The sequence below is a fragment of the Neurospora hispaniola genome, assembly GCF_033458365.1.
Source record: "Neurospora hispaniola strain FGSC 10403 chromosome Unknown B0T23scaffold_2, whole genome shotgun sequence".
NCBI lineage: Eukaryota > Fungi > Ascomycota > Sordariomycetes > Sordariales > Sordariaceae > Neurospora > Neurospora hispaniola.
The window spans coordinates 4,082,921-4,186,852 of record NW_026944407.1 but is presented as its reverse complement, the minus strand read 5'-3'; the positions used below and the strand labels follow the sequence as shown (position 1 = coordinate 4,186,852).

The window sequence follows — 103,932 nt, the reverse complement described above, 5'->3', positions numbered from 1 at the left end:
GTCTAGCCGTTTCGAATACCTAAAATCCGTAATCCTAACCGAACTATTAATAAGGAAATATATATATTAAAATATTATTCTAAACTTTTTTTTACTTTCCCTTTTTATTTTAATATATATAATTCTCTTTATATAAAACCCTAAATACAATTTTAATTTATTCTACCCTCTCTATAGTAAAATCCGAATTATATAAATACTATATACTATCTATTTAATCGATAATTACTAGTAAAAAGTAATTTCCTATCTAAATTAATAAATACTACTATCGTATCTTTACTAAGAATTCTTTAAGGTTCTCCCCTATTACCTTAAAATACGGATTTACAATATTTAATAATAATATTATTAATAGAATATAAATTTAATTACCAAAATTCTTCAATATTTATATTAAAGCTACGCACACTTTAATACTATCTAACTATTACTTTTAATTAATATAATACTATAAATTTACTATCCCTAAAACGTACAAATATTATAAAATTCTACTAGGCTGGATAAATTCTAGCCAATCTTCTAAGGGGAGGAGATCTATTCCTATAACTTTTTTATAAATATTTTTATCTATATTACTAAATATAAAAATAAATAATAATTCTACTATACTACCCTAATTCTCTTTCTCTTTATACTTAGGAAAATACTAATCTAAATTTAATAATAATTTCCTAAACAGTTCTAATTGTAGAAGGTAGACCTCTCCCGGCTATATATCAATTTCTCTCCAATTCCTAATATCCTCCATCTATACCTATCTTATATTCTTCGTATATTCGCTTATCCACAAATTACAGCCTTAAAGTATAAGGGTAGGGGGAATTTTTAATTATAGTTTAAATCTAAAGTCCTTTAAAAGGATAGTCGGGTCTTTAAAATTACTTTTTTAAAATATAAATTTATCCTTATAAAAGGGAATCTCTTTTAATATTTACTCTTCCTATTCTATACTTACAATTTCAATAGGTAAGCTATTAAGAACTTCTTTCTTAATAAATTCTCCTTTTTCTTTCTATAATTTAAAAGGAGGTTTATTAGAAGAAGGGATCTCTTATACTAATTCCTATATAGGGCTTAACCCGGCGATATTCGAGGGTGAATTTATAAATAGAATAGATTTTTTAATAGTAATAAGTAATAATATAACGAATTAAATCTCTTTAGTAGGTAATTCTAATAATTAGCGAATTTTTACTCTTTATTAATATATAAATTCTTTTTTACCCTCCTTTTCCTAAAAGGCGGAGATTTCTTTATTATTACTATTATTATTTTTAAATTTCTAATAACGAATATAAATAATCTATTTTAACTTTATATTACTAGGCGGATTTTCTTCCATCGCGAATTAAGTAATATTAATCTTATAATATCCTAAGGGGCTAATTATATCCTTTTTTAGTAATATTCTAAACTACCGTAGTTATTTATATTTAAATATAAATTTAAAGACTATAGATTATATAATTAGGTTATATAAGTATAATATTTTTATAAATTCCTTATTAAAGGGTCTCTCGAATTGTAATTCCTCGGGCTAAATTTATAATACTTCTATTTCTCGTATTTATATAAATTATTAAATAATAATTTATAATATCTTAGGTTAGGTCTATAGTTCCTTTATTTTATATATTTATATAGGATGTTAAGTAATAATTAGTATAGATCTATTCTTAATAATATAGTAAGGTAATAATAATTGCTAATATATACTTTTATTAAAGATTTTTCATTTTTAATATAATTAATAATTTAATTATATTGCGAGGATTAAAAAGATTACCTAAATATTATTTTATAATCGTAATCGGAACCTCAAATACTTCTCGGGCACAAATCCGCCGGGAAGGTACTTAATATTCTATTTATTTACCTCTTAACAATACTTTTATATTTCCTATCCCTATTTAAAACCTTCCTACCTTTATTACTTAAATAATATATATTTAATTAAATATATTTCATTTACTTTTTTCTACTTCCATTAACAAACACCCAATTTCTTTTTATTTCTCCTTATTTATATCTCTACTAACTTTTCTTTAATAATTAATTATAAGATATCCTCCGACTCTTTCTCTTTAATAATACAAATCTATACTATATTTAAAAATTCTCTTCCTAATATTTCTAACCCTCTTTAAGCAACAATCTAAATAGGGGAAATTCCTTCTAAACTCTAAAATAAAAATCTTTAACCGAATACTAATATTCTAGAATTTATTTTTATTACTAAAAAAAGACTATCGGTTCCTCTTTTAATTAACCCTATCCCTACCTTCCCTTTAAAAACTAAAAATAACCCAAAATATTTTAATAAATACCCTAATAATAAATACTAACTTTTATTAAAAGTTTTTATTAACCTATCTCCGGGTCCGCTCCCCAAGAATAACCTTTAAAAAATAATATATAATCTTTACTATAAAATTTTTACTAAGGAGGTAAAGGTCTTCTCCTTAAAACATCCTATTACAACTAATTTAATATATCTTAAATAGAAACTCCCAAAGGATATTAATAATTTCTACTATTTTATATTAACTTTTAAAATAATTAATAAGTACTACGAAGTAATCCTCTCCTATATTTAAAATTCTAAAATTAAGAAGTATCCTCCCTAAAGAATTTTTATTAAAAAGAAAGGTAATTAACCCTAAGGGTATTATATTAATTCCCTCCGTATTAAAAAGGAACGTATTTTAATTCTATTTATCTAAAAATTTAATATCCTATATAAATCTACTCCTCCCTAATTAATATCTTCTCTTATACTAATTATTATCCTTTCCCTAAAAACTAATACACTTACTCCTATTATTTTAAATAATTCTAAAAAATATTTATTTCCATCTTCACCTCCGCTAATAAATAGGAAATTCCCAATATTTAATCGCCCTTTCTTAATTATATCTCTATATTAATAAATATTAAAGGAAGGATTTATAGTAATTATATATAATTCAATAAATCTACTACCTAATATATATCTTCCACAATTAATTTAAGATACTTAAAACTCCTCGCCCAACGCCAATTACAATACGCCGGTCTTTATTGGATATTATTAAATAACTAAGGTTAAAATAGGGATTTCTTATTTATTAATAATATTAATTAATTAGATTAAATATCCTTTAAAGATCGGATTCCCTTTAATAGGAAAATATAGTCCGAATATATTACTTATAAATATAAATAATTAAATTTAAAGAGAAAAGGGGCTATCGTATACGGTAATTATAAAATATTGAAATTATTTATTTAAAATAATTCTTTATTTTAGCAAAGTTTTAATAATAAATTTAATAATAATTAAAATTTAAATAATAATTCCTTAGTTACTAAAAATTCGTCCTCTAATAATATAAAGAATAATATTAGAAATAAAAGTATAAATTCGTATAAAATTAGTATACCCATAATTGAAAATAACGTTACTCCTTCTTTAATAGCCCTAAAAAAGCATAAATTAAACTATTATAATTAAAAATAAAGCGAGAAGGGTAGTAAGGGGATAGAAGTTAATATTGTAAATAAGGGTAATAGTATAAATTCCTATAACGTAAACGAACTTATAATTAGAGTTTAGGTGGATCTCCTTTTATTAATTTTTAAAGATATTAAATTAAATTATTATAATAATAAATAAAATATAGAAGGCGGTAATGAGATAGAGGTTAATAATACCGATTTAAATAGTAGTATAGATTTATATAGTACCGATATATCTCTAATCGAAGTAAAAATAGTTCTAATTTCTAAGAAACTTAAGGTAATTAAATACAAAAGGGTTTAAAGTAAAGGGGGTACTTTAAATAATTGTACAAATCTTAAAGTTCTATTTCCTAAAATTCTATTTCCTAAATTTATAGAGTTCCTTTTTAAAGATTGGGTTTTAGGTCCGTACGACTTCTTAAATATAAACGATAACGCTTATTTTCCTAAGGATTTTAATAAATTCTTTCTATTTAATAATAGAAAATATAATAAGGATAATAATAAGAAATATAGTACTAATTCGCAGCCTATTATTATTTATAATATATTTAAAATTCTTTTATTTAATTATATTTCTCCTATTTATACGTATAGTTCTAGGGGTAAAGGGGACCCTATAATTATTTCTTTATCCGAGGATAGTAATTTGTAAAATAGGGAGAAGGGGTGGAGGGGTAGATTTTTTATTATTTTTTAGGTCGAGATCTTCCCTTATTCTTTCGGTATAATTGTAGTATCTAATCTTCCCTTTAAAAATAATAAAAATCTAATTTACTATTTTTACTAAAAAATTAAATAGAATAATAATAAAATATAATAATTATATATCTTCTAAACTACCAATCCCTTAATTATATAGTATAGATCCGCTGTACCCGTTTCTATAATATTATTACGTAGTACTATTATATTAAGGCCGGCTTAATCCAACTCCCTTTATATTATAAAAATTAGTAGGGATTTCCCTTCGTTAGAAAATAGAAAAGTAAAAATATTAAAGTATTCTAAAAGTAGAAATATAATTACAAATATATAAATTATAGATTTATAAAGAAAAATAAATACTAAAGGAAATATTATAAAGAAAAAGGTCGAGAAAGGGGGCTATATTATTATTTCAATTTCCTTATTATACGTTAATTATTAAATATAAATTTGCTTATCCCTAAGTACGTAAATAGGGCGTCGGGTTAATCCTTAGGATTTATTTATATTTTTAAGGGTTTCCCCTTAGGAATTATAACTTTAATCCTAATCCGAGCTAGATCTTTCCGTATTCTATCCTTAAAAGTATTTTACTTTGTTTTCCTTTTCTCTATAATTATATTTTTTCTAAGTTTGTATTGTAGTATCCGTCCTAGAATTTCCTCTACGAATAATTTGTTATTAACCGGTTTAGGGTCTTCTTAATTTCTTCCGTCTTTAAGTAAAATTTATTCCTTATTAAATATTATATTCGGATTTTTAATATTTAATATTACTCTATTCCTAATTATAAATTTCTTAATCCTTCTAATACTTATAGACTTATTGAATTATATCCTATTTAAAGTGTTAATATAGTATATACTCCTTAAATTAGAAATCCGGTATATTCTATAGGGGCTTTACTATTAGTACGAAAATTTCTTTATTAAATTTATATTAATCCTTCTAATACTATTATACTTTAAAATTAAATTGCCGACTTTAATTTAAGCGTTTTTAAATTGTATTTTCCGCTAATCTTGTCTATTACGGTAATTAACTGCTATTTCCCTTATTATTACAATTTTTTTTACGGCCTATATAAATTTATATTTAAAATCCTTATATATTTAAGTAATTATATTAATTAATTCCTCCCTAATTATTACCCTATTATTATTCTTCTAATTAGTAATTTACTAAGAAGGTAGGTTAAATTTAATTAGTAATACCGGATTATAACTGTATATTAATTAGAAGGGAATATACTTATAATTTCCTCTAATAGTAGTTTGGTCTATAAAGAGGATGTAAAATAAATATTTTTTTTAATTAGCACTACTCCCTCCAATTATCTTTATAAATAAAGAAGTAATTATAATATATCCTTATTTATTTATACTATTAACTCGCGAGTTATAAAGTATAATAGATTCCTTAAAGATCTTTAATTAAAATAAGTATTTAATAATAGTTTTTTAGAATTCCGTACTACTATTAACTAGAATTATTAGAGGGTATCCCTACCTTAGGAATAGGAATTTAAAAAAGTCCTTTACTTTATTTAATAAAATTATAAGGAATAGGGTAACTTTTATATAATTTATTAAATTATCCCTAGTTTCTAATAAAAGGACTTTCTTACTATTCGTATTTAGGAGGTACTAAATATTTAATATTTATTTTCTAAAGGGGTAAAAGTTCGGGTAAATCTATTAATAATTATCTTTAAATTATTTAGGGTTAAATATTTAGTAATTAGGGTATAAGTAGATTAATTCCTCTACTTAAATATATATTCCTTTCTAATAATAGTATTTTATAATATAGTAATATATCCCTTCTTAGCCTTTATATTCTATTTCGTTATAGTAACGGGATATAATCTATTAGTATTCTTTTAGACTATTAATTAATTGTTTTAGGTTCTAAGTCGAGGTTGTAGGGTATAATTAAAGAATTTTATTGTATATTATAAATTTAATAATATTAGTCTGGAATTAACGTTTTATAATAATTCCTTTTAATTTCGAAGGGACTTCGTAGGTTAATAGGTACTTAGCAATCTCTTCTAATTTCTTAGACCATTCCCCTTAAAATATTAGCTAAGGGTTATCTATATGTGTGATAAAGATAGAGTAGATTTGTACGTTTATAAAATTGTTAATATCCTCCTTATATATTTATTTGTAGAAGTTAAAAGGTTTAGGGGGTTTATAAAATAAATTATTAACTATTATATTTTTATTCCCTAGAATATATTTAACGTTAAAGTTAAAGATTTTTATTTAAGTAATCTACTATATTAATAATACGCCGGGTATATCGTTTATAATTCTATTTAATTAGTAGATTAGGATTATTATATTGGTTTTAATTATAAAATAAATACCGAATAAATACTTTTTTAAATGCTTTAAGGTATAAAGGAGGCCCCGAAGTTCCCTCTTTATAGTATTATACTTCTTTTTAATACCGGACTAAATCCTACTTTCGAATCGGTATAGGTGTCGTTTTCCGTCTGGGCCGATCTATTCTAGAATAATTCCTTAACCTTCTAGTAATATATTAACTATAAGGAAAATTGTCCTATAACGGTCGTTATTATATACTAGGGTAGCGAGGATTAATATAGTAGTAATTATATATTATAAGTATTCTATTGCGAATTATTTGTTCTTTATCTATTAGAATTTAACGTCCTTCTTTATTAGGTTATAAAAGAGGATTATAATAATACCGAATCCTTTAATTTAAATTCTATAGTACTTTATAATATTTAAGAAAGTACGGATTTATTTTAGCTCCTTTCCTTTTTTATTAATTTAATATTCGTAGTAAATTTATTTATTAATTTTTATAATTTTATTTATAGTTAGTACTTTTCTATCTAATATATATAAGTACCTTACTAATACTATTTCCCTTTAGTACTATTAGGATTTTACGGCCGTGATTATCCCTCCTACTAGCTCTATATTAATAAATACCTTATTAATATTTATAAGGTATTCTAATACGTATCTCCTAATTCCTTTAGTACTAATCTATTCCTCGCTATAATCGCTTCGGAATCCTTTAATATAGATATTATTAAAATAAGGTTAATAAATATTAGGAATTAAATTATATAGTATTCTTATTATTACCCTTATAAATTGTATAATAGAATTTATATTTCTTTATAGTAGAATAATTATCCGGAAGTAACCGATAGGGGTCGAGAAAGTAATAAAGTTACGATTTACTTTATTAAAGGGAATCTAATTATATTCTAAGAAGAGGTCTAATAAGAATATTATTTTACAATCTCTAAATACTTTACTAAATTCTTCGTAGCCTAGGGGTAGGTTAGTATTTCGGAGAATTACCTTATTAATCCGCTAAACGTTATTAATAAGATACAAACTACTATCCTTCTTTATAATTAGGAATTAATTATTCCTATATATTGTATAATTTTCTTCTAAAATCCCCTTTTTAATTCGATTTTTTAATAGGTCGTATACTTTATTATAAAGGGCTTTCAGGATTGGAATAACTTTTATCTACTAGGTAGAGTAAGGGATAGTACGGATTTCCTAAGGTAGAATAATATTAGGATTTAACTTTCTATATTTAATAAAATCCTAAATTAGAATTTACTCTCTATTAAAGAGGATATAGGTAAATAATTCAATTTCTCTTTCGTTTAGGGTATTTTAGATTGTTTTTAATAAAATTTAGAATTATTCTTCTATTAAGCGTAACCTTCAAATTAGTTCTATAAACCTTAGTACTATATAGTAGTCCTATTCCGAACTGTAATTTTTGAACGTAGAAGCAATCCGCTCTTTTACTACTACCAACTTCTTTTCTTTTTAATTAGAGTCTCCTCCAAGTTTTAACCTATTTAATATAATATTATTAATTGGGTTTACTTTCTATACCGCTCGTTTATATATTATATTAATCTATATAATTATATATTCTAGTCTTCCTTTAATACCCTCCAATTCCTCCTTTTTCTCCCTATGGTCGTCCGGTAATAATAAATACCCTACCTACGGGTCCTTCGGGTCTATATTCTTTAATAGCTTTAAAAAGAGTTTCTTCTAATAGTAATAAATTTATTGAAAAATATTCGGATTTTGCGGGCTAATTAGGAAACCTTGTTCTTTCTCTAGGAAGATTATTAAATCTTCTATTATTTTATTATTAAAAGGGGTAATTTACTTATTATCTTTTTTTAGGATATTTTTTAATAATTATCTTTAATTTATTAATAAAGTAGTCTCCTTTATATAACCCTCGTTAGGCTTACCTCCTCGCCCTTTAGTATACGAAGCTATTATAATAATAGGGGAATTAAACCTTCTACCTATCGCTTTACCTCCCCTCAAGAATTTTTAAATTAGTAACCAAAGCGGTACGGATTATTACCCTATCGAACGTTATAATTGCGTAGTTCCTTCCTCCTTCTTTATACTTTATATAGACTTTAGCGTTTTAAAAGAATAGTAACTCTAAAATAATATTATAGTTTAGTAGGGCTTGCTCTATAATAAAGAAATAAATTTTTTATCCTTTATTAAATAACTAAACTTTTTCGTAGGTTTTATTAAGAAATCCCTTCTTTCCTCTATTACTATTAATATTAGAAATTTCTATAGTAATATTCTAGAGTTCTAATAAATCCGCTAGTACCTTATAAATAATATTATATTCGGTATCCGTATTTAGTAAGGTAGCGATTTTCTTTCCTCTTTAAAATTTAATTAATACGTAAAATATAAGTAAAGGGGTAAGGTGCGTAGTATCTCCTTTTATAAAGGGCAATTTATTAATAAATTTTATTTAATTTATAGTAAGAGTTAGTGTATTCCGAGGGGAAACAATACGTACTAGTACAAATCTATTCTTTCTCTAATTTCTAATATTATACTATTTAAATAAAAAAAAAATATTATTTTCTAAGGACGGCCGGGTAAATATAGGGCTATTATTCTTCGAGGCGACTTTAATTAAATTTACGGATATATCCGTCCTAGGTTCCTATTTTTCTATAGATACGAAGTGAATTTATACTTTATTAGGTTTAATAGGAATAAATTTATTAGCTTCCAAATTATTATTAAGAGTTATACTATTATAGTATTTAAATTACGCGGTAGGGATCCTATCCTTATTATAAGGAACCCCGGAGAGTTATTTAACCTAATTATAAATAGTTAGAATATTAATAAAGTTATTTTAGATAATATCTTTAATAGTAATAGTAATTTTAACATTTATAAATTTAGCAGCTATAGGGTATATTTCCTTTATATCTAAAATATTATTTCGAATCCGAATATCCTTTATATACGTTTAATCTAATTTTTCCTCTTTTTATACGAATAAGACTTTTTTAAATTGTAATTCTAATGCTTTATTAGTAGGGGTAGATAAGTGCGTTTGAATTTCGTTATTTAAAGTAGTCCTAAGTTATTTAGGGGCTAATTTAAGTATTTCTATAATAAATGGACAAGGGATTAAAGTAAAAGGAAGGGTAATTATAGAATTTAGTATCGTATTATTAATCCTAGGCCTCTTTAATTCGCCGGCTACTATTATAATATTCTAGGAAGTAGTATAGATTTTTTCTTAATCTATATTTATTTCGGAGAGCCTTCTTAATTTAATAGCTTTATTAGGATTAGCAATAATTATATAAATTTAGGTTACCTATTCCCGGGTAAGAGAGGATATTTTATATAGTTCTTTAAATACTTCTATTAAAATATAATTAATAGTAATAACGGGGGAATTATTTTTAATTTAAATTTAATTCTAATATTATTTAACCTATTTAAAATCCTAAAGTAAATTAAAAATTAGAATAAATAGTACGTTCTATAGGTTATACTATTACTAAACTTTAAATTCCTACTTCTTAAATTTCTAGTAATTAGGGTAATTAATAGCTAAAGCTATAAGGGAGCGGATTATATCCCCCAATCGGCCTAAATTAGATATTCGAAAATATATATCCCTAGGGACCTTATTATTATAATCTATCCTAGAATTTATAAATACTATAATATTCGTATTTCTTTCTTAATTAATAAATTTCTAATTAGTAATACTATAATTATAATCGACTTCCTTTTATTTATACTCCTAAATATAGTAACCGAATGAATTATATTAATAGTACTATTATTAATACCCTCCTCTATCGTCTCTCTTTATATTCCATCTATTTTTAACTTTTTTATATAAAGTATTAATTTAAATAGCGTTAATTTAGGAATTTGTAAATTAAATAAATTAATAAAGGACGGGCTACTAAAGGAGAGAGGTTTATTATTAGATTTAGGGGGTAAAGGCAGCGCTTCGGACAATTATTAATTACTCTATACAATTAATTAGATTATCTATAGTTTTTTTATTAAGAACTAGGGTAGCCTTAATAAGGATTTACACTTTTATAGTAATCTTCTTAATAGGGACCTTAGAACTAATATCTTCCTTAAAGGATTTAAAAGAATTATCTAGACTAACTATATATTTAATTTTATACTTATACTTCTTAATAAACATCTCCTCCTTACTACTATTATTAATATCTAACGAAATACTAGAATCAATATTATCGAACTATTCTATTACGAATTTATTCAGGGATTAAAAAAATTCAATCTACTCTATAGTATAGAATTCCTCCTTCAACTTCTATAAAAAAGTAGTAATTATATACCTTATATCAATATACAACTTCCTATAAAAATTCTTAATAATATTATAATTAATACTATACTAATCCTACGCCTTTTAATAAATAAATAGTACTAAATAAATAAGAACAATATCAATAATTTTATTTATTTAATAAGGGACGTACTTAGTATAAAACTTCTTTAAGGTAGTAAATACGTTATTTATTTATTCGGGATCCTTTATTCTATAAATAGCTTTAAATCTTTTAGTAAATTCCTCCTAAATAGTAGTATCCTTAGTTTTAAAGTTACAAAGGAGATCCTTACCAATATCCCTAAATTCCTTCTTATACTACTAAAGCTAAATACTAATTTTAAATTTATTATTTCTAAAATTATAAATACTAATTTCTTCCTCAAATAATTCAATGTACTTAGAGACTCTTTTTCTATTGAACTTTTTCTTTAGGAGAATTTCTCGAATAGAAATAGCGTTATTTACAAGGAAAGTAATAATAATATTAAAAGATACTTTACCCAGACGAATAGGAATATCGGTCGAAGGAGTCTTATTAGTAGGGGCGCTACTAATATTAAATATAATAGTTAATTTAAATTTGTAGGGATTTTAGTAAGGAATTTATAATTTATAATATTAATATTAAAAAATAATGTTTTTTTTTTCTTCTTTAATAAGGAATTAATCTAATATTCTTTTTTAATTCTTTCTTCTTTGTACAAGTATTTTAATAATTAAAATAATTGATTTTCGGGGTCTTATATAGGTATTAATATTTAGGAATTAAATAAATAATATAACTAGCGAGTTAAAATCGCTAATATTATTTCTTTACTTACTTTATTAATTTTATAAAATATTATTTATATTATTCTAAAAATACTAAATAAGGAACGGAATAATATAACTATTAATCCTATAATAATTTTAGTAATTTAAAGCGCTAATTCTATATATAGTATATAAATATTTAAATACCGAATATTATTTAGTAAAGGGTAAATTTGTACCGACCCTCTTTTCGATTATCATTCTTTACCTAATCTTTCTTCCTAAATACTATTTAAAGTTTTTCTAATCTAATCTTATCTTCTTTCTTTATTATAATCAATCCTAAAATTATAAAGTGAAGGGTTTCTATCCTAATTTTATAAATATAGCAATTCAAAGTATTTATAGTCTATTATTAATAAATTATAAATTAATTAATAAAGCGGAGATTTAAATATATCCGGAATTAAAATTTCCGTTAAATTGAGTAAGAGGTTCCTCTATTAAAAGAATTAACTAACTCTTTACTATTCAATTTCTAACATTCGAATTAGTATTCTAAAGTTCTCGAAATCAATCTTTACATCTTTAAAAATCCTTCTTTAGGAGCTTCTTAAATTCGTATTAACTAATTTAATTAGGAATTTAAAATTCAATCTTATCCTTATCACTATTTAAAATAGAACAAAAACTATACTAATACAAAAAGTACTTTACTATACCTAAATATAATAAAGAATAAATTTAGAGTTAAATATAACTTTTATCCTTAGGAATTGAAATAGAATAGTAAAATTATAATTTATTAATTACTATTAAAAATTAATAAGAAGGATAAGATTCTCCTTATTAGTTTTAAATTAGTTAGATAGGTTTAGGAGTTAATTCTTTTATAAAAGGGTTATTGAATTTATTATTATAAGGGCGTTCGACGGTAATTCTATAGTATAGGAGCGGGATTCTTTAGTCTATTATCGAGGATAAATATTATTTAATCTAATCTAAAATCCCTCCTTCCTTTCTCTTCTCGGTCGGGATTTCCTCCTTATATCCCCTTTCTACTTATTACATTCCTAGGGTCCCGTCCGACCAGTACAACAGATCTGCTCCTCAATAAGTAATAAGCTAAGGCCCAGATACCTCTACTTATTATTTAAAAACAAGAGCCCACAGTAAGGAAAAGAAGAACACACAAGGAAAACGAAAAAAGAACAAACGAACCACCCCACATCACTATTAAAATTACTATAACCGTTAGAAAAAAAAGAAATAAAAAATTCCTATTACTTTAAACCTTTATAATTTACCGCCTTTACCGCCTAAATACTCGCTTTAAAAGAAAGAATAAATTAATTATATTAAAGGTAAATACTACAAAGTTAAATATTATATTATTAATTAAACGAGTAGTAACCTCGAAAAAATACTTCTAATATTTAAATTTAATAATCGGATAATTTACAAATTATCTATATAATACCTTCTTCCCCTAACCTTTTCCCTACCTTCCTTTTCTTCTCCCTACAATAACAATATTAAAAAGCCCAAAAACTTCCAAAACTTTTTCTTCTCTATTAAAGTAACCCTAATCTAATACAATCTATATTATTAATTCTTTTACTATATATAATTCAATACATTTTAAAATATTAAATATTAACCTCAACTTTTTCTTTCTCTAACGCCTATAAATTAATTACTTACAGTATTACCTTATTAATATATCTTCCAACAACCATACTTCTTTCCACAATAAGGTTTAAACTACCTTAAACAATAATAATATAGGTAAATCCAATAAAACTAAAGGTAAAAAGCCTTAGACCATTTTAAACCTAATTAAGGTAATAAAATTTAGTAATACTAATAATAAATAACCCTAACAACCTACTCCTACTCGTAGCCTTCAACTTTTATAAAAGTATAGTAGAATACTAATTCTTAATTAATTTAATAAATAGGTAATTGTACTATTATTAAATTTCCGATTTAAATAGACTTAGGAAGCTTTTAAAATAATATTTAATTAGAATATTATTAATCGAATACTTCAATTAAATACTAATACTACGCTCGAATTACTAAAAACCATATTCCAAAACTTTACTAATCAGTACGTTCAAAACTATTAGGGATTCTTCCCTAACTTATTAAAAATAATCAACGGATAATTGAATATTATAAGAATAAACTAATTATACAATTGAATACTAAAGTATAATAATAAGCGCAAAGTTTATAAAATATATCTTAGCCCCCTTCGAAATCTAAAATTAAAAAATAAATATATACTTTTTAATTATCCCTAACTAAATAATATTTAATTAAATTAACACTTTAATTTTAACTTACCTTATAATAAATTAAATACTAATAAACTATTTAGTAAATTCTTCCACTTTAAATTACAACCTAATTAAATAAACGCCTTCCTACTAAATAAAAATAGTTTTTATAATTAAAAGCGACTTATAGTACGCCTAACCAACCTTTAACACAATATTAATAAATATACCTTCACCTATACTAATAATTTAATTGCCCTACTTCTATAGGTAATTAGAAAGGGGTCTAGAATAATCTTCGTATTAAATAAATATATTTAATTAAATAACGCTAATAAAATTCTAAAATATACAATTAATTTAAACGATATTAAATTACCTATAAGGGAAAAAAAGTTTTAAATAATCCCTATTTACCTATAAAATATATATTTCTCAATAACTATCTTTAATTAATTAGCAAACTAATAGAATTACTATAATTCTAATCTACATAATTCTATACTAAAGAATATAGAATTAGCTTTAATTTTATTATTTTAAAGATTTAGCGTTTAAAGGGTAATAAAGTCTAATCTAAGCCTTCTTATTTATTAAATCGATTTTATTACCTAAAAATCTAATTAAATTTGTAAATTAATAGTAGTAAAAACTATACGAATAAAATTAGTAGAATATAATCTAAATTTTTAAATATTTATACCCAAAACTTAGAAGTAAAGCACAATATTAAAGGAATATATAGTATTTAAATAAGAATAGAGAGAAAACGTTATAGTATAATAGTATTAAAGAATAATCTATAATACTTTACAAATAAAGTAATAGCAATTTAAAGGCCTACCTAAGAATCCTTTAAGGAAAAAATTATTATTTATAATCAATAATAAATCTAATAATATCCTCTCCTAATAAAATAAACATATATATAGTACTAGAGAAAAGCCCTAGCATTTTATATAGCCCAAATATTATATTACCTAAACTAAAAAAAACCAATTATAAAAGCTCGGAAACACAAAAATCTTTCCTCGCTACCAACTATATAATAACCCTAATACTATAATTAACCTTCCTCTATTCTAATATATATTAATTAAACCTATTAAAGAAAATAATAGCGAAAATTCTTCGTTATTTACCTTTTTATTATCCAACTCTTCCTCTCCTACTTTTATAATATAATAAAAAAAGGTTAAAAAATCAACCTCTTCCTCAAATAATATTTATTTACCCCTAAATTCTTCTTAAAATTCAATTCCAACCCTAATTCCACTTTAATAAATTATAATTCATTCTTAAAACTTAAGAATAATAAATTACCTATCCTTTATTCTAATTTCGTTTTATTTAATAATATTATTACCTCTCAATCCTTATTTAATTAGGAAACGAAATACTTCTATTTAATTAATTATTAATAATAAAATATACTATAACTTTATACTAACTATATCTAACCCTCTTAGGGGAATTAAAACTCTTTCTCTCAATACTCTAATAAATTATATATAACTACAAATTCCTCTTCCGCCCAAAAATATAAGAATTCTTAAACCATTATTAAAAAATAAAACTCTATCGGTTCTAAAAAATATTAATTTACTAAATACCTTAGAATCACCTATAAATTTAATATAAATACTTACTTAAACAAGGAGGATTAATCAATTACTAATTCCTTTAAATTTTAAAAGGCCTTCGAACCCGTTTACCCCCTTTAATTCCTCTCAATACAAATATATATTATTAAACCCCATACCTATATTATAATAAAAATCATCCCTAACATCCGGATCTAAAAATTTTCACTCAACTAAAAAAACTCCTATTACTAACTAAAACCTAATAACTAATCAGCTACAAATAGCAATACTATTTAATTTTAATTCTTATAAATTTATAATAAACTCTTTAATCTACCCTATTCGCTATATAGAACGCAACTTAAATAACCTTCCTAAATACAATCCTAATAACCTTTTCTAAATTACAATAGAATTTAAAAAAAAATTTAATCTAAATATTCATTTAAAACTATAAAGACCTTTAGAGGGATAGCTCAATTAGGAAGATCTGAGCTTAGCCCCCTTTCGGTTTCATCCGAAAGGTCGTGGGTTCGAATCCCGCTCCCCCCCCCCTCTTTCATTCGGTTTTTCGGCCGGATCGGATAAAAGATCTTCCCCGCTATCGCTCTACTAAGCGCTCTTAAAAGAAGAAGAGCATTTATAACGAAATTAAATATAGGGGCCTACCCTAGTCCAAAACCCTAAGTATACGTAACTAGGCACGTGTTAAAAATCTTATTCTACTCGAAGAAGCACCGGCCGCCTCCGCCCCGCTCTACCAATAGGGTTTAAAAATTAGAACCCTACTTCTAAAATCTATTTTAAAGCTATAGTTCCGTTCGGATAGAACCCGTCCGGTCCTACGACATTAAACTAATTAACGTCATCTCACCAAAATCCCGGCCAATAAAACAAAAAGATTCTAATTAAAAAAATAAAACTCTACTTCCCTACCCCTACCCTAAAGATAGGATAAAAAAAGAATACCCGCTTCCAGAATAAAGAAAAATACTACCGAAGTATTAAGTAGAGAAGTAGGGCTTTAAGGAACCGACTAATTAGAAGCCGCGAAGTCTACTGGGATTAAGAGATAATGTACTGAGAGAAGATAAAATAAGAAGCAACTACGGCTCCCCGGGCCCCCTACGGTAAAGTAGGACGAAAGGTTCGGGTTAGAGTTAGGATTGGATATAGAAAAACTAAGGGTTTTCATTCGGATTTCAATAATACGGTTTTTCCCTTAGACTACGAACGAAGTAGTACCGCATACCCATTGGGTAGACTAGTATAACTAGTTAGCGTGATAAGACAATATATATATATAAAGACCTTTATAATTTATTAGAACAATTTAGAACGATATTATTCGGAGAATAAATAACTATCTCCTTACTAAAAACGCTAAAAAAAAATATTTAATTATAAAAAGTAAAAAAGGATATAAGGGCAATAGAAATAATAGAGGAAAATACTAATTATATATATATATATATATAAAAGTAAATCTACTTAGGGGATTTATTGCAAACTTAAAGGGAAGATTTGATTTAGGGTAGTACATGGGAACATATATATTAATTTTCAACAGTGATTTTTTTCAAAAATTTTTAAAGTATATAGGATTAGGGAAGTACTTTCTAAATTGAGCAAACCTAGATAATTAATATAGAAAAAGAATAGAAAAAGAAGGAAATCGAATATAAGGAAATAGAATAGAAGATTAATAGAATATTAACCTTTTATTAAATTAAATAACTAATTTCTATCTCTTTAGTAATTCTTAATTATATAAAATTAATTTTTAATAATTACTAATCATTTATTTTTATTTATTTAATATATTAAATAATCCTTTATCCTTCTTAGGAAAATATTTATTTATATCCCCATTTATATCCAAAAGAAAGATATAGAAAGATCCGATAATTACCCTCGTTTTCTAGCGAAAACTGAATATTAAATTATTTAATAAATATATAACTCCAATAAGTCGTATCTAGCTTAATACCTCCCATCTCGACCATTCGAAAAGACTTAAAAATCATCTACCACTCTACCTAATTAGACAACTAAGAACTACAATCCTTATACATTGTACTAGTCGTAGTAGTATTGGTATTATTATTATAGTTTTCTCGCCATTTCAATAATTATTAAATTCAAGAAGCTTCTTTATTAGTACTATCCTTACAACGAACGATTAATAAAGAAGCGGGGAGAAAGTAATAGCTATCCTTCGACGAAACGATTGCGGGTTACCCTTTGTATTGAAGATTAAAAAAGAAGTTCGGATCGAGGTAGTACGGGGATTCCAATACACTTATTCGATACAAACCAATTCGAATATAATATTATAATATAAAAGCGCGCAATACTATCTTTATAACGAACAATCGTATACTTAAAGGAAGTTTCGATACTATTTTAATGACGAACGATTGAAAGTTTAAAGGTTTATAATCGCGGGGTCGGCGTTTTACAATAATCGATCTTGCAATTAAATTAGTAAGTTCGTAATAACGAAGTTAACGAACTTACTAAAAGATAGAAGCGAGGAATATACTATTCGTAATAGGTTACTATAATTGTTTAATTGCAGCTACTACTTAATAAAGTAATATGGGTATTTTTAAATATCATAATGCTAGTATATACTATAATATTAAAGAAGAAGATAATAGAGGAAGAAAGGCGTGGCCGAAGGCCGCCCCGCACGGGAATCCCTTTATAGAAATTCCCTTATCTTATCGCTAGTCTATAGCTAACCTATAGGTCTAGCGACCGGGCGAGTAAGGTACGTGCCAAGGCACGTGCCTGGGTACGCCAGTGCCTCCATCGGGTGGGTATAACTGTAAGCCATACCCCGTCTACTCTAATCAATTAATCTAATCATACATATAATACATAGGATATAGTAGTCCCGCATCAGTTTAGTAGCTATTGCAATATAGTAATTAAGTAGTATATTGAGGTATTTAATATTTAAATCCTTATTTTACTATTATACTCTATTTATATTATATAGCTATTTAATATAGGAGTCTTCTCCTTATTTAAATCCTATTACTAGAAAGTTCTTCATAAATTTATATAGCAAGGAGAGTATAATTTTAATTATATAACGTTCGTTAGAGAGTTTAATAAGATTGTTATTAATAATTTTATAATTTATAATATTATAAATAGATTTAAGGATATTAGTCTTTAGCTAATTAATAAATAAAGGGTATTATTATAAATTAAAATTAAGTAGTACTCTTTTAAATTTAACCCTACTTATCCATTTATAATACCGTATAAGGACTACTTTAAGAAGGCTATTAAGGTTATTAATTATATTATTAACCGTTATTCTTATACGTTTAATTCCCTAATACAAATTAATTACCTTTATATATTCTAAATTATTCGAAAGGCGATTTTCAATTATAATAAAATTTAAGAACATTACCGGTATAACTACGAGAGAGAAGCCAACTTCGACCGTCGAATAAGGAGGAGAGTATATAAAATTCTTAATAGTAGTTTATCTCTATTATTTTTAAAAGACGAGTTTAATACTAAAGTAATAGAGAGAATTCAACGAAAAATATAAAATAAAATAAAATGTTAAGAGTGAGTTATAAAGAGGATTAATAGCATTATATAAAAATAGTTTAAAGATTAATAGAAGAAGGATATAGAGGGTAGTAAATTAAAGAAGGTTATATAGATTGTATGGTTTAAGAAATATAAGAAGGATAATTAATAGGAGTATATTCCCGTTCATAATAACGATATATTTAATATAGAAGAGAGTCTCCCTTATTAAATCGATAAAGAGGGTAAACCGCTAGTATACTAATAAGTCTAATATTATATAGAATATTCTCTATTAATTATTTTTAATAATAAGGATATTAAAATTATTATTAGCCGTTAGCTAACCGCCTAATTAGTAATACAACCCGCCGCTTAACTAGAAATTTTCTCTTAAATCGTTAGAGATTTATATGTATAAGTATAATTCGAGGAGGAGATAAATAAGATTTTCATTAAAGATTTTTATAAGGATAATATTACTATAATAATAGGAAAGAAAATTAATAATAAAAAGGAGGAGGATAATAACGATAGGGATAAGGAGGATAGGGAATTTCTACTTAGTAAGAGGAGGGGTAAATTAATTAATTAATTAATTAATTAATTAATTAATTAAACCCTTAATTATATTAGTTTTTAAAAAGAAGTTTGAATAGTGTATGCCCCCTACTATTAATATAATTTTATTGTTTAGATTTGGTCCCTCTTTAGTAGTTACTCTTATAATTCCCTTCCTTTTATAAGAATATAGATTTGAGGATATTATATAGGGAAGTATAATAAAATTATTAATCGAAGGTATAGTCCGACTTAAAATGAGGTATTTAAGCGGGTAATAGCCGGGGTAAACTTTATTAAGGTAGGAGGAGGAAGTTTGAAGTATATATAAGTAAGGAGGGAGTTCAATTAGCTATATATATAATACTATAACGTACTTAAATAAATTAAATAAATTATTAGATTTCTTATTATATATATACTCTTCCTATTTGGGTAGTTTATTGGGCTTCCTAACGACGTTGTATTAATAAATTTTAATATATAATATGGGTGTTGAGTATGTAGATGGGTTACTTTGCTAGTAAATTTCTATGTGGAGTGTCCCATATTTAATTGCTGTCCCAAATTTTCCGCGCCCCCTCTTTAGAGGGTAAAAAGAGGGGGGAAAGGAAGCCTTGGCGCCCAGAACCCCCCAAGTATCTTATCGCTTGGCATCCATTCTTTCAGTCCGTTCCGTTCGAATTCAATGGCGGGGGTGGGGTCCACATCAGCTTACCCCATGGTCATTTTAACCACCAACACAACATCAGATAAGTATCTCTCTTGCTAACAGCAATTGGCGTCGATCCACCACGGATCAGTCAGTCATCACGGCGGTTTCAATACATTTACACGTCAGGTTCTTCTGATCTTGCAACTTTTGACTCCGTCACCCGAGGATCTTCCGTTATTATTGTTTTTGCATCTTGAATACTCACTGCCGGTGATCATCAACTTGCGGTTAGGCCTGGAAGAGCTCAAAAGACTTTAACCAACAACTAGATACCTGGAGCAGCCGACAGGAGGAAACCAAGGCGTTTTACAGATCCTCACTCTCAATCCTTTCTGGCGCCTCAAGTGACCGGTCATCAATATGACAGCTCGGCAACACCTCCTCAGCCGGGCCCACCATGTCAGCTCAGCCCTACTGGGCTCGCGACTCAAGTGTGCCCGTCAACCCTGTTTCAACACCGTCCAACGACGCCTCAAAAGCACAGACTCTCAACTCGCCAGTCTCCTCAAAATCTCCCCTGAAGTTGCCGACGCCCTGGCCACCAACAAGCCCGTCGTTGCTCTTGAGTCCACCATCTACACCCATGGCGCCCTCGGAGACGATCTGTACCTCGAGGACATTGTCCGCAAAAATGGAGCTGTCCCTGCTGTTTGCGGTATCCTTGCCGGTGTGCCTACAGTTGGTCTAAGCACTGAGGAGGTGGCGAGAATGGTTCACGAGGGTGCAAAGAAGGCTTCTAGACGCGATCTTGCATATCTGGTGGGAAAGGTAATTCGGTTACCATGAGGTCCAGTGACTAATTTGGATATCAACTTTAGGGAGGCCATAGCTTGCTAACCATTGGTGTTCCTATAGGGCCTTACGGGAACCAAGATTCATGGTGGTACTACCATTTCTGGAACTATGGTGCTCTCTAGACTTGCCGGAATCCGCGTATTTGGTACCGGCGGACTTGGTGGTGTTCATAAGGGCGGCGAGAACTCCATGGATATCTCGGCCGACTTGACCGAACTGGGAAGAACTCGTGTCGCCGTGGTGAGCAGTGGCTGCAAGGGCTTTCTCGATATTCCCAGGACACTCGAGTTCCTCGAGACCCAAGGGGTTCTGGTGTCCACGTTCGCAGACGGGCAACAAGGAAACATTGACTTCCCTGCCTTCTGGGCCCGTGAAAGCGGCATCAAGAGCCCTTCAGTGATCCAAAACGAGGCCGAAGCCGCGGCCATGATCTATGCCCAGGAGCAGCTCAACATTGAGACAGGTCTTCTCTTGGCCAACCCCATTCCGGAGGAGCACGCCATCTCTAGGCAGGACATGGAGCACGCCATCAGCGTTGCCGTAGGCGAGGCGGACGAGAAGGGTTTCAGCGGCGCAGAGAACACGCCGTATATCCTCAGGAGAATCAGGGAGCTGACCGAGGGCCGCAGTGTGCCTGCCAACAAGTACCTGGTTCAGGCGAACGTTGCGCGGGCTGCTAAGGTAGCAGTGGAGCTCAGTAAGCTTATGGACGGCGGCTCCCGCTCTTCCCAGGCTGCTGCGTAAGCACTTTATTACAACCTCCATAAGCCAGCTAAACCACACCTTATTAACGTAGAGTTGATCAGGTTCACAGTTCAGTCTCCTGGAATTCGCAAAGTGAAAGTAGAGAACAAGCCTGAGCCTTCCAAAGTCACACAGCAGCAACAGGTAAGATCTAGCCTTGGTTTCAGTAATTCAAACCCTTCCAGTAACTCCCGTGTTACTGACTGGATGATGAACCTACCATATATAGTCTAGCACGGCTGACATCCTAGTCGCTGGCTCGGTCGCCCTCGATTTGAGCTGTGACTATGCCGGTGGGGTTGATGCCCAGGGCAACAAGGCAGTGTTGCCTTTGGCTCACGTCTCTAATCCCTCCCACATCACCCAATCCGTCGGAGGTGTAGGCCACAATGTAGCCCTTGCCGCTCACAAAGTCAGCGAGGATGGCAAAGTGAGGCTCTGCAGCATGGTTGGTGACGACATGTAAGTCGTTTTCCCCCCCTCCCTATCCCGCTCGCAGTAAAGACTCACCCTCCCCCCAACCCAGCGCGGGCGCCACCATCCTTGCCAACCTCGAATCCTCCGGTCTTGACACCACCTGCATCCGCAAGCTGGGTCGCGAATACCCTTCCACCCGCACAGCCCAATACGTTGCCGTCAATGACGCCGATAAGAACCTCGTCATGGCCATGGCCGACATGGCTATCTTCTCCAACCACTCATTCCCAACGTACTGGAACTCCGCCGTAGCCGCCACCAAGCCTAAATGGCTCGTCGTCGACGGTAACTGGGCCGAAGCGGACATCCAAACTTGGATCGAAGCTGGACGCAAGCACGGTGCCCGCGTCGCCTTCGAGCCCGTCTCGGCTGCCAAATCCGAGCGCCTCTTTGCCGCTCCGAAGCAGGGCGGCCAGCTACCTTTGCGTCTGTTCCCTAACGCCAGCGTTGATCTCGCGTCGCCAAACCAGTACGAGCTTTCAGCCATGCATGGCGCCGCGACGAGGAACGAGTACTTTACGCACAGCTGGTTCGAAGTCATCGACACGTTTGGCATGCACGGTTCAAGGGACAAGTTTGTACGACTGACGAGCGCGGAGATCACTGATATGGGCCTGCCCCAGCAGAATATCCAGCTGTTGCCATATATCCCGACGATTATCACGAAGCTGGGAGCGAAGGGCGCGTTGGTTACTATGCTGCTGAAGCCGGGGGATCCGTTGCTGAAGGACAGCCATCATGCGCCGTATATTCTGGCGAGGAATTATAATGATCATCCGCATGTGGGTGGTGTCTATATGCGGCTGTTTCCGCCAGTGGAGACGGTCAAGGATGTGGTTAGTGTCAACGGTGTTGGAGATACGTTCTTGGGCGTATTGGTGGCGGGGTTGGCGATGGGTGGACGGGTTGAGAATCTGGTGGATGTGGCCCAAAGGGCGGCGTGTTTGTCATTGAGGAGTCATGAGAGTGTTAGTATGGAATTGGCTGGGTTAAAGGGTGATTTGAGGTTGGCAGTGGAGAAGGAGTGAGGAATGGTTTTCCGGCCACATGATGGAAGAGGCATAAGCGATATACAACGGGACTGGAGGGCCACATGGAGGGTATAATTGCCATGCGGTTATGAAAACAAATAAGAAATCGGGTTCTGTTTGATTCGGAGGCGACTTGGCGTTCGAACGTGACGAGCTAAACGTCAAGTCAAAGGCTTCTTTTACCTCTTGACATCATGAAGAGACAATGAGCACATGACTTTTGGCTTGTGATCACACTTGTAGCCTACCTACAAGTGCCCAAATGCATTTACCGTGATGAGAATGAACAGGGTTTGGAGGATGCAGTGTCAAGTTTGTTGTATGCTCGCCCTTTGGTTATGGCGCAACCAATGGGGCTTATAGTACTCGGTATAATAACTTGGTTTGTGTTTCTCTAGAGAACTTGATAAAACTTGTGGGTAGGAACCTCTATGATTGTCAACTCAAAAGTGTGGCACATAATGATGGATCGAGTCGCCTTTTATCGACTTACGAAGTCAACAAACAATTTCTTTAGGGTCAAACAACGCTACTTGCAGTTCTTCGGTGTTTAGTCTCAGCCCAAGACCGTCAAGCCTTACCATTCTAAAGAATTCACGAAAATCCTTTATTGTACACAGCTTACCAATATACGAATACTACCTACTAAATAGGTACTCACTCTTCTACCCTAACCCTGACTTGGACGGCGGGTGACGAAAGAAAGAACGCGGAGAGGACACTCATCCTTCCCTTAAACAGAATATCCTAGAAAGACCGGATGATTTCTGCAATGGAACGACGTTCGAATTTTTCCAAAATCCAGCCGTCACGTTATTACTTCCTGTTTCATGTGTGGTGATATTGCGGAGTGTCCAACCACTACACAGTACGCCCAGCATTCGAACTTTTCACTACTACCACTATCCATCTTTATCTTTTCGACTTCATGCACTCCATTAAAAGATGCTTCTGCCTCCAGAGCGAGTCTTGTTACGACTCCAACTACTACTACTACAAGGCCGACAGCTCGCCGCTTCTGACCAAGTGGTATCGAAGCATACCTAGTAAACTGACGCCGCCTGAGAGATTCCTATAGCTATTGCCACACTTATGCAGAGCCCCTGTTCGTTAGGTCGCCAACTTTCCACCTACAGTAGCAGGTGCCCGCCGGTAGCCGGCGACGGTACCTATAACCGTGTCTTCCCTCGCCTTCTTCTCAACCACTTTTCACCCGCTATTGAACGTCTATGCAAACTCTACACATACAAATACACTTCCCAGTCTGGCATTCACATACTGTCACACACAACGGTATGCAAAATTTCATCCTTGGAAGCTTACAAAAACACGGACAAGCTGGTAATTTAAAGGGTTGAAACTGTGAATAGACAGACACTACTGCAATCTCAGCCTCTTCTCGCGTACACGACGCTGTTATCCTCTTTATATATATATATAGAAACATGTGTGTGTATATGTGTGTGTATTATACTCCTAGTGTTCTTTCTATATTATATGGAGTTCTCTTACATTCGTCCATGACTCCTCGGCCAAGACATAGATGTCGAAGAAGGTATACAAGGTATATATATCAGAAGCCAAAAAAACGCCTATAACCCGTGCTTCAACCAACCATCGTTCCAAGCAACAAAACATCATACCCAAAATCTCTACCGCTCGAGACCGCCACCCACCAATGACCAATTATCGATTATCGCTCGTACCGCGGCAGATACTCAATAGGAGGCGGGCTAGAAGAATCCGACCTTGCTTGCTGTTCCTGTTCCCGTAGCGAATCGTGCGCATTTCCCGAGCCCGAGGCCGGGAAAAATGCCGATGCAGGTGCTAGTACTGGTGACGACGGACTACCAACAACCGTTAATGTACCTACGGACCCAGGGCGATGATTATTGTAGGTATACTCTGGCACAGTTTCTTCTTCGTGACCGCCGCTGCCGCTAGCGGCGCTAGGAAAGCGGGGGCCACCGGCGGTATATCCACCACCGTGATAATCTTCATCGTTCTCGAAAAGCACGGGAGCTGAGGGTTCAAAGGCTACGGGTGGAGCTGAGGGTGGCGCGGAAGGTCCTGCTCCTGAGCCAGAGGGTCCCGCTGGGGTTACAGGTCCTCCGCCTTCGTCGGGAATATAGTCCTCTGGGAACTCGGGCGGTGCGCTGGCCTCGGCTAACAGCCTTCTCCGTTCGAGCTCCTGTTTATCTTCAGTGGCGCTTAAAGGGTGGTGCGAGGGTCCTCTGGATATTGGTGGTGGTCGGTCGAGCTCTTCAAGGGTTGGCGCGGATGGCAGGTCTTCTGCTGGTGTGGGTGTGTATACCGGAGCGAGAGCGTGGTCGAATGGTGATGCGGTTGCGGGTGTGGCGGCTGGGGTTGGTACGTCGTCTTCTGCATCGTAGATGTTGTCCCCGTTTAGTAGTAAGGACAAGTCCAGGGCGTGGTTGGACGCGGATGGTGAGGGCACGGCGGCAGAGAACGATGATGATGATGCTGCCGTTATTGGTGGTTGACTGGGTAGCAAGCGTTGTTCGGCACGTCTGATGCGCTCCTTTTCCGTAAGACTATTCTCATCAGGTAAGTCGGGCGGTGGTATATAGTGAGGTGCGGGTATCGCTTGCTCATGCTGTGATGAGTCTGGAACGTAATTCCAGTAAGGTGGTTGATGGACATCGCCGTGTGGGTAAGTCGTTTGTGGAGGGTACGACGCATAGTCATCATGGGGGTTTGCAGACTCGGGACCGTATCCATCATCGTCGTGCATGCTGTTCGGCCAGCCTCCCTTTTCATTGTACTCATTCTCCACGTAGTTGGAGCCGCCTGTTACAGATGGTGTATGCGTAAGGCTGGGCCTCTGGGGACCCTTTCCTCGTGACCTATTGCTGTCGGTCGTACCGACAATGACCTCGTAGTAGCCTGGAATGACTCCTTGTATCCTTTTAAGGCGATCTGTGTCCAGGATACTTGTGCTCCCTGCCGCCCCCCACGATGGCAATGTGCCAACATTTTCAAAAGGATTCCCTACCACACCAGTGGCCCCCACTCGTGAGCCGGAAGACGCACCACCTTGTAGATGGTTGGCGAGTTTGCCGCCCAGGTCCACGATGACTTCGACGAAGTACCTGAAACTGATCATCTCCCCGGGTACACCCTTGATAGTGGGGAAAGAGTCCTCTGGTACTCGGACTGATGTCGTCAAGGTAGCAGAAAAGTTCACCGGATCTGTAATGAGAGGCGCAAATGCTTGTGATAGATCCTTTCGAAACATGCTGCAGGAACCCGCAGACGACAGGGAAAGGCCGCTGAGACCGGTCCTGGATTTGGGGTAATAATAGTCGTCTGATTCCGACTTTTTCCAATCCTCTTTGGAGAGCTGAAGCGGGGACGAGTCGATGCGCCCTTGTCTGAACAGAGTAACAATGACACCATGCATGCTTTTGATCATCTTGATGTGATTAACCGACACCTTGACGGGTATCACGTCGCCGGGTAAGCATCCACCTTTAAGCACTTCAACTCTCAACTTGATGGTCCGTTCGTCGGCAAATGATATCCGTTTCCCTGTCATTGCGGACCCAACAATGGCTAGCTGGTTGGTCTCGCTATATGCTCTGCTCGGGTGCGTGCTGAGACTCGCGGCGCTATCGCCACTGAGACTTCGCGCCTCACTGTGTGAGACACTCCGTGGAGCCTGGCTAGAGCCCTCTTGACCAACGTCATCACCGACTATCGAAAGAGATCCTTCCGTCGATGTGTCGTTTATCCTTGCTGAATCTCCATCGGACAATGGTTCGGCTGGTACTTCAGCAGACAAGCGTTCTGACGATAGCACAGAGCGCCTATCTCCACCGGCTGGTCGTTTCTTCTTGGCTCGTTTCGAAATGGGTCGGAGGTCCACAGTCTGGGCCTTGGGAGGAGCAAGCGGTCCAACGTCCAGCTGTTCCATCAAGTAGATTTTGCGTTCACAGCTGGTCGTTGGGGCTACCGAAGTCGGGCGCGTTAGCGTTGCTGTAATCATGTAAGATATCGTGCCACGTTCAAACTGGATAATAATTAGCGACAACCATGGTGTCTAGTTCGGAGCTGATAGTACGCACATCAATGCTGCTGGGGAGACCATTTTGTGGAAAGAGTAGATCGAAATTAAACTCGTATCTTCCGGGCTCCAGCCGGCCATCGGAGCTGAGAACCTGCTCATCCTGAAAGAGCGACGCATAGCCGTTATAGTACTTCTTGCGCTCCCCTCGGCTGCTAATGTTCTTGATCTCGGCCGGGCTCCGAACGGGCTCGTTGTTTTGGGCGCCAGGTCCCTTGTAGACACGTACGTAGCCGTGCAGCAAGACGGTCAGGTGCGTGATGCGGACGGGCTTGACGACGGTCAGGATTACGGCGCCCTGCACATGGTCGCCGGCACTGTATTTGCGGTGGGGATCGTCAGGTCGGATGTGGAAGTCGGCGATATTGCGAGTGCGTGACCGGAGAGGGAGGATGTTAAGGCGCTTCAGCAACTTTTTGCTGGTCGAGGAATCGTCGGACGTGGCGGCAGATGGTGTTTTGGAGAGGGGAGATGGCGTCGCAGTTGCAGGAGCGGCGGTGGCGGCGGCGGCACTGTTGCGGTCGGAAGCGCTCGAGAAGGGGCCCATCTATGCGTGTAGGGTTGAGGACGGGATACGGGTTGTTGTCGTGGATAGTAGTATGGAGAGGAGCGGGAAGTAGGAGTTCCTTCAAGGCCGTCGCATTCGGGAATCAGCGCAGGGCTCGAACCCGCATGCGCGACGGGGCACAAGTCGACAAGATGTGGGCGGGCACCCGGTTCGAATGTAGGAATATGCGCGCGAGGGTTGGTTGAGTGCTGCTGGTCGATGGTGATGGTGGTGATGGTAATGGTGGTGGTGGTGGGTAGTGCCTTTGGTGTTGGCAGCCCTCGGGGCGTCCGGGTTGGTTGTCGCTACACCTCCACTGTCCAAACTCTTAGCGGCGCGCAACCACAGTCGACGGCAACCTTCAGTGTCGGGCAATCGGACTCGGATTCGTCGGAGTGGAATTGGCCGTGATGCTGGTGATGCCCCTGACGCGAGGACAGACGGTTATCGATCGTAAAGCCAAGAGATCTTTGAGTGACGGAGAAGGCTTAATTGCGTTCTGGGGGTTGCATATGCCAAGGCTGGACACTTTGGCGGACAGTGGACAGCAACAGTGACAGCGACGGGCTGGACAAGGCCTGGAAGTAAGTTGCCGCTGGGACTGGGAGTTGATGGGTCGGGCGTGCTTGGCTTGCCAAGAAATGTCAACGCAGGGTGGACGACGGTGGTGGAGGAGAGGAGGAAGGGTCGGCCCCCAGCCCCAGGAGTGGAGAGTGCAGAAAAGCTTAACTGCATCCAGTGGAGGCACGTGCGTGTTCCGAAGTCTGTTTCGAATCGATATCAGAAGAACAACAACACCAAATACAAGGCAGCCCATTGAGGATTCAAAGAGTTCTTCTGGCTTGAAAGTACATGGAGCCGAACTCCAGAATGTTCCTCACGATGTGCCAGACGACCGTCTGGACACTAACGAGACCCTCGCTCTCCTCCACAATCTCAAACTTGGAGACACCGATGTTGGCTACCTAGGCCAGCCCATACACACTCGAAGACCAGGCAATACGATTGTACTGGGCAATCAAGCGTCCATTCTGTCACTCCCCAGGGGCACGTCTGCCACGAACCCATCTGATTTTCCCTTGGATAGAACATACCGGGCATCCTGGTTGCTCTTCTGGTCTCCCCGTCAATTCGGCGGTGAAATAGCCCTCACATCGATAGGACCCATTTTTCCCGCCCTAACAAAACAAATCCCTGCCCTACAGACCCAATTCCAATGCACTCTCATGCACGTAGGGACTTGGAGCTTGTCGTGCCTGAAAAAAAGCAGAACGGATGACCATATCGAATCCAAAACGATAACTCTGCCGATCTTGTTGGGATCTCGTAGGGCTATACGCCACGGTCTTGGCTCCTTGGCGATCTCTACACTATTCGGTCCAAGCTCGATAAAAGTTTTGAGGCTTGAGAAGTTAGTTGATGGAGTCAAGAACCACCTCGCGCTCTCTCCACCCGGCGAGACCCGCGAAAATAACAAACTTCAGCTCACATGATGGGATCAAATCAGCACACCAAACTCGAAGAATGAGGGACACTCCAAAACACCCGACTGTGAGTCTTTACTTGTTTCCAAATGATATGGCACTTGTACGTAGGTCACTGCCTGCCAGATTACCATTTCGTTTGTTCCATACTAGGTAGCTCGGGTAGGTAGACAACAGTAACATAAACACAGAATCAGACAGTCGGATGCTCAAAAAGCCGAACCTGAATGCCAAGAATGGCTTGCATTGCCGTGACATGCAAAAACATCCTCCTCGAGTCCTCTGTGGTTTCCCCCCAGCGCTTCGCTCATGTTCGCCGTTCATGTCCCTGTTCGTCCGTTGGTGGTCTAGGCAGCCCCCAGCAACCCCTCTCTTAATGATACGCTAATCTCATGATAGGATGCCATCACAAACTTTCCATTGTCAATCACATCACAACAATTTTGTCAGAATCAATAGAAGCCGTAGTCTTAAACCTCCTCCCAGCCATCCACTTGACCACTTCATCTTCCCAGAATCCTCAGTCCTCTGAATATGAGAATCATCCTTCATGATGAGAGACATCGTTGACCTACCACACGATCTCTTCCTCCTCGTCATCTCTTACCTCTCTCCCAGAACATGCGTCCTCTCTCGCTCTGTCTCTCGAAGATGGCACGCCGCCTTCACCGACGAACACATTTCGTATCTCTTGATGCGATGGAACTTTCCACAATGTCGTGAGATGCGTCTGGCCTCAACCACTGCCTTACTACCATTAGCATCAACTTCAGACTTTGAGAACATCAACAGCAATCTCGCCGTTGAGATATCATGTACTTCTCGTAACCTCCCACCATGGCCCGAAAGTTTTGCTCTCGTGGCCAGACGCTATCACCATCTCCGTCAAGGCTCGGCCCGAGTTGTTGAGAAGCTTCAGATGGCTCGGCCAAGCCGTGAAAATACCGGACCCTCCCCATTCTCTTTCAAGGGAGTCGCTCCTTGGAACCGTTTCCTGCGTCTGGAGGAAAAGACGGCCGAGTTTCATTACCCCGATCCCGCGTGGTGGTACAGTCAAGAAGACGGAGTGCTGGTCTACCCAGCAGAAGTCCGTGACAGGCCCAATACTCCATCATCAGATCCAGCCCATGGATATGTTTATCAAATCTTCGACCCAGCGACTGGAACCCAAATCCCCGTTCCGTTCGATGTACGCCGAAAACATATCCGTCGAGTCCGTCTCGCCCAGGGGGTTCTGATATTCGAATGGGCTGAAGAGCATCCATACCACCAGCTCAACGACAGAGAGGTGGTCCATCGGCATTTTGTAACTACTTTCGACGTCGTCCGAACACCATCCCCATCTGCCTGGACGTGGACCATCCAATTCCGATCAGAATGGAAGCTACATTTCCTTGGTCTTCCCATAAACCGATCCGACCGCTTCTTCTCCGCCCACACAGCCACACACTACGCCGTTTACTTCTGGCAACCCAACCGCTCGTTGTACCAGGATGATCCCATCGAACAGCTCGCTGTCTGGGACATTTCCTCGCCAAGTCCATACCGTCCATCCGAGGATCCTACAGGACACAACCGGCCACCAGCCGGTAATCGGACGACTTCCATGTCTGCCGGCTTGTGGAACGGAGGAGAAACCCACACGACGACCACAACAACAACAACAACAACAACAACAACAACAACAGCGGCCGAAGAAGCAAGAAAAGGCGCCAGCCCCGAACCAGACCGCATTCCAGCAACCACCGGTCCCCAAGTAATCCGCCGCATGGCCTGGCGTGAACTCGACTTCTACGGCGTACGGCAGCGCGCCAACCCACAGCTGCGTAATCTCTCGCTCGACGATCGGAACCTCTATTTCATCGAGGAAGAACACCGCTGGGCCGAGGGCCAACATTCCTCTCTTAGTCCGCCTCGCGTTCATCATGTCAAGTGCACGGGTATTCCTATCATGCCTTGCACGCCGGCTGTATCTATCCCTTTGTCGTCATCCGTCAAGGAGGGTGCGGAGCGAGGGGCTAAGCCGTCTCATGCGCATTACTACCAGGCTCTTTTCACTTCAACAATCAATGACGCTGTGTATGGGCCAGTATGGGTGGACCAGTGTGGTGCAGATGGGGATGTGAATATGTCCTTCTGTCAACGGGCACATCATTCTACTTCCATCTCTCCACTCACCTCCTCAGCCTCCCCGTCATCCTCCTTCTTTTCCACGACACCTCAGGCCCAAGATCGGCAGCAACTTCCCCCCTCCCCACCCCTCTCCCCCCCCTCCTCCTCCTCATCCCGCTCCTTCCACACCATCCTCTCCAACCAACAAGCCCTCCTGCATCACCTTCGCTCCCGTCCCCCTTCTCCCTCTTCCCAATCCTTCAACTTCTCCATATCCCCCCTTCACTCTCCTCCACTCACCACATCCCCCAACTCCCGCCGCCGCACATACCAGCAATCCTTGGAGGATCTCTTAAAAGCAAGTAACCAGCAACGTTTCCCCGGCCTCGCCCCCTGCTGGCGCCACGAAGATTTCCCCTACCTGACCGTCGCAGAAATGGTCGATTTCGCTGCGGGGGTGAGGATCACGGCCAGGCATTGTTTCATGTTGGAGACTGTTAGTGTTTGTGTGAGGAATGCTTGTATTTCTGTGAAGCCTGGTTTGCCTTTGCACATGGAGGTTGGGGAGAAGGACGGGGAGGAGGATGATAACAATAATGATAATAGGAGAAGTGAGAGAAAGAAGGGAAATAGGAATAAGGGGCATAAGAGAGGGGAGGGATCAGAGAGAGGGAGAGGTGAGGAAGTGCAGTTTGCGGATGAGATGTGGAGCCAGTTGGTGGGTAGGAGGGGATATTTGGCGGGTGATGAGAGGTGGGTACTGGGAGAGGATGAGGAGGGAAGGATTACTGTTGTCAGGTTTTAGTAGTTTTTTCCGCTTTGGGCTGTCGTGGTTATGACGCTTGGTTTGTCGTCCTCTTTTTTTCACTTCTTTTCTTTCGCTTTGGGCATCGATTGATACACTAAAAGTGACGGTGTTATGGGTGGAATACACGAACAAAACCATCAGTAAGACAGGACCAGACAGGATATACAACAAGGATTTCGGTAGGATACGGTAATTTTTAACCATCGGTTGAGGTAGGTTTGGGTAGCTTGCTCTTCTGTAACGTCTTCCACTACAACACTTACGCCTCTACTGTTTCTCAGAAAGACACACACAATGACTGGCCAAGCATATCATACAAAATAGTTTTCAGACACCGATGCGATGCTGGATCCCTAGTTCAAGCAACGCCCGCTGTATTCGTTGAAGCGTGGGCATCTCCATCTCTTGTACCGTTCCTTGTTCGGACGGCTATAGCCGCCCTCACCCAATTGCTTTACGTCACTTCATTGCTTCATTGGAATTGCTTTATTGGCGTTGCTCGATGGCAGAGGACGACGATAACCTTATCGATAGGCGATATCGAGAGAGTGACTGGAAGCCGGGAATTCAGAAATGGAAGGACCCGCCCAATGCATTCTAGCGCGGACTGTCGTTGATACTGCAGTGTCTGCGAAGTTAGTAGCTAATTAAAGCATGGCTTGGCAAGACGCCCTGACTAAGTGTAGGGCCGTGCCACGCAATTGACCAATGAGAGGCCAAGAAACTTCAATAAAGAAACCTGGCTGTAGACGAACCGTCCTTCAACAGGCCGCTCCGGTGGATGTGGGTTCAGGAACCCCCAGACTGTGAAAGTCATCCACCTCCTCTGCATAGTTGAAGCACGCTTCAATCAGTCACTCTCCAAATTCCTTTCATGTTCATTTCCGGGTTTCCATGTCGAAGACGAGAGCTCTATTCCAGTCCTCAAATTCTTTTTTAGTTCGTCAACCCGTTACATACATACAGGAAGCAGGTTACGTGACAGGACTAAGTCTAACTCCTCTACGCCAAACCAAACACCGCCAACACAGGGATCCGAAATAACACTCAACCCAAACCAAGACGAAAAGAAGGATATTTCCCTCACTCGACACCCCCACACCAAAATGCTCCCTCCAGTGCTCTGTCCCCCCATCTTCCTTCCCGATTGTCCTTCCAGCATGAGTAGAAAAGTAAACAAACCTGCCTCCCAGCCCTCAATGGTTCTTCCTATACCATCTATACACCAAACAATTTCCCGCCTAGACCTAGTCTCACGAGTCCGCCTTTACTCCGCGAGGTCCTTTGATAGGTGTCCTTTCTGCGTCTTGGTCATTCCCGTTAGTCTGCTCATTTCCGTGTTTCTCTCTTTTTCTTTTCTCTCGTTTTCCTGAGCAACAGCAACCCTGTCGCCGCTTCAATTCCCAACACTCTCCTCCAACCAGTTCTCGTTATCCTCAGCCATGTTGCTTTCATTTTCCAACCTTAATTTTTCCCTCTTGATATAATCCACCCTTTCCAGCCATCTCTCTCTCTCTCTCTGGGGCCAATTCTCAAAGTCCGCCGCCAGCTTCTCCACTATCTCCTTCAAAGACTCCATATTTCTCTTCTCAATCTCCTTGTCAATCGTGACCACCTCCTGTACCTCTTTGACTGTTATTCCTTTGCCACACACAATCATTCTTCGGATCCAAACCTCTTCCTCCTCATCCTCGTCCCCTGCCACGCCCTTTTCTTCCGCATCAACCTCCTAATCCATCGCAGGAGAAGGAGGCACCTGCAAAAACCGATCATAGTAAGTGTCAAGCCACTTGGCCGCCTCCTCACCGGCATCATCCACGCTCGAGTCCCACCTGCCGATAGAGCCAACATACCCATCGGGACGGACGTTGACGATGGCCACCTCTCCCGGGCCGAGACTGCCAAGCCACTTGTTGGTGCACAGCTGGCCGCGGGTGTCGAGCTCGGGAATGTCGTCAAGGTAGAAGGTCCAGCGGCTGTCTTGGAAGAGAGCGGGGAGGTCGGTTATTTCGATTTCAGACTTGGGCATGGTGGCTGAAAGACCGTTAGCTAAGTGGGTTGACGTATGAGGGGCGATGTGTGCAGCTTACTGATCAAACCAAAAGTAAACAAATGGCTAACGGCCGTATACCGCTCCGGACGGAGATAGATATCCTCAGGAGCTGGCAGACGGGGCTGCTTGGCGTACGAAATGTTCGCGGCGGCCGAGAGCTGGTTCATCAAAGAATCAGGCGAGTTCAAAGCCGCGCAGAAACCATCCAAAAAGATGCGCGACTGATGGACATCCCACATCAACAGGTAAATCCGGAACTGGCCCAGCATGGGAATATCGAGCTGGACATCGACCGGATTCGAGTCCAAGTAGCGAGTAACCTTTGCGGGCGGGAGCAAGCAGCCGGGCTTGGCGTCACCCATAACCCACGACTGCGGCTCAACCATGTTAATAGCATTCTCACCATATTCCGCACCAATGCCGGAGATGAAGCGAACGTTCGTCTTGAAGTTTTCAGCCAGAGCGACAGCGTCACCTCCGGCAATCTGGTTAGCGTGCTCATAGTCAAAGTTGACCAAGTCCAGCGCAATCTTCCTCCGCTCCTGTTCGTAGCTCTCTAGTAACGCGGGCTTCGCAAGGCCACGGGCGGCAAAATTCAGCTTCCAGCCAATATTCCAGGCATCGTGCATCGACGTGTTCATACCCTGCGCAGCCTTGGGCGAGTGAGTGTGGCTAGCGTCACCAGCCAAGAAGGCCCGGGTATGAGGGTCCTGGAAGCGGTTTGCAACTCTCTGGCCAATCTGGTACCTACCAAACCATTCAATGTACTTCCACTTGACACTAAAGGGCGCCATGATTTCCCTGGCGCGCTGCATCACAAACTCCTGCCCCAGCAAGTTTCTGTCGCCCTTTGTGCTGCTCTTCAGCTCAATGTAAAATCTGGTCATGTTCCGCTCTCGAGGAATGATCAAGATAGAGCCATGCTCTTGCGAATAGACCAACGTCTTTGACCAAATGTCTGGGAAGTCGGTATCGAGCTCGCCGTCAAGGACGCCCCACAGCGAGGGCTGCGATAGGCCAATGGGCTTGGCATCAGGGATGCTTTTCCTGACCTTGGAGTGCGCGCCGTCACCTAGGCAACGGAATCAATGTTAGCATTAAGCGAAGACCTTTTCAGGGGCAGCGCCGCCGCCAGCAGCGGCCAGCGGCAGAACGGCAGCGGAGATTCAGGGGTAAGACCCACATCCAACCAAATATTGCGTCAATATGGTCTTGCGATCCTGGGTGACATTTGCTAGGCAGTTCACCTGGAGCGGCCCATTGTTCCCGTCACACACGCTATACGAGTCGAAAGCGGTATTTCTCCGCACTTCAACACCTCGCTTCTTCAAGTCCTCGATGAACAGACTTTCCACCATGCCCTGGTGAACCAACAAAATGTACGGGTCCAGCACATCGATTATAGGGGGATAGTGAATTTCTCGGCCAAGGCGGTGGAGCGGTTCGTCCGTTGTACTCCTCCAGAAAGCAATGTCGTACACTCGAACGCCGCGTTGTAGTAGAGGATCTGCCAGGCGCATCTGGCGGAAAGTCTCGATCGTCTTGGGTTGCAGACCGTCGGCTCTGTTGTATTTTGCACAAAGTTAGACAACCACTTTCTTGTTCCTCGCCCGGTGATCATGACGGCGCGGTGTGAACTTACCTCCCCACTGGGGTCTGGTCTGCCCTGTCATCCACCACTTCCACCTTGACACCGAAACGGCCAAGGTTGCAAGCCAGCATCAGGCCGGCCGGGCCGGCGCCGACCACGCACACTTGACATTCTACCGGCGGTTCCGGCATACTCCTCAACAAGGTGAGACGGTCGACACAGCTGTCGTCAGCAGCGTTGGTCATGTGCAAGTCGCCTCCTTGTTGCTCCTCGGCGGGCTTCTCGAGGACACCGGGGGCCATTGTTGTATTAATTGGGGGACGCAAAGGTCCCAAGGGTGATGTTGGATAAGCTTTGACTTGTTGGAAGGAATGGGCGCAACAATACTGCTGAGCCTCGCTCACGCATTCGGATCGAGATGGAATAAGGCTGTCACCAAGCGCCAGTGACAAGGGGGGCGCCGTGTGATTCGCCAAAGGGGGGCCCTCGTCTAGAATTCTCGAACGATACGGGATGAATTTGGTTCGACTCCTGGACGATATCGAGCCGCGATACCGGGGCTCCAATGATAGTTGGATGCTGGCGCAAAGCCTAGTAATAGGGCGGGGTCGTGGTGCGGCGCTGCAGTAGGTGAACAGCCAACTCTGTCGGTACTGGTGACGGGGGGGGGGGGGATTGTATTCGATTATGGCCAAGCTTCTTGTAAAGTCGAATCGTCGTCTCGGTCTTGGGGTCAGCTGGCGGGTATGGATGTGAAGCCGAGCAGCGTCCGGTACTTTGCGATGGACGGAACCAAGAGTTGATGTGCTTCGATGCGGTATGCTGGTGGCCAGGCGGTATGTGTGTGTGTGTGTGTGTGTGACAACCACAGATCTGCAGTGAGGATTGACAAATACCACACAGTGAATTCAGAGAAGGTGTAAGCAGCCTTTTAGGAGCCGACTGGCGAGTCGGGAAAAGTATACAGAGTACGACAATTCGGAGTTGTCGGTGCAGTCCCGGCGAGATACTCCGACAGTGTAGCTAGCTCCTTCAGTTACCACAACAGTAACAGCAACAGCGGGCAGTCAACGGCAGAATCGGTTAGTGGATCGGGTACTTGTTGATATCCGAGCTGTACACTAGTTTAGCAGCCAAAGCCGGTAGGTAGACTGGAGGATGTCGTATGTGAAGGAAGGGAAAACGGAACTTGAAGTCGTAGTTGTCTTTTTTGGGGAAGGGGAAGACTGGAATTCCGAGCGCCTCTTTCGACTAGACCTGACACTGCTTCGCTCTCTGGCTACCATTACCATGGACCGGCACCTCATGGCGAAAAGCCCACGGCAAGAAGGGGAGAGCGACATCGAACAGGCGATGCTATCATAATTCTGGCTCCTCGACGACAAAGCGGATACAGGCCGATATCTCGATTCATGTTGCGGCTTCGGGGTGGTCTGTTTTATGCAGTAAATGATCTGATCTGGCCGCAACAACGCCCATTGCGTCGCTCTGATTGGGTCCTCGGAGCGGGGGGTCTGTGGCCAGCCAGTCTCAGGTCAGGCCAGTAACCTAGGACAAGCAAACGGGACCTGGCGCCATGGGTGAGCAGCCCAGGTCTTGGCAAGTCCTTTCCGCACAAGTGACCCCTCAGGACCCATTGGAAACCCCCGCCTCCACAGTCAACCCTTCCCTCGTACCCAAGTGCAACTCCCGCTGAAGAAAAAAAGAAGGGAAGTTCCCAGCCCGCGACAGGAGGTTCTCCTGTCTGCGTCGGGTCCCAGGGGCAATGATCCATCATCAGCCCATTTTCTTTCCCTTCTAGAAGAAACGGCCATCAAGATCGCCCTTGTGTATAATCGATTCGTCATGCTTACATTTGGTTCTGGAATGTTGCCAAAATCGTATTTCTCCTCATTTCTTCGTCCCTGCCCCGGCCGCCGGGTCGGTCTGGACCCTTTTCCATTCCATCTTCATTGAATGTCTCATGTGTGTCAGTGTGTACAGCAATTGCATTAATCCATTGACAATGCATGGAGCCGCGGCCGCTAAGTACATAGGTACCTAGTGTACATATGTACACCTTTTCAGCAGACGGATTCGGCAACAACGGTTCAACGGTCATTCTCCATCACCTACACGGCACACAGACACACACCGTTATCCTTCACATTTTCAACGGGCAGCAGCCAGTCAGCCAGCCATGTCTTGTATTACCTCATGGGTCTACCCATCTACATACACTACATCTTATGCAGTGCTTAGTTCACAGCGTCCTCCGACGGCCGACGGAACTGGACCATCGTAAGATAACTTTTATCCAAATGCTACCTCGCTACCAACTTCTCCGGAGTCCGGGGACTCTTGCTGCATCCAGATGGCATGGTGCCATTTTTGACCACTGGTGGGAAGCGAAAAGCTCTAAGCGTTCCCCTGGGGTCTACACTAGGCTCGTTTGGATCATGTAGACACTACCGAGGTGAGTGAGACATGGACGGCAACACATATCCATCTGAATAGATGCCATTGAGAAAGAGGCGTTTGTCATATCGTTGGCAAGCTATATTTCGACTAGTGTAGCGCTACGGGGATTACCATGAGACAGGACAATAAGGTAAACAGACATGCTATAAATCAGGGGAAAATTGGTGGACTTGTGTTTGAATTGCTTGTTTAAACTGTACTTAGGTCTAGTCGACATCTTATAGACCATATCATCACATAACCAAGAGATTCCGCTTCCTCCGCCCCGTCCCATCTCACATGCCCAAGTAGTCTAATCATGACCAGCCCCCGTAGGCGTGATATCCCTCTTCCCGAACCTCGCTCCCAAAGCCCCAATATCTCTCCTGAAAAAATTCCCAATATTCTTCAAATTTTCATTAATTGTAGCTTTATCGCTTGCCGTTGTTGTTGCCCCTCCTCCACTTGTTACCCCCTCCCGCTCCATCGTACTCATATCCCTCGCCGCACTCAACAACTTCTCCCCCAGACTCGTCGCCGCATCAAACCTACTTGTCACGCTGCCACTTCCCTGCGATGCATGATGTCCTGCTGCCGCAAATCCTGGGGCTATCCCGCCGCCGATGCTGATGCCGCTTCCCATGGAAGCAAACAACGGCGTTAGAAGCGGGGAGTTTTGAACCAAAGTCCGGCCTACGCCTGCCCCCTCGCGATGGATGGAGAAGAGCTCGAGCAAGTGCGAGTGGTCCTTCTTCGGCACGCCTTTGAGCTCGAGGATGCGCTTGAAGTTGGCGTCGGAGCAGTCGCCAATGAGGTTGAGGTAGGCTTGGACAAGCCCTTCAGGCGGGGAGGGGCGAACTTGGAGGGTTTTGAGAAGCGGGTCGATCTTGGTCATGGATTGGTTGACGCGCTTGATGTAGCTTGCTGGAGGGGGAGGAGGGGGTGGAGCGTTGGGGTCCGAGGGGGTGCCGGGGGGTGGGTGGTTCGTGTTGTGGAAGGCGAGGAGGTTTTCGAAGGCTTTGGTCAGGATGTATTTGTCAAGAAGCATCTATTTTGGTTGTGTTAGCAAAGGGTTCTGTGGTTTGCTCGGTAGGGAGAAGGGTGAAGGGAAGTGGGGGAAAAAGCCCGCTCACCTGCTCAGCGCCGACTTCGCAGACAGGGCGACATTGCACCACGTTGCTGATGTACGAGTTGGCTATGTTCTCCACCAGATGATCACAGAACGCGCGAGCATACTGCGGCTTGACCACCAGCGGGAGAATCTCCGCCGCCTTGCCGTTGACGTTCTTCAGCAGCTCGCTCACGTACGAGCTGTGATCACTGACACTTTCCATCCTGCTCCAGTTCGTGTTCTTCATCTCTCGCCATGCCGGTTCGCAGTCCACCTCTACCTTGTGCACCAAGGCGAGTACGGCCGCGCTAGCAACGCCCATGAAGGTATCTGCTTGGGTCGAGAGATCAACCTTGGACGCCATTTCGGGGTCGATCCTCTTCTTGATGTTGTCTTCAAGCTGGTTGGCATTGGTGTGCCAAAAATCCGCAGTGTTGAGAACCAGTATGATGTCCTGCACCGGAGGCCCCTGTAGTCCTCCGCGCTGGAGGAGTGTAAAGAGTACTTGCTGTGCGTATTCGTCCAAGTACTTCGCTAGTGTTTTGGCCAGATCCAACAGCCGCTCACCCGTAGACAGTTTGGCGCACTGCGAAAGAGTGAGCTTGTAGAAATGGAAGAGTTCAATGGCCGAGGGGATGACCGCCTGCGGAGAGAACTCCTCGTCTGGCGGTATCAGCGGTTGTGACTTGTACTTGGGTATCATCCCAGCCAGAGTCTTATCCTGCGACTCTACCCATAGACTTAGATACGGTTCGAATGCGACAGAGATAGAGCCATTGAAGTTCGATACCCGATCATCCGCCGAGCTCAAGGTATCGATGCTAGCCCGGACTTCGCTCGAAAACCGGCGCTCCAGGCTCTGCTCAAAGTCCATCGTCTCCTGCAAGCAATTCAACAGCAGATTGACGTCAATTTTGTTGGTGCCTCCATCTGTCCTCCGCATGCTCTTCTCCAGTATCCCCTTGAAATCCTCCCTGGTACCATCGCAAAACGCCATCGACAACGTCTCGTTAATGCGCCAGTGCGCCGGAAAGATGGCAGCATGCTCGCCCTCGTGTGTTTGTAACATCCGTCGGAACCAGGCATAGCGCCGCCCTATGTTGTCCAAGCTACCTGCCTCGTCGTTGCCCCGGAAAACGGATCGGTACTCGCGCAGCTCAGTGTTGACATACCACGTAATCAACCGCGCCTTTGCCTGCTCCCCTAGCGCGTCCATGACCAGACAAGCTTCCGCCAGCATGCCGCGCCGGGCAGCCACCTCGCCCTTGGCGAACGCCAGCTCAAAGTCCTCGCACACTTGTTCCAGGAGTTCGCGTTGTAGCTCGCTGACGTTTCGGCTCAGGACGGCAATCTGTTCGATGCTTCGGTAGCTGTTGAAGTGGCGCATCAGCTGTAGCACAGCCTGTAGGAGGCCGGCGCACTCGCGGTACTGGCGGGTTTTTGCCAGGCCTCGGAGCTGGTCGTAGGCGGTGGTGAGCATCTGCAGGCGCTTGAGGGCGGTCATGCTGTGGGTGAGGTTGCGCTTGGTGCCGTCGAGTCGCTTGATGTCGGCGGTCATGGTGGTGATGTCTCGCTCGGTCTGCAGGGCGCGGTTGCGGACGCTCTCGATGCGCTGGAATAAGGAGGCCAGCTCCGCCTGGGCGGACTGCATGCGCTCGAGCGACGAGTCGGGCCCGTAGGCCTGGGCGGTTTCGAGGGAGTCGATCGACTTGGTGAGCTCATCCTTATGTCGCTGGAGGGTGGACGATACGCGGCCGACGGAAGAGACGGTGGACGGGTGGGAGAAGAGGAGGTTGAGGTGTGCGATCGGGTCGTATTCAACTGATCGGCGGCGACAATGGTTTAGTATGATGACGTGCCAATAGTAGTAACCAGGACCCTACGGGCTCGTGATAGCTGAGACCTGTAAATGGATCATAAATCACGTACCTGAATCAAGCGATAACTGCTCCGCCAAAATGATGTTCATGATGACAGCTTTGGAGGTAGTAGGGAACGAGGGGCAGTAGTCTCAGCTTTGTGTGGTGGGAAACGATGTCCTCGGGGAAACCCAATCATTCATTAGCTTCCCACCCGAGAGACGAACAAGAATGCGGAATCTCGACTATTCTCGAAGGAAAGAAAAAAAGGAAAAAAGGAGGCTTCCGCTTCCAGAAAGCAACAGGATCCAGGACTCTCGGCCGCTGTTACACCGTAGCTTTCCCCGGTGTTATTGAAGTGTCCACATGGGGATGGGATGCTATGGATCAATTGATGGGATCTTATCGCGGAATGAGATGCTGTCAGCAGCAAGGAGGGAGGCCTGCAAGGTACCTGCTGAGGTGGCCTGTGCTCCCTTTCCCAAGAATGGGGCAATCCAAGGTGAACCTTCCCAGCTTCCCGCTTTTCGGGGAGTTTTCGGGCGAGGTCTGGTGCCCCGTTGGGCCCCCGCCGTCCCGCCCACGTCAAAGGCGGCACCCGACGGCACCCATCGGCATTCCCGCTCTACCCGCAGGAATCTTCCACGGCTCCATTCTCGGGTACTCTCATCCTCTTTCCAGCTCCGGTCTTCCCACGCACCATGAGCTTTCCGCTGTCACCGGCGTGAGCTACAGAGTGGGCGGAGGCTTCCAGTCCTACCAACCGAATGCATCAGTTTTCCTTAACATTGGTGTACCTAGCGATTTGTTTCACATCTCCTCCACGACTGACATACAGTTCGGTCGATCGACCTGCTTTCAGGTAATGGATGGTAGATAGATGGCCAACGCAGGTTGAAGTTGACAAGGTATCGTTCAGGCGCAATGGGCCATCTCACATCTGGCCACGTTCACCTACAGATCTGTAGTGATAGGTAGAATAAATTCTTCATCACTACGGACGACATTCGTCTGCGCCGTCATCTTTCGTTCGTCCTGTTCACTTCCTTGTTTCATGATCGTCCTCTGCAACATCTGCAACCTTTTGCAACGTTCTGATACAACCATCGATCGAACTATGTATGTACATACTGTACCTAGAGAGAGAGTCCACTTGGAGTGTCGCCCTGCGTTTCAACCCAACTCGACACCTCTCTCCCGTCGACCGTTAGTTCTTTGGGTTTCCAACAGCACGGTAGCAAATAAGCATCGAGCGTGTGGAATCGAAGATAAAGTTTATGCGAAGAATTGAAAGAAAAAAAAAATTAAAATTTGAATAGAAGAAAAAAACAAAAATTTGGTCGGCGTTCGTGCCAGCAAAGCAGATCCAGGTGGAACTCGTTCGACATTTGCATTGCCAAACAGGTGCGCCTTGTTTTCAGTCCCGTGTTGTTTCTTATGTGCATCAACGTCAGAGCCGCAAACGCCAAGTTGCTTGGTAAGTTAGCCCAAATTGAAGAGTATGAGGAGGCGGCTGTTTTGGGGTTGACAGATGGTTTGTGCACAACGATATATTTCTTCGGGAGATCTTCTCATTTTTGTCTCCTCTTCCGTTCTCAGCTCAACTGGTAGAGTTGGACAGGTTCACATAGCTTCACCTTACTTTTTCCTCCATCCTTCTTTCTCCGAGCGCACGCCAAGTTCTGTGTCGTAACCCGACAGGCACAGGACATCTCCGTCTCAGCTTACACGGTACTTGAGCTTTTGCGCAACATGCTCTTCGATATACTGTAGACGTTATTCTAACCATTGACGATTGGGTTCATGCACCCCTGAGTAGGCTGCTCAGCTGGATGTGTAGTGTCTGGCCCGTCTTATGTGTGCCACCAACGTGGCTGGCTTTCGAACCAGCCAATGACACGGGCACACTTACATTGGCGTAGTCATTACCGTAAGAAGCACGTGATTTCAGAGTTCTACATTGGGTCCTAGACTCCTTTTCGGCAGCGACGTTGAATATGGTTTGGAGGTCTGGATGTCCTCGGCGTTCCGGTTAAGCGAGCAAATATCTTTGCACGACGGGCATGCGAATGTTTATTGTTCTGTCCAACTTTTAGTTTCCGGAATGAAACCAAATGATATCTCGTTGGAAAATCCACGGCCACGTGTGGGAGGTGGGCTCGGTGGGATAAATTGGATAACAGAATATCGTCTTTGATTGGAGGCAGACGGGAGAGCATCGAGACATGTAGGGACCAAGACACCCAATATGCGCCAAAAAGCTTGCCCGTGGATTTCACCATCACCACCACCCGTTGTTAGATGAGGGAGCGTTAGGCAACATGACAGGTCCTGAGTGGTGAGAAATAGATTTTTTTTTTTTCGAGAATTGCTTCCTGTCCAGCAGTCTATCCATAACAAAAGAAACACTATACAACTCCAGGTCTGCCAAGTCGCTTGCCCCTCTGATTTGGTATGTCCTTTTACAGCGAAGCGAACCCCTCGTCACTTGAGGGTACTGCAATATGAATGGTTGAAACCGAACTCCTAAACACGAATACTTCTGAACTGTGTGGAAAACATACCAGAAAGAAGATGAGAGAGATAGAAAGGGCGCCTCAACAAAAAAATGAAAAAAACAATACCAAGAACAAAAGAAGAAGAGACGAAGCGAGAGAACAAGAGCAAACAAAATGCGAACATGGTATCTCTAGAAAACACAAAAAAGAAAAAGGCTGTGTACTCGTTACAAGGGTTGTCCTTTTGAAGTCGATGATCAACGCTCCATCCATCAACGGGCGAGCTTGGTGTTATGCGAAGAATCGAGCGCCACGACTCCGATGCCCAAAAAGGTACCAAGGTGTCATTCGTGGTAGAGCGACGCATGCAGAGACGCCAACCGAAATGGCGTCCAATGACAGAAGTCAGCCACACTTCGCTGAACAAGTAAGGCCATGCAGAGCCTCGGGACGACCACATTAGCGGGCAGGGGGGGCTCTAGACTACAGTGGCTGTCTGTGTTTCAGCTCACGTTGCTGTCATGACACTCAAGAGCTATGCAGTGTTCGGAAACCCGCCGCAATCAAGCTCCGTTTACTGTCTTTAACATCCGATGGCGCGCTCGAGTAAAAAAGACCCTGGATGAGAAAAGCATCAGCCATATGCTTTTGGACTGGAGAACGGCTCATCAAGCTGAGTGTCTGGGAGGAAAAAGTATGGTACTCCGTGGGAGCAGTGGCCAATAAAAGATCGGGAACTGTGGGAGCAACTTACACCGAGTCCCTTTTGCTTACAAAAAGTGGCCTTGGCCTTCACTGTATCCGGATTATCGTAAGTGACGAACCCACCGTCTCCGCCCACACACTGGGCGGCAACGGCCCGCTTGTCAACTTGTTCCTTCGTTCCTCGTCGTGGTAGCTGACAATACTCGAAGGATCCGTCGTCGCCGCCCCCGGCACCCTGAAATTTGTGGCCTGAGCCGCTCGCGTGAAGAAAGCTGCGGCCAAAGAGAGGGATTCCAAACAAGATTTTCTTGCCCGGGACAGCGGAAGCCATCAGATATTGCACACTCGACGCCCCTGATGCTTCTTCTTTATTCATTGCGTAGAGCTGGGAGTGATGCCCACTTCTGTGTGACCAAGACCCAAAATAGTCAAACGCCATCAAGTTAATGGAGTCCAAGTATTCAGCTGCCTGCCGCATATTGATATTCTGCAAGATGGACTTGGCCCCAGGGAGAGCAGCGGTGAGCAGGTAACGGTCCTCGGGAAGATGGACGCGGATCGCGGCCAGTAAAGATACGAAATCGCTTCCTTGTTGTGGGGAGCAGGGGTAGTCCCATACAACTGGTACTGTCAGTCAAACATCTCAACAACATCATTGGGGATTTGTACATGTGTGACGAGGCAAGAGTGGCTGGGCCTTCTCACGCGTACGTGGTCATTGGCTACGATACTGGGCGAGGCGAGATGAGGCGAAGGAGAAGGAGCCGTACTGTCTATTCCATCCAGGCCGGATGCTTCCACCAGGCCGCGAGCGGACTGTGCAAAGTTGTCACGGAGGATGGCGCTGGAAGCCACCAGTGCGAATGTCTCACTGGAAGCGCCGCCCCCAATGGATAAGACCACTTGCAGATGGGGATATTTCTGCTTGAGATGCATCAAGGACCCGAGAGCCCCTTGGACACCATCGCAAGGCGCTGTGACATCTGCCCACTCATCGCTGAGCTACCGAAACAAGTCAGCTGAAGTGCTTAACGATGGAAGATGGCGTCGGAACAAACTTACAAACACCCCTCCGTCTGCCATGATGTTGGCAAAGGCATAGTAAACACGGTTGATGCATCCATAGTTGAGTGAACCAGGAGTGTCACCTCGGTACACGCTGTGATTCGGCCAATATACGGCATTGTTGTAGAGAACGTTGGCCGCGCTTGTGATGCGCGACTTGCGAGAAACGGAGGGGAAGCTCATGGTCAATGCGGACTCTTCTACGCGTGATGATCAAGACCAGGTAGCGATTGAGGGATCGGGCAGGAGACGATGGAGGAGACGGATGGAGAACCCTCAAAACATGGAGAAGCGGACACGACCATGGCGCTCATTTATGAATACAAGAACTAGGGAAAAAGTACCGGAAACTTGATGAATGAGGCTTGTGCCAGCTCATTTTTGTTGGACCGATGTGTTTGAGATGCTGCTGGTCGGGCAGCAAGAACGGAAGAAGAGTGGCAGATTGCCCTGTTGTGCGTCTATATAACCAGGTACCCTTCTTCTGCTGGGACAGCTGGTTCCCAGACCTTGGGGTTCATGGGACGGTGAGCAAACCAAACAGACAACTTACCCATGGCAGTGGAGCAACGCGGATACCCGAGTTGGCTCAACGATCGGAATTCGCAAGCCCTAGTTGCTGCATGACATGACGTTGTCTGCGAGGGTGTATCGAGGAAAGGAAAGGATAAGCGGTACCTCTATGGGCACGCCAGAGATGCACCGCTGCGTATCCACAAGACCAGTGAAACACTTTACGAAAAGAGTGGGAAAAATGTAACGAGACTGCAGGCGGCTAACACTGAAGGTTCCAATGAGATGTAGAAGTCGGTGACCGGAATCTTTTGTGGTGGTTGGGTCGTAGTCAAGATTTCCTAGGGCTGACTTTTCCCGTCTAATTTCATGCCATTTTCACTGTCAACAAATCCTTGACCTGTGGCATTGGGAGACCTTGCCTTGACTCGGCCATTGGGCTTCAGTTTGCGAAACTAATCTGCACCTGGAGTCAGTTCTGAAGGGTTTCACATAAGTCCACGTCTTTGCAAGTTGAAGATTTGAGCTCGCGGGTGATGACTTTTGGTGATTTTCGCCCAACAAATTCTGAACCTGGATTGTGCTTAGCAGGGGCATATGGTAACTACCCTCTGTGTCATGGTCATCCTCGCATGTGGATATGATCAACTTCGGCCTGTTCTCCGGAGAACCCACCCCCAGATGTAGCACTCGCCAGCGGCAAAAGCAAATTTCCTGGATAGACCTGCGGGGCCCTCCCATGATCTCGGAAACTCGAGGGTCCATGAGCTGGGGCACCCGGCTGGCTCGCACTTGTCGTGTGTGAGGCGTGTATGGACAAAGATTCCGAAGAAACGAGGTGGCCGGTTGACGTCCGAGGGTGCTAGTGACTGGTTATCTGGTACACAGAAGGGGTTTTCGGAAGTTTTTACGGCATCAGCCTGCGACTATTCCAAACCTGGCCGTCGATTGTCGATCTATTAGCTGGGATCATGCGGTTGGGAAGACTGTGCTCCACGGCCATCGTGGGGAAGTTGGAAGCTTGATCTATTCTGAAGGAAGCGAACCTAGTGGAAGCCGTCGAGTGAGAGCTGGGTGCAAGGTTGAAGTGAGTGAAGCCTGACTTTGAGGCCCATCTGGGCGGGGAAGTTTGACACTCAGGCCAATCTTCCCCGCCCCAAGACAGAGAATTGAAATTGGAAGCGAGTTCTCATGGTGGCTTGGTCATAGCCTTGAAAGGGCAGGCGCGATGACATGATTGCGATCGTGGCATCCGTTCAATTCCTTGCGCTGGAAGGAGTGAACAGCACAAAGGTCACGACCAGGGTTAGAGGGGTGAGTTTGTCAAATGCGCCCAGTGTAAGTAGAGGTACTTACCCTTGCTGGTACCTCTTCTCCCTGTCTCGTTGCCACGTTCCTGGCCGTTGTGCAATGTCTCGACAACGGATCTTATGAGATGAGACACCCAACAGAGGCTAAGCTGAAGTAGGGGTATCTGCTCGAATTTGATGGCATTGCTGTTTCGAGAAATCATTAGTATTTTGGCGCCGGTTGAACGATGACGAGGAAGCCCAATTTGGACTGGAATGATGCAATGTCCTAAAACACACGGCCCAAGCAGTGTCTTCCACATGGCAGTTCCTGAGAGACCCTTCCATAGAGGTAGGTAACTTAGTCATCACTGGGCAGTAGAGGTAAAAGCCCCTGTCGTCAGTGAGGATTTTGTTAGGGTACAGCTAGTAGCGTTAGGTACCTGCCCGTACCTAACCCTGCCACTGGCCAGCTCCCGTCCATTTGGGCTTCTGTGCCTGCGATTTTCTACCACGCCAAGGAGCAGGGCATCATGAATACAGGTAGTAGGAACCTCAACCTCACACCCTCAACCTACCTTGACACAGCAAACACAAAGCCTCACTGCGTGTCCGACACTCTTGGTCTCAACGCCTTAACCTCCGATCTCTTTCTTTGTGTGCCCCCACGAAATCGATGTCCTCGCCATGTTGTGACGTGTTCCACGCCGCTCCTAAAACCCGAGTCACTTACACAAGGCTGCTGTTGATGCAGGTGCCCAATTCAACGCAAGTATTGGATACGGACAGCATTGCTTAATTCCATCCGCTTCGTGCGTGGCCACTTCTTGGGTCACTAGAGGACGCATCATGCAGTCAACTCAACAAATCGAAGCACACCCGCCGGCGTTCAGGAACCAGCCTAAAATGGCTTGCTGTCGACTGTCAAGCTTCAACCGTGGAGAGCTGTCATGTGTTCCTTCAGTCAGTGCAGCAACAGAGCTCAGGGAAACCCCCTTGTTCGGAGACAGAAAGTTGCATGCGACCTCTTGGTACTTGATGCTGCACCTCCAGTTACACAACCGCCAGCCGTGCCATGGTAAGCTCTTCTCAGCTGGTCGGTATTTCTCCGATGCGCCCTGCCCGAAACCGCGAGTGGTTATCATGGAAGTTCAAGAGCAGGAGTCCTCGAAGAGTGCCTCGTACGTCCATATGATGACTCCTATTGCGTCCAATTTCTCATGTGGCTTGCCGGCATGGAAAAAAGACCATCTGTAGCTGAAAGACATGCAGCGGGCGGGACCTTCCATGTTGCTTAGCGTGGAAGTCAAGCAGTCCTCTATTCTCGGTCCTTGTTGTCGAAAGTAGCATCTTCTCCACGCAAATGCCGTATCCATGCAGCGATTAGGAACTTGCCATTGCAGATCTGGAAGTGAGAAGCCATCCAGGTCTTCCTCCTCCAGTCTATGTTGGCTATGCATTTCGCTCGAAATGGCTTTCGCTGCGAGCCCAATAGCATTTCGGCTGAATACAGGACAAGCATGCCTATCCACGCCGCAAAGAGTTTGAGACCTTGCTAACGAGCAAGGAAGATTCCATTAGATCCTTGGAATCTTGGTGTCGTCTGTCGACAAGTTTCGGTCCAACGTGGCAGCACAGCCTTTCCCCAAGGAAGCCCGAGATTGGATCTCTTCGAAGTCCAGAACCGGAAGGCTGCATTTCACGAGATCGATTCAGGCAGCGCCTGTCCGCTGAATCCCGTATACAACAACCCACATGACCGGCGTCGCACGCGTAGCAGCTCTATCTTGACGGGCCATCTCTTGGGGAAGCACTGATCTCCTCCTCAGTCCATGCCCTCGCCCACGCCAACTCCACTTCAGACGGACGAACGAAGAAGAATCCTCATCAACGTGGTGGCGCTCGCTGCTAGTGCGTCGACATCTCGCATTGACGGACAGCCTATCATAGTGTAATAGTTTCATGATCTCAAAGGTCCGTGGAAGACAATGGTCGCTTAAGCACGTCGTATCCTTGCTTGGCCCGCCGCAAGAAGGCTCTAAAGTACGGTTAGAGATGTGTCTTGATGTACACCAAGGCGGTGAAGGAGCAGGTGCTCGATATCCTTGATACACTTACCTGGAGTATCCTGGCATGGTCCACGGACCATGCACTCTGAGCTGTACATACCTGTCTGGTATAGTCCATATGTTTTACCTACTAGTTCGCTGAGGTTAACGCGACAGCCCATATAATGCCGCCATAACAAGAAACGCTATTGATCAACCGAAAACGTGAGTAGTTTGCGAATACGATTTTGTTGGCAGGCTTGACGGAAGACCTCAACGAAAGATTATTCTCGCCAAACCGGCTATCGGCTGAGGGTCATTGAACCTTTAAGAATGCTGATTGCGCATCAAAGTAGGAGGTTTGAAGCGTTGAGTTTCTTTCATCCTCCAGAATAAGAGTGTAGGCAGAAGTGATGAAGTGTCTGCCATCTGAAGAAAGTTTGTTCGAAACCAGAGAAGAGGTTTAGGTTTGTCAAGGGATAGAGTGAGACGATTCGCCCTCGTCGATTAGTTTAGAAGGTACATGGATTTGGTTCGAAGCAGCAGCTAATCGACAGTGCCCTTGTCCCCATCACACACATGCGATAACAAAGCTACTGGACGAGCTGATAAGATGGAGAGGAAACGGTCAGGTGTCAGGTCATGTGGATGCCGAGAGCCCGATAGAACCTCAAAGAAGCGGATGGGCGTAAGAGCAGGAGCGTATCGAGGTGTCGCAGCTGACTGGAACTAGTAGGTGACAAGATAGTGGCTCACCATCTATAGTATGGCACGCAAAAGTTGCAATCAGACACCGTCGTATCATCCATCGATTCCATGTAGTGTATGTATACGCCTAGTGACCGGCGTTCGTGGGAAAGCTGAAGTACTAAGGTACTGTAGCATGCACTTGGTAGGGTTAGGGGAGGAGTCGTGTTGGACGACAGAAGTGAAGCCTAAAAAGGCAAGAACCTCGGTGCTTGTAGTGGGGTCTGCTGCCTGCCGTGGATGGACTCTCTTAATGCCATGCCACCCACCTGCCACTGTTGGCGGCAGCGCTTATCGGCCTCCGCCTGTGACCTTCCAACATTACAACAACTCAATTACTTTGGCTCCCAACACAAACACTTTTTCGTAGCATCACCATTCCTCGTCTTTCACCAGCACACGAAGCTCTCGTAATTCCATACGAACGCCTTTGCAGCAGGCTTTCACATAATCCCATCACGAAGTGCTGAACTCGAACGAGGGGCGATCGGAGCTCCCCTGAGACTAACGTCATCATCCACGACCGCCATTAACCGTTTCATTGCCGATCGTAAAGCCGACAGAAATCATGGCTGAGGCTTCAAATCCTGGCGGCGATGGCCAGATTACCTTCAAAGTAAAATGCTCAGGCGACAAGAACCACACAGTCACCATTGCCGAGTCTGCGACCGTCCTTCAGCTCAAGACCCTGTTAGCGGGGGAGGAATACGAGAACATCTCGCCGGAGCAGCAACGCCTCATCTACTCCGGAAAGGTCATGAAGGACGATGAAGTTCTCAGTTTCTACAAGATCAAGCACATGAACACAGTGCACATGGTTAAGCGTCCAGCCAGCGCCGCGACAGCCAGCAGTGGCTCAACCTCGACACCCGCTCAGCCCGCGATACCTCAGAACATGGCTGCCGGCACTCCCTCGAATAACCTTTTAGCTGGCCTCACGGGCGCTCGCTTTGCCGGTCAGGTGCCGCTACCAAGCCGAGACCTGTTTGGGCCGGACGGAGGAGTAAGCCACCCCTTTCTCGGCCCCCTTGACCATTTACATACCTGTTTACTAATGATGTTTTACAGATGGGCGCGCCTCCTAGCGAGGATGAAATCGCGAACATGCTCTCGAACCCAGCGATGGCCCAAGTCATGGCCGAGGCGTTTAACAACCCCGCCGTCATTGACCAGATGATTGCCTCCAACCCGATGTTGGCCAACATGCCCGCTGATCGCGCTCGCGAGCTTCTCAACTCTCCGATGATGCGCAACATGATGACGAACCCGGAGGCACTTCGCATGGCGGCACGCATGCGTAGGATGATGGGCGGAGGCGCCAACGCCTTTCCAGCGCCCGGGGTAACGGACAACACTCCGAACGCGACGACCGGTGCCGGTAATAACAACGCGAATGCCGATGCGCAGAACCCGTTCGCCATGTTTCTTCCATTTGGTGTTCCTCCGGCGGGCGCTCCCCCAGCAGGTAATCCCTTTGCCGCGCTCTTTGGAAACCCCGCGGGGGCTTCGCCTGCGTCTACCGGAGCTTCGACCGAGAATGCCAGGAGCGGGGATGCCGCATCTGCTCCGGCTACTGGCGCTACTTCGGGGTCTGGGCAGCAAGCAGACCCGTTGGCATCTTTGTTCGGAGCGCTTGGAGGTGCTGGTCAGCCTGGTCAGGCTGGTGCCGCGAACCCTTTTGGTCTGCCCCCTATCTCGCCTGAGGCCTTGCAGCAGATGATGCAGGCATTTGGTGGCGGTGGTTTGGGTGGTTTTGGCGGAAATCCCGTTGCTCCTCCCGACAACAGGCCGCCAGAGGAGAGGTATGCTGAGCAGCTGCGTCAACTCAACGATATGGGCTTCTTCGATTTTGATCGGAACGTTGCTGCACTACGCCGCAGCGGTGGTAGCGTACAGGGTGCTATCGAACACCTTCTGGGCGGTTCTTAACTTGAATTTCTTTACTAGACGGTGCAGAGATGTGGACCGGAGATTGACAGTCATCTGCTGTTCCTCAAGGATACGGCGGTATTCACAATGAACAACAGCATGTCGAGGGGATAGAGGATTGAAGGATGTCCAGGGAGTGCAGTGTTATCTTCTGGCGAGGTCATTGTTGGGCCGTGCTAGACATTTGATTGAGAAATATCTAGTGATAATGGTTGCTAAGGAGGAAGATGGACAGTCCAGCACAGAGACGATGCTCAAAACAACACCCCTTCAGCGGGTGTCCTCACGTAGGGAGGTTTACATGTTTACAGTTTAGCGATCTTAATCAAACATGTCTCCTCTTGCTTGAATCGACAAGGTTCTTTTGTCCTCTAAGAAGACGAGTTCGCATACAGTAGCCGGGCTAACTATCAACACCACTAATCAATTCTTATTTTCATGCTGTCATTCCCTCTACCGATAAAGCACCGTCAAATCCCCAGCCGGCACCGGAAAGTTCCTCAATTTATCCATAATCTCCGCGTCCGTCATGTTCCTCTCCGTCATGATCTGATCAAAACAATGTCGTCCATCCATATACTTTTGCAACGGATCCCCACTAGCCTTCATCATCATCGCCATCTTCTTGTTGTTCGACCCCTTTCCCCCCGGACCCCCATGACTCCCGGGTTCACGGTAGGTATCATAATGTCCGCCCGGCACCGCCACTTTATGTTCCCTCCCCATTTCCCCTTCGCCATACCCCCTCCCACTTTTCCCTCTTCCTGTGCCAGTTCCGGTATCGGATGGCGAAACAGGCCTAGCCAACCCCGTAGCTAGCGCAGCCAAATACTGTTTTGAGATAACATACTTGTGCACCCTGTACAAACACCCCTTGATGACGCCAAATTGAACTAAGCGGCGAACGTCTACGTATCGCAGGACGTCGAAACCGGAGTCCATATGGCCCTTGAGCCATTCGGCCACGGTTTTGCCGACGCAAAAGGTGGTCATTAGGCGGATTAGCATGTAGTTGGATATGCGGTATCCGTTGGGTGGTGGGGGCTTGTTAGACGGTGGGGAGGAGGAGGTGTGGATGTTGGAGGAGGGGTTGCGGGGGGAGGTGGAGGGCTTGCGTTCATGAACGGGGGAGAGGTGGTGTTGGGCATAAGGGCTGGGATCGCGGTCGGAACCACCTCCTGGGCCAAGGCCAAAGGGGGAGAGGTGGCTGTGGCGTGTGCTGGCAGAGGTGGAGAGGTTGGAGGGATTGTGGTTGTGGAAAGTGGTGCTTCCAGATACAGAACGGAGACGGTGGTAGTTGTCGGAGGAAGAAGAAGAAGAAGGTCCGGCGCCGGTGCCGGTGTTGTTGCTGCTGGGAGACGGATCGATGGGTCCGACGCAGACGTAGTTAGCACATTCGTCGACCATGCCGCCTACGTTGGCGATGAAGTCGTGGATCCCCGGGCGAGGGGCGTAGCACGCGCCGAACAAGAACATGTCTAGGAGCAGGATGGTGTCGTAGTAGAGCAGGTGGCGAAGGGCGAGCTGGGTCAGCTCGAGGGAGACGCCGGAGGCCAGAGCAATGCGGCGCACGTCGGAAACGCCATCGATATGGGCGACGACGCGCTGCAGGGTTAGATCCCAGGTTGGGTCGACGACGTCGGCGAACTTCATTTTGGCGACGGGGACGTGCCAGCCTTTGACTTCAGGGGGGTTGACGTGGTGAGGAAAGAGTTTCATGTTGATTGTGTTAGCGTCGTCTATTTTGAAACGGTCAGCATTGTTTGTGACTGGGGTGATGAAGGGGGGTGAATAGGTAGGGAGATATACCAATGGGAATCATGCACTCTCCATAGTTATTCAGATCCTCCTTCACAATCTCCAGCAACGATTCTATCGGCCGCCGCATACTCACCATCTCATTCCCGTCCCCGTCCACCCAACGGCCGCCGCCATTGCCATATCCATGAACTGCGACCGCTCCGCCCCTCGTGGCCGCGTCCTGGCTCAGGTAGCCGTCCTGCTTCTCCATCTCGGCAAAGGTGGCCGCCAGCCTCCTTACGACGCGTTCATAGGGGATCTGGTCCACCACGTCGCAACTGATGACGAGCCCGAAGTTGAAAATGAACTCGTTCCGGTCGTACCGCGGGTCCGGAATGGAGACGGGGTATCCCAGGATGACGTACTTGCCGTCCGGGTCATTGACGGTGATGAAGCGGTTGCAGAAGGCCTTGCGCGGGATGATGTACTCCTGGAGCACGCTGAAGTCGAAGAGACATGGTTTCCTGTTGAGGGGACCATTGGTGCCTTCTGGAAGTGGAACTGGCACGATTGAGCCCGGTGGACTTTGTGCGACGATTTTGGTTCCTGAGTTAGGGAAAAGTGCCACTGGTTAGCTTGAGATTCACTACACTTCGTCTTTGGGCTGTCTTGGCCAGACCCAATAAAAATGGGTGGGCAAATGACTTTGATGAGTGACGGGCAAGGCAGGCTATATGTACCCTCTTTTGGAAAGAACCTGGCATAGAAAATTGCTTGAATCATAATTTAGATAATTGTTGTCGAAACCCAGGGTCTTCTTGATGTTGGGAAAAGCGACTTTGGATTTGACGCCGAGACGAGTATTATGGTCTCATCCGTTGCCGGCGCTCATTTCTATCGGTTGGTTCTACCGAGTAGCGTATAGATGTCATCCGAATCCGAAGTAGAATGAATTTGCTATTGAGAACAATGATCAGACACTTTGCAAACCAAAGATGACGAAAGCATAGTAGTCGTCGCCGTGGTCGTTTTGCCAGAAGTTGTCACGTATTGTGATTTGTCTTGGGAAAGGTGCCTTGGTGCTACGAGGTCAATGGCTGCTAGTGAATACCTCACGGATAACCCTAACCCCACCCACAAAAACAGAGAACCATAACCCCTTTTCGACTTCAGCATCGGAGGACCCAGGAATGAAAGCTAACTATCCGTGTATTTCAGAATATTTGCTTGACAAACATTATTCTGAAAATACCATATTGTCGTTTGTGCCTGCCATGTTGCGGAGCTCCACGGCCTTGACTATGATGTCCAAAAATCGGGTATTTTCATGCTTCTATCTTACAAGATATGTACGGGGAGTAACGCTTTTGTCCAACCAATCCAACCTTTATGCCTTTTCTCTGTGCCACCCTACCATGCGAATAGATCCTTACACATTCTCTACCACTTATACGGATCCCTGTCATCTTGAGTCTGCTTCTTCACCCCATCTCCCCGCACAGAGGGTTTTTCGTCCATCATGCCATCAATCGTCTTTACTGAGGCAATCATCTCCTGCTTAAGCTTGGTCTCCATATCCTTCTTTTGCCTGCTCTTTTCCTCAGGGAATATAATCTGCTGGCCCTGCTGCTTCTCCTGCGAACTCTTTTGCAGCTCGTTCACAGCATTCTTAGCCTCTTCAGGGGTCAACTTCTTCTCTTTGAGGTTCTTCATAATCTCATTCAGTTTCCTGACAGCGCCGGTAAAGCTCTGTCCGGGGTACGTCTGGCCCGAAGCAGCATACTCGACGTCGCTGACCATCTGGATTACACGCACGTTATGCTTGCCCTTGCGGAGGATTAGCAGGTTGCCGTTAATCAGGTAGCGCTGGGTCTCGCCGGGGAACCACAGCTTGACGGGCATAAAAGAGATGAGGTCCGGGTTCATGGTGACGTTCTCGCCGCCGGCTCTGTGCGCTCCGCCGACGTAGCAGCCCTGGGCAGCCGCGAGCTTGTGGCCCTCGGTGGTGCTGCTGGCGAGACCGGCGGCGTAGAGGATGCGGCCGATAGACTTGCCCATGATGAGCGACTCGGGGAGAATCATGTCGATACGGGGCGCGTTGTTGAGGGTGACAGGCTGGTCTGAAATCGTCTTGTACTGATCGCCACCGGTGGCTGCGTCCTTGGCACGAGAGACTTGGGGAATGGTCATCTGGCCGGTATACATCATGCGATGCTGTTCCTCGGCGGCGCTGGCCTCCTGTTTACCGTGGACCAGCGTCACAACCTCACGCGCAAGGGTATGTTGCGCGACACGCTTGCTAGGGTCTTTGGCGTGCTCCTCCATAGTCTTGGTAATTTCGCTGATGGGCATAAAAGTGAAGAGCTTGAGGAGATTCCCAACCTCTTGGTCGGATCGGCGGACAAAGTAACCGTAGAAATCGAAGACGGAGGTCTGATAGGGGTCAAGCCAAATGGCGTTACCTGCACTCTTACCAAACTTGGCACCGGACGAATCGGTCAAGAGAGGTACGGTGAAGCCGACGCATTCGTCAAGGGCAGTCTTGGGCGTAACATATTTGCGCTCCTGCGGGTCGGGCTCGGATTCTCGGGCGGCCTTGACGACTTCGAGACCAGATATGATGTTACCGTACTGATCAGAACCTCCAATCTGCATCTGAACTCCCTGCTGGTAGAACAACTCGAACCAATCCCAGCCCTGCATGATGGGGTAGGTGAACTCGGCAAAAGACACGCCGTCTCCCTGGGTCATCTTGTTCTTGACGGTATCGCGCGACAGCATGGGGCCGATGCGCAAGGCGTGACCTACCCTCCTCAGAACCTCGAGCATGGGCTGCTTGTTCCACCAATGGTTGTTGTTGACGATGCCTCGCTTCCGCGCCCAATCGGCTTCGTAACCACGCGCTCGCATCTGAGTGTCCACGTTCTCCCACAGCTTTTTGAGTTGGTAGTGAATCTTGGTCATGTTCATTGTCGCATCACTGCTGCTCAAATGATCTCTGCTTTTTAGCCTGCCTGTCGGGTCTCCAATCTTTGCCGTCGAGCCGCCAATGAGGGTGAATGCCTTGTATCCTTCCAAGTACATCCAGAAGAGCGGCATCAGGGGGAGTAGATGGCCGACGTGTAGTGATGGTGCGGTGGGATCAATGCCGACATATGCGCCAATTCGTCTCGTTCTCATAAGCTCGGCGATGTGCTCTTTGGTGCTGGTAGAAGAATCGTGTTAGTCATGTTCATGTGCGCATCGAAGGGCCAGTGTCTAAACTTACCCAGCTGTATCCTTGACATAGCCTCTCTCCTCAAACAGGTCCCATGTATTCTGCTTCTTGCCCTTCTTGATGGCCTCTGCCCTCGCCTGCCAGTTTTCCTCGGCCTCATTGATCTTGGCCGTGTACTTTGGTCCGAATTCGCGCCTGAGTCCTCTTCGTTGGAGAATGAAGCATGATGGGTTAGCCGCAGCATACTTGGCGATACTCCCGCCGGAGCGTATTAGGGCTTTTGTGCGAAGCAGCATTTGATGTGATGTTTGGCTGCGTATCGCTCAACGGCTAGAAGAAGGAAGGAGAGGGAACTGGGCGCGATCCGTAGCGCAACCCAAAGCGCCGATTCCGGCCCTCTTTTTGCGATCCGATCGACCGAAATTGGGTCCCTTGATGGGCAATTGCAAAGGTTTGGTTATGATTCCAAGGGCGCGGTAGTAAATTGGTCGGGATTCCCAGGCGGTAGGGTTTCCGGCTGAAGATCCGGGGTCGCCTGGTGTGAGGGGATCAGAGGTCGGCTGGTGTTGAGGTAGGTTGGGAGTGTACAAGCGGCGATGATAGCTTCGGCCAGTCATTAAGGTACCGGCGAACTACGGCGCCATCGAAAAAAAAAAAATAATGGCCCCTCGTCCCAACCCGGGTGCAGCGAAGGTCTCGCTAGGTATCTTATCGCCCCAACTAACGCGCTGCCGTACCTATCATTACGCGCTAGCATCTCCGACTGCGAAATAATTTCTGGAACGGCGGAGGGGAGCTTGGGCCACCCCTGTTGCTGCCGGGTCGGGTTTGGCGGGGGGACAGGGCCCTTGGATTGCATGTGCAACCCACTGGATGCAGCAAGATCCGGTACGTACCAATCTCCAAGCTACGGCCACGCCGGGAACAATGGGATTTTCCACGCCGAGCGACGACCGGCACACGCTGCCGCTGACATCTTCTATGCTGCGATTGGCCGAGTATTGCCGAGGGATAAGCTACATCAGGACTCGCAGCTCGGCACCAGTCCGTTCCACTCCGGAGCCCGCCCGTCCCGTGTCACTCCCAGCGCTCCTAGCGATCCGCGGCCACGATCCTGTCCTGAACCAACCGAAAGACCCGTGCGACGATATCTCCTGCGAAGACCGCCCTCCCGTTCTCGAAAGCCCAATTGGTTGTCCGCCATCACCACCACGCTTCGACCACATCACCACCCAACACCCGTCATCACCACCACAATCACCAGAAACAATGGCTTCCGTCGCCCGTTCCTCTGCCCTCCTCAAGCAGGTTGCGGCCAAGCAGTCCGTTGCCGCCAACGGTCTCCGTGTTGCCGCCTTCCACACCACCTCCCGCAAGAGCTTGCTCCCCCCTCCTCCTCGTACGTAATCGCATACACTTGCACTCGGACCTGAATACAGGTTCAACGTATGTTGCATGGATCGGTATATGGGCTAACACTATGAGGGGGACAGAGCGCATTGAGGGTACAGGTACGAACAACAACCCAACAGCTATGCTTCCTTGCTCGTCATGAGCCAAACAACCCCCATGCCGGGTTGCGAGAAGCGCATCCACCACAACACCTCGACATCACATGCATGCAAACAATAGCTTAACACCTACCTTTAGTGAACGACCCCGTCGAGGTCCCCCCTCCCTCTCCTTCTCATGGCTCCTACCACTGGACTTTCGATCGTGTTGTCGCCGCCGGTCTCATTCCCTTGACCGTCGCTCCCTTCGCCGCCGGCTCTCTTAACCCCACCATGGACGCCGTCCTCGCCGCCACCATCCTTATCCACTCCCACACTGGCTTCGGCAACATCATTGTCGACTACGTTCCCTCGAAGCGCGTCCCCAAGGCCCGCAAGGTCTTTACCTGGGGTCTTAACGCCGCTACCGTCCTCGTTGGCCTTGCCCTTTACGAGTTCGAGACCACCGATGTCGGTCTTACTGAGACCATCAAGCGCGTCTGGAAGGCTTGAGCGACTCTTTGCGACAATTATCGTTGCGAGGACCGGTTGGAAAGATGAGGGCTGTTTGATGTGCATTGGGAACTACCGAAACTCCTAAGGCCTCCTACTTTTTTTTTGGATGGAGCAAAGGCCGGAATGACGGGAATAGGTGAGGGAGGGCACCTTCAAGAGGAACAGAAAGGGGTGGAAGAAGTTCTGTTTTGTCATACCTCACGGCGTAAAAAGAATATACCTTTCTGTTTTGTCTCCATGCGGCCTTCTTTTTTTTCTGCGCTGTTCAGGGGCCCATGGTGCGCAGACGGTCTAGATTGGATTTAGTTCTCGAGTTTGGATTGCTCGTCAGATGTGACACCGGGAAGAGGTTGGTTATGGGGGCACGAAGAGGGGCTGCTAGTACAGGAGCAATCTAAACGCGCAAGTGCGGTTTCCCTTGGTGGCTTCAAGATCGCATTGAAGTCGGTGGATTGCCCCTGAATGGAGTTGTGCCTTTCAAGTGGATGATCATGGTTTGGGGCTGGCGGGAAGCGAACACTGACAAGTTGGTTTCAGGCACGGTCGTTGTAGTGTTCTTACAACGAATCGAAAACAGATGAAGAGGCACTGGCGGTTGATCAAGTTATATCACTCGCTTTTCCTGATTATGGAACTAAAGCTACCTCAGGGTGATGCTGGTCGAGTAAGGTACAGTATCTTATCTGACCCTTCTCAGTTACCTAGATACCTAACAATGACGATGGGAATGTTTGACTAATCAAGGAAAATGGCGAATGGACTGCTATGGCCTTGCTCGTGCGTCCTCGGCATTTGCCTGCCCGGCCTTATGGAAACTTTTTTTTCTGCGAGTTGTTCTTCTGGCCGACTGGAGTCTCCTATTCCCTCATCTCTTCACTTTCATTTCAGCTTCACCCTAACTAGCACACAACGTGGGGCACCTCGAAGACAATCCAGCCCCAGCATACAATATAGCCTTCTCACAGCTATGCTTGACTGCAAAAGCATATTTTTTTCAGGCATCCAACTCGGTCACTCGAGTTCAACCTCACTTGACGGCAAGGGATCCGGTCCCTTGAAGCATAGTAATTGGTCGTCTGCTCACCAACACTGATTACTGAGCTCACATAAGCGCTGATATACTTCTAGCCACTCCTTCCTAGTGATCAAACCAGCTGCAAAAGACATTCCAGCCAGGTTTTGGATGGCCTATGCAACCCTTTGCGGAACTGGCGCGAACCGCTCAGCCCAATCTTCCATGCGGCCAGAAGTACCCGAACTACATCACCCGAGTTTCGAAATCCAGCAATGGCCATGGCGCGCAATAAGTATCGGAGAAACCAGCATGCGATTTGCTCGACTCCCCAGTTGACGCCTACCAATTGTGCATAAAAAAAGCCGGCTGAATGGTTGAGTGGCAAAAAAAGAATATTCAATGCCGTATTCTGGCCAGGAGAGGCAGTCTCGCGCTAAATAGGGTTATCCAACTTATTACCTAGGGCCAAAATATCTAAGCTGAGTCCACCAACTCCTCAAGATCCTCCATCTTTTCCAAGATCCAACAACTAGCATACATATTAACCCTGTCAATACACTCCTGATCCCCCCTTCCAGATTCACGACAACCCACCCTCCTTGCTCCAAACCCCTCCTCCACAAAAACCCTCACATACCACGGCTCCACTCCCGCGCTCCTCAACAACACTTTTCCACCCACCTTCAACGCCCGATTCAACCTCCTCACTTGCTCCCTCGCCTTGCCCCTTCCTTCCTTTTCCTCCTCAGGCGAAGGTGGATCAAACCAATCCATACTATCCATCACCACCGCCACTGTCAAAGTACCCGGCTGAAACCTAGCCAACACCTCCTGTATTTCATCCGTGTGGATGCGTAAGCCGTCAAAGGCTCCGGGAGCGCTAAGTATAGAGTGGGCGGCAGGAGAAAGGTAATCGGGATGGCACTGGCGTGTGTATTGACCCAGGAGACAGACGAGGTAGTAAGGGTTGTCAGAGGCAAGGTGGGAGGTGGAGAGAACAGGGTCAAGGGTGGAGGTTGTGTAGTGAAGGATTGCTTCGGCGCGGCTTGGTTTTGCTTTGCTGGGACTGGTGGAGGAGGTAGAACGGCGGTGGTAGTCGGCTTCGATCATAGCCACTTGATTCTTGGGCACGCCCAAAGCTGACCAGAGGAAGGCGTCAGAGCTGAGGACTAGGCCGTTGACGAAGCGGTTGAGCAGACAGGGACGAATCTTGGTGTGGTAGATGGAACGTTGCCCTTCGAGGGTGGGAGTGGAGAGGAGTCGACGGACCGCAGAGCGGCAGAAGAAGAGTGTGGAAATCCAGCGGAAGAAACGGATAGCGTATCGGGAGCCGCCGGTATCGTAGAGACCGCGCCCCGTAGGGTTAGTAAATATGTGCGCATTGGATAGCCAGTATTGAAACGCGCGGCCGGAGAGGTGAGGGGAGAGTTTGGAGATGAGCAGTGAGCGAAAGTCGGGGTGTTTGCCCTCACCGAAGATCTTCCAGACGTCGGGGTAGTCCAGAGCCGTAAAAGAGGCGACTTTGAGTTCAAGCAGGTGGTTTTGGGCTGGGTTAAGATCGATGGCGTGCACGCGAGCGGGACTTTGCATCAGGTAGGAAAGAATGTTGTCGCCGGCGCTGGTGATGGCTAGGACGACGTCGTCGGGCCCGAGGTTAAGGAGTTCTCTGTCGACGCGCGAGTCTTCCCAGGTAAAGGCGTAGATGTACTCATTGTTGAACTGGGTGTGCTTCGGGAGTTGGTCGTCGTAGTAGATCCTCCAGTGGTGATTTTGGTAGAAGAAGGAGGGGAGAGGTAGGTTGGCCGAGATGTTCTCGATGGCCGTGTTGAAGGCCTTTGAGCGCATCTCCGGCGCTGTGCGACCGACTGCAAAGGCTAGCGCATTTGTTGCTGAGGAAGAATGTTTGCCCACTAGACGGGGTGATGATCTTGGGGACTCTGTCGCGATGGCATCGATGTGTTCCACAATTTCGTGTGGTAGACTCGACGTAGAAAAGGGCTTCTTGAGGCATCCCAGCCAGATGTAGTAAGGAATTGCTCCCAGTGTGTTGTTGCGGGCGTTGACGGTCAGGACAGTTCCGAACCTGTACTCGAGATAATCTCGACGAGCTGGCTCAAGAGACACCCTATCAGCATCGAACCACGAGCGCCAGAAGTTCCGCCTGAAATAGCCAACGTGTCGGTTCACAAGACCGCCCGTGTAGTTGCGGAAAGTGAAGTCGACTTTCGACTGGGCGTAAAAGTCCACGACGGCAATCAAGCCGTGAGGTGCTAACAGAGACTCGAGCGAATCGATGATCGAGAAATAATCCGGCTATATCATCATGATATGTCAGCACACACCACCCCAAGACGTCCTTAATCAAGAAAACATACCATCATCGAAAGGCTATAAGACATGGTGATCAACTCAGCCCCCGCATGTCGTCCCGGCTTCGTCTCCTCCCACCAACTCGACAAAGAAGGCGAAGAAGGTCCAGAGCCAGACTCTCCTTCGTCAACATCCTCATAATCCTCAAGCCTAAACTTCCGAGCATCCGTGCAGATAACTCTCACATTCTCCCACCCCAGCCTGGCAAACCGCTTCCTAGCCACTTCACAAAGTGACGGCGAAAAATCCACTAGGTAAACGGCTTTGAAGAATTCAGAGACGTTGACAAATTTGGCCATGGCTTCGATATTCCAGCCTGTGCCCCCACCGACCTGTTTTGTAGCGATGGTCAGCCGTATGTGAGATTTCAAGATTGGCAAGGGTTCTGATGAGGAGGCGTACATCTACCCATATCGGTTTCCTCCTTGTCCCGGTCCCTGTCCCGGTCACGGTTACACATGTCTTCCCATTCCTTTGTTCTTTTTCAAGCCCATCTCCAGCTCCAAGTCCGCCAAGTCCAGCCTCAACCTTGTACCTCAACTGCGAAGCTACAAGAGCCAACATATCCTCCCTCCCCTTCAGTAGCGTGCCCCTTGTCGCATCATAAATGTCTGCTTGACTTCCGTAAAACGACTCCAGGGCATCTTGCTGTGTTCCTGTGGTGCCGGCGGTGGCGTGAGGCTTGATAAAGCAGGAGTAGCAGAAGAGGAGGAGGGATTTGAGGGAGCTTGGGTTGCTGTCGTCCTCATTGTCGTCCTCGTTTTTGGTTGTCTTCCGCGAATAGTTGCTGGTGGTGACGAGAAAAGCCAAGACGGCCACACCGGTGAAGAAGATGGATTTGGTAGTGGTGGTGTTGAGGTTGAGGTCTGCTAGTGTCCGGGTTACTGAAAGTGATGGTAGCGAAATGTTACCCATGTGACCACCATGAGAAGCCATGGCACTGTTTTCTCCCATTGCTATAAGGTGTTGGTGTCAAGTAAGAGATGAGAGGATCCGACGGTCTGTTCAAGAACCGAAGGAAGAGAGAAAGAAGTTGGATTGAGGTTAGTCTTTAAGACCGATAGTTATATCTTTTCTCTCTCATATAAACCCGTATGTACATCTATAGAAGCTTCAATAGCGAGCGTTGTAAAAGAAGTTCCCCACCTCCACACTCCGCTTTTGCGTGAGATCCGAACGGGAATGGGTGGCCAGCGCTCGGCCCCCAGTAACACAGGGTTCTGTGATCCACATGTCTGGTTCTCTGTTCGTCATTCTGCGTCGTGGTCCTCAGATTCAGGCACGCCCATGGTCGGTTGGAGATTGGCGATTTTGACCTGGCGATTTCGAAAAAGAAACGTACGGAATATCTTGCGGGTGTAAAAGAGGGGATTGAAACCATGGGGTAGGGTGGTTCTGTAATCGCCAATCAACCGCCCACATGGCCCATGGTCGATCGCTGATTATCTTGGGGGCATCATCGCCAGTTTGGATAGACTTTCGAGTGTTAAACTTTAGATCCTGGGGGGCTGTTCCCAAGTACAAGCGCCATCTAAGTTCACAAGCTTGCCCGAACCGTTTCCTCTGGCTTGACTACTTTACGGTTTTGCCAAAGTTTTAGGCCTCTCGTAATCCCTTGTCCTGTTCGTGCTTGTTTGGCAAGCATTCGTCGACCACTGTTCGGCTTCCTCCCATTCAATCCCTTACCTGGCTCCCCGGCTGCATGGGATAGGTAATGAGGGGTCTTTCACATGGGCTGGGGAGAGGTAGGGGTTCAGTCCCCATTGGAAACCAATCGGGAAGGTTGCTAGATGCACACGGGTAGGAATACATACGATTGGATGGACGTCTCGTTTTTGCGGTCGGGGTCTCGATCGGGTGGAAAAGACAAGCGAGTAGGATTCCTTAACTTCTTGTATTGTGGTTTTTGCTGTCGGAGAAGTTTTGTGCATTATGTTTCCCCTGGTAGTCGTGATGACTGGATCGAGAACAAGATGCTGCAGGGTGGAATCGTACATAGGACGCATGACGTATCAATGAACAGACATTACACCCGACATCATCGTCTAAATATGTAAGCGCTGCACGTCAAAACACGCGCACAGAATTTACTTTACCTGGGTATCAAGCAGCGCGTGTACAATTGCATAGGTATGTCGGTTATTAATAGCATAGGCATGCATGCGAGTTCGCCGGAGCGTTTGGTCGTTGCAGCTATCATTTGCTTGCGCTACATGGGCGACATGCAAACAGCATCTAACGTCCGAATGGCTTCATGGTCACGACCAATATTTCGAATGCACAATTTTTTCCCTCGATCTACTCTAACTACCGAGTCGACTGATCATTTTAAACACCCATGCCTCAGCTACACAAGACAGACATCGAGACTTTTATGTTCGTCAAAAGAGAGGAGATATACCAATGCCAAATCAGACGAGTGGAGAAGGGCACGAGGCCAAGAGACTCTTAAGCGAGCTGCGCGAGTTCATGCAAACAACATACAAATTTGATGTCTCTCGCAATGCCAGTATAGAGAATTTCGATGGCAAAAACACAAAGTACAAGAATAAAACAAAAATCATAAGCAGTTCATGCAGTCTTGTCCTTCTGTCCTGTCCTGTTCCACATTCATCCTATTCCCAACCTGATGAAATTTGCAAAAACACGATTAAGCCGCCCGCCAAAGTCCATTCATCCGTCCGTCCGTTCGTCCATCCGTCCGTGCGTGCGTGCGTGCGTGCGTGCAGTCCAAGTCCAAATCCAGTTCCGTTCACCCATCCGCGCAACATTTCCGTTTCGTCAACCTAAAATCCTTCTCCCCTGCTACAAATGAAATATACGCTTTTTAGTGCAAGTGCTGTGAGGCGAGTTGTAGTAGTACCGGTTAAGAGGAAATATGGACAAGGATGAAAGGAAAAAATCCGATAGAAGAGGCTCCGCGCTATGACAGTGTTGAAGAAAGAAAAATGAACGTTGTCCTTCCCTAAAAGAGCCTGTAGTGTGAGTTTGGTGCAGGAAGTATGTATAGCCTTGGAGACGATGTAACTGCCCTTCGTAGCCAAACACCGCCACCATCACCACCACCCACTACGAAGCACTAAGCAAATATAAAAAAAAAAAGAAAAAAAAAAGAAAAAAAAGGTTTCGACCCAGTTTGTGAAGTTGAACTAGCACGAGCGCATACATATCGCCCACCCCGAACTCCTCGCCAACCGTTTGTTCGATGCTGCTCATGCGCCCAGGCGACGAAAACATAAGAGTATGGACGATAATGCAAGCATGGCCGTGTGTCATTACGTCATGAGATCCGACCCTCAACTGGGAGCTGAACTTGGGTATAGAATTCGATAAATTGTTCCTCCTTTTTTCGAGTACACGTTACCGCATCAGTCCGAAGCGTCATCGTCCTCTGGGCTTTCGGGAGCGGCCTTCGCCTTCTTATTCGGGGCGCCCGAAGTACTTTCGGCTTTCCTCTTGGTTCCTCCAGTCGTTTTCGACCCTGCTGTTACCGAGGACTGCTCCGAACCATCTTGCTTTACATCCCCGTTGACCTTGTCCCGCTCCATCTGCGCAACCTCGTCTGCTGTCAGGAAACGGCCACCAGGACCACGAGGGCGTCGCATGGCATGGTTGTGTCTCGACTCATGGAGATACGGCTTGCGTCCCTTGTTCGTCAACCGCAATTGTTCCTCCAGCTTTTGCCTAGCGACTCGGCGCTTCAAGATCCGGTGGAACTGCTTGGCATTGACATACAGAGGCGACTCTTCCACGGCTCCGGAAGCCATCTCTGGGGACTGGGGTGGGGGCATTTGCTGTGCGGCCGTCATCGGCGGCGGGACGGCAGACCTAGAGGCGTGGTTGAGCATCGCTTGCGCATTAGGCACACCGGGGCTGGCAACCTGACTGAGACGGCGCTGTCCTGGAGGTATGCTGTTCATTTGCGGCGGAGATCGAGGTCCCGCTCTAACGTCCTTCTTAGAGTTTACACCCGACATTCTAGGCGACTGCTGCAAGTTCGGGTCCGCTGCCATGTATGGGTTCGGGTAGTTGGTTCCTGACGCAGCCGCGGTGGCAGCCAGAGCTGCAGCCTGTAGGGGCATGCCATAGTGCATGTTCTGCTGAGGCACGCCGTACTGGGTTTGGTACATGCTGTGACCTTGGGTTGGCGAAGGCTGATGCTGCTGGGTCTGGAGAATTGGCGATGTTTGAGGTAGATGCTGGCTCGATGGGGATGTGATGCTGTTACCACCCGCTGAGCTGGAGTAGGCCGTTTGCATATGTGGATTAGAATGGCTGTTTTGCGCCGGCTGGTATTGGGCGTATTCCATCATATTGAAATAGGGTCCGACTTGAAGCCGTGATGATTGGCGGCAGGCGCGATAGATTGATGTTGTTGACGAGATGAACCCAAGTGATGTTCGCGTAGTGCTGCTATGCTACCGAGCTCGGGTAGAGGAATGCTGACAAGAAAGCTGTGTCTGTGGTCGTAACAAGATGTGCTACCAGGCAGACTAAATCCAGGATGGCCTGCAGCTCAGATAAAAACACCAAGCTTCTGTTTTGGGCTCGATGCTTTGCAGTACAAGAGAAGTAACCTTGTACCTGTGGATTGGGCTGGATGTACACCCAATCTATTGGAGTTGATGCGTTGGCAGTCGATTAAGTGTCAAGGCAAGGCTTGCTATTGGTCGCACACGGCATATGCAAGCTGATGTCGCGGGGCAAATGCTGGGTGGCTCGGTCCTGGACCGTTTGAGACGAGACGAGGAGGCCTGAGTGAGCAAGGCCACGTGAGGACAGGGTGCTGATGGAAAACGCCTAGAGGGCTGGGCGATAAAAGCTGATGGTAGCGCTGCAGTTGGGATGACGCCTAAGCGAATAGCGAACACTGGCGTTGAGCGGGGGCGGAACGTCAAGCTTTCGTGGAACTCTCCCCAAAGTCTCGAGGAATTCTAGAGGCCTATCCGGCTGGGAGTGTCAGTTAAAGCCATTGGCAAACCCAAAACGGAAAAAGAAAACAGAGAACAACGGGCAATGACGATGTGACTGGGCCGAGTCAGTGGTGGGCAAGTTTCTTTTGGCGCCTTGGGCCGGCCAGTTTGATGCGCTGGCATGCATGACGGAATATGCACGAGCCAGGCCCACCCTAGTTGACCAGCTCAGCACACACAATCATCGCCCTCGTCTAGGCCTGGCAATGCAGCATCGAAAGAGGAAACCGTAAGACCCCAGGGTGGGGGAAAGGAGAAGAGGTGCCAAATCCAGAGAATTGTCTCAACCAGTGAGCAAAGTTGAGGCTGCCATGAAGTCATTGGACCGATTTGGTGGGCTTCGTCCACCTGTTCCCTCAAGAAAACTAGCGTAGCTTCGAGCGCGACACAGCGAAGTATGCAAAATCGCGAGGTGAAGAAGGCAGACACATCCTCAGCGTCTCAATGGACCATGGAAAGAAGCACTCGACCTTGGACCTCACAGCCTCTCTGGATTACATCCATTACGTAGATGTATGGCCCAGCAACCGAAGGATCCATATGTCGTGTATCAATGCAAGCTCAACAGGGCTGGAGGGACCCGATGACAGAAACCGAGGAAAAGAGAAAAGGAATGCAAACGTACCGTAAGAAAGTCTGACGGCGTTGGAGTTAAGCGACACTTGTCTGTTGCCCTTGGCAGATAAACAGAGAATACTTGGGAGAATGTCAGCACCACTGTCAGGAGACTTCAGAGACAAATGAGGTATGTGGCTGATGGAGGTGATTGAGACCAACAGTTGCCGGTTTTCACGGGCAACAAGGCCAGCACATCCCAACCATCAAAATAGATGGGGGTGGCCTAACGAATAACGGGTTAAGGGTACTGGTACGTGCCGCTTCCCGTTTCAGATGAAGATGGTGTGCAGCCGGCAAAAGCGGGAGGGGAAGGAAGTGACGCTTGGGAGTAACGCTTGGGAGAAGCATGAGGAATCCCAAGTGGAAGGCAAGCGAATGGGTGAACGGGGTGTCTCTCTGTGACTTACACAAAGCTGTTCAGAAGCACGGCTGTGGACGCACCAAATCTGCACAGTCCTGGATACAATAGGAAAAAAATTCCCCGAGAACTGGAGATTCACGCACAATATGAATGCCTGTTGCCAGGAACGTTGCAAAAGCGCTAGGAAGCAGCCGAGTAATTGAGGACCGCAGGCGGAAGTTATCACGGGACCTTGTCACGGCCAATGATGAGGCCAATGTCGAGGTTCGCGTTGGTGATAGGTCTCCAAATCAGACGTGATGCTTAATCCGCAGGGTCGCTGCGCCCTGAATTGATTTGCTGTGTCGGGAAGGGTCTTTGGGATGCTTTGCGCTCGGGTTGTGACTGGTTGAAGCAGTGCGGGTATGATAACTCAAAGTGGATATTGGTGTTTCTACTTTGTTCCCAAATCGTCGTCAGTGTGCATTCGCAGCCTATAAGTTGTTTCCCAAGAGTGGTCTCCAGTCTCTTTTCTAACACTCGCGTCCTAAAAGGCAATAGTGCAAGCCTTGCTCCTCTCCTAATCAGGAGACAGTGCCAAACTGCTCTGCCTTTCGGAGATGGGAAGAATGGATTGCCCCCCCAGCTCCCGTCTCTGGTCGGCATCGAGCACAGAAGACGCCATTATGGCAGCTCTCGTTCAAAAGTATTTAAACATGCAAAATGCAAGCTGGTGATTGCAGGCAGGCACCAAGCTAGGTGGTGAAAGATGACGAACAGAAGCATCCGAATGGCATTCTGCTCGAACGGCCACGACCATCATAGAGCCGGGCCATGCCCTTATCGCCACCTCTCCGCATCTTGACGAGCTTGAGCGCCGGCGTGGGTTGAACCATCATCGACATGTGCGGGAAGCTTGGGATGTTGGATGGATTGATGGATTGATGAAGGGCGGAGATGAAAGAAATTGAAATGAAATGACAGGGCTTACCTTTGATTTTAAGCATGTACAAGGCTAATAAGGCAGCCTGGCAGTGAGTGGCTCTTGCGCGCGAAGGTGGTCGCTGAATGGTTGAGTTTAAAGCGACGTCTCCTTGAATTGGTGGTTGGTCGGATGCTCCCGTCTCCAATTTGCAGACCGTCCGTTTGGCAGGTTCGGCGGGTGGATTTGGGGTCCGATGTCTGGTTTGCTGCGACTGAGACTGATTCGGCGGGACTGATTCAACTGACAGCCAACCAACTATAAAAAAAAAAAACCGGGTAGGTTCCTTGACCTTGTGTCGATTTTTGCCTGATAGCGATAGCGATATCGAAATCTCGAAGTTTGCGCGACGCGAGGCAGCAATGACGGGTTGACAGCAAGTGACTAAGCAGGCACCGCTAACTTGTCGAATGAGATGCGATGGAAATGCGAAATGCGCGTCAAATAGAGTTGCTCAAACGGTCCCAATTGGAATGCAAAGGTTGTGCAGGAGTCGATGGCCGCAGCCGTTGATTTGACAGAATTTTTGGCCTGTTCTGCTCGCTCGAGAGAGCCTTGGGCAGTGGAGTGAATGATTGGTGGGCTGATTGGTTGTGCGAGGTGAAGGAGGAGAGACGAGGGGAAATGCGAACGATGATTTGAGGGCGCATCCGGACTTCTTAAACTTAGTAATCTGGTTGGATGAATCAGCTGGCGAGTGGAGCCCCGCCGGCGGCGGCGAGTCCAAAGACAAGTGGCTGGCGCCGGGCGGTGGGCGACGGGTGAGGGGCCCAGCTCGGGGGGGTGTCGCTGCACGATTTGGTGTTCACCAGGTTCTGGGTGCTTGGCGCGGGGCTAGGGCGTGCAGTCCCCTGCACCGAGACTGTGGACGCTAGCAATGCGGCATTGAGATGGAATCTGGCTCAAAGAGTCGTAGACCTAATGAAGAAAGGAAAAGAAACGAGAATGGGGATCGCGCGGACCAAAACAACCATAACCGTACGCACTCAAAATGATGAACCCCAATATCATTGTGACCAATGTAACGGTGAGTAGGTATTTGATCCACCTGTCTCCGGGTTTGTCCTTTTCCCATTCTCACTATCGACTGGTATCTGTCTGATATCTGGATTGTGACGCAGTGTGGGAGGAGAGGTTGGGTGCCTTGAGCTGGAGATTTTAGCGAGACACGATCGGTCGGATAGGCAGAGCCGCACACAGCAGGCTGTGGTGACTTTTCTTCACACGGTCCAACTTCCCCGGTGAGGAGAGACAAAAAAAGTGATAGGTGCATATGGCCAGGTCCTGGACTACACTACATGCTCCGCGGACATGGTTGGACGATAGCGCGTCCAACATTCAACGCGTCCCCAACTTCTCTTATTTTGAGTTTTCATGGTCAGGAACGATCTGACTATGTACTTGCCTGCCTCGCCGGTGATCACAAATGGCTTATAGGTTTTGTAATTACATGATGAACATAACGCCACTGCCAATAGGATGTGGTATCTTGTTGATAGGACCATATCTTAGAATCTGCCGACTAAATATTCAGAAATCATCAACGTACAGACTAGTTTTTTTCTTTTTTTTCCTTGAGTACGTAGCCTTCTTGATCGGCACACGCCTCCATCAGCTTTAACTTGATGCACCTCCCGTGAGACGGACAACCTCGGGAACTAACAACAAGACATGCTGTCGCGCGAACTTAGTTGAGCTGTAGGTACATCCGAAAGCCGCTTAATTTTAGTCCGAGCAACGTCACATACGAAGTCGGGCTTTTTGCAAAGTCAGGAGAAACGGCTCCCGTCACATCGTAGCGGGCCATAACACCTCTCGACAGTTTGTACTGGCGGCCTTGCCACGCTCATGCGGCGGTTCGAATGTGCGGTGTTGAGAAGATACTTGCCTCTCATGTGATCAACTGCGACAATGATGGCATTCCAGATACCGACTAACACGACGATGGGTCCGTCTTCGGTCCTCCGGATAGTCCTGGTAGTGTAGCTAGCATACTAAAACGGGCGTCATTGTGAGCATCTGGCAATGGTTGTTATTGATACATGTTGACCCTGCGCTTTGCCACAGAGTGCGTTCGATTGGGCAAAATGGGAAAAGCTTGGGCATGTTTCCAGATCCAAGGCGCCCTCTCGATGGCCAGGAGTGCCAGGCCAAGAGGACCGGGGATGCAGGAAGCAGCGAGGCCAACTCATCGGGAGTTCCAGCCTCCACCCCCAGCCCAATGGAAATGTCGGTGTGGACCACAACAGCAGACGTCAGAAACCAGAAACCGGGACTTTGCTGGTCCGCTGGGGCCTAATCATGCTCCACCCGTGGCCTCGTAAACCCCCGACGCGACCCCGCCAAACAACGCGGTCGACCGGCCTTGGTGGCATCTAGCTGACTGACATCCATCGTATGAAACTCGATTTGATGGCCCTGTGGAAGATCCATATGGCCATCCCACAGGCATGTCGTGGTCTGGACATTGCAAACGATGAAGATGGGTACCCATCGGAGGCTCTGACTTTGACTGCGGACTTGCAGAGGCACGCGCCGTGGTGATGATGCTGTCCTCGCAAAAGACGATGCTGCGCCGCAAGGCGGCATTGTTTCGGGGAGGTGCCCTTTGGGCTACGTGTTCCGTGTGCCGTGTGCCGGAAACGAATCTGACTGGATGGTGAACGAAGCTGTTCGCTGTGTGTTCTTAGCAATTCGGTCAACAAAGAACATTGATGTCGCTGTAGCCGTGAGCCGGCGAGATATCGATACTATGCCACGGTACAGACAACCTGCCGATAGCGCGGTACAAGGTTGGCTGGTTGAGTTGCATGTCTTTGGTCCGCAGTCCAGGTGAGGATACCATGTATCGTTCGAACACATCTCTCGTAGGATTTTGTACAATGTGTTCGTTTGCGTAGACCTCGCTGTTCTTGACTCCCACCCATGTCGCCCACCGGTCTTGGCGTTGGGGTTCGGGACTTTGCGTTGCGACGGTGGTGGCGGCTCGGAAAGATGGGGAACGATGATTCTCGTCCGTCGTTACAGGTTGCGGGCTGCGGCTCTCCGTGCTGCTCTACGCATGTCCCTTGTATCTGTGTGAAGAAAAGCATCTGGAGAACTCCCGTCGTTTCTTGACTTTTTTGGGCGTTTGTTACAAAAGCGTAGCGAGAAATGAATTCTACTGGCTACAAATCCACGTTGTTGACTGTAAAATCCACGTACCGTCCCGACCATGACTCGGGAACTGCCGGCCGCGGTTCCCACTGGCATGCTTTCCTTGATGTGGTTCGCTGGGCTGTTCCCTCTCGAGGGGTATTGTTGACTCTCACTCTGTAAACTGCCCCTGGGACTGTCAAAGCTCTCGGTCGTGTCAGTCAAGCATCCCGTCACCAAAACAAGCGACAAGAGAAACAACGAATCAAACACCAAACGGGAATTCAGTTGGAGGCCCTAGCGGCCAGAAATTCACAATGGGGCTCCGGGGCCCAGGCCCTCGCTCCGTGGACCTCCATTTGCGGTCCTCATTCTACCGGCGATGAGGTGGGGCGGGGCAGGGTGGACCCCTTGGCTTCCTTCTCCGCATTCCACTTCCATCCACTGATTCCTGTGCACCCCTCTGGCCCTCTCAGACAACCCTCTCTGACCTTGCATCACCTCATCTGTGTGCAACAACATCACGTCTTCCTCGAGACAAATGACAACTCTCCAGACTTCATTCGGCCCAGCTTTCTTTTCATGTAGTCGCACAAAAGCCATGTCCGGTAACATGGAACTTTCTATGGTGTATCCTGCAACGGATCAGTCCGCCACCACAGAGTCCGGGCCGCCATCACAGCCCATATCGCGGCCCAATGGCTGATCATGACGCCCCCGAGACTGTTGGACAAAGACGAAGCCAGCAGTGCGTACAGACTTGCACCGTCGACCGAACCTCCCCTGCCCCAGGACACCGGCCACAAGGCGCATGATACGCAGTCGATTCAAGTTTATGCGGAGTTTAAGCAAGACTCAAACCCGGTCCCCCTTGTGTGCTTGTCGTCCCGGCTGTCCTAGAGGCTGCTCCCGCTCGTTTCCACTGGCGCTAATATACCTCTACATATGTACCTACATCAGATCAGACATCATCTTGATAGTCTATGTTAGTGTAGACACTCATCAGCAACTGTAGTTAGTGCAGGAAGCTAATTATGCACGTCGTCCGTCATCGAAGCACGATTCCCTTCTCTGCATCCCACTGGTCATCATTCAGTTCCCAATTCCGCAAATAGCTACCTGGCCCAACTCGAGCGCTTCGGGCGAATGGTAGACGAGCAGTCAACTTCCACTCTACTATTCGACGCCTGAGAGCCTCATAGTATCCTATAGACAAGCTGCTCCTTCCGGTTTGCCCAAGCTTCGAATTTTTGTTAGTTTCAACAGTGTCATCCGAACACTGTAATGTCTTCCTTGCTCCACATGGACATTGTGCGTTTTGGGTGACCACCTATCAACTTTGATAATCCAGTTGTAGATGATAACCGCAGGAATTTCTCACAGATCACGAAACGAGATGGCTTGCTCATTGTGAACCCCAGCCAGAGCTTCTCCCATGTTCACCTCATCACCATGCTAACTCTCAGTGGAGCTGAAGACCCTGATAATTCACCTACTGGGGTTGGGGGGGACTGGGGAGCTGTGATTGACCAATGTGACCAAAACGTAAGGATTGCAATGAGCCAGTCCTAGTCCTGTTCTGTCAAGATGCCGTCAGGGACCGAAGAGCTTTGCGTGGCCTGCGATGCTACTGATCCTCAATTTCATCACATCGACATCCCCAGAAGGCCTCAACTCTTGATCGGTTCTTGAATGTTCGTGAATCCTCAATCAGGCATCAAGTTGGACATCAATAAGCTTCTACTTACTGCGCCATGGCGAGATGAGGAAGATTCATACGTTTTGCCATGAACCATTTTCGCTGCGCATTATGTTGGCTACGTTTGCCAATCTGATTGATCCTCTACATAGATTCATGTGATACCCCATGGATCTAAGTAATTTCCCTATATATGACCATCACAATGACTACTTTCCCGACATTACCGAGTTCTTATCAACTTGCTTATGCGGCGTTGTTATTCTGGAAATCCTTCGTATCAGACATGCGATCAGTTGTTCGTGTGTTTGAAAGAGTATTTCGATCTTTGTTCGGCTTTAATCAGTTGACGATGCATCAGAGACAAATGTCTACTGAGTTGTTGGTCAGAAACAGTTGGCCGGTGAACCACAAACCCATAATCACTGGTTCAAAACTCTGATCTGCGTAAGAAGGTAGAGACAAACTGATTAAGTGCTGAATACTTACCACCTCAAACTTACTCCGTCACTTGCACGTATCCCATTCATCGCCTGTCTGCCAGGCTTCCACGTGTTGTTTTCCACTTGCCGCGTGTTGCCTCTAGCAGGGGTAACAAGCCACACCACTAATCACCAGCACACATTCTCCCGTCAACATGCAGAAAGATATCAAACCACCATGAGTCCTACACCAGAAACAGGTCTTCCCATGTCGTTGCCGTCACTGGCTGGGCGGCACCTGGGAAAGAAAGCGGGAGCACTGGCAGATTTGGCAAACCATAAACGAGTATGTACAACGAAAAGAAGATGGCGAGGTAGTGCTCACACATTCCGGGCATAAAAGGGCCGAAGGAAAGGAACTCAACGACGACAAGCTGGAAGACAGGACATGCGCGGAGATTAACGGCCGCATCAATGATCTGCCCTTTTTCTAGGCGGACTATACTTCCGGAGTGTCGGAGATGAAGAAGCCGAAGAAAGATGGGTATTGGATTGGAGGTCAGACGGGTGTGATACCCTGGCTTGCTGACTGACTGGTCTGTCTTGGTCTAATTGGGTGGTTTCGAAGAATACTGGACCAAAGAGACGATAAGGATGAGCACCCAGGCGTCATCATCCGTCCGTCCCTACACTACATATCATTTTCTCAACCCGGACTCCGGAGTGCGAGAGAGTAGCGTAGGTAGGGTAATGAGCTATCGCTGTCTCCCAAGGTAAGATACTATGACGACGAGCAACGGACGAAATAGCAGTTTGAGAACTTAGTAACATGACTTTGCAAACACAAACGGCTTCTCGATATCAGAAGCATTAGTAGGTGATGCTCAGTTCTACCCGTCATCTCGGCGCCTAAATTGCACATACTGAATGACAGATGATGAAAACAGCCAAAGCACCTCTACACCGAAGCCGTGGCTCAGTACACCTTTATATTCGTGCTGCTAGTATGTCGTAAAACCATACTTCAATTATCTTTAGAGGACTGCGGTTCCTTGGGCCGTTGTGGTAGTTCGCTTCCGAAGATTTCGGTTTTCCAGTGTTGATGAAGGGTCGAGGTACTTCCTGCTGCTCGCTCTTGCCCGTAATTCACCATCGCTTCTTCTTGTATGACCTTCAGCCGCCTGTTTGGGGGAAGGTGCGATCGGACGGTTGAGTCGATGAATAAGCAGACTAGGTGACATACATGGCACTCTATCTCTCGACTACCTCTACCTACCCTAATTCTACCTCCATGTATATCGGTCTGAATGAGCCCATGAAGCCCGAAGGTTGTCACAACATCGGCTTCTGCCGCTGCCGGGGAGAATCGAGCCGCTGGAAATAGGTTAACCCTCAATAACCCTTGCCCGATATCCATAGAGCCAAAGCCTAGGTAAATGACTTGACTATAACAGCAAATTAGAGACCGCCGAATGTTCCAGGTTGTGCTTATTAGTTCATAGGTTTACAATGTGTTTTTCACAAGCGACCCGATATTCTGGAGAACCTACTAACTGTTTTGAATTTTGCTCCGCGCAGACATTGTTATTAGACCAACTCGATAGTGAAGATATCATACAGCCACGAAGGATGTTTACATCAGGACTTGTTGGTTTTGAATCTACCCACCGCTAAGTAGATGCCACATTAACTCGTTGTCAAAAAATACTGTCCCCCTCCACATGTGTGCATTACTTGGCATTCATCGCTTTGTTTCAAGAGTGCATCTCGGCACCATCACTATATGTTCCTTGATGGTTTCAGGTGCAAAGGGAAGGTAGAAATTTGATTTAATATTTGATGTACCCGTTTTCATCCTTTCTAAGGCGCTTATATATCAAGTCAAGCAGACACCGTCAATGAAAGGTCGGGGGATCGGGTTCTAAATTCCAACAAGTATCTCTCTAACTCCTTGCTTGTTTGCCTCGTCTTCTAACAATAGATAGAGGTCTCGAGACTCTTTTTACAAAGGTCCTCTTGATTTCATTCCATACATGCTCGATGGGGTTAGATACTGACTGTGAAGAGGATATTCTATCCACTAGATGCCGTGGCTTTACAACAAGTCTTTAGTTGTCCTTGCAGTATAAACTATGGCGTTGTCTTAGAGAAAACCTGTTCCCGGGCGATAGTTAGGGGCTAATACGTCCTCTACGCTTCCTTTAGGGTAGATGCAAAAGAGATGACGGGGTCGAAGGTTGATGGAGGTGTAAAGAGAGGAAGGAGGGATACCGTTCTTTTTTCCTTTTTTTTTTTCTTTTTTGACCATTACTGTACATATAGGCCTGTGCAAGCATAACCAGCGGTCCAAGTAGAAACGAGCGAGAGCACGGAAGAGGGGTCCGCAACCCGAGAGAATTTGAACAGACTTTGGAAGTTGCACAGCTCAAATTTTAGAGATTTTTGATCGGCTATCTCGGGAGTAGTTCGACACCACCACCGCATGACCCTGAGTTGATGAATGAAGGGAGGCCAGATCTCTTCCGGGCACTGGATGCCACATCCACCCACAGGCAGCGGCTCATTGGCAGAGGTCTGATGAAAACATCTCCTCCGTTCCACGACTTCAACTAACCCGAATGTCAGTCAGAAGACAACAGAGAACAGGCAGTAAAGTCAAAAAGGAGGAGGAGTGAATGGCTACATAACAGACCGTCGAAGTTGGAGCTAAGCCCGAAAACCAACTCGATCTGACTGGCCTAGTGAGTAAATACGAAGTGGAGGTAGTTAAACAGTTCCATCTGCTGTGCCTCCAGTGCCTCGTACCAGCGCAAAGGACCGTGCATGTTGTGTATATGTATGAAATAGTCGAACCGGACGAGGTCTGTCTAGTAGAAAAAGGTTTGTCCTCGTCGTTTACCACCTCGTGTTGCTGAGGATTGCCAACTCGGATTGGGGCAGCTGATGTGACATCTACGTTCAAGATTAGAGCTACGGACGCGGGTTTGCCATAGTCTCGGCGACGTCGATGGAAGCGTATTGAAGGGAGACAGTCTACTCCCAACAATACGACAAGTCTTTTGACGCTTTCTCCAGGGTGTGTCATGTAATGGAAGCATGTGGTCGCGACAAAACAACAAATTGATGTCGCACGTTGCAAGCACGAGACGAACAGCGTCTTGCAATCATGAGAACAACATAAAGCCGAGCTATGTTAGAGCATTATGAACCAGGGGTCTTGTCTTGGTCTCATCCGGTCAATGCTATCCACAAATAAAGAGAAAGCTCAGAATTTCGACAGCCATCGTCGAGTGATGCCTGAAACTGGCCATCGAGAACTCCCACGATGGTGTTTCATGTGTGGGAGCTGATAAGATCCATATCATGATGATCTATCAAGATCCTAGGCATTACTGGCATATGGACAGCCAAATAGGCGGCCGTACCGAGCGGGCCCTCTCAGGCGGCCACCCGTGCTGATGACTGCCCAGATGCTTGGTGTTGCGCACTTGCGATGACCCGTTGATCGCCTCAATAATAGAGCATCAATAACTAGCACGTTGCCATGGCAGCAGGCGCGCGCTCTAGGAGACTTGGGAAAACAGATACACTCGTAAGTCAAAAGGCAGATTGGGTACTGAGCGCGCGCTCAAGTAAGGGGTAGAAAGTCGTTAACAGCAGCCAATCGACATGAAGGCGTTTAAACTAGACTACCTACTCATTCAGGGCCAGATGCGGAAGTCCGGGGAAAACAACCAACAGAAGTCTTGGCAGATGATTTCTTTGTCGCAAAGTTTAAGCGCATCAACAGCCGCGCGCCGTGTTGGTCAGTCCTGGACAAAGATCCGCCTTAAACCGTCCAAAGCAGGCCCCAGAAGGCGGCCTCCCTAGGGACAAAGTACGGCTGCAACCGCAAACCGGGCGAACCGACAGCCGCTTGGCGCTCTGGAACAGGCATCTCGACGACCGGAGGCATGAACTTGTGGTCTTTGGCGATAGCAAGTCCAAACCAGCTGGCGCGCGCTCCCAGTAGGGGCCCGTTAAACGGCATAGAAGATGGGGAATGGGGAGAATACCGCGAGGTTGGGCATGCCATATTTGCATACTGATACGAATACTGGCGTTTCGAGATCGAGGAGCGTCTATCTTGCAAACCGGCTAGTTGGCGGTTAAGTAGCGCGGGGGTGATGTATATATAGAAGAGAGTTGCGCGAGGCGACGAACGGGAACGGGACGGAATACTAGTAGCATTGCCAACATCTACGAGTCTTCTTTATCCGTCTTGTCTTTTTTTTTTTTTTTTTTTTTGGGACTCGGAGTCTTGGAGTGTTGATAACTTGCCCTTGCCGTTTCGACCATAACTTCTGCCTGGTGGACTGGACTGGTTCCTTCCCTCACGCATCTTTTTGTTTTCAAAGTTTTCAGCTTTGCTCTTTCCCTTTCTATACCAGCTCATCTCCCTTGGGCTTGATCCGTCATTTCGTCTGCGACTTATTTTTTTTCGCAAGTCGCAGTCCACTGTCGACAAGTCACCTGAAGGAAAGACTTCATTTCGGGAGATCTTCCGCTGGTCGACCGCTTCAGTTCTATTTTCTCGACACCCGCAATACCAGCAACACGGTTCTCGGGCACCTCAATTTTCCACACACACGACACAAGCTGAAGTGCAATCCCACTTCCTGGCACTTCCCTTGTGGTCATCCCCGTTCTCCACCCGAACGTTCAGGTGTTTTTATCGGTACGCTAGCACGCGGTAAGCCCCTGGCCAATTAGCGGCGTCGGTGACCATCAGTGCTAAGAATACAAGTATGAGCTTAGCGCTCTGGTGCTGCAGGTTCTGGCACAACATCACCAATCACATCCCGTGCAGGTGTCTCGCCGGCACCCCATCCTGGGCCTTCCACCTGTACCGAACGGACGCCATCACGATTCACCTCACGATCTCGCAGCCAGCACCAGGCATCTTCCATCCCGAGCTCGTGGCAAAGACACCGGAAACCCCGGGCCAAGACGTTTCGTTTCTTCTTCCCGTCTTTGCTCAGTGATTTGGGTCCAAGGGCGTCGACGGGCGTTTCACTCCGCCTCCCTCATAATCCACTCGGGAACTCCCCTTGGAAATCAACACTCTTCAGACAGTCGATCAAGAACCCGGGCACCGCATTTGCACCCAGTATCTTGCCGGACTTGCTCGTCGGATCGTGGTATTGGATCTTGCTTAGGCGCTTCTTCGTTCCGAGGCACACAGAGCCCGATCTTTTTACTGCGCAACTGCGTAGAAGACTACAAGGGATTACGAGGTGATCCACTGGACGTGTGTAAGTCTCCATCCTCTTTGGCGATACCTTCATCAACCTATCCCATCCTTTAAACATGCCTTCCCTACCTATCCAGACCAAGCGAAAGCTGCCAGCGCACCGGACAGAGAAACAAAATCTGGAGCTCTGGATGTAAGCTGCATCCAGCGTCACACTAGAGCATACGGCGGGCATCCCAGCACACTCACAGCCGCTTTGCAAAATCGCTTGCCGCCGTCGTCCACTTTGAACCCCTCTGGTTGGCTGGTCCGCGCTTGGCTGCAAACTTCACCACCTCTGTTTCTTCCCTCTCACACTCCTCCTCTCAGTAATCCTCTCATATTCTGACAAGTTGCTGCTGGTGGCGTATAGCACTTCCCGCTTTCTCCTCTTTGCACCTTGGTCTTCCCGTCCGTCTGTCACTGTGGTTCGAACCAGCTCCCTGGACTCGAGTTTTAACAAACCATCCTCCCTAGAAAGCCTAGCTCAACCACCCCACCTGGTCTTCATAACGGGCCCAGCCAATCACCAGACAAGCATCAAACCACCACTGCTCCTTGCCTGCCTTCCGCTAGCTCCAAGTGCGAAAAGAAAAGAAACAGCGGGACCCTGGAGCCAAACCCACTGCTCTGGAAACGAGCAGGGACACCAAGGAAGACCAGCATCACACGCCGGGGTACTCGTCCTTCTGCTGCCGCGGGGATTTGGTTCTAGCTTCGCTTGTTTCGAGTCCGACTACTGAAGCACACCCTCGTCCATCGCCTTGAATACCCCTTCACATCTTTACCGCCTCTGGGGCCCTCACTTCATTCAACCTCTTCATATAACCGTTTGTCCACCACCTCCTGCACATTTTTAGCACTCTTTCCCCTCCCCACCTACCGGCTCTCTTCCTCCATCGCCCAAAGGCAAGTCAACCGGTGGGCTCACAACGCCATACGATATTTAAGATCAACACGTCTCAGGCCTTTCGTATTGCCAGCCTACCTGCCATCAACATGTCTACCAAACCAATCCTCAAGCTGTCGACTCCGGTCACAGCCAACTTTCCCAATATCCCCCGACCAACAGACGAGCTCCGCTCCGCTGTGACACTTCCTTCGGCTCTTTCAGATCGTACTCCTCTGTCTGCCATCTCGCGAACATCAGCCTTCCGTGACCCTCTATCGGCACTTCCTTCAGCAGGCCTTCCTTCTGCTGGGCCATTCAGCGCAACCCTCAAGGTGGATCATGATCTTCAAAAGACACCCATTACACCACCCGTCGCATACCTCGACTTTCTTAAGTGCATGCAACTCGTTTCTCCCAGTCTAGCCTCGCCACCGCAAACAGGAAAGGTGTCCCTGCACCGGACGAGCACCGCTAGCAGCCTCAGCACCAGCAGTACTAATAGCCATGAATCGGAGTCTTCGGTTGACTCCGCCACTACGGACGACTCTGAGAAGGAGAAAGAAGGACAGATTGACAGCGCGCCATCAACAGCTCGCTCAGATGTGAGCTCCGAGCCAGAAATCAAGGTCGAGGCCGAGGAGAAGGAGGACAAAAAGGTGGACGAGAAAGAGGACGAGAAGGAAGACGGGGAGAACGTCGGCAACGGGAAGGAAGACAAATCCAGACCAGCACCTATCACCATCTCTCAACCTCCGACTCCCCAAAGCTCGCTCTATCCGATGTCAGCTCCAGCCACCGGCGCCGCGGTATTCCCAAGCACCAAGATCCCTGCATCACCCGCCATCTCTACTTCCGCACTCTACTCGCCACGAACACCCCTCAGTGCAGCATCTGTCCGCTCGCCTTTCGATTGGGAGGCGGCGCTAAAGCTGCGGCGATTTGCTGAAGTTTCTAGCCTCAAGCGCTCTGCGCCATCTGATGCTCCTGCTGTCAGCAACCCCACGTCTGTTCCCGTCGCAAAGGAATCACGATCCAGCATACGCCACATCCGTGAAGTGGTTACAAGAACAGTAACCTACACACCACGAATGGCGCCCGCACCCAAGGGAAAGCGAAGAAAGATTGACGCCGATACAGCCATCAAGTCATGAAAACAGCTAAATCATCTACGGTGCTGGTCATCACCGCCAACCTGATTACCACCACAATACCGTTGCAGAGCAGCCTGCCTGGAGCGGTGCAATTACTGAGATCCTCACAACCCATTAATCATCAAATCGACAACGCTTAGAGGGGTCAGGAAGAGGAATCAAAAAAGAAGAGGGGATGCAGCTTGCGCAGAGCTACGGATTGTCATTTACGAATGGTGCACATATCAACGGAGTCAAACGGAGTTTATCGGCGTTGCTGGCGGCGTCCACCACCATGGGAGTTGGGTTGTATTTTGCGGTCCGAACGGTCAGGTCGGAACTTGAACCACGATACCACAGGAGGAGTCTCGGCTTGGCTTCGTGTCAGCAATTTTTTTTTAGAGGGAATCTACTTATGGAGCATAGGGAAGGGATATTTGAAATTCGCTGGAGAACGAAGGGAGTTACAGGACAGGGTCTGATCATGGCCATTCTCGGTGGTTTGGGATCCAGCCCAAAACCCATTCTGCATAGTCACTACAATAGGAATCCTCGGGCGACACAAGTCGTCGGGTCTTCAACACAAGAATGTTCTCTCCCCATGTTTGATCAGCGTATCCTTCGATGATCCGTTTGCTTCCTCACTATTTGTTGTCGGCTTGCTACCCCGCAAACAGGAAGAAATGGCCGCCTTGATGGCCGGGCTGAGTACATAGGTCAGGATCTTGGAGGCCTGTAGAAGGTACGTACTACACTGGGCGATGAAACACCACAATAATACAAGTTTCCAATGCCCGGCTATCCCAGAGCGCTTACTTAATCCAACTGACAATGACAGATGACCTGATGAGGAGTGCATACGTATCCCGTGCTTGGCCCTTTTTATTTTTCTTAATTATCTCTTTCCCTGTTTCCCATGAAACATGATTATGTATCATGTCTATAAATTTAGTGTTATCGATAGCTTGCACGGGTCGTGAAATTGAACGAACTGGAAGACTGATCTGACCTCTCATGGAAGCTCGTTCAGCAGATGTAGAGCCCTTCACGAAGAGAATATCATGCATTGCGGTTCACCCCTCCACTCTAGGTAGGTGTTTCCAATGCCTCCACCAAAATCTTTTGAGACTTGACTGTCCGCCACTCAATTCTCACTTACGACTTTCCGCTGGGTGGAAGAGGGAGCATCTCTTCCAGCAAGCAGTTCACTATGTACCCCAACCACTTCACTTTCCCAGTCTTTCCCACTGGCAGACTTCCCACAAGCCCGGCGCTTAAACCCATGCCCCCAATCCCTGTCTACCGGTCTTTACCGTGGTCTACCGTGTCGTGCGGAACGGGGCTGCTCGCCCATGATTGGTTATCTAGAGAGAAGGCAATGATAACATTGGTTGTAGCAGTGTGGGTTTCTTGTGTGTAAGGGCGCTTAAATCCCTGTCTAGTCGACGAATGATGGGTCTGGCGAGACAGGGGTGGATGATTGGCGAGACGTCACATGTCGATTGATTGCTTGACACTGGGACCTGAAGAGAGAGTTTCAGTGCTTCGGGAGTTGTGGGACTTGTGGGATTGGGAGGTGGAAGGTGAAGGGTTCGTTGCTGGGACCGCTGTACAGTTTTCTTTCTTTCCTTCTTCGGGATGGACTGGAGGGCTTTTGAATGATGGAAACAAGTGATGCTGATGATGAAGGCTGGCTGCTGTATCATGGCTTCTTGGTCTGGCGAATGCCTTGTCACCGATATCACCTAAGCTGAACGGATCCTTGAAAGCGATCGACTTGGAGAATATCATTTCGACGACACGGCCCAGCCTCAAGTAAGGTTTGGTACTCTTTACTTCAGGCGATCAGCTGTTCTCTACCGCTGCAACTTTCGCAATCTGCCCAGGCATCTTGGGCGTGTGATATCGAACCCATGAGCCGAAGCATCGATCGGCTCAACCCCTATTATCTCGCCCACCGAACGTTCGGAACTGGGTCTGTCTCGCACTGGCACTCGAAAAGAATTTCTCGGAGGGCGGCCGGATTGGTGATACGGCACCGACATATACATCTGCATAACAGAATTTTCTCGGCACACTGCCATTGTTCACTGGGTGACGAGTAGGTACCAAGGTACTGTTACTGTGATGTTTCGATGTTGTGAACTGTGAATATATGTCAAAGTGAGGCAAGCCAAAGCCGCAACTTGTGCTGTCAGTTCGGTGTGGATGTCACGTCGTGAATTCAAAGACAGTTCCATTCAACATAAAAATAACCAGCGTGATGGGGTGACAGCGCGGTGGTAGCAACCCGTTCGCGGTTCGGATGCCCTTCCCAGCCCAGAATCAAGAATCTGACTGGATGGTTCGTTGGCCTAGGGACTTTTTGTTGCCAACTTGACTTGGAAGGGTAGGGAAAGTAGGTGTTCATGCAAGTGGAACTTGAATTTCCGATTCAAAACTTTGCAGCGAAATAATCTACTAGATTGCTATGTTTAACTTTTTGTTTTCCTTTTTTTTTTTTTTCCCTCCCTCAAGCGGCTTCCATGAGGCGGCAAATAAGCAAGCCCTGGCGCTCATATCATGGGATACCGTACACTATGTTGGGTTGCAGGGCGGAAAAGGTAAGGCGGAAAGTAAAACGCTCGTCGATCTGGAACCGAATCGCAAGACAGGGGGGTTCGGTCGGTCGGTCATGATGTGTGAATCGACTGTAAGCCCCCCCCCCCCCCCGTGTAACTCGAGCGTGAAACGCGACGCTGGACGGGGGGCCGGGGTGAACTGCCCAGGGGAGGGGAATTCGAATTGCGGAATGCGTGCGCGCGCGGCGCGACAGTGTACATCTTTGCTAAAAGATCAAAGAGTAATCTGAAACACAGCTGATATGGTTCAGGGTGGGTTTGTGTGTGCGAATAATTCGTTCTATTTTTGGCACGTTGGAATTTGATCAACATCCCCTCCGCTTTTTCCCACGTGTGCGTATCGCTGCTGCATATCACAGTTGTACACCACGATGTGCAATCAGGCCTTGTGGTTGGGGCGAACAAAACAGCGTGGTTTATTCCTGGATGGGAAATGAAGCTTCTTCGTATGTGAAGACGTGTTGACGACCAGTTCGTCAATAAAATGGCGTTATAGACAGCGATACGGTTTGATCCGGAAAATGATGTTGCTATTTTGGTTTCCTTAGCCATTGCACCGAAGAAGCTGGCGATGCTGCTATTGCTATTGCTGCTGCTATTGGTGTCATGATTGGAGTAATCATCAGTCGATTGTCTTCACTTCCTTGGCTACAGCATTGCACAGCACGACCCGTACGCCCGCTGCCGAGAGGACATGGATCCATAGCCGTTGTGTGTCACTAAGCCGGTCATTGGCGCTTTTGACTTCCACAAACATAACTTCTCCCTTGCCGTTCTCAGACTGCTCCTTTCGATCGTCGCTTAACTCATGTGTGGTACGCCAGAGGATTAAGTCCGGCACACCACCCCCACGAGCCTTGTAATCCTGTGCAATGACCTTGCAAATGGCGGCAAGAGCCTCACTCTCAAAGCAGGAAACCAGCTGGATAAGATCCTCAACCTCGTAATCCCAGTTCAACCCAACAATACATGTACGACGCTCGCGGTGCTGCTCGTTAACCCGGCGAATAAGGTCAACAGCCCCACCATTGGATATTTCCACCAACCGGTGGTTGATCTCGCTCGCCCGGGCCGGATAGAAGGCGTCGGTATGTAGATCCAAGGGACAGGTTTGGTAAGCGGTCTGAAAGACGTTCGGGACGAAGATGAAGAGGATGTCGCAGAACAAGTACGCGAAAAGTGTCCGCAGAATCCCACCCTCGCTGTGATATCCTTTCCAGCCTTGTGTGCGGTAGAATGAGAGGCACATCTCTTCTACACTGACATGCATCAGATTGCCCTTATCATCCGGGTCACCCAGTTCGTCAAGCCAGATAGTCTTGGTACTTCCTTGGCCACGGCCTGCGTCCTCACGGACCAACTGAATACCCTCGATTGTGTGCTCCTCCGGATCTCGTAGCCTGGCATGGTCAAAGTTGTGCTGTTGCCGACGCGGAATGTTGAGTTGCTTTTCAAGTCTAATAAGACGCTTTTGCAAATCATAATGGTAGATCAGATGACAATTGGGATCCTGAAGGGCGGTTTCGCAGGTTGCCAGAGCAATTTGCCTCCAACGTTTCTTCTGAAGATTCTTTTGTGCTTCGGAAAATGCGGTTGTAGGAGGTTGTTCCAGCTCCCACATATACCGCTCCTCAACGAGGGCCTTTCGCTTATACCAAGCACCTCGCCGGGCAAGGTGAAAGAGTTGTTGGCTCAGTAGCTCGGCCAGTAGATCGTATTCGTCCTGATACCGATGTAAGCGGCCAAGAGCTTCGGCAGCTTTATGCGCAATCCTCGTATAGGCATGACCTGCATTGAAGCGGCGAAGATACCCTCCTTCACCGAACTCATAGCCCGTGTTCTCCATTTTCTGTGCTTCAGCAAGCAGCTCTCTCCAACGAGGTGCTATGCTCTCGAACCTTTCCACGACTTTACGATTCCCCTCTGCTCCCGGCGGCCCGTTGAATTCCAAGATGGTGTCTACCTCGAACTGGAGACGCATTGAATTCTCGAACTCCAAGAGATATCGCCGAGATGGAAAGATGTTAGCTGAGCGACAGACAACATATTCAGGAAAGTTCCTCCTCGAAATCTTGGCTAAGATGATTGTTGTCAGTGACTTTTCTGTCCATTCGGTAGACCGATAGAAAACTAAGTGAACACGTTCAAATAGCTTGAAGACGGACTCCGAAAGTCTGACGAGCGGGCCAGTAATAGCAAGAATTTTGTCCAGGAAATGCGCCTTTCGGTTGGTATCTTGTTTTTCCGTGTTTGCCTCTTCCGATGTCGAGTCCGACGAATGCATCGAGGTGTTGGTGCTGGACCGTCGTAGTCCAACAGACATGAGGCTTGACTGCTGAGAACACATCCGGCAGAAAGCTTTGATGAGGTCTGGTTTGTTCTTGCCTTGGACTTTGGCATCCTTTGCGAGAGTTTTGAGCTCATCGAGAGAGAGTAGATGTGCAGCTTGCTCGACCGTCTTGATATGCGATGCTGAATCATCAGCGAACGCGAACGTGTCGGCGAAGACATGCCCCGGTTCTGCCACGAATTCCTCGTCGAAGTTGTTCACAGACTGTCCCTCGGGCAACGCTCGAGGCTCTAGTAGACTCTCAATGGCCTTCTCTATATCCGATATGTCGGGGTAATGCTTCAGCCGTTCTAAGCGATGCCAAGAAGCAGTTTTGCGCAAAAACAAACGCACATATCTGAAGAGTGTCAGTTAGAGATGGCCACGCTATGGCAGGGTTCCATACAAGTACTGAGCTTCATAGCTCAACGCCCTCCAATTCTCAAGTACACAGTTTTCCTTCTCCTCAAAAAGATGCGCCTCGTCCTGCAAGACTGTATCCAAGGCAAGGTTGAAAGCGTCAACGTAGATCGAACTTTGCCCTCGGACCCATTTCCGTGTCTGTAGCCGTGTCTCCGCGCTGTCTTCACCATCCTCGACTTGGGAAGACTTCAGCTTTTCGTATTCTTCGATGATATCCTTGTCAATCTTGACTTCGGGCAGACTATCCTCTAAGGCCGTATGGTGCTGCGCTGCTAAAGCAGTCTCTGTGGCATCGCCATCTTCAGCATCACCACTTCCGGTCTTCCCGTCTCGAAGAGGCGAATCCCGATTCTGATCCGCCAGAAACAAATCCTCCTTTTGGTCATTGTTCAATGCTGCGGAAGAGTCATCGTCTTCATCGTCTTCGGCATCATTTTTCTGCCTGATTTGATCGGTTCGACGCTTTTTTGTTGGTGGTCTTTCAGGTCTCTTATTGGTGTTGGTCCACCCAGCCGTCAACGCCAAAGGACTGTTGGAAGTGTGGGACGGTCTTGTTCTCTTCACAAACCGGTCCATTCTATCTCCGATGACTCTGGTGTTGGAGGATCGAAGACCATGGTGTACACCGACTGAGTTAAATAAGTATCCGCAGTGGCTAGATGAAAGAAACTAAACACATTTCAAGTTCCTCCGCAACTTCCTGGAATCAAGGCGAGTGAAAGGTACGAACAAAGAGTGACGTGTGTAGAAAGGTGTTGAACCGGAACCGCGTGGAGCCTTCAACGCGAAGTCCCGTGACTGCGTGTACTAAAGTGGGGCACGCAGCGGAAGCGACGCTGATCTCCAGACGCAATTGGAGCTGCATGGGACCTGGAGCTTCCCCCAGACGGATGTCAACTTTCTCGAGCAGAGCATTACATACCACCTCACCAAGTCACGGCTTTAACCACGTACACTATAGTCACCCAGAAACAAAGCGAAGCTCGGTATATTTTCGGCCGACTTGCTGTTATCGCAACGCATATTCTTTGTTATTAACTTCAAGATGGCCGCCAACGAGCAGCAACAGGGACATGCTCCAACAGAAGATGTAAACATGACCGATGCTCAGTCCGACCAACCAACTGTATGATCAATTCCTTTGGTCCTTCACCCTCCATGTCTTCCTACAAACAAAGCCCGTCACCATAGCCTCTTCGCCCAACTTTATCAAGCCATTCCTCCCGCACGACGTCTCGACCTTGACTGCGCGTACCCAACAACCACCTTACCCAGAAAACCAAAGCATATGCATACAACTGACGCTCACTCGCCACATAAGCAGCAGCAGCAACAGCACCTAACAAGCCACCACCACATCCCCGACCGCCCCCCTCACCCTGTCTCTCCGGTCCCGATCCCCCAAATCCCCGGCCGTCCAAGTCCCACAGGGGCACACCCCACCGCAAACCAAGGACCCAGCGCGATACGGTCTACAGCTACAACGAACGGCTCGACAAGCGAAGACCAACAATCTCAACCACTACCACCGTACCAGCAGCGGGCTAGCTCGTCACGAGCTGCCTCTGCACATCCCCAGGATTCTGGCCAGGGTCAGCAACAGGGACCGGGATCAATGGGCACAGCAGGCATGCCCACGGAACCGACACTTCACGGCGCGCCGGTCAGGCAGTACTTGAATACCAAGGTGACGGGGCACTTGTTGGAAGGGATGAAGATGCTAGCTAAGGAACAGTATGTTACACCCTTACACCCTTCTCTGTGCGTGGTTTACCGGTAAGGAAACTATTTCGCTAACCGAACGTGAACAAAACAGACCAAAAGACCCCCTCCGAGCCCTAGGCGAATTCCTCCTCCAGCGATCTAAACAGTATGAGGGTGGTGGTGGTGCGAATGGTAGTTCAACTAGCGCATAGAAGGCTTCAGTCAGACGATCGAGCCAACGCACATACCGGGAGGCCGCGATCAGCGGCCACCGTAGTTCTCATAGGGTTTACGAAGAGTTTCACCTTGATGAGGTCTATACTATGATGATCATAAAGGCGGCGGGACAAGGGAAGAAAAAAAAATAAAGGAGCTCCTCCGGCGTCCAGCGGAAAAAAAAGGAGGGGGTGAACAAAGGACGGCATATGGTCTGCGTGACAGAATCTGGACGGTGACACATCATGAGAGCACTTAAGTATGGTTAGGATAAACACTGGTTTCACGTCACAGTGGTCATGAGATACGCAGGAAAACAGAACTTGAGGCAAGAGGATCGAGGAATTTTGTATTTTTCAAACAAAACCCCAGCTGACTTTGTCTTCATCGTGGGTGCTGCTAGACATCCGCCTAGCAGATAATTTGAGCACGTTGAGCAGCAAAACTGCATCCCGATGCCTTTCTTCTCTGCAGTGACTTCCGAGAATGCAAGTTTCCTTTCCATTCCTCCCCCAACGGCCTTTTCAATTTGTGTGGATCGACCAGACGTCATGCTAAGCATGCTGCAAAAGAAGACACCCGTAGAAGCCGACAAAGATCACTCCATCTCGACTCGGCTGCCCATCCTCCTTCACCAAAATCTCGCGGCGCGTGCTCTACGCTTAGGAGACGATGGTGGAGGCAGTGGAAGACTCGTACTTCCAGGTGGGGGGAAGGACACCGACGGTCTTGTAGTAGCGAGCAAGACGGTGGATACGGGACTCAATGAGAATGAGACGGAACTTGGAGTCCTTGTCCTTGCGGTTGCGCTCAAGGTGCTTGCGGACGGCAACAGCCTACATTCAAATAACGTCAGTTGACTCCAGGTGATAATGCATGAAAATGACGGCGAGCCTATCTTACCTTCTTGATGAGCATGTACAGGTCCTCCGGGAGATCGGGGGCAAGGCCTGTAAATAGCATCACTCTGTCAGCCAATCTGACCAAACAGAGGCATATGCGTCTTTGACATGTTGTTTGTTTCCCAGCTCTTTCACTCGTGCCTTCTGCATCTGGCGCCAATGTCCCGTGTCGTCCATCCGTCACGGGTGCACAATCAAGGCTACGCGCGGGGCGGGCTGAGCGAATGCCGAGAAAGCTCACGGGACATGTAGCCCATTTGCATCGAATTTCGAGTTTCGAAGCCGATAGGGATTAAGGAATTATCGTCGCGATTCGTTTTGTCTCGCTTCCGCGTGGGAAAATTCAAGGTAATTCGTCGGAGTAGTAGGCAGTCATACCGTTGGACTTCAGGATACGAAGGATCTTGTTACCTATGGAACCACCACCGTCAGCATTTTACCTCGGCATCAACGAGGACTCGGGAATCAACATACCAGTGACAACCTTGACCTGGGCAATACCGTGGGAGTCACGGAGGATGACACCAATCTGGGAGGGGGTAGCACCCTTCTTGGCGAGCTTGCAGATCTGGTCGACGACCTGCTCGGGGGTGGTCTTGAGCCACGAGGGAGGGTTGCGCGAGTAGGGGATCGCGGAGGCAGAAATGCCCTTGCCCTTAGAGTGCATACGGCCCATTTTGAAAGATTTGGTGGTGCTGCGGTTGTCGGGGGAGTGACTTCGGCTGGCTTGTCGTCGACAGAGAAGTACGAAGAAAATATCACCGGGCGAACGGTTTGGCGGTCGTGCGATATTCGCTGTGGGCTGGGAAAATTCGCTTGCTTAGTCAGGCTGTTAGGGTCGGCAATATGATTGGCTGTAAGACACTGCATTTCGCACTTCAGGTTCCACATCCACGTGAACAGAGACCTGACCTGAACTTTTCTTTCTTGGCATCTCCCGCGTCCGCTCATCCAAGCATAAAACCGCTTTTCAGCAAAATTTTTCGTAAGGCTCGCTTTCAGAATCTTCCTCCAATTATCGCCAGGTCGGCCGTTTGCCCGTTTGGACCAAGCTGCTCGACAGCATTCGGCCATGATCTCCAGAGACATGCCTGATCGCAGTTCTGTCAAACTGCGGGAATTAGCATCATAACGGTCGACCTGGTATCCTATTCACTTTGGTAAGTCTCTCACTGCTCCCTCTGCCTTTTTCCGAGCCTCCCTATCCTGATGATACACACTTTATACTTTATTCTGGTACCTCTTATGTTAAAGTTCCTTTTTGGGACTTGATGAATTAAACGGACTTCTGAAACTTTGGCTTTCACACTCGTTTTGTTATTGCATAATTGGAGTCGTACACAGGCTAATGTTGTGTCAGACTTAGGTATCAATTTTTAAGCTCAAGATTGTACGGTCGCCATGGCATGCGAACTGAGTTCGTTGTCGCGGGCGTTGGTTGGCGACCCCGGACATTTAGACTAAGATAATGATAATAAAGTGATCCCAATGCAACTTCCCTTGTGTCGATCGATGATGTATTTGTAAACCTTTGGCATGTAATCAAAATACACTTCTGAGTGTATTGATGTTGTATCCTCTGTTTTTGAGCGCCCTGACTGTACCGCGGCTGAAATCCCATTAACTTCTGTACACGCCGCTGAGATCCCTACGATAACTTCGAGGAAATGACCGAACCTTGATACTAATGACGTTCTGATTGTTTCCTCGTTGTCAATCAATAAATCAGGCTATACCATGCACGACTACTGTTCTTCCTTTCAGTACAGTTCCATATATCCCTTGTCCTACTGCCTATCGTCTTTTACCAGGCGTTGACATCAAAGTTCTCCTGTAGGGTTTATCAGTATAAATGAGCGAAGGACATAAGAGCAAACTGAAGCTTATGAAACTAACCTCAGGGAAGTATGTCGCAACCACCGTGCGGTCAGCAAACTTCCTGCCTGCCAAAGCTTTGAGGGCCTTTGTTGCTTGGTCGGAATTCTCGTATTTAATGAAAATCTTGCCAACACCAGCAGACTGCCTGCTTCCGCCAGTGGGTCTGGGAATCTTTAGGGAAACAATAGTTCCGAACTTCTCGCATTCTTCCTGGACGTCGTCGCGAATTTCTTGAAAGCACACGTTAGCATCTTGAACAGTTGAAGTGATAGAAATGCTGAACAAACCTTCGTAATCGTCGTTGTCCATCAGCTCATCCGCTGTAACCATGTTCAGGAGCTGCACGACCCTGCTGACGTCGCCATCCAAGGAGGTGGTACCAGCAAGCATGGACATGGCGTTCACACTCAGTTCTCCAGCTACCTGTTGAATGCCATAGCTGGCCTTTTGAACCTTCAGCGCCCTATCGCCCAGCATCATGTTGTTGAGGCCGTCAATAGCGACAGATGTGACCGAAGAATCATGATACTCGCAAAATGCGATACCCTAGGACATGTTAGCATGTACGCTCGTTGGTAAAAGGGACCAGTAGGCTGACCCTTGACTCCTCTGTATGCTTATCCTTGACCAACACAAAGGACTTGAGCTTGCCAAAGGCAACCAGGAGCTCCATAATTTGCTCTTCGCTCAGATATGCGGGGATGTTGGTTACGCTGATCTTGTTAGGGCTGTCGATGACAATGCTGGAAGGAATCTCTGAATCAGGGTCGTAGTTGGGGTCTTCGACGATTGCAGGTACAATGTAGTCCTTCGGCCTACGGATCTTGAGCCCACCGGCACTAGCAGCACCATTGGCATCCTCGGCCTCCATGGTGATACCGTCAAGGGCCAGAGCGACTGTAGCATCCGGGCTGTTCCTAAACTCAAGCATGGCAAAGCTGTGGTCGGGAGATATTTGGCACTGGACGCAAGGATCGGCGCTATCGATAACGTTTAGGCCATTGAGCTGAAGGTTGAAGAAGCCCAACAGGCTCTCGTCGGTGGCTGACGGGGGGATATTCGAGACAATAAGTCGTTTGCTCTGGCGGGAGTTCGTAGGCTTAAGGGCGGCACTGTTGACAGCTCCACCTGGCTGGGTCATGAAAGCCTGAAGCTTAGTCGGGTCCATGGCCTGTTGTCGCGGGGCGCCAGGTAATGGGAACATGCCCGAGAGCTTGGCCTGCTCTGCGGTGACGTTACCATATCCCGGAGGCTTGATATCCCACTGTGTCATACGTCTCTTGCGCTCCAGAACAGGAACGACATCGGTCAAGTCGGGTGTCGGTTCCCTCTTTTTGGGGGGCGGCGAGACACTCCTCCTGCGCTCCCTGTCCGCCTCTCGGTCCCTTCTGCCTCCACCGCGGCGATCATCTCCCATCACGTCACGATCTCTGTCCCGGCGACGGCCGCCTTCGTCATCGTCCCTCCGGCTGCGACCTCCACGCTCGGCCCCGCGGTCAGCGCCACGATCCGCTCCACGGTCGGCTCCACGGTCGGCGCCCCTGTCACGATCCCACTCCCTATCACCACGATCGGGTCCACGACGGTCGCGGCCAGAGTATCGATCTTCTCGCTCGCGGTCGCGGTGGCTGCGGCTCGATGAATAAGCGTCAAAATCGCCGTCTTCGCGACGGGGTCGGCTGCTCCGGTAGTCGGCGGGAGAGCGAGAGCGTCTGCGTCCACTGCCTCGGTCATTGCGATCTCCACGGTCACGTCTGTCATCGCGGTCGCGTCTCGAGGACTGGTAATGGGTTAGCTTAGGCCTACAGCAATGACAGCTGTCAGATTTGTATACGAGGCACACTTACCGGATAGTCGCGAGACGAACCGTGTCGGCCGCTGTCTGTTTCGCCACGGTTAAGTTGAGTTCTAGTGGATAGCCACGGTCAGTGCCAACATACCTCTGGAGGAATAGGTGTCCCCGTTCATGGTCAACACAAATCTCGTTAAGTATAAAAGAGACGGTACGAGATGGTTGGGCCAAAGAAGCAGGAAAATGTTCTGAGGATTTTGATGAAATGGAAAGTGGCTTTGCTTGAGCTTCCAATTGCGAGTCCCGTCGATCGCGAGGCTGCAACTTTTCCAGCAGCCGTTGTTACTGCAGAGGGCGCTTGCTCCTCTTTCGGCTTAGCGCGCTATGTTTCCGTGCGATTCGGTTCCACTGACCCATCCACACGGAGTTTGACGCCCTGCCCTGGTGTGGCAACAAGAGGAATTGTACCTTCCAGCAGATGTAACCACCACCGCAGGACATTTAGGGCGTGTTCGAGTCGCCCGGAAGTGCCACCTGGAAACTTCCAGCCCTGTTTTTTCCAGTAGCCTTTCGAGGCCTCCTAGAACAGTTTTGCTTAGAAATCCCTACAAATCCAGTTCCTGGAAACCTCTCGGAAATTAGGGTATCTATAACTGGGGAACAACTAATAAAATTAATATATTTTTCATAAAAATCCCAAGTCGACTCCCAAACCAGAAACCTCACGGAATTAAACCTAGAAATCCATCTTTTTATTCAAATCCGCTTTTTACAACCACGTAACTACCCTCTTTCACAATACCACAAAATCCATTACAATACCCGCTAACTAACTTATTAACCGCCGCTAATAATAATTAGCCTGTAAACGGTTAATATCTATTATTTTAATACTTTTATTATTATCCATTATACTATTAGGATTACATATCCCTATAAATTTATATAAGTAGTAAAATACTTATATAACGAAGGATCTACTTTATAAGCACCCCCTTTAATTTAAATAACTATTACATATAAAACCTCGTACATTCTTTACACTAATTATATAACTTTAATACTTAATATGGACTGCTTCTGCCTTAAAGAATAACCCTGTAATTAATGTGCAAAAGCAATAGTATTCCTGTGTAAAGCGTGATGTAGAAGGAAAGAGTTAGAAGAGAGGAAGCTGCGCGCAGATAGATTAGTGTAATCCATTTAGGCGACCCACTTTTCTTATTTTATCGCTAGGACCTACTCTACCGGCCGGCAGAATAATTCCGGCGATCCGCAACCACATTTAATTACTATCTTTAATACATTATTCTATATACATAAAAATAGATTATATTAAGTCCCAGCTCCCAAATTAAAAAAGCTACTATCCTCAATAGTTTAGTCTATCCGTTCAAAATCCTATGTTCTTCTTTCCTAATCCCTTAGGGCATCCTCTACTATATTTCTAACCGGGGCGTCCTCTATACCGATCCTAGTATACTATTAATAATTCTCGATAATTATTTAGATTCTTCTCTATTATTTAATAATTATATTAGTATTCCTATCCCGTCCATTTCATTTAAGTATTTAATTATTCCCTTAATTTCTTTGTACTTTAGGATGACCTCTACTTCGTATTTATTATTAAACTAGGAGTTTTCAATTGGTCCCGGAGGAGGTAGGTCGCAATTAAAAACGTTTTTACCGTTAGGAGCGAGCGATAAATGGGCGACGGATACAACGGAGTGTATTTTTATATTCTTTAGGAGGTCTAAGCGATATACTAATTTCCCTATTTTATTTAGGATTGTAAATAGTCCTAATTTCTACTATAATAGCTTCCTTAAGGGGTTGCTTGGGAGGCGGTAATTGTAATACAATTGTAAGAATACTTTATTTCCCTTTTTAAATTAAATATTATAATAATAACTATTGTATTTACGCTTAGCGTTAGCGGTTGCGAAATCGACTACTAATATAATATTTTAGCGTAAGTATTCTTTAATAATTAATATTTCGAGATTGTATTCAATAGTTGTAAGGGTATTGAGTAATCTTAGTAGTTTAAAGCTAAATAATTATTCGTAGGGGGATATATTGGCTAGTTGCGTAAAGGCGTTATTCAAGTTCTATTAAAGGGTTAGTAAGATTTTATACTAATTTAAATTTAGGAATATAAAATAGTAAAATCGGATTACTATTTTAATAGTCTGGTTTTTACGCTTTAAAAGGCCGTCGGTTTGAGGGTGGTAAACTATTATTATTAATAATTTAGTACCCCAAGCTTTCTAAATACTAGTCTAAAGTTTGGACGTGAATTTTCGGTCGTAATTAGAAATAATGCCTTTGGGTATACTCTAATCGGCTAGGATAAGTTACTGCGTAAGCACCGTTCCCTATTCCTTAACCATATATAAAGAATATCCGGGTATTAAGAATATCCGCTTAATCGCTTTATTAATAATAATTATTAGAGTATCGAAAGTATTATATTTTTTAATTTACTATAGGGAATTAATTATAGAGACCTCGGGTAATCCTATAATAAAATCGATAGTAATAATACTTATAGGTATAGAGTATATTCGTTCTAATTAAATTTACTAATAATTTCCGTTTAGTAAGTCTCTACTAATTTAATTCAATTAATATTTCGGGTAATATTTAAAGTATTTCTTTACGAAGTTCGTTTTATAAGGAATGGCTAAATCTCTCAAATCGTACATTATTCATTATTTCCCGAAATAGTACTTTTCGTCGTAGGTAGCGCTTAATATTTCTTTAACGTAATCGAATAGGATACTTAGGGTTCGAAATCCGTTTAGTCGGTTATAATAAATAAATTAATTATTAATAACGAATAGATAACCGGCGCATAAAATTACTCTATCGACTTCAATAGAACCTTCTAGGTCTTTTAATACCTTAGAGAATTTTTTATCCTTCTTATATCTATTAATAAAGCGCTATTGCAATTTATTAAACATCTTTACTTTAGTAATATATAATACTTAGTTTTCGGGGATTTTAGTTCCGTATATACCGAAATACGCTTTATTATCCTTCTAAAGATTATCTAAAGCTAATTCTTCGTCGGAATTTAGGCTATTACTAATTATATATAAGTAGTTGAGGGTATTTAGTACGAAGTTGAGTTTGCTTAGGATGTGGAAGATTTATAGATTATATTACGATAAATAGATTGAAGTATTTATTAAATATTTATTACTTCGATTTATTAAAATAGTATATAAATTTATTTATTTTATAATACTTTTAATTACTAAATAATTAATAAGTATAATAATTAGTTAATTAACTAAGTAGATTATTATACGTAGTTAGCAGATTGCCTAAATTAAATATACCACTTCTAATTTTAATAGGCCGTATTATATTTCTACCTTTATTAAATATTTATTTAGGAATATTACTAATAGAACCTAATTAACCGGAATCTATATATTTAAGCGCTACTCGTATCCATTTTTAATATAGAAAGTTATTACGCTAAATCCCCTCTCGATAGAGCTATCGATTTATATAAATAGCTATTTATCGGGGTTGTAGTAATAGAGGATGCTTAATTTTTTTCCGTTTTCTATATTGTAAAGTGCTTCTTAGAGTATTCGGAAGGATTCGAACTCTTTAGGCGTCGGGTCGTACTTCGTAGAAACGTAATAATATGCCCGTTTATTCGTATTACCAGTTACAATTTTACTAAATTCTCTTCCTTTGGCTAAAAGGGTTACCTTTTACTTCTATAAAGGTTCTGAGAACTATACGTAGTACGGAACCAAGTGGTATAAGAAACCTAAATTCCCAATATAATATTTTAAAACTTTAAACTAATTCGGGAAGGCTAGATTCTTTAGGGTAGTAATACGCTCGGTAATTATTATTAAATTTAAAGTATTTACTTTAAAATTAAATAATTTAATATTTAGGTAGTTAAAGTAGGATTTTTTTAAAGAAATAGAAATACCTTTTATAGTAAATAGGTTAAAAATAATATTAAAATAGTTTAAATAATCCTTTAAAATATCCGAAGCTATTATAATATCGTTGATAAAGGTTTAATAATAAATTTTATAGGGCGCAAGGAAACAGTCTATAAATCGCTAAACGTATATTAGGGAATTACAAAATCTTATAAATACAACTATTAGAGTTTCCAATCTTCAATAACTAATAAAAGTTAGTCTATTGTAATAGGGGGGCCAAACGCCAAATTAATAAAAAAAAAAAACCACATTAATAACTATAATATATTTTTTCCCTCTTAGGTAAATAATAACTTTAAATTAAAGGGGAAGAAGGTAGTTATTCAGGACGGTAATTCTATTTAACGTTCTCAAATTAATAATAAGGCGTTCCTTTACTCTATTTTTAACGGTTCTCTAAACTATAAAGATTAGGTACACAAACAGGGTTGCTTCCTTGCACTATTTTATCTTTCCCTAAGTATAGAATTTATCGAAGATTTTATCTACTATAATCTAATCTTTCTTATTTAAAGGGTATATCCTTATATTTATCTTCTAATTCTACTAGCCTTCTACTAATAGTACTTTCATTATATCCTTATCCTTAACTTTAATTACTCGGCTTTCTTCCTATATATCCTCGTACTTATAAATTAAATCTATAAATTCTTCTAATTCGGCCTTTATATATCCTTTATATATATAAATACCTTATTTAGATACTTTGTTAAGTATATCCCCGTTTATACGGATTCCTAATATCAAGTATTTCTCTAAGATATATAGCTTTTTTTTATTAAAGTCTTTGGAAGTCTTTTTCGCGGTTCCGGCGACTTCGCGGGTTTTTTCCTTTAATGCAAGACTATCGATATAGAAAATATTTATAATTAAAGTAAGGTTAATTCCTATTAATACTATTTAGGTAAGGGTATTTAATTTAAATTCTATATTAATTAGTACTACGAATAACTTTTAAATTATTTTACAAACGCTTTAATTACTCTTATTAGAATAATTATATATAGCGATTAACGCTTAATCTAAAGCGGCCGCTCTTTGCACACCGTCTTATAATACTTTAAAGAATACTCTTTCGTTATTCTCTATAATAATTCCAATATTAAATTATTAATTAATTATAGTAATATTATTGGTATTATTTTTTACGAGAATAATCATTAGTATTTTTGCATTGACAATTGTATTAATAGCTAATATATACTTTAAATTAAATATAAAACTCTTTCCCTTAGGTAGGGGTTTATATTCTACGGGTAAATAGACTTACTAGCCCGGTAGGAGGGTAACCTTCTTTAACGTAGTAATTTTCTATACGTATAGGATATATTAGTAATCTATTATAAATAGTAAAATAAAATCCTTTATTAATTTAAACCGAATTGTTTTAAAAGAATAATTGATATGCCCCTATTTAGTATTTATAAAATTATTAGCGAATAATATTTTAGTAAATAGATTATTAATAACCTAAATAGATTTTATTATTTTTATTAGAATAGGTTTATTATTTTAAATCCCTACTAAATATATATAGAATATTACCTATTCGTTAATAATTTAGGAACTTCCAATACCTTTAACTTATTAAATTTATTTATATTCGATTATATAATTAAATATTTATAAAAATTCGTAATTAATTATAGATTTTCTAGCTTTAGGGTTAATATATACTTTGTAATTTAAGGATTGGAGGTCGGCTTTAAATTTAATTCGCAAATAAATATAATTTAATAATAGATTATTTTTAATATTTTAATTATTAAATAAAAGTACTTTAATAATATTATAGGAGTTTAGCTTTTCTTTATCCTCCTCTAAATTCCGTATAAGGTAAGATAGATCGAACGGTATTCCTTTAATAATACCCTCTTTTACTTTAGAGTAATACTTTGTATAATAGAATAAGGCGTTTCTCAATATAGTTTAATAACTATAGTAAATATATTTATCCCTTATCGGTTTAATAAATACGGTTTCCTACTATATTTTCTTATTTAATTTATATTTCTGTTAATATCGCCGGGCTTTAAGGTCTGAAGTAAATATACTATAGTATTTATAATACGTAAGGCTAGTATTATAGACTATATTAGTAATTTTATTATTAGAATTTAATATTATTAATTTATCCAATATATCACCTCCGCTATCGATATAATGAATTTAATTATTAGCGGACTTATTATTAGCGATGTAATACGTTCGGTCCTTATTTTAGTCGCGGTTTTGATAGTCGCAATTATAATCCCAGTATCGGTTGTTTTCTCTACTATTTCTACTATTTCTACTATTCCGGTCCTTATTATAGTAACTATTATTGCGGTTGTCCCTTCTTCCTAATTATTATTAAAAGGATTTGTATATTAATTTAACGTTATTATTTTTATCCTTATTTAAAGAATAGGTAATGTATTTAACGAAGGGGTATTGCCTAGCAGCTACAGATATAAATATAATTTTTACTTTATCTATTTCTTTAATATAATTATTTAGTAAATTATATTTAGGGGGTTTAAAATAAATTTGAATATATAAGTTTATTTTAAACTAGGTTTGAATTATAATACCGGCCTAATTTAATAAATCTTTTCTAAGGATGCTTATAGTACGCGTATAGTATAATTATTTCTATATAAAGTCTAATAGGGCATTCTTATTAGCAGCGATATCTTTTAACATAATTAATCCTTCAATAAACTTCTTAATAGTAATAGCGGAGTCCAGAGTCTACCTCTCAATAAACGTATCGAACAAATCTTCTAATAACCCGCATCGAAGGGTACATTTTATTTCTAAGGATACTTCTATACTCTACTATTAAATAATTAGACCGCCTAGGAGAATTTAGAATATAGTAATAAATTAATATTCTACTAAATTAACTAATATATTATCTTCAGTAAAAGATCTCAATCTATCTACGAAGCAAAAAACGTTAATGTAAATTAAATTTCGACCGTCGGTAATAATACCTAAATTATTAAGGTCCTCCCAATAAGGGTAGAAGTAGCCAATTTCTTTTCGCTTCAATTTAAATTCTACAATATATAATCCTATAAAAAGTTTATAGTATAACCGCTCTTTATTAAATAGTCGCTATAATTTACGCCTATTTCCGTTATCGGGGTCTTTATTATCGCTACCATCGTTATTAGAATCGCCTAATCCTCCTATTCCTCTTCGTAGCGGGCCGTTTAGTGGACTATTTAACGGGCTACTCGGGGGGCCGGTTAATAAATTAACGGGAATTATATTATTGTATTTTAATTTAGAGACGAGGTATTTGTATTCGCTAGGTATATAGAAATTTAAGTACTCCTTAACCTAATACTAAATCGTATACGGGATGAGAATAGCGAATGTAAAATTATATTCTATACTTTAGATAGTTTTATATAAATTATTATATAGTATTTTATTATTAGTAACTTAGAACGTCGCTAGGGCGACGGGCTTAATTACTAGAGAAGTTAAATCGATAAATAAAGTTTACTAGGGTACTATTACTTAAGCGACGATTTATAACTAATTAATTAGATTTCGACAAAACTACGGAGCTACCGCGATTAATACTTATATATAATAATATAAAATTTAAAATATTAGTACTAACAACTATTTAATTGGATACAGTTCGGAAACTATAAAGAACTTCGGCTAGAATACTATTAAATAATTACTCTAATAAAGAGGAATAATAATATTTTAAGAATTAAGCGTAGAAACCTTACTCTAATTTTAATAAGGGGGAATAACCAATTCGGCCGCAATTAATTATAAAGGATTTCTATATATAAAGGTTAGGGTTCTACTTCTATCTTCTACCTAGGGTAATTTATATTTAAATATTTTCGCCGTTATAAGCGGGAATCCTATTACTACCGGATATAAATTATTATATTTAGAAGAATTAGAAAATCCTAAAAACAGGCCGAAGGAAATTTAACCTCCTTAAGTTAAATAATAATTACAATAAATTACAGTCTCCTTTAAATTATTAAGGGCGGAGAAAATATTATTATACTATTCATCGATAATTTTTAGATAATAGGGGGATAATTGGAAAAAACTCTCTTTACGCAGTAGGAGTACGATATTTTTAAGTAATCTAATATTTATTATAATATTAACTATAATTTTAGTAAAGTAGCCTTCTACTATAGGAATAAAACCATTTAATTAAATATTTCGTACTTACTACGATATAGCTTTTAAGAAAAACAATAATAATCCTTAGGGGCTTTACTAATTATTTAGTAATTAAGTATATAACTATACCAAAATACAATATACTAAAATTTAATCTATTTTTATTATTACTATATTAAGCGTAGTATTAATACCTTTTTCTATAATATCCATCCTTACTCTTATTTTATAATACTTTTAATTATTAATTTTACTAAGATTATTAAAGGTAATTTTAACTTTCTTTATACAATTTATTATTTCGTCCATTTTTATTCGAAGACAGTTAGTATTATAATCGATTCTTCAATATTGGGTATTCTAATTAAAGGTATTCCGATTAATCTTATTTAATACGTACATTATAATTTCTACATTATTCCCAATTCTCTTAGGAGCCTTAGGTATAGGTAGTCGGGCAGGATCGTATTAATTCTTATTCTAACTTTAAGACTAGCGATCGGAGGGTTATTAATTAGGAGGTAATTAATCGGGAGGTAATTAATTAGGAGGTAGACTTATAATTTTAAATTCGTAATCGAACTATTTACTAGTTAATTTAGAATATATATTTCTTGCTAAGGCTCGAAGATCGCAGGGTATTATTAATCTTTTAGAAGGGGGTATCGTACCGGCGTCAAATTTAACTCGTTCTAATAGGGAGCCTTTATTGGGTAGCTTATTTAGTTAGGATACTATATTGGTCGATAATTGTCGATTTTCGGTTATTAACGCTTAAGTAAAAAATAGAATTAAATAAATATAAAGGATTAGGAAATACTTACTATTTACTTAAATTCGAAAGTAGGGGGAAACCTATTGCGTTGAAGGTATTTCGTATTCGCCTATTATAATTTAGCGATTTAAGAGCCTCGGATTTAGGTAGTAAATTATATAAGAATTTAAAGTTTATTAGGCGAAGTGAATATCATTTAACCTACTACAATTTAGTTAATTAACGGTAATAGGGAAGTATATATCGCTATAGTCTACTACAATTCGATTAGGCAGTAATAAATTATTTAGAGGTGGGGGAGCGGTATAACCTATTTAAATTAATTACAATATAATACTTTCTAGCCTATTATAACTCGACTAGATTATAGGTTTCTATACGATCTACTACAATTCTATCACGGGGCGCGAGCAAGCACTAAGCTAAGACTTTAATTGTTGTGCGAGGAATAGGAAGAGAATCCTATACGCGTACGAGAATTATATAGGGCACGCGTGGGTCTAGTACACGGACCACAGCACGTGTGCACGTGACTGCTGTACTATACTCAGACAGCTGCAAGCTGGCTGTACTACTATAGTGCAGCACCTATCTATATATAGGAACATGGTAGTAATGCCTGTGATATTACCCCCTTCCAAAATGAAGCTCTTTTCTAGAAAATCCGTTGTTATTAATAAAGTAGGCCTTTCCGACCTTTCCGTAGCTATATCCAATTAGGTATCGGCAAAATTTCTTATTAAAACAGGAAGGTATTTAATACCCGCCAGTACTTTAACTCCCGCTTAAGGGCGGATTATTAATTAAAACATTATTAAATCCAACCTTCTTACTATAAGAATTATTATTACTTTTAATAATCCATTTATACGCTAAAAACCAGTCTAATTACCGTATATAGAGAACTTTAATAGCTCCTACTATTACTAGCCCTACCGGGGGTACTATAGGGATGCCTATAGTATAGTAGTTTACGGGGACGCCTATAATTATTATTAATATAAATTTAAAGAGTTTACGTATTCAATTC

At 44.7% G+C, this 103,932-nt stretch overlaps 23 protein-coding genes across 23 annotated transcripts; 10 read left to right on the top strand and 13 right to left on the bottom strand.

Moving 5' to 3' along the window:
* The first annotated feature begins 20,367 nt into the window (after window positions 1-20,367).
* On the top strand, window positions 20,368-23,709 carry B0T23DRAFT_375110 (Indigoidine synthase A like protein-domain-containing protein). Its single transcript, XM_062836882.1, has 5 exons — window positions 20,368-21,143; window positions 21,231-21,910; window positions 21,977-22,058; window positions 22,144-22,376; window positions 22,441-23,709. Exons 1-5 carry the CDS (start codon window positions 20,736-20,738, stop codon window positions 23,417-23,419), a joined length of 2,382 nt encoding a protein of 793 aa, XP_062696026.1. The 5' UTR covers window positions 20,368-20,735; the 3' UTR covers window positions 23,420-23,709.
* A 1,358-nt stretch (window positions 23,710-25,067) lies between these two features.
* Window positions 25,068-28,236, bottom strand: B0T23DRAFT_93202 (uncharacterized protein). Its single transcript, XM_062842000.1, has 2 exons — window positions 27,511-28,236; window positions 25,068-27,455 (listed from the first exon to the last, which is right to left on the bottom strand). Exons 1-2 carry the CDS (start codon window positions 28,054-28,056, stop codon window positions 25,116-25,118), a joined length of 2,886 nt encoding a protein of 961 aa, XP_062696025.1. The 5' UTR covers window positions 28,057-28,236; the 3' UTR covers window positions 25,068-25,115.
* A 1,857-nt stretch (window positions 28,237-30,093) lies between these two features.
* Window positions 30,094-32,457, top strand: B0T23DRAFT_310043 (uncharacterized protein; the record flags this gene model as incomplete). Its single annotated transcript, XM_062834560.1, has 3 exons — window positions 30,094-31,509; window positions 31,588-31,678; window positions 31,862-32,457. The coding sequence occupies 3 exons, from the start codon at window positions 30,094-30,096 to the stop codon at window positions 32,455-32,457; spliced, it is 2,103 nt and encodes a 700-aa protein (XP_062696024.1).
* A 1,732-nt stretch (window positions 32,458-34,189) lies between these two features.
* B0T23DRAFT_402845 (FAD binding domain-containing protein) lies at window positions 34,190-36,406 on the bottom strand (the record flags this gene model as incomplete). Its single annotated transcript, XM_062838718.1, has 4 exons — window positions 34,190-34,494; window positions 34,551-35,585; window positions 35,697-36,076; window positions 36,156-36,406. 4 exons carry the CDS (start codon window positions 36,404-36,406, stop codon window positions 34,190-34,192), a joined length of 1,971 nt encoding a protein of 656 aa, XP_062696023.1.
* Window positions 36,407-38,727: 2,321 nt separating this feature from the next.
* On the bottom strand, window positions 38,728-41,934 carry B0T23DRAFT_354077 (Vps53-like protein). The gene is made up of 3 exons (XM_062836120.1): window positions 41,584-41,934; window positions 39,677-41,475; window positions 38,728-39,591 (listed from the first exon to the last, which is right to left on the bottom strand). Exons 1-3 carry the CDS (start codon window positions 41,621-41,623, stop codon window positions 38,857-38,859), a joined length of 2,574 nt encoding a protein of 857 aa, XP_062696022.1. The 5' UTR covers window positions 41,624-41,934; the 3' UTR covers window positions 38,728-38,856.
* A 2,605-nt stretch (window positions 41,935-44,539) lies between these two features.
* Window positions 44,540-45,964, bottom strand: B0T23DRAFT_393966 (glycoside hydrolase; the record flags this gene model as incomplete). The annotated part of the gene is made up of 4 exons (XM_062838104.1): window positions 44,540-44,692; window positions 44,766-45,337; window positions 45,487-45,718; window positions 45,779-45,964. 4 exons carry the CDS (start codon window positions 45,962-45,964, stop codon window positions 44,540-44,542), a joined length of 1,143 nt encoding a protein of 380 aa, XP_062696021.1.
* Window positions 45,965-49,133: 3,169 nt separating this feature from the next.
* On the bottom strand, window positions 49,134-49,972 carry B0T23DRAFT_93032 (uncharacterized protein). The gene has a single exon (XM_062841997.1). The coding sequence runs from the start codon at window positions 49,545-49,547 to the stop codon at window positions 49,296-49,298; it is 252 nt and encodes an 83-aa protein (XP_062696020.1). The 5' UTR covers window positions 49,548-49,972; the 3' UTR covers window positions 49,134-49,295.
* Window positions 49,973-50,640: 668 nt separating this feature from the next.
* B0T23DRAFT_451944 (uncharacterized protein) lies at window positions 50,641-52,652 on the top strand. Its single transcript, XM_062841129.1, has 2 exons — window positions 50,641-51,381; window positions 51,447-52,652. Exons 1-2 carry the CDS (start codon window positions 50,947-50,949, stop codon window positions 52,305-52,307), a joined length of 1,296 nt encoding a protein of 431 aa, XP_062696019.1. The 5' UTR covers window positions 50,641-50,946; the 3' UTR covers window positions 52,308-52,652.
* Window positions 52,653-55,095, bottom strand: B0T23DRAFT_333956 (nitrogen permease regulator 2). Its single transcript, XM_062835773.1, has 3 exons — window positions 54,788-55,095; window positions 54,117-54,653; window positions 52,653-54,046 (listed from the first exon to the last, which is right to left on the bottom strand). The coding sequence occupies exons 1-3, from the start codon at window positions 54,828-54,830 to the stop codon at window positions 52,761-52,763; spliced, it is 1,866 nt and encodes a 621-aa protein (XP_062696017.1). The 5' UTR covers window positions 54,831-55,095; the 3' UTR covers window positions 52,653-52,760.
* B0T23DRAFT_309603 (uncharacterized protein) lies at window positions 54,842-54,994 on the top strand (the record flags this gene model as incomplete). The annotated part of the gene is made up of 1 exon (XM_062834529.1): window positions 54,842-54,994. A coding segment is annotated over one exon (153 nt), but the record flags the coding sequence as incomplete, so codon positions are not given.
* A 260-nt stretch (window positions 55,096-55,355) lies between the features above and the next one.
* Window positions 55,356-57,720, bottom strand: B0T23DRAFT_92897 (tyrosine--trna ligase precursor, mitochondrial (cyt-18)). Its single transcript, XM_062841996.1, has 2 exons — window positions 57,316-57,720; window positions 55,356-57,252 (listed from the first exon to the last, which is right to left on the bottom strand). The coding sequence occupies exons 1-2, from the start codon at window positions 57,558-57,560 to the stop codon at window positions 55,488-55,490; spliced, it is 2,010 nt and encodes a 669-aa protein (XP_062696016.1). The 5' UTR covers window positions 57,561-57,720; the 3' UTR covers window positions 55,356-55,487.
* Window positions 57,721-58,533: 813 nt separating this feature from the next.
* B0T23DRAFT_309834 (CybS-domain-containing protein) lies at window positions 58,534-59,267 on the top strand (the record flags this gene model as incomplete). Its single annotated transcript, XM_062834547.1, has 3 exons — window positions 58,534-58,663; window positions 58,758-58,775; window positions 58,915-59,267. The coding sequence occupies 3 exons, from the start codon at window positions 58,534-58,536 to the stop codon at window positions 59,265-59,267; spliced, it is 501 nt and encodes a 166-aa protein (XP_062696015.1).
* A 1,294-nt stretch (window positions 59,268-60,561) lies between these two features.
* On the bottom strand, window positions 60,562-63,842 carry B0T23DRAFT_92875 (uncharacterized protein). Its single transcript, XM_062841995.1, has 3 exons — window positions 63,058-63,842; window positions 62,661-62,987; window positions 60,562-62,598 (listed from the first exon to the last, which is right to left on the bottom strand). Exons 1-3 carry the CDS (start codon window positions 63,607-63,609, stop codon window positions 60,760-60,762), a joined length of 2,718 nt encoding a protein of 905 aa, XP_062696014.1. The 5' UTR covers window positions 63,610-63,842; the 3' UTR covers window positions 60,562-60,759.
* A 1,892-nt stretch (window positions 63,843-65,734) lies between these two features.
* Window positions 65,735-67,446, bottom strand: B0T23DRAFT_92802 (CCAAT-binding transcription factor (CBF-B/NF-YA) subunit B-domain-containing protein). Its single transcript, XM_062841994.1, has one exon. The coding sequence runs from the start codon at window positions 66,966-66,968 to the stop codon at window positions 66,024-66,026; it is 945 nt and encodes a 314-aa protein (XP_062696013.1). The 5' UTR covers window positions 66,969-67,446; the 3' UTR covers window positions 65,735-66,023.
* Window positions 67,447-71,337: 3,891 nt separating this feature from the next.
* B0T23DRAFT_311279 (uncharacterized protein) lies at window positions 71,338-71,600 on the bottom strand (the record flags this gene model as incomplete). The annotated part of the gene is made up of 2 exons (XM_062834632.1): window positions 71,338-71,501; window positions 71,564-71,600. Coding segments are annotated over 2 exons (201 nt in total), but the record flags the coding sequence as incomplete, so codon positions are not given.
* Window positions 71,601-71,700: 100 nt separating this feature from the next.
* On the top strand, window positions 71,701-72,650 carry B0T23DRAFT_411059 (uncharacterized protein; the record flags this gene model as incomplete). Its single annotated transcript, XM_062839426.1, has 4 exons — window positions 71,701-71,888; window positions 72,095-72,246; window positions 72,335-72,400; window positions 72,469-72,650. 4 exons carry the CDS (start codon window positions 71,701-71,703, stop codon window positions 72,648-72,650), a joined length of 588 nt encoding a protein of 195 aa, XP_062696011.1.
* A 5,718-nt stretch (window positions 72,651-78,368) lies between these two features.
* B0T23DRAFT_354047 (uncharacterized protein) lies at window positions 78,369-79,120 on the top strand (the record flags this gene model as incomplete). Its single annotated transcript, XM_062836119.1, has 2 exons — window positions 78,369-78,416; window positions 78,672-79,120. 2 exons carry the CDS (start codon window positions 78,369-78,371, stop codon window positions 78,834-78,836), a joined length of 213 nt encoding a protein of 70 aa, XP_062696010.1. The 3' UTR covers window positions 78,837-79,120.
* Window positions 79,121-81,095: 1,975 nt separating this feature from the next.
* B0T23DRAFT_311377 (uncharacterized protein) lies at window positions 81,096-82,139 on the top strand (the record flags this gene model as incomplete). The annotated part of the gene is made up of 1 exon (XM_062834636.1): window positions 81,096-82,139. The coding sequence occupies one exon, from the start codon at window positions 81,096-81,098 to the stop codon at window positions 82,137-82,139; it is 1,044 nt and encodes a 347-aa protein (XP_062696009.1).
* Window positions 82,140-84,406: 2,267 nt separating this feature from the next.
* On the top strand, window positions 84,407-85,165 carry B0T23DRAFT_92685 (uncharacterized protein). The gene has a single exon (XM_062841993.1). It carries the CDS (start codon window positions 84,589-84,591, stop codon window positions 84,967-84,969), a length of 381 nt encoding a protein of 126 aa, XP_062696008.1. The 5' UTR covers window positions 84,407-84,588; the 3' UTR covers window positions 84,970-85,165.
* Window positions 85,166-85,361: 196 nt separating this feature from the next.
* B0T23DRAFT_402831 (VRR-NUC domain-containing protein) lies at window positions 85,362-88,067 on the bottom strand (the record flags this gene model as incomplete). The annotated part of the gene is made up of 2 exons (XM_062838717.1): window positions 85,362-87,426; window positions 87,475-88,067. The coding sequence occupies 2 exons, from the start codon at window positions 88,065-88,067 to the stop codon at window positions 85,362-85,364; spliced, it is 2,658 nt and encodes an 885-aa protein (XP_062696007.1).
* A 469-nt stretch (window positions 88,068-88,536) lies between these two features.
* Window positions 88,537-89,407, top strand: B0T23DRAFT_426814 (uncharacterized protein; the record flags this gene model as incomplete). The annotated part of the gene is made up of 3 exons (XM_062840017.1): window positions 88,537-88,617; window positions 88,813-89,225; window positions 89,308-89,407. 3 exons carry the CDS (start codon window positions 88,537-88,539, stop codon window positions 89,405-89,407), a joined length of 594 nt encoding a protein of 197 aa, XP_062696006.1.
* Window positions 89,408-90,073: 666 nt separating this feature from the next.
* B0T23DRAFT_310539 (40S ribosomal protein S13) lies at window positions 90,074-90,989 on the bottom strand (the record flags this gene model as incomplete). Its single annotated transcript, XM_062834588.1, has 4 exons — window positions 90,074-90,247; window positions 90,315-90,361; window positions 90,692-90,724; window positions 90,788-90,989. The coding sequence occupies 4 exons, from the start codon at window positions 90,987-90,989 to the stop codon at window positions 90,074-90,076; spliced, it is 456 nt and encodes a 151-aa protein (XP_062696005.1).
* Window positions 90,990-92,117: 1,128 nt separating this feature from the next.
* B0T23DRAFT_426812 (uncharacterized protein) lies at window positions 92,118-94,159 on the bottom strand (the record flags this gene model as incomplete). Its single annotated transcript, XM_062840016.1, has 6 exons — window positions 92,118-92,144; window positions 92,210-92,421; window positions 92,479-92,737; window positions 92,790-93,971; window positions 94,039-94,073; window positions 94,132-94,159. 6 exons carry the CDS (start codon window positions 94,157-94,159, stop codon window positions 92,118-92,120), a joined length of 1,743 nt encoding a protein of 580 aa, XP_062696004.1.
* Window positions 94,160-103,932: the final 9,773 nt, after the last annotated feature.

What these genes read in the sequence shown, in the direction of transcription:
- B0T23DRAFT_375110 (XM_062836882.1), top strand. Translation starts at nt 20,736, where the DNA reads ATGACAGCTCGGCAACACCTCCTCAGCCGGGCCCACCATGTCAGCTCA. An exon ending in AAGTCACACAGCAGCAACAG is followed by an intron (nt 22,059 to 22,143) that starts GTAAGATCTAGC and finishes TACCATATATAG; the next exon opens with TCTAGCACGGCTGACATCCT. An exon ending in AGCATGGTTGGTGACGACAT is followed by an intron (nt 22,377 to 22,440) that starts GTAAGTCGTTTT and finishes CCCCCAACCCAG; the next exon opens with CGCGGGCGCCACCATCCTTG.
- B0T23DRAFT_93202 (XM_062842000.1), bottom strand. Translation starts at nt 28,056, where the DNA reads ATGGGCCCCTTCTCGAGCGCTTCCGACCGCAACAGTGCCGCCGCCGCC. An exon ending in GTCTCCCCAGCAGCATTGAT is followed by an intron (nt 27,456 to 27,510) that starts GTGCGTACTATC and finishes ATTATTATCCAG; the next exon opens with TTTGAACGTGGCACGATATC.
- B0T23DRAFT_354077 (XM_062836120.1), bottom strand. Translation starts at nt 41,623, where the DNA reads ATGAACATCATTTTGGCGGAGCAGTTATCGCTTGATTCAG. An exon ending in GCAGTTATCGCTTGATTCAG is followed by an intron (nt 41,476 to 41,583) that starts GTACGTGATTTA and finishes GCCGCCGATCAG; the next exon opens with TTGAATACGACCCGATCGCA. An exon ending in GCGAAGTCGGCGCTGAGCAG is followed by an intron (nt 39,592 to 39,676) that starts GTGAGCGGGCTT and finishes CAACCAAAATAG; the next exon opens with ATGCTTCTTGACAAATACAT.
- B0T23DRAFT_93032 (XM_062841997.1), bottom strand. Translation starts at nt 49,547, where the DNA reads ATGAAACTATTACACTATGATAGGCTGTCCGTCAATGCGAGATGTCGA.
- B0T23DRAFT_451944 (XM_062841129.1), top strand. Translation starts at nt 50,947, where the DNA reads ATGGCTGAGGCTTCAAATCCTGGCGGCGATGGCCAGATTACCTTCAAA. An exon ending in TGTTTGGGCCGGACGGAGGA is followed by an intron (nt 51,382 to 51,446) that starts GTAAGCCACCCC and finishes GATGTTTTACAG; the next exon opens with ATGGGCGCGCCTCCTAGCGA.
- B0T23DRAFT_333956 (XM_062835773.1), bottom strand. Translation starts at nt 54,830, where the DNA reads ATGATTCAAGCAATTTTCTATGCCAGGTTCTTTCCAAAAGAGG. An exon ending in CAGGTTCTTTCCAAAAGAGG is followed by an intron (nt 54,654 to 54,787) that starts GTACATATAGCC and finishes TCCCTAACTCAG; the next exon opens with GAACCAAAATCGTCGCACAA. An exon ending in AGAGTGCATGATTCCCATTG is followed by an intron (nt 54,047 to 54,116) that starts GTATATCTCCCT and finishes GTTTCAAAATAG; the next exon opens with ACGACGCTAACACAATCAAC.
- B0T23DRAFT_92897 (XM_062841996.1), bottom strand. Translation starts at nt 57,560, where the DNA reads ATGCTGCTTCGCACAAAAGCCCTAATACGCTCCGGCGGGAGTATCGCC. An exon ending in TATGTCAAGGATACAGCTGG is followed by an intron (nt 57,253 to 57,315) that starts GTAAGTTTAGAC and finishes TTCTTCTACCAG; the next exon opens with CACCAAAGAGCACATCGCCG.
- B0T23DRAFT_92875 (XM_062841995.1), bottom strand. Translation starts at nt 63,609, where the DNA reads ATGGGAGAAAACAGTGCCATGGCTTCTCATGGTGGTCACATGGGTAAC. An exon ending in GGAAACCGATATGGGTAGAT is followed by an intron (nt 62,988 to 63,057) that starts GTACGCCTCCTC and finishes GCTACAAAACAG; the next exon opens with GTCGGTGGGGGCACAGGCTG. An exon ending in CTTATAGCCTTTCGATGATG is followed by an intron (nt 62,599 to 62,660) that starts GTATGTTTTCTT and finishes ATGATGATATAG; the next exon opens with CCGGATTATTTCTCGATCAT.
- B0T23DRAFT_92802 (XM_062841994.1), bottom strand. Translation starts at nt 66,968, where the DNA reads ATGATGGAATACGCCCAATACCAGCCGGCGCAAAACAGCCATTCTAAT.
- B0T23DRAFT_92685 (XM_062841993.1), top strand. Translation starts at nt 84,589, where the DNA reads ATGTTTAACTTTTTGTTTTCCTTTTTTTTTTTTTTCCCTCCCTCAAGC.